The following is a 144,179-nucleotide window of genomic DNA, read 5'->3' as shown; positions in this document are numbered from 1 at the left end:
AGCCAGTATTGGTTTGCCTTTATGTATGATGGTCGTCCATACACTTTCACTCATTTCTGCCAGGGTTACTGTGAGTCCCCAACCATATACAACCAGTGCCTCAGAGACAGCCTCGCTTCGTTAACTTTGTCACCAAGATCAGCTTTGCTGCAGTATGTTGACAATTTAATGATTTGTGCCCCAACTAAAGCTCAATGTGAAGATGACACCGTAACGCTACTGCGACACCTCGCTAAGGAAGGTCATCAGGCTAGCCTCACAAAATTACAGTTTACAAAACTAGAGATGTCCGATATTATCGGCCGACAGATATTATCGGCCTGATATTAACATAAAAATGTAATATCTGTTAATATCGTTATCGTATTTTTTTTGCCTCAAAACCGATAAAATAATGCTTGTGTTACACCCAAATAGTGCCTATGCGCTCCTGAAGCGTTTACCGGCGCAAAGATTATGACCTCATCAAGCTGCGTCTTGAAGCGTACAAACAAGCGTGGATGGCTGCAGTGACAAACTTGCTCGCTCTGTTTCAACATTATGTCTGTGGTTTGGAATTATTTTCAAGTGTCTCCTTCGGACGTTAAAGTTGCGATTTGCAATGACTGCAAAGCGTCAGTTATGCAAGGCGGAACCAAGACTTCTTCCTTCAATACTTCCAATTTAATCTCCCACCTCAGGATGAATCATTCAGAGAGTTACGCGACATTTGTGCAGCAAAGCAATGAGAAGAAGCAACAGGGACGGGCGGCACTGAAACAAAAGACTCAGTTGACGCTCAAAGAGTCCACCGAGAAAAAGCAGAAATACGCCAAGGACCACCCCAGGGCAAAAGCCATCAATCGGAAAATCATCTATTTTTTTCATCGAAAATTTTTAAATGATTGTGGGTATGGCCCGTTATGAAGGCCAGTCAGTCTTTTAGCCCTGTTCATTGGACTAATACTAAAGGAGGACTTTGTTTACTACTCTGCAAGGTCTGGACTGAAACTTTGTGCCTTCCTTGTTCTTATTGCACACTACCTTAATGTTGCATATCTTTGTTGTTGCTCATGTAGAGCAGTGCTGATTGAGCCCAGTTTATAATTTCAATGATTGCATTAGCCCAAGTAATGGGCTAGGGACACAGGCTGCTTACACCTTAAAATGTTTCATTTTTTGTACTTCACCTCAAGCCTGAAGTATTTTTTGTAGCTCAAACAAATGTGCAGTTTTCAAAATTGTGCAGTATAGTTGCCACATTGTAATTGACTCATATTTGTGCATTCATTCAATTAAGGTGATTGAGTTTTAGTTAAAGAAACAGTTCATGAGGCATCCTACAAACGCAGGCTCATTTAACACAGAAAAAAGAGTAGCCTGTCATACACTATGCCTGTTATTTTAGTTGACTTTAGATGCTGCTATGTTGCACATAGTTGTTCAGGTACAATGTTTTATCATTTGTGAAGAAGTCAAATTTGCCCTATTTGTTGTGGGCATTGTCAAGATTATCTCAGGGAGAGTGTAATCCAAACTGTTGTTTGAGACAATTTAAAAAAAAATAAACATGGCACTTTTTCCCTAAATGAAGTTGAAGTATTTTTCTTATTTTGCACAGACAATGTTAACATTTGGAAAGCCTTGTTGCATTCAAGAATGCATCCAGTGGGGCATCACAATAACATTAAGCATGTTGTGTTAATTCCACAACAGGAGATATGTGATGTTACCTAAATTAGTTCTGAGGAAAAATAACCCACATATCGACATCGGTATCGGCTGATATCGGAATCGAAAATTGAGAGTTGGACAATATCGGCATATCGGATATCGGCAAAAAAGCCAATATCGGACATCCCTATACAAAACAGAAGGTGCATTTCTTGGGGCATGATATCACAGGGGAGAAAAAAACGCTGTCTGCAGACAGAGTCTCAGCTATTCAGAAAATTCCCAAGCCGATCAGTGTAAAACAAGTTTTGTCATTTTTGGGTATGTGTTCCTATTGCAGAGCATTCATTCCAAATTATTCCATCCTGGAAAGTCCAGTGAGAGAGCTCGTGTGCGGTTCGTCTCTCACTGCTTTGTCACCTGTCATATGGACACCAGAGGCTGAAGAAGCATTCCTGGCCCTAAAAGGTGCCCTGCAGACCACACCCACGCTGGGACTACCTGACCCCAATAAACCATTTGTTCAAACTGTAGATGAAAAGAAGGGTTTTATGACCTCTGTTCTTTTGCAGAAACATGGGGATAGATTGAGACCTGTAGCTTACTTCTCCAGCAGGCTGGATCCAGTGGCAGCTGGACTTCTTGTTTGCCTGTGTGCAGTTGCTGCAGCTGAAAAGTCGGTAACTGCCTCCAGAAATATTGTGGGGTATTCTAACCTCACCCTTTTGGTCCCACATGTTGTCTCCCTGCTTCTGTTGGAGAAAAAGACGTCATATTTGTCAGCACAGAGATGGTTGAAGTATAACACTGTCATACTTGATATGCCTAACATCATTGTGAAACGTTATACTGTTCTGAATCCTGCCTCTCTTCTCCCTACAGAGGACGATGGAGAGCCACATGACTGTGTTGCTCTCACTAACGATTTTTGTTCCCCCAGGGCAGACTTAAAGAGCGACCCTTTGGAAAATCCAGACATGGTCCTCTATTGGCCCTTTTCCACTACCCTTTTTCAGCTCACTTCAGCTCACTTCAGCCCGACACGGCTCGCGTTTCAACTACCAAAAAACAGCACGACTCAGCTCGCTTCAGCCCTGCTTAGCCCCTAAAACTCGCACCGTTTTGGAGTGGGGCTGAAGCGAGCCAAACCGTGCCGAGTGAGACTGGGGGTGTGAGCAGACACTCCCCTGTGCACTGATTGGTGAGGAGGAGTGTCCTCACATGCCCACACACGCCCCGCGAGCACGCTGGGATCTGTAAACACCGTAAACCCGGAAGAAGGAGAATTACGAATTACGAGAATTATGAAGCCTTATGCGCCTCGCCTCATCTATACGCTCTTGCCAGTATCTGTTGGTGTTGTCGGTGACAACAAGCCACAGAACCAAGACCAGCAACACTAACGACTCCATGTCCTCCATGTTTATTGTTTACTATCCGGGCTGTGAGACTACCGCTTAAAAGCTCACTGATGTCACTGTTTGCGCTGCTTAACGACATCACGTGACGTCCACCCACTTTCGCTAACTCCACCCAATGTGTCCACCCACTTCCAGCCAGCACGGTTCAGCGCGGTTGTAGTCGAAATGCAACTCCAAAAGCCCCACTCAGCTCGACTCAGCACGGCACGGCTCAGTCCGACTCAGCCGCGTTTGTAGTGGAAAAGCGGCATATGTGGATGGTTCAGCCTCCAGAGACAGGAAAGAACAAAGTAGGTTTTGCCATAGTCTCAGATCACGAGGTCCTCAAGGCGTCGTGTCTACCCTCAAACCTGTCGGCGCAAGCCGCAGAGCTCTGTGCCCTCACTGAGGCATGCAAATTGGCGGCAGGGCAATCTGTCAATATTTTTACGGACAGTAGGTATGCATTTGGTGTTGTGCATGATTTTGGCACCATTTGGAAACACAGAAATTTTCTCACTAGCACAGCATCTCCCATTGCACATCATAAACTAGTCTCTGAGTTGTTGGATGCTATTCTACTCCCTAGAGCCATTGCTGTGTGTAAGTGTGCTGCCCATACTAACAATACTGATCTTGGGGGTATTGTGGCTCAGGTGGATATGGCGCCATACCATAAATCCGGGGACCTGGGTTCGATTCCAGCCCGAGGTCATTTCCTGCTCCCTCCCCGTCTCTCTCTCCTGCTCATTTCCTGTCTCTACACTGTCCTATCCAATAATAAAAAGGTGAAAAAAGGCCCCCCCAAAAAACAATACTGATCTTGTGTCTCAAGGGAATGCCAGGGTGGACGTGGCAGCTAAGTGTGCAGCCTCAGCTTCCAGTTCACCCTCTAACCTTGCTTTTCCTCAGGTTTCTACCCCCTGTTTATAGCTAGCGGACCTTCAGAGCACTACCACTCAGGACGAGAGACGAGTCTGGAAACAGGCAGGCTGTATCTTTGCAAACTTGATCTGGGCTTGTCCCTCGGGCTGTCCCTGTCTACCAAAATACATGTTCCCTTTCTATGCAAAATTGGCACATGGGCTCACCCATGTGTCAAAAGGGGGGATGGTAGCAGAAGTAACAAAGAGATGGTTCACAAAGGGGTTTTCAAATTATGCTGCGAAATTTTGCAAGCAATGCTTGATATGTGCACAACATAATGCAGGTCAAGGTATCAGACTAACTCAAGCAGCACACCCAATACCAGACAAACCATTTGATCACCTCCAAATGGACTTTATTGAACTGACACCTAGTGAAGGGAAAAGGTATTGCCTGGTAATAGTTGACATGTTTTCAAAATGGGTTGAAGTAGTCCCCACAGCTAAACAAGACTCAGAGGCGGTAGTCAAAGCACTCCTGAGAGATATAATTCCTAGGTGGGGTATACCTAGCAAAATCTCAAGAGTCAATGGAACACCCTTTGCTAATGCAACCCTAAAGAAAATAGGAGCATTCCTAGGGATAGACCTGAAACAACATTGTGCCTATCATCCTGCCAGTGCGGGAGCAGTAGAGAGGGAAAATGGGTCACTTAAAAATAAACTAAGCAAAGCTTGTGCAGAAACAGGGCTAGGATGGACAAAGGTCCTCCCTGTAGTACTCACACAAATGAGGATGCAAACTAGGCCTAAACATGGGTTAAGCCCATTTGAAATTCTGTTTGGATGAGTACCCAACATGGGGATAGAGCCAGCTCAAGGAACACTGCCAGACACCACACTGTGTGATGATGCAGTGTTGAATTACTGTGCAACGTTGTCCTCTGCTTTGAAATCTATCCACAAACAGGTAAAAGAAGCACTTCCCAAACCCACTGAGGGACCTCTGCACAATCTACAACCAGGGGATTGGATAGTGGTGAAGGATTTCCGACGAACCAAGTGGAACAGGCCACGGTGGAATGGCCCAGTCCAGGTCCTGCTCGCAACCCCAACGGCAGTGAAGGTCACGGGCAGAGTGACGTGGATCCACGCTAGCCACTGCAGGAGGGTTCCTGAACCGGCTGAGCAGGAGGGAAAGAAGGCCTAAGTGACCCAGACGCTGACTAAAGCTCGTGAGGAAGAAAGGCATCACTACATGGAACAGTGCGAGTATCACATCAATCACGCATGCACCCGAGAATTAGTGGACACTGGAAGGTGTAACCCATTAGGAGATGGGCTGTGGCTCCTTATCACGGATGAAGAGGTCAGGGTGACAGCTCCAGGAGGACAATCCCAGCGGACAAATCTGAATGACACCAACGAGGAGAAAGAAGTGTTAATTGAGTACATCTTAGAACAGAACCCCAACCATAAGGTGAGACAAGTGGTAACCCGAGACTCAGGAGGAGAGGTAAGCGATTATCATTCAGAAGGTGCCCCACATGACCGCTTTCCCACCTTGATCCAAACCACATGGCAAGCAAGTTCCACGGAACTGAGCATGGCAGCACAGTTACGCTGTTGCACCCTCAATAGAGAAGAGTATTTTAGAATCTAGTCAGTAAAACTGGTTTCAGAAGTCCCGAGTTTCTCCAAGCTCCGGTGAGGTGGGACAAGGGCTGATAGGGAATGCCCGCCCTCTGAGCACCAATGCACGTCAAGAAGGGCAAGAGTTAACTTGGAGACATAGTTAACATAAAATGAAGGGGGTAAATCATTATAAACTAGGTCCAGTCGTGGGCCTGAGCATCTTGATCCTGCTGGGGCTCACGGGAGGATTCGTGTGGTGGTTGGTACAGGGAACCCAGACTGGCACAGAATCGAGACGAGGGAGACATCCAACTCATAATTTGTATTGGCAGTATGCTAATTTTACAGCTAAACAAGCTAACAGGTCAAATTGTCTAGTTTGCTCCACCCTGCCACACACCGTTACACAACCATTCGTGTTTGAGATCGCCAACACAACAGATGAAGATACTGCACAAGCATGGCGAGCCGTGATGGAAGCTGTCTGTAATGATGTAGAAAAAGGCTGTAATGTCACGTATCAAGATGGGGGAGACAACCCGAGGGTAGAAATTAGTGTAAATGAACCAGGAAAGGGGATAAATTATACCTTATGTGCAGGGTGAAAGGGCAATCCAAACTCTAACCTCATAGGGAAGGTCAAGGAAACTAGGTGTTCAACTGTTTGCACAGTGCAGGATTCAGTCCCAAATCCAAATGTGACTTGCACGGGACGAAGTGGCACTCTGTACAAGCAAGGAAGAAAAGCAACAATAGGAGGTGACTTACGACCAGGAGGGAATCTAACTCAGTTAGCGGGTCCAACCTTCTATTACCCAGGCTGGCAGTGGAAGTGTGGTCACCATGTGTATAACTTTCTTCCGGTAGATTGGAAAGGCATGTGTGCCCTGATCAGTGGCGGCTCCTGAATTTTTTTCAGGGGGGGGCAATTTTCCCCCATTATGTCTACACGGACCGTAAATGTCCACAGGACTGAAGTAAATTGACCTAGGTAGCAAGTCAATTGGCCGAACTTGTTTTTGCCTGGTAAATTCAGATATCAATATAGACAATATCTCTTCTCTCCACTAGGTGGCAACACTAAACAAGTTAAAGGTGGCAAACTAAGGTAGCCTAGTAAACTAGACCCACCCGCCTAGCGGCCAAAAATATTTTTGCCTACGAGTGGCAAATATTCACATTTAGTCTGGCTTGCCAGGCTAAAACTAAGGAAGATTCATTGTGAAGCCTTCAAAGCAAAACATTTGGCATCACAATCAATTAATATTACATTACTCATTTATTTTCTCATATTATTCCAGTATTCTATAATAAGTAGACACAAATTCTTAATTATAAACATTCTAATTTCTTCAATTCTAAAGAATGCAATTAAAGTGGCAGGATATAAATCCAAAACAAGTGTTTATTTAAGTTTTGAAAAAGATGAAGAAAAACAACCATCAAACAAACATGTGCAGCTTAATTATGTGTTTTTTATATGGAATTGCACCATTTTAACAAATAATTCTAAATAAATTCTGCAGTTTTTTTCCCAAGAATTCCTCCAGAAAGCCATGCCTTAAAAGGAAATTTAAAGTATTACAAGTTGTCAATGAACACAAAAGGCTTTAGTTATTTAGCTATATACACACAAGGTTCCACAAGGTTTTGTAGTCAGTGCAACTTGGCTTAACAAGTTGGAAAAAAGGTAAGGTGCTGCTGGCTCCAATGAACACATATACTGTACAATATATAAAAACTGAAAATATGCTTAATTTACACCAAGTCAGAGAGAACTTGAGGCTACTGAAATATTCCAAGCATGGCAATGTTAAACTGCCATTGGTAAAACACACACAAAAACAACTTTTGCCTAGTAAATTCAAATATCAGATATCACTGTACCATCTGCTGTGCTACTTCCAGGGTGGAAGAGAACGCAAGGGTAGTAAAAAAGAGCATTGACTACATCACAGCCAGCTAGCCAAGTTTTCCAGTGGTACCAGTTCTTGTTAAAACCTCTTGAGTAGGTCTTCTCCCCCTTCGTAGACACTTGCTTGATGTTTAAATTCGGTCTAGGAGGTCCTAGCTGTTTGATTGCCGTTTTCTCCTCATTGGTACGACGACTAAAGGGAACTTCTTTCAGAGACGCTATCGTATTGTTGCACTCAACACTCGCCGCCATCTTCATAGAATGTTCACACATTTCCCGCGCAAGTTGCGTTTTCCAGCCCAAAATTATGTTCAAAACCCGCCAAAATGCACTAAAAACCAATCTGGCAACACTTGCGCGGCGCAACAGGCGTATGACGTAAACACGCTGCTTGTGCGAGCACATAAAACCTAATAGAAAATGCATTGGGAGCATGATTTTCAAAAAAAAAACGTACGTACCATTATTGTCAATGGGGGATTTTGGGGCAAATCTGAACCTGACAGAAATCGCCCCAAAAGGGCGTGGCTACACCAGGCGCGACCTTAGCCTGATTGGACAATGACATTACTGTTGGTAGTAGGAGTAGATTAAAAAAAAAAAAACTCCCTCCCTGTTTGGGAGTGCGTCGCCCAAATCGCCCCTATTAACGAGCCGCCAGTGGCCCTGATCCAATTAGATGCCCACCTAATAATAGCAACCCCTGAGACGAGTGGCAGACGGCGCAGAAGTGTCGACGATGATTTTCCTCCTCCAGAACATCAGCTGCAACCCAAGCTGAAGAAATTCTTCTAGGCACTGTTTCCACAGTACGGGACAACACAACTCTGGAATGAACTTGAGGTGGTGCATTATAGACTGGCACAGTTCGTGAATTCAACCATAGAGGCCATGGAGAGCGTGAGAACTGAATTGACCGTACTCAGATTAATGACGACACAGAATCACATGGCCCTCGACATCCTTTTGGCAAAGGAAGGTGGAGTGTGTGTCATGATAGGAGAACACTGTTGTACATACATTCCTGAAAACGACAGGAATCATGGTAACATCACTGAGGCACTGAACAAGATGCGCAAGGTTGCTGAACAATTACGAGCAGACGAACATGGAGGAGACAAAGACAGCTGGTGGCGTTGGTTTAGTGGATGGAAGACTCTAATTCTATCCACCATACCGGTCCTGGGCTTAGTGATTGCGATGCTATGTTTGCTCCCTGTTTTCTGTCAATGTTGTATGTCTGTGTTTCAGAGGCAGGTGACAAATACCGGTTACCAGATGGTGAAAATAGACTCAGACGACTTGCCTGACTGGCCTCCAAACCCACACGAAGACTATAACCCACCGTTCGATGACATCAGCACAGTTGATATGAAACTAGTCCTGACTTAAAACACTTTCATTATGATTGTTTCCTGTTCTATTATTCCTGATCTATGTATATGGCTTGCTAGCATTTATTTAAGACATCTATGTCTTATAAAAAACAGCCTTAGCATTATCCCTGTACACTCAATGATGTGTTAAGTCGAATCTCTCTGAGAACTCTTATCACTGAAACTGTGTACAGTTCTTTTCTTTTAGCAATTATTATCCTATAGGATAAAAAGGGGGGAAATGTGAGGGAAATTTAGTGGATGAACATTCTTATTCTCTGTGTTTCTGTAATGTTGAGCTCAAGTGACTTAGTGTACTGAGAAGTTGTTTTTTCCAATGCTGTAATCGCCTTTCTGTGGCCTTGGCTGGTGATAAGCAGGGTGTCTGAGTTTCTGCACATCCCAGAGCACGCCAGGTGCACGCTTGAACAAAGCTTCATAGAAAATCTTGAGCCAATCACGTGAAGACACAAGCAGTGAGCGAATGCCTTTAGATTATAATAGATAATAGCCAAAAAAACCACAACTCAGAGCGCGCGCGTACTCTCACATCACTAGAGGTGATGTTCTGCTTTAATTTTCTTTCTTTCCTATCTTATATTTCTTTTATAATATTTACCATAATAAATGACTGAAAAGACAACTGCTAAGTGTTCTGAAGTGTTTATTAGAAATTTCCATTACACTCATGCAGCAAACTTTAAATGAGCTTCAACATGCTTTTTCTTCAGCAATGGAGCGTGCATAGAGGCCATAGCGGTTGAGTGCATTACTTGTTGTGTTCTTTAAAACAACTGTACCTGCTAATTCCAGGTCTTTCTGAAGCTCTCCATGAGTGCTCATTGGCTCTTGGACAACTATTCTGATTATTCTTTTGACTCCTCTGTCAGAAATTTTGCGAGGAGCAAAACTGGTTGTGGCTGGTTTATGGTGAAATGATGTTCTTTCTACTTCCAGATAATGGCCCCAATGGTGTTCACTGGAACATTCAGAAATACATCTGTAACCAATGCCATCAGTATGCTGTGCAACAATAAGGTTGTGAAGGTCGTGAGAGAGTATTTGCTTTTACCCATTATGAGATACTTCTTGTGTGACACCTTGGTAATGAGAAACCTTTTCATAGGCCATCAATTAGGACTAAACCAGCTGATATTAATTTGTACTGATAGGGGGCAGGATCGCTTTCTAAATACTGACAGAGTTCAGCTGGTTTCTTGGCTTTCTGTGCCTTTTTGCACCTCCTTTTCTTCATGTGTTCAATATTCCCTGTGTCATTCCACTTTATTATACTTAATTTATGGACATATATTGTGGCAGCGGGGGCGTGGTCAAGCGCCGGTCTGTGACAGGAGGGCGGAGTCAGGGAAGGTAAGTGGCAATTAACCTGTTTGTGTGTCTTCCCAGTGACCGCGCCCTACTTAAGGAGGGAGAGCGAGAGCAGAGGGAGCTCTTCCCCGAACCAGACGCCGGTGGAGTGTGTGTCTGTGTGTGTATATGTTCACTGAAAAGTGTGACAATAAAAACCCACTTTACCAACCTGAACTCTGTCCTGCTGTCTTCTGTGCTCCGCCCATACATAGGAGCTGTCACAGTGGTGCTGAAACCTGGGATCTGGAGCACAGAACGCTGAACTGCCCCATGGAGTCTTCCCCGTTCGCTGACCTGGTCCACGCCCTCGCCACGGCCCAGCAAAGCCAGCACCAGGCACTCGTCACGCTCTGTAAGGAACAGGAGCAGTGCTTCGAGGCCCTGGTGTTGGCCCAGCAAGAGGACCGACAGGCATTCCGGCACCTCCTCGCGTCGGCGGGGACAATCGACGCTTCCACCGCGGGCCCATCCCCCCTCACCCTGACAAAGATGGGCCCGCAGGATGACCCCGAGGCTTTCATCACGCTCTTTGAGCAAGTCGTGGAGACCTCGGGGTGGCCGATGGATCAGCGCACGGCGCGCCTCCTTCCCCTGCTAATGGGGGAGGCGCAGCTGGCCGCGCTACAGCTCCCCACTGACTGCCGGCTGGCCTACGCAGACCTTCGCCGGGCCATCCTCCAGCGTGTGGGGTGCACCGCCGAACAGCAGCGCCAGCGCTTCCGCGCTCTGCGCTTGGAGGAAGTCGGCCGCCTGTTCGCGTTTGGCCAGCAACTCCGGGACGCCTGCTGGCGGCGGCTGAGGGCCAACAACCGCGACGCCGAGGAGATCGTCGATCAGGTGGTGCTGGAGCAGTTCGTCACGTGCTTGCCCACAGGAACCACGGAGTGGGTCCAGTGCCACCACCCGGCGTCGCTGGATCAGGCCATCGAGCTGGCGGAGGACCATTTGGCGGCTGTTCCGGCGGCAGGACATCAGACAGTCTTTTCTCTTCTCTCCTCTTCTCTCTCTGTCTCTCCCCCTCCTTCTGTGTCCCATCCTCGCCCCATTCCCCCACCACGGAGGCGGGGGCCGGCACCACCCCAGCTGACCCGCCGCACCCGCAATGCCCTCCCGTTTCGCCCTTCTGTGTCTGTCTCTCCCCCCCCTCAGGTGAGTGAGCCCCAGAACACCGGTGCAGAGAGGAAGCCCGGGTCGGTTTGCTGGAGCTGCGGGGAACCAGGCCACCTCCAACAGCAGTGCATGGCAAGGGAGGTGGGCGCAGTGGTTCGGATCCCCGACGCACCAGAAGCCGCCCTCGATCGGGCCGGAGCGTATCGCATACCGGTGAGTATCCAAGGGGATACATATCAGGCGTTGGTGGATTCTGGTTGTAATCAGACCTCAATTCACCAAAGCCTGGTGCAACACGAGGCATTGGGGGGTGCACAGGGGGTGAAGGTGTTGTGTGTGCATGGGGACGTTCACAGCTACCCACTGGTGTCAGTCCACATTTTTTTCCAAGGGGACAAATTTTTAGTGAAGGTGGCGGTTAATCCTCGCCTTACCCACTCTCTAATTTTGGGGACTGATTGGCCGGGATTTCGGGGTTTAATGACACACTTAGTAGAGAGTGGGTCCTGCCATTTAACAGGGGGAGGTCCTGGTGTCACTTTGGCGGGAGCAGCTGTCACAGAGCTGTCTACGTCATCTCCACGTCAGAGTGAGGAGCCGCCGGCCCCTCCTCTCTCTATTGGGCAATCCCTCGCAGATTTCCCATTAGAGCAGTCGCGAGACGAGACTCTGCGACATGCGTTTGACCAAGTGAGAGTAATCGATGGTCAAACGCTCCAGCCGAACGCCACCCCGTCCTTCCCCTACTTCGCGATTATGAAGGATAGGTTATACCGAGTGACACAGAACACTCAAACTAAAGAGCGAGTCACGCAGCTTTTAATTCCAAAGAGCCGCCGGGAATTGGTATTCCAGGCGGCTCACTTTAATCCCATGGCTGGACACCTAGGGCAGGATAAGACACTAGCCCAAATAATGGCCCGATTCTATAGGCCGGGGATTCGCGGGGATGTCTGTAGGTGGTGTACGGCGTGCCGCGAATGCCAGTTAGTGAATCCAGCGGCCATTCCAAAAGCGCCTTTGCGCCCTCTTCCATTAATCGAGACCCCGTTTGAAAGAGTTGGGATGGATCTCGTCGGGCCATTAGATCGGTCAGCACGAGGGTACCGCTTTATCTTAGTTCTGGTGGACTATGCAACGCGATACCCGGAAGCAGTGCCTCTGCGCAATATCTCAGCACGCAGTATTGCAGAGGCGCTCTTCTGCGTTATCTCCCGAGTTGGAATCCCGAAAGAGATTCTGACTGATCAAGGCACCACGTTTATGTCACGGACACTGCACAAACTGTATGGGTTATTGGGGATTAAGCCGATCCGCACCAGCGTGTATCACCCACAAACGGACGGTTTAGTGGAACGGTTCAATCGCACCCTCAAGAATATAATTTAAAAATTCGTAATTCGTAAGTGAGGACGCACGTAATTGGGATAAGTGGCTCGAGCCCTTGCTGTTTTCAGTGGGAGAGGTCCCCCAAGCCTCCACGGGGTTCTCCTCGTTCGAATTATTATATGGGTATAAGCCGCGCGGCATTCTAGATGTGCTGTGGGAAAATTGGGAGGAGGGACCTTCACAAAGCAAAAATGAAATTCAATACGTTATGGACCTGCACGCAAAACTCCACACCCTCACCCACCTAACCCAGAAGAATTTGCGGCAGGCCCAAGAACGGCAAGCCCCCCTGTACAACAAGGGTACGCGCCTTAGGGAGTTCACACCAGGAGATAAGGTACTTGTACTGTTGCCCACGTCGAGCTCCAAATTGATCGCCAAGTGGCAAGGACCCTTTGAGGTCACACGGCGAGTCGGGGACGTCGACTATGAGGTGAGGCGAACGGACAGGGGTGGGGCGCTACAGATTTACCACCTCAATCTGCTTAAACTCTGGAATGAGGAGGTCCCCGTGGCATTGGTGTCGGTGGTTCCGGAGAAGGCGGAGCTGGGGCCGGAGGTTCAAAAAGGGGCATTGGCGTCACGTACCTCTCCGGTCCCCTGTGGAGACCACCTCTCCCCAACCCAACTCACGGAGGTCGCCCAGTTGCAGACCGAGTTTTCGGATGTGTTCTCGCCCCTGCCCGGTCGCACTAACCTCATAGAACACCACATAGAGACGCCCCCGGGGGTGGTAGTGCGTAGCCGCCCTTACAGGCTACCCGAACACAAAAAAAAGGTGGTTCGGGAAGAACTTGAGACCATGCTCGAAATGGGCATCGTCGAGGAGTCCCACAGTGACTGGAGCAGCCCGGTGGTCTTGGTACCCAAGGCCGACGGGTCAGTCCGGTTTTGTGTGGACTATAGAAAAGTCAACGTGGTGTCTAAATTCGACGCGTACCCAATGCCTCATATTGATGAGTTGCTCGATCGACTCGGCACGGCTCGCTTTTATTCAACACTGGATTTGACGAAGGGATATTGGCAGATCCCCTTGACTCCACTATCCCGAGAAAAAACGGCCTTTTCCACACTGTTTGGTTTACACCAATTCGTTACACTTCTGTTTGGGCTGTTTGGGGCGCCCGCTATGTTTCAGCGACTGATGGACAGGGTCCTCCGCCCCCACGCCACCTATGCGGCCGCCTACCTCGATGACATCATCATATATAGTAATGACTGGCCAAGGCACCTTGAACATCTAAGGGCCGTCCTTAGGTCGCTGAGGCGAGCGGGTCTCACAGCCAACCTGAAGAAGTGTGCGATTGGGCGGGTGGAAGTATGGTATCTGGGCTTCCACTTGGGCAACGGGCAGGTGTGTCCCCAAATTAACAAGACCGCAGCAATTGCGGCCTGCCCGAGGCCCAAGACCAAAAAGGGGGTGAGACAGTTCCTGGGGCTGGCTGGCTATTATCGTAGGTTTATACCTAATTATTCGGACGTCACCAGCCCGCTGACTGACCTCACTAAAAAGGGGGCACCAGATCCGGGCCAGTGGACTGAGCAATGCCAGCAGGCTTTTTCTGAGGTAAAGGCTGCACTGTGTGGGGGGCCACTTTTACACTCCCCTGACTTTTCTCTCCCCTTTATGTTGCAGACCGATGCGTCGGACAGAGGGCTGGGGGCGGTTTTGTCCCAGGAGGTGGAGGGGGAGGACCGCCCTGTCCTGTACATCAGCAGGAAGCTGTTGGTGCATGAGGGGCGCTACAGCACCATAGAGAAAGAGTGTCTGGCCATCAAGTGGGCGGTCCTCGCCCTCCGGTACTACCTGCTGGGGCGCCCTTTCACCCTCTGTTCGGACCATGCGCCCCTCCAGTGGCTCCACTGCATGAAGGATGCCAATGCACGGATCACCCATTGGTATCTGGCACTCCAACCCTTTAATTTCAAGGTGGTCCACAGGCCGGGGGCACAGATGGTCATGGCGGACTTCCTCTCCTGTCGGGGGGGGTCAGCTGCAGGCCGGACGGCCGCCTGGCCTGAGTCGGGCAGTGGGGGTATGTGGCAGCGGGGGCGTGGTCAAGCGCCGGTCTGTGACAGGAGGGTGGAGTCAGGGAAGGTAAGTGGCAGAATCACTACACCTGAGAGCAATTAACCTGTTTGTGTGTCTTCCCAGTGACCGCGCCCTATTTAAGGAGGGAGAGCGAGAGCAGAGGGAGCTCTTCCCCGAACCAGACGCTGGTTGAGTGTGTGTCTGTGTGTGTATATGTTCACTGAAAAGTGTGACAATAAAAACCCGCTTTACCAACCTGAACTCTGTCCTGCCATCTTCTGTGCTCCACCCATACATAGGAGCTGTCACATATATGTTTTGATTTCTTTGTATGTGTGAATTACTTGGGTTGTTACCAACATCTGGTGAAAATTTCATGTCAATAGCCCCATCAGAAATATATTTACTGAGAAAAATGTTGACGTGTTCAATACTTATTTTCCCCGCTGTACAAGCAACATAATCAATCTCTAAAGGAGCAAAAGTAGAACAGTTCTAGACTCATAAGTGGGCGTGTCACCTTATGTCGCAAATGAAATTTTGCAGTTTTAGCATTTTGGAGAAAAAAACATTTAAACAGTTGCTACCATGAAAAGGATGAAATAATATCTTCTTGAGCTTGCTATATGGTCTAAATTAAGAATTTGATTATTTAAAATAACATTTTAATGAACATTGTACAGCATGTGCAGAAAAGAACCAGAAGTAATCACTTAACATCTTATTACTTCTGCCAGCTTTGTTGGACCAGGTTATGTTTTCAGCTCTCATTTGTTTGTTTGTTTGCTTGTTCCTAACGTCACTCACAAAGTAGTGAACAAATTTTAATGAAATTTTGAGGAAAGGTGAGTCATGGGCCAAGGAACGATTGATTAGATTTTGATGCAAATCCAGATATGTGGCTTGACATGGGTATATGCTCTACCGAGTGCCCTTCTACTTTTGTTTATTACTTATCTTGCTGTATTACCACCATAAAGTCAACAACATCTTCAGTCACGTGTTTGAAGGATCTGAGAGGGTTCATACTGTACAGGCTGTTGTCCAGCATGAGCCATTAGAGGACACAGCAGTCAGACCAGCAGGACACAATAGTCAGTCCAGTAGGGCACAGCAGTCAGACCAGCAGGACACAATCGTCAGTCCAGTAGGGCACAGCAGTCAGACCAGCAGGACACAGCAGCAGACGTGGGTAGTAATGCGTTACGTTTACTCCGTTACATGTACTTGAGTAGTTTTTATTTTTTTTTAATTGTACTTCTGAGAGTGGTTGTTTTGCAGGATACTTTTTACTCCTACCCAGTAACATTTTTGATGAAAAAAAATACTTTTACTTCATTACATTGGGTTGTATGCTGTCGCTACTTTTACTGGTCTGTAATTTATTTTCTCAACTCATCTCATTATCTCTAGCCACTTTATCCTGTCCTTGGCCATTCAAGCTCTCCTACAGCGAATTTCCATACGAGAGAGCTGGACAGCCAGCCTTAGCAGCACCACCAAATGAAGTAGTCAGACCACACAGCCATCAGACCAGTAGCACACAGTAGTCAGACCAGTAGCACACAGCAGTCAGACCACACAGCAGTCAGACCACACAGTAGTCAGACCAGTAGCACACAGCAGTCAGACCAGTAGCACACAGCAGTCAGACCAGTAGCGCACAGCAGTCAGACCAGTAGCGCACAGCAGTCAGACCAGTAGCGCACAGCAGTCAGACCAGTAGTCAGACCAGTAGCGCACAGCAGTCAGACCAGTAGCACACAGCAGTCAGACCAGTAGTCAGACCAGTAGTGCACAGCAGTCAGACCAGTAGCACACAGTAGTCAGACCAGTAGCACACAGCAGTCAGACCAGTAGCACACAGTAGTCAGACCAGTAGCACACAGTAGTCAGACCAGTAGCACACAGTAGTCAGACCAGTAGCACACAGCAGTCAGACCAGTAGCAAACAGTAGTCAAACCAGTAGCGCACAGCAGTCAGACCAGTAGCACACAGTAGTCAGACCAGTAGCACACAGTAGTCAGACCAGTAGCACACAGTAGGCAGACCAGTAGCGCACAGCAGTCAGACCAGTAGCGCACAGCAGTCAGACCAGTAGCGCACAGTAGTCAGACCAGTAGCACACAGTAGGCAGACCAGTAGCGCACAGCAGTCAGACCAGTAGCACACAGCAGTCAGACCAGTAGCGCACAGCAGTCAGACCAGTAGCGCACAGCAGTCAGACCAGTAGCACACAGCAGTCAGACCAGTAGTGCACAGCAGTCAGACCAGTAGTCAGACCAGTAGCGCACAGCAGTCAGACCAGTAGCACACAGCAGTCAGACCAGTAGTCAGACCAGTAGTGCACAGCAGTCAGACCAGTAGCGCACAGCAGTCAGACCAGTAGCGCACAGCAGGCCGCAGTGGCGTGCACAGATAGACACGAGGTGGTGCTCAAGCACCTGCCCCTCTGCCCTCTGTCCAAAAAAGTGCCCTTTTGAAATTTTTTTTTTCAGTTTACTGAGGCCAATGTCGACATGATCTTTTAGAAAAGCCGCGGCATTAAAAGCGTGTGTGAAAATAATGTCCCGATGTGTGCCCCCTCCGCACACACACCGGACCTCTGTCTCTCTTGCTCTGTCACGTGAACAAGCGTGCAGTGCATTCAATGTGAGGTTGCAGCAGCATAGCGTCCTGGAAGCCACGGCCTTGTCGTAGCGCAGACAACACATCGGGCAGTCAGTCAGCTCTTCCCCTGCCCCACCAGCCAGGTAACACATGAATCGAGTGAAAATGTATTGTTTGCCCTCTAAGCCCAAGCTGTAATTATTTTGTCGTGAAGTAGCCCGTCGCATACAGAAACAACTGCACATAAGTATTATATTTTTTGCTAGACCATTTTCAGATTTAGGAAAACAAAAATTTCTTTTTCTATTTTGTTCAATTAGAGATTCCTGGCAAAGTCAAAACGCCTTGATGTAATAAATTAACATTAAGTGGTTGTTTTACACCTTTAAAAACTAAAACGGGTCAGTGGCGACCCGAACACAAGAGGAGGGTTAAATCTCAGACTTTTATAATAAGGTGTTCCACATGCGCAAAAAAGTGCCCTTTTTTCCCCCCAGAGCACTTGCCCCCCAGAATGTCTGTGCACGCCACTGGCAGTCAAGTCAGACCAGTAGCACACAGCAGTCAGACCAGTAGTCAGACCAGTAGCGCACAGCAGTCAGACCAGTAGCGCACAGCAGTCAGACCAGTAGTCAGACCAGTAGCGCACAGCAGTCAGACCAGTAGCGCACAGCAGTCAGACCAGTAGCGCACAGCAGTCAGACCAGTAGCGCACAGTAGTCAGACCAGTAGTCAGACCAGTAGCACACAGCAGTCAGACCAGTAGCGCACAGCAGTCAGACCAGTAGCACACAGCAGTCAGACCAGTAGCGCACAGCAGTCAGACCAGTAGCGCACAGCAGTCAGACCAGTAGCGCACAGCAGTCAGACCAGTAGTCAGACCAGTAGCACACAGCAGTCAGACCAGTAGCGCACAGCAGTCAGACCAGTAGCGCACAGCAGTCAGACCAGTAGCGCACAGCAGTCAGACCAGTAGTCAGACCAGTAGCACACAGCAGTCAGACCAGTAGCGCACAGCAGTCAGACCAGTAGCGCACAGCAGTCAGACCAGTAGCACACAGCAGTCAGACCAGTAGCGCACAGCAGTCAGACCAGTAGCGCACAGCAGTCAGACCAGTAGCGCACAGCAGTGAGACCAGTAGTCAGACCAGTAGCACACAGCAGTCAGACCAGTAGTCAGACCAGTAGCACACAGCAGTCAGACCAGTAGCGCACAGCAGTCAGACCAGTAGCACACAGCAGTCAGACCAGTAGCGCACAGCAGTGAGACCAGTAGTCAGACCAGTAGCGCACAGCAGTCAGACCAGTAGTCAGACCAGTAGCGCACAGCAGTCAGACCAGTAGTCAGACCAGTAGCGCACAGCAGTTAAACCAGTAGTCAGACCAGTAGCGCACAGTAGTCAGACCAGTAGCGCACAGTAGTCAGACCAGTAGCACACAGCAGTCAGACCAGTAGCGCACAGTAGTCAGACCAGTAGCACACAGCAGTCAGACCAGTAGACTTCCGGGTAATGGCGGCGAGCTAGACAGACGCTGCTTTTTGGTCTCTGAACTAAAACCAAAATCTACACCCTTAAAAATCCGTACGACTTCAAATAGAACACACAGACGCTTACAAAACAAGGTTAACAATGGAAGGCACAAGAAAGGCCAAAACTAAACCGGACAATCAATCTAACAAGTCTGCAAAAGCTTCGACAAGTGGCAAACTTCAAGCTAGCCCCAAACTAGCAGCCTCTTCAGTGGAGGATAGCGAGAGGATGGAAGCAACATACTCTGGCCGAAAGGACATCCAAAATCAAGATGCTATATTAGAAGCCATCAGTTGTCTTAAGACTGAAAGCTTGGCACGTCACAGGGAAGTTATCGATGGTATAGCTCACATTCAATCTGATTTGGATGCTATCAAAGGCAGAATGACCACAGCTGAACAACGCATAGGAGAAACGGAGGATGTAACAACACAGCTAACAGCAAAGGTGTCTGAGTTAGAAGCTAAAGTGAAACGACTTACAGAAAAGAATGTCGACCTTGAGAATCGCTCATGCCGTTCTAATTTACGGATCATTGGGCTGGAAGAAAAGGCGGAGGGTGCCGATGTTGAATCCTTTCTGGAGAATTGGCTTACCGAAGTCCTTGGAGCAGAGAACTTTCCCCACCCGCTGAGGATCGAGCGAGCTCACCGCATCGCAGTTACTCCGCCTGGCTCTTCAGGCAAGCAGAAGCCGGCCGCTGAACGTCCTAGACCACTTATCGAGAAATTCCTGAACTTCAAAGATAAAGTTCGGGTGATGAACGCGGTACGGAAGAAGAAGGTGATTATGTACAACAACCGACAGGTAAAGTTTTTCTCAGACTTTTCCTCCGAGGTGCAACGCCAGAGGAACGCCTACTATGTGGTGAAACAGACTCTATACTCCAAGGGAATCGAGTATGGTCTTCAGTATCCTGCCAAGCTCCGGGTGACTTATCTGGGCAAAGATATCGTCTTCCAGACGCCCGGAGAAGTGGATAAGTTTCTTCACAGCACTGATCATGAATCTATTTCAGAGTCAGAGTGAAGTATTGCTAAATGTGCAAATGTAGACTTGTAATAGAAATACAGGTTATTTAGTTCGACCATACTCGAGGCTGATTTGATTCGAAAGATGATAAAGGATTGGCTACAGTTACAAGTTGGAAAAAAGAACAGCTACTCTAACTAGGCCTAATGTTATTTTGCTCTGTCTTTCACTTATTAAGTTGTACCTCTGTATCCAACTAAATGGAGTCAGGATTGCATTGAGTAACCTTTGCTTTCAGAACAATTTAAAGATTAACCATAATGGGACATGTTATATAGACATTCATTTGTCATAACGTATAGGGGTGGATTATTACTGATATTATCTGAATACACAGAGACTAAAGGTGGTAAATTCAGTTTAATTTATTTACTTTTGCTCCTAACCAGGAGCTATTGGAAGGTGGATTTACTTAGTTTAGACTGTAAAGCAGGCAGTCAGTAGGTGGATATGTTACCTGTTCTACATTTTGCATGTTCTGGCAAAATGTTTTTGTGGTTCTTGTGTGGGTTTTCACTGTTTAAAGTTAATTGTAATTTTATTTCTTACTATTTTCTGTGGCGGCACGGTGGTGTAGTGCATAGCGCTGTCGCCTCACAGCAAGAAGGTCCTGGGTTCGAGCCCCGGGGCCGGCGAGGGCCTTTCTGTGTGGAGTTTGCATGTTCTCCCCGTGTCCGCGTGGGTTTCCTCCGGGTGCTCCGGTTTCCCCCACAGTCCAAAGACATGCAGGTTAGGTTAACTGGTGACTCTAAATTGACCGTAGGTGTGAATGGTTGTCTGTGTCTATGTGTCAGCCCTGTGATGACCTGGTGACTTGTCCAGGGTGTACCCCGCCTTTCGCCCGTAGTCAGCTGGGATAGGCTCCAGCTTGCCTGCGACCCTGTAGAAGGATAAAGCGGCTAGAGATAATGAGATGAGATGAGACTATTTTCTGTATTTCCCTCCTTCTCTTTCTCCCCTCATATTACCCAACTCTACAGTACAGCCCATGCTCTTTGGTAAGGCACCCCATAGCACCCCCTAATGGCAGATAACCAGATATGCAAATTAACATCATGGAACATAAGAGGCTTAGACAGTTTAGTGAAAATAAAACAGGTTATGACTAGACTAAAATACTTGGGCTCTAGAATTATACTCCTACAGGAAACACACTTAGTCTCCACTGAAGTCATCAGACTACGTAGAAGGTGGCAGGGGCAGGTGTTTGCTGCAAACTTCTCCTCTCATGCTAGAGGAGTAGCTATCTTAATTCACAAATCTATTCCCATCCAGATAATCTCAACTATCATGGACCCTGGGGGCAGATATATAATTCTGCAGGGTAGTTTATTTGGAAATTACCTTAATTTAGTTAATGTCTATGGGCCGAATAAGGATGACCCTGATTTTTACAAGAACATTTTTCTAACAATTTCAACCTTAAGGGGGGAAGTTATTATGGGTGGAGATTTCAGTTGTGTTTTGAAACCCAATATGGACCGAGAGGGTGGTCAAGACTCCTCTCATAGTCATACAAGAAAGGTAATTCACCACTTCATGGAAGAGCTGGGGCTGTGTGATATATGGAGGAAACACAACCCAGACAAGAAAGAATTCTCATGCCACTCCACTACATACAATACCTATTCCAGACTTGATTATTTTCTCATTTCCAACACCTCACTATTCAAAATCAAGAGTTGTTATTACAATAGCATAATAATCTCTGATCATGCAGCAGTATCTTTAGAGTATAATGTTTATAAAGAATACAATAGACCTCCTAGATGGAGATTTGATAACAAATGGCTGCAAGATCCTGAGTTTGTACAGTTCCTTAATGCAAATATAGATGTGTTTTTCAAGCTCAATAAGAATGAAACCTCATCGCTAACTAGATGGGATGCCTTTAAGGCTTACATCAGAGGGCAAATAATAAGCCATACCAGTTTTAAATCTAAAGTATTTAAAAAGAAACTGTTAGAAATTGAAAAAGAAATCAAAACATTGGAAGACCAAATTGTAACTACCGGTAATAAGACACCATCTGTAGAGCATAGATTAACCACACTCAGAGCCCAATATAATGAACTATCAGTAAATAAGGCCTTAAGTAATCTAAATAAATTAAAACAACAATTCTATGACCAGGGGGAAAAGGCAGGAAAATTACTTGCCTGGCGTATTAAAACTCTACAGAATGAGAGATCAATACATGAGATAGAAAAATCAAATGGAACAATTACTTCAGACCCCAAAGAAATAAATGAAACATTTCAGAAATTCTATGAAACACTCTATAAATCTGGTTTCTCAGCTGACAAAATGTCTTTAAATGGTTTCCTTGATGCCCTGGACTTCCCTACTCTTTCTCAAGAAGACATGGAAGCTTTGGAGAGACCATTAGAGTTAGAGGAGTTATATAGTGCCCTCATGTCTATGCAGAGTGGGAAAGCTGCTAGCCCAGACGGGCTCCCCATTGAAATATATAAGACCTTTAAAGATATGTTGAAGCCTCACTTATTCAGTATGCTTGAAGAAGCCTTCAGAACAAACTCCCTACCACCTTCCTTCTCTACAGCCCTCATTACTACTATATTGAAACCTGGCAAGCCACCTACTAAATGTGAATCTTACCGACCCATATCCCTTCTAAATTCAGATACCAAACTAATTGCTAAAGTCATTGCACGGAGATTGGAGAAATTCCTACCTAGCCTGGTTCACGAGGATCAAAATGGCTTTGTAATAGGAAGACAGGTTTTTCACAATCTTAGGAGAGTTTTAAATATTATTAATATAGAAGATGGATGCCCCGATGTGGCCTTACTCTCCCTAGATGCCGAGAAGGCCTTTGACAGGCTGGAATGGCCATATCTATTTGATATACTCCCTAGATTTGGCTTAGGACAAAATATTATTAAATGGGTGAAGTTATTATACAGTAGACCTACTGCAGTAGTCTTGACAAACTCTATGACGTCCAAACCAGTCGAACTTACCAGAGGAACACGTCAAGGATGTCCACTGTCACCCCTTTTGTTTGTATTGTCCATAGAACCACTGGCACTAACAATTAGATCACACCCTCTGATAAGGGGAGTAACAATAGGAAGCTGTGAACACAGGATTAGCCTTTTTGCAGACGACATCATACTCTTTTTAAAAAATCTGGCACAATCTCTTCCTGCCCTTCTTCATGTAATAGCAGCCTTTGGCAAAATTTCTGGCTATAAAGTGAACAACACCAAGTCTAATATTATGTTCCTAAATGACAAAGAAAGAAATAACCCAACAGTGGGGAATGAATTTCATAATGCACCCAAGGGCTTTAAGTACTTGGGGATACAGGTCACCCCAAAAATACATGATATAGTCTCAGAAAATTATAATCCAATTCTATCTTCTACCAGTAATGCTCTGAAGAGATGGTCAGATCTCCCCATATCTTTAATTGGTCGTGTAAACATAGTTAAAATGAATATCTTACCAAAATTCTTGTCTCTTTTTCAATCTATCCCACTTAGTCCCCCACCTACACTATTTTCTAAACTGAAGGAATTAATAACTAATTTTATTTGGAATAACAGGCGCCCAAGACTTAGGATGTCCTTACTTTATTTGCCATATGATAGAGGGGGCCTACAAGTGCCAAATTTCCTCTGGTATTACTGGGCAGCCCAGATTAAGGCAATTATGCACTGGTTCTCAGATGAAACCATAAATTCCTGGGTCGAAATAGAAAACAGTACCACATCCCCCTTGCCATTAAAGTTATATTTATTTTCTGATTCATTAAAAAACCTATTAAAGAATACAAACAACCCCTTTGTTAAAAACTCCATTAAAGCCTGGCATAAAGTGCAGACACATTTAAATATTGACTCCGATCTATCAGGGTTCACCCCAATTTGGGGGAATCACCGATTTCCTGCAGGCAGAAATGACCCAGGGTTCAAATCATGGGCAATGAAAGGTATTAGTAAAATTATGGACATGTACAATGCCAATAAGGTACTGTATAGTTTTGAGGAATTACATGGTGCTTACAATATACCCAGGAACCACTTCTTCAAATATTTGCAAATTAGGAGTTACATTTTGAAAAAATACAAACAGCAGTTACACAAACCACCACTGTCCAGCCTTGAAGAGGTCATACTAAAGCACATACACAGTCGTAGTCAGGTTTCTATCACTTATAGATTAATCGTGGAAAACTCCAATGAATCTTCAACTGACAAGAGAATGAAGTGGTCCAGTGACATGGACACAGAAATTTCTGAAGATGAATGGAAAATGGTGTGTCATACAGCACAGACTCAAACTATCAATACCAGATTTAGACTTATACAATATAAATGGATTGTGCGTACATATATAACTCCCTCCCTTTGGCACCGCTTTAACAACAGTAACCCTGACCTTTGCATTAAGTGTGGTCTAGAGGAGGGCACACTTTATCACTGCCTATGGAACTGCCCTAAAATTAGGGAATTTTGGGAAAAGGTTATAGAATGAGTCTCTGACATTAGCTCTACCAGATTGCCTGTCTCTCCTAAGCTGTTCATTCTTGGACTTGTCCCAGCAGACTTAAGATTGTCTAGTGCAGATAAAAAGATGGTCTACATGTGCTCATTACAAGCTAAACACTGTATAGCCATCTCATGGAAAGCCATGGAGGCACCTTCTGTCAATGTCTGGTTCAAGAGCCTCTCCAACACACTAGCCATGGAAAAACTGATTTATGCTAAAAAGGGGAAGCTACAGAGTTTCTACAAGGTATGGGGACAATTCACAGACTTTTAAAAAAGCCAGCAAGATGAACAAGATGCATAGGCTGTATTTTTCAACTTTCTGATTGTATTGTAAGAGGGTTTTCTCTCTTTTTTCTCTCTCTCCCTATTTTATTTTTTCTTTTCTTTTTCTCTTTTTTTAATGTTGTTTTGTTTCTGTTTAAATTTTAAAATGCATTTTTCCCTCTATGTTGCTAAATATATGTATATATGATTTGTGTTGTTGTAAAAGTTGGAAAAATCTAATAAACAAAATTTAAAAAAAAGTAGCGCACAGTAGTCAGACCAGTAGCGCACAGCAGTCAGACCAATAGCGCACAGCAGTCAGACCAGTAGCACACAGCAGTCAGACCAGTAGCACACAGTAGTCAGACCAGTAGCACACAGCAGTCAGACCAGTGGCACACAGCAGTCAGACCAGTGGCACACAGCAGTCAGACCAGTGGCGCACAGCAGTCAGACCATTAGCGCACAGCAGTCAGACCAGTAGCACACAGCAGTCAGACCAGTAGCACACAGCAATCAGACCAGTAGCACACAGCAGTCAGACCAGTAGCACACAGCAGTCAGACCAGTGGCACACAGCAGTCAGACCAGTGGCACACAGCAGTCAGACCAGTGGCACACAGCAGTCAGACCAGTGGCACACAGCAGTCAGACCAGTGGCACACAGCAGTCAGACCAGTGACGCACAGCAGTCAGACCATTAGCACACAGCAGTCAGACCAGTAGCACACAGCAGTCAGACCAGTAGCGCACAGTAGTCAGACCAGTAGCGCACAGTAGTCAGACCAGTAGCGCACAGCAATCAGACCAGTGGCACACAGCAGTCAGACCATTAGCACACAGCAGTCAGACCAGTAGCGCACAGTAGTCAGACCAGTAGCACACAGCAGTCAGACCAGTGGCACACAGCAGTCAGACCAGTGGCACACAGCAGTCAGACCAGTGGCACACAGCAGTCAGACCAGTAGCACACAGCAGTCAGACCAGTAGCACACAGCAGTCAGACCAGTAGCACACAGCAGTCAGACCAGTAGCACACAGCAGTCAGACCAGTAGCGCACAGTAGTCAGACCAGTAGCGCACAGTAGTCAGACCAGTAGCGCACAGTAGTCAGACCAGTAGCGCACAGCAATCAGACCAGTAGTCAGACCAGTAGCGCACAGCAGTCAGACCAGTAGCGCACAGTAGTCAGACCAGTAGCGCACAGCAGTCAGACCAGTAGTCAGACCAGTAGCGCACAGTAGTCAGACCAGTAGCGCACAGCAGTCAGACCAGGAGCGCACAGTAGTCAGACCAGTAGCGCACAGTAGTCAGACCAGTAGCGCACAGCAATCAGACCAGTAGTCAGACCAGTAGCACACAGCAGTCAGACCAGTAGCGCACAGTAGTCAGACCAGTAGCGCACAGCAGTCAGACCAGTAGTCAGACCAGTAGCGCACAGTAGTCAGACCAGTAGCGCACAGCAGTCAGACCAGTAGTCAGACCAGTAGCGCACAGTAGTCAGACCAGTAGCGCACAGCAGTCAGACCAGTAGCGCACAGCAGTCAGACCAGTAGCACACAGCAGTCAGACCAGTAGCGCACAGTAGTCAGACCAGTAGCGCACAGCAGTCAGACCAGTAGCGCACAGCAGTCAGACCAGTAGCGCACAGTAGTCAGACCAGTAGCGCACAGCAGTCAGAACAGTAGTCAGACAAGTAGCGCACAGTAGTCAGACCAGTAGCACACAGCAGTCAGACCAGTAGTCAGACCAGTAGCGCACAGTAGTCAGACCAGTAGCGCACAGCAGTCAGACCAGTAGCGTACAGCAGTCAGACCAGTAGCGCACAGTAGTCAGACCAGTAGCACACAGCAGTCAGACCAGTAGCACACAGTAGTCAGATCAGTAGCACACAGCAGTCAGACCAGTAGTCAGACCAGTAGCGCACAGCAGTCAGACCAGTAGTCAGACCAGTAGCGCACAGTAGTCAGACCAGTAGTCAGACCAGTAGCGCACAGCAGTCAGACCAGTAGTCAGACCAGTAGCGCACAGTAGTCAGACCAGTAGCACACAGCAGTCAGACCAGTAGTCAGACCAGTAGCGCACAGCAGTCAGACCAGTAGTCAGACCAGTAGCGCACAGTAGTCAGACCAGTAGTCAGACCAGTAGCGCACAGCAGTCAGACCAGTAGCGCACAGCAGTCAGACCAGTAGTCAGACCAGTAGCACACAGCAGTCAGACCAGTAGTCAGACCAGTAGCGCACAGTAGTCAGACCAGTAGCGCACAGCAGTCAGACCAGTAGCGTACAGCAGTCAGACCAGTAGCGCACAGTAGTCAGACCAGTAGCACACAGCAGTCAGACCAGTAGCACACAGTAGTCAGATCAGTAGCACACAGCAGTCAGACCAGTAGTCAGACCAGTAGCGCACAGCAGTCAGACCAGTAGCACACAGTAGTCAGACCAGTAGCGCACAGCAGTCAGACCAGTAGCGTACAGCAGTCAGACCAGTAGCGCACAGTAGTCAGACCAGTAGCGCACAGCAGTCAGACCAGTAGTCAGACCAGTAGCGCACAGCAGTCAGACCAGTAGTCAGACCAGTAGCGCACAGCAGTCAGACCAGTAGCGCACAGCAGTCAGACCAGTAGCGCACAGTAGTCAGACCAGTAGCACACAGCAGTCAGACCAGTAATCAGACCAGTAGCGCACAGCAGTCAGACCAGTAGTCAGACCAGTAGCGCACAGCAGTCAGACCAGTAGCGCACAGCAGTCAGACCAGTAGTCAGACCAGTAGCGCACAGTAGTCAGACCAGTAGCACACAGCAGTCAGACCAGTAGTCAGACCAATAGTGCACAGCAGTCAGACCAGTAGTCAGACCAGTAGTGCACAGCAGTCAGACCAGTAGTCAGACCAGTAGTGCACAGCAGTCAGACCAGTAGCGCACAGTAGTCAGACCAGTAGCGCACAGCAGTCAGACCAGTAGTCAGACCAGTAGCGCACAGCAGTCAGACCAGTAGTCAGACCAGTAGCGCACAGCAGTCAGACCAGTAGCGCACAGCAGTCAGACCAGTAGCGCACAGTAGTCAGACCAGTAGCACACAGCAGTCAGACCAGTAATCAGACCAGTAGCGCACAGCAGTCAGACCAGTAGTCAGACCAGTAGCGCACAGCAGTCAGACCAGTAGCGCACAGCAGTCAGACCAGTAGTCAGACCAGTAGCGCACAGTAGTCAGACCAGTAGCACACAGCAGTCAGACCAGTAGTCAGACCAATAGTGCACAGCAGTCAGACCAGTAGTCAGACCAGTAGTGCACAGCAGTCAGACCAGTAGTCAGACCAGTAGTGCACAGCAGTCAGACCAGTAGCACACAGCCTGGAGAAAACGTCAGCATTTCACGCGTGCGCGCTGACGGGGAGCACTGTGAGTGACGTCATTAATAACGCGCAGAAGTCGTGTGTTTGTTTACTGTATGAGCAGTAAAGCGGCTCTCTCGGTTTCCCAGGACTCTCAAATTCAGCTCCTGACCTGAGGCAGGAAGTAAATAATTCTGGAAGTGAGAGGACTTGTGAGCTGCGTGTTTGGTCTTCAGGAGCTCGGTCCCGGGCTCAGTGGATCATATGGACTTTACTCGCTCGATGATTTTTGTCACGTCTCCAAAGAGAAAGTGAAAGTGATTTTTTTTTCTCAGCCAGGAAGGAAACACTGACGAGAGAGAGAGAGAGAGAGAGAGAGAGAGAGAGCTGTCTAGTACTTAAAATGCGTAGAAAGCTCTGGCAGGGCAGTCAGGGTCAGGCTGGGACAATCCGGACGTGTTGGATATGCGCGCATCCATACTAACTTTCATTTTCATCATATCTGAGTATTCCATCAGAACAGGAGGTGATGGTGAGTTCTGTCGTTCACTGTCATTAACATGTTTTTATGGTGCACTAATGCTCTCTCTCTCTCTCTCTCTCTCTCTCTCTCTTTTCAATGAAGATCACTTTAAACTAATCAGAAATCCACTCTATACATTGCTAATGTGGTAAATGACTATTCTAGCTGCAAATGTCTGGTTTTTGGTGCAATATCTCCATAGGTGTATAGAGGCCCATTTCCAGCAACTCTCACTCCAGTGTTCTAATGGTACAATGTGTTTGCTCATTGCCTCAGAAGGCTAATGGATGATTAGAAAACCCTTGTACAATCATGTTAGCACCGCTGAAAACAGTTGAGCTCTTTAGAGAAGCTATAAAACTGACCTTCCTTTGAGCAGATTGAGTTTCTGGAGCATCACATTTGTGGGGTCGATTAAATGCTCAAAATGGCCAGAAAAATGTCTCGACTATATTTTCTATTCATTTTACAACTTATGGTGGTAAATAAAAGTGTGACTTTTCATGGAAAACACAAAATTGGCTGGGTGAACCCAAACTTTTGAACGGTAGTGTATACAGCACACCTAATATTTGGTTAAATCTACCTTACCAAGTTTCACCTTGCTTTCGGGAGCCATCAACAGGCTTCTGGTTGGATATTTGTCCACTCTTCTTGGCAGAATTAGATTAGTCGAGTTTAGTTCATTTTGTGTGCTTCCTGTCTCCGATGTGAGTTTGAAGCTCAGTCCTTTACTTTTCAATACAGTTGTGGTCAGAACTTGTTTTAAGCGTAATGTTTACCTGCCTTATCCATCCCACGCCCAGCACTGATGTGTGTTTGTGCTCATTGTCATGTTGTATCCAAGTTTCTGATGGTTTGATGTTATGCTGAAGAATTCTCCTAGAACTCCTTCTTCATTATTCCATCCATTTTGTGCAATGCACCAGTTCCACTGGCAGCAAAACAGCCCCAGAACATAATGCTACCACCACCATGCTGAACAGTTAGTACAGCATTCTGTTGTATCTGTAGTTATTCTGGTCAAACAACTCAATATTTTTCTCATTAGACCATAAAACATTCCTCCAGAAAGAGAGAGAGAGAGAGAGAGAGATTTGGGGCTACTCCAATTTGGAATCTCACCACTGGGTCTTCTATGGACAAACCCAACATGTGCTGTTTTAACCCAGAAAGGTTAGGTTAGGACATTTACCCAGCATGTTGTCTTGGTCTTTAGTATCCAAGTTCTGCTTACAGAGTGTGTGTCACATGAGCAGACGTCTTCTCATTTCAGCAGAAAAAAGTTTTAGACAGCATTTTTTTTTTTTTTTTGGGGGGGGGGGGGGGGGGGGGTAATGCACATTAGGAACGATTGCTTTGTGCTGCTCCCGAAAGAGGTTGTCCTCCCTTCATGTTACCCCACTAGCCTGCGCTCACATTGCACCTAAAGGTGCTGACTGAAGCGTTCCAGAATTCAATTTGTTGTTTCTATTTTGAATCACATGACCACTACTGTGCTAGCTTTCACTAAATTCACTGTTAGTGATCCATTTAAAATATATCTCAAAACTTTTTCTTCATCTGCGTGTCACATGTGGAAGTTGTGAATAGAATATGCCTGGTATTTTCTTCCCTTCGTGGCTACCCACGTTACAGCCGAGGCTGGTCCTGGTCCATTACAACGGAATAAACGGATCAGTTGAAAGAATTTAAAATATAACTGTTTGACAAAATCTCTTCAATTTCACATTACTATTTATGGCTTAGGATTACGTAACATTCGAGGCATTTAGTCGATGCTTTTATCCAGAGCAACGTACAACAAGACCCTGACGTACCCACAGTCTGGGGTTAAGTGCCTTGCTTAAGGCATACATGAAAATCCCTCACCTTGTGGCGAAATTCGCCGTTTTGAAACCAAAATGGGTGACCTACGTGAATCGTGTAGATCCGATGAGAAAAAAAATTTGGGTTTGATATTGACCCAAAGGGCAAGGAGGTCGCTTCGCATCCATAGACAGTTCGTGCCGGTTTGCGCCTCCTCCTCCTGCTTTGATATTGACATGATAGCAACGAGTACATCTTGTTGCGAAGGGCAAGCAGCATCATTTCGCGCCTCTTCTCCTGCTGGCCAGAGCGTGCACACATCAGTCAGAGTGCAGACCAGACCACCAGAAGCTGGAAGCTGGATTGAGTCATCGGACTGAATTTCCTACTTTTTTCAAACTTTCCTGATCGCTATCAAAACAAACAAAACTTCCTGCTTGATTACATCAGCATTCGAAAGAGGGCGCGTGCGTCGCCATTTTGTAGTGCTGTCCGTGCTGAAAGAAATCAAATTAAAAGTCTCAAATTTGATTTAATAAAAGACAGCAGCAAAGAAGAAAGTATTCAGCCTTGATTTAAAAAGAACTGAAAGCTGCAGGTACTTCCATATCTTGGCAGGCTGAGTGGTATGCTGGGGCACCTCTTGCCAGCAGACCAGGATATCCAGAGGGAACTTGTGCGGTTCAGTGTTGACCTGACCATCCCCAGCTTCAAGGAGGGAGAGAGTATCGTGGAGTGGTGGGGTCATGTCTTCAACAAACCAGACAAGTACCCCTCCCTGGGTGCACTGGTTAAGTGTTGCCTCTCCATCTTTCATGGACCTAGAGTCGAGTCCTCATTTAGTCTGATGAATGATGTAATTGATCAAAGGAGTGGCAACATGAATGTGGAAACATTTAATGCAATACAGATGGTCAAGTACACGCTGATGTCCAGGGGGAAGACAGCTATGTAGCTCTTTAGAAGGGAGAACGTGAAGTTTGGGGAAGTGGACAGAACATTGTGCAAGAACATTAACTCTGCAGCAGCCACATACAAACACCAGCAGAGGGTGAACAAGGAGGAAAAGCAGCAGCAGCAGCAGAGCAAGTATGGCTCTCAAGCAACTTGCAGTGCTCAGCAGGCCAAGAAACAGACTGCTGAAGGAGAGAAGCGGGCAAGGCTGAAACATGTGGCAACTCGGCGAAAGCAGGCCATGGAGACACTGGTGATCCAGGCAAATAAAAGGAAAAAATTATCACTATTCCTTGTGTGTTCTCCACTTTCTTCGTTCTATTATTCGCATTTTTTCCAGGGCATAATTTCACTATAACTACATGTATTTGAATTTGTACTGTATGTCCTTGTGCAAATGTCAATACAGTATACTTAGTAAGGAGGCTATAATATTTATTCTGGGGGAGGACCCCCCAAACAAAATAAAACAACACCAGAGGCCACGTCACCACTCGCGCACCCTTCTCACCTTTTTCACCCCTGACCCGTTTTCATGCCTGTAAGGGCACTTCAGTCATGCCCGGTGGTCCAGGGAATCAAACCAGCACCCTTTTGATTCTAACACTGCTTCTCTAACCTTTACGCTGTGGCTTCTCAAGGCTTTGGGATGTCACGGATTGTTTTTCAAGCAGTGGAATATCCATGGATGCAAAAATGGCGACTCGCTACTTAGAGCAGAGGGTTCTGGGTAGGATGAACAAGCCCCTTTAACGTTCAAGTTCCGAGTACACTTATATCATGACGATGCAGCTTTACTCGCCAACTACAGTTCGTGGTCATTAGTAAGATGACAATCAGACCTGTTATTAATCCAAATATTCTCCAATGAATTTAAACATGTATGCTCTACCATTCAAGTTCTGTGTTAACAATCACCCTGTGCACGAGCCCAACTAACCACACCCAAGTGCATCTCTTCCATGCACTCCAAGTGAATCACAACTGGACTTTGGACATCAAACACACTCAGGTGTGGTATGGATCACCTAGTGTGATTACACCTAATTTAACACCTCGCATCCCCATACAGGAGATAATGAGAGAAACTGGTCCACTGATTCCAGGCTGGTCACAGGACCAGTGGCGGCTCCTGAATTTTTTTTCAGGGGGGGCAATTTTCCCCCGTTATGTCTACACGGACCGTAAATGTCCACAGGACTGAAGTAAATTGACCTAGGTAGCAAGTCAATTGGCCGAACTTGTTTTTGCCTGGTAAATTCAGATATCAATATAGACAATATCTCTTCTCTCCACTAGGTGGCAACACTAAACAAGTTAAAGGTGGCAAACTAAGGTAGCCTAGTAAACTAGACCCACCCGCCTAGCGGCCAAAAATATTTTTGCCTACGAGTGGCAAATATTCACATTTAGTCTGGCTTGCCAGGCTAAAACTAAGGAAGATTCACTGTGAAGCCTTCAAAGCAAAACATTTGGCATCACAATCAATTAATATTACATTACTCATTTATTTTCTCATATTATTCCAGTATTCTATAATAAGTAGACACAAATTCTTAATTATAAACATTCTAATTTCTTCAATTCTAAAGAATGCAATTAAAGTGGCAGGATATAAATCCAAAACAAGTGTTTATTTAAGTTTTGAAAAAGATGAAGAAAAACAACCATCAAACAAACATGTGCAGCTTAATTATGTGTTTTTTTTAATATGGAATTGCACCATTTTAACAAATAATTCTAAATAAATTCTGCAGTTTTTTTCCCAAGAATTCCTCCAGAAAGCCATGCCTTAAAAGGAAATTTAAAGTATTACAAGTTGTCAATGAACACAAAAGGCTTTAGTTATTTAGCTATATACACACAAGGTTCCACAAGGTTTTGTAGTCAGTGCAACTTGGCTTAACAAGTTGGAAAAAAGGTAAGGTGCTGCTGGCTCCAATGAACACACATACTGTACAATATATAAAAACTGAAAATATGCTTAATTTACACCAAGTCAGAGAGAACTTGAGGCTACTGAAATATTCCAAGCATGGCAATGTTAAACTGCCATTGGTAAAACACACACAAAAACAACTTTTGCCTAGTAAATTCAAATATCAGATATCACTGTACCGTCTGCTGTGCTACTTCCAGGGTGGAAGAGAACGCAAGGGTAGCAAAAAAGAGCATTGACTACATCACAGCCAGCTAGCCAAGTTTTCCGGTGGTACCAGTTCTTGTTAAAACCTCTTGAGTAGGTCTTCTCCCCCTTCGTAGACTCTTGCTTGATGTTTAAATTCGGTCTAGGAGGTCCTAGCTGTTTGATTTCTGTTTTCTCCTCATTGGTACGACGACTAAAGGGAACTTCTTTCAGAGATGCTATCGTATTGTTGCACTCAACACTCGCTGCCACCTTCATAGAATGTTCACACATTTCCCGCGCAAGTTGCGTTTTCCAGCCCAAAATTATGTTCAAAACCCGCCAAAATGCACTAAAAACCAATCTGGCAACACTTGCGCGGCGCAACAGGCATATGACGTAAGCACGCTGCTTGTGCGAGCACATAAAACCTAATAGAAAATGCATTGGGAGCATGATTTTCGAAAAAAACGTACGTACCATTATTGTCAATGGGGGATTTTGGGGCAAATCTGAACCTGACAGAAATCGCCCCAAAAGGGCGTGGCTACACCAGGCGCGACCTTAGCCTGATTGGACAATGACATTACTGTTGGTAGTAGGAGTAGATTAAAAAAAAAAATCTCCCTCCCTGGGCGGCACGGTGGTGTAGTGGTTAGCGCTGTCGCCTCACAGCAAGAAGGTCCTGGGTTCGAGCCCCGGGGCCGGCGAGGGCCTTTCTGTGTGGAGTTTGCATGTTCTCCCCGTGCCCGCGTGGGTTTCCTCCGGGTGCTCTGGTTTCCCCCACAGTCCAAAGACATGCAGGTTAGGTTGACTGGTGACTCTAAATTGACCGTAGGTGTGAATGTGAGTGTGAATGGTTGTCTGTGTCTATGTGTCAGCCCTGTGATGACCTGGCGACTTGTCCAGGGTGTACCCCGCCTTTCGCCCGTAGTCAGCTGGGATAGGCTCCAGCTTGCCTGCGACCCTGTAGAAGGATAAAGCGGCTAGAGATAATGAGATGAGATGAGATCTCCCTCCCTGTTTGGGAGTGCGTCGCCCAAATCGCCCCTATTAACGAGCCGCCAGTGCACAGGACAAACGTACAGGTTTACAGTTCGTCGAGAGAGCCATCTTAGCCTTTAATCGGGGCGGAGCTCGGGTATTGTGTCAGGGGGGCGGGAGATGTTTGGGCCCCCCTCCCCCCTCACTGATATGTTGCAGTAGCCCAAACAGTCTATTATACTAGCCAATTCTAAACGTTGGCTTACACTAGCATAATTTCAGCAACCTTTCCATTCACACATGTAACATGCAGTACAAACCAAAATATTTAATACACTAAGTAACTTTAAAAACGCACATTGATAAAACTTGCTGAATTCATGCTGAGTTTATCTCAAGAAGAAAAGAAATATATCACAATGGAAAAATAACTTCGTTCTGCCCGAATAAGTTCCAAATCTGTGCTCAAATCAGAATTTAAGGGAGTTGTACTCAATAACGTACAATATGACTCGGGTAGCCAATGACATGGACAGGCTTTAATTTTCAAACAAATTTTGCATACACTGTACACACACAATCTTGCCTATAAATACCCGGGGGAAATGATGGGAAAATTGTCATTATTGAAGATGCCAAGCCTAAGCCAAAATCAACATGAACAGGCCATCGGGATGTTGCGTGCCGGAAGTACACAGACAGAGGTCACCCGGCACTTCGGTGTTCATCATTCGACCATTTCCCGTTTGAGTCAGCGTTACAGACAGACAGGGAGCACCAGGGATCGTCCACGCCCTGGTCAGCCTCGAGTCACGACGCCAGTTCAGGATCAGCACATCAGGCTAGCTCACCTCCGTGACAGATTCCTGACACCCTCAGTCACTGCTGCTGAGACCCCTGGAGGACACAGACCCAGAATCTCCAGCATGACGGTCTGAACATGGACCAACTGTCACTTTGAATTTTTTTATTGTGAATTAATTCTTGAGTTTGACAATAAATGTCCTTTATCGATGTTTCAAGATGTGTGTGCATTACATACAATATCATAAATTTCAAATATATGCATGGATCTAAAGTGATATCGTGTTGAATTCCATTGTGCATTTTTAAAGTTACTTAGTATATATGTTTATTTCAGAAAAAAAAACTTTGATCATAGCTGCCTATTCCGGTCAAGCAAGCAAACAACAACTTTGCAAACTCATTTAACATGTTAAAGGGACAACAACTATCCCATCCTTTTTAAAGAAAATAAACTTAGGCTAAATGAAAACAATATCTCATAGCCCATGCCTATCAGGAAAATGAGCGTGGCTGTGTTCTGTATGGCAACAAATGCCTCTTCTGAGCGCAACTCTCTGATCTGTTGCATACATGAATCAATGAGCTGAACAGCTGTGTTAACATCAATTGATTCCTGTTGCAGGTAATTCGAGAGTATGTAAGTTTTCCCCAGAACTGCACTCCAAAACGGAGTCTCCGGGCCAAAACCAGCAGGCTCAAGAACAGTTTCTTTCACCAGGCAGTCAGTTCTGCCCCTCCTCCCCCCTCTGCCCCCTGCCACAGATTCTGTTCGCACACCCTCCTGCCCCCCCTTCAGCATCTGACATGTCATCCTCACAGTCCCCCCCCCAACACACACACACACACACATCTCATCGTTCATTAACGCACTGAACTCAAGGACCGCACATCTCACTTTACCTCACTCATTTGCACTATTCTGCACTACCTCATCTTAACAGCTGCTAGTTTATTTATACTGCTTATTTCATGTTTACCTGCTATACCTCAAGTGCCCTTGACTGTTTGGTTATTTGAACCAATTTATGTGTGTGTGTATATATATATATATATATATATATATATATATATATATATATATATATGAGTGTTTAGTCTACGTCTAGTTCATATCTAGTGTTTATACTGTTTATTTATACTGTTTATATTGAGTGTTTAGTCTACTGTATGTCTAGTTCCTATCTAGAGTGTTTATACTGTTTTGTTGTTGTTTTTTTCAATTATTCTATTTTTATTTATTGCATTGCCTGTTTGCACTGTGGGTCAGAGAGGACTGATATTTCATCTGTGCTGTATGTCGAGCATGTATAGCATATTTCAGGGTTTTTTCTAGAAAAATTTAGTATGAGGGCGCTCACCATGGCGAGGGAGCGAAGCGGGGGGGGATGGTGCCGGTTGTCCCCCCCGCCGTGCAAAGCCTTTGAAAAATGCTCCAATGGGACATTCTGAGGCTATCTGAGAGGGAAATTGTAACAAATTGTCTGTCAACATTGAAAAAGAAAGAAGTAATCTTCTTCTGCCCCGGACAGTCTTTGGCTTTCTTCCGTTTCGTGCCGCGGGATGACATCTTTAAATGCCCAAGTGTCAACAAAAACAACTCGCGAACTACTTCTGTCAAAAGCTCCCGTGCCGGTGGGTGAAAGGTCATTCAGTCTCGAGAAATCTCGCTCTACAAGTCAGCTGACCTTGTATGTAACCCATGTCAAATCTCGCGAGAGCAGCCGCGACAAGTAAACAACTAAACAACATGGCGCCTCAGTCTGGAAAACGCCAATTCGGATTGTTTTTGCACCGTCTGGCGGTGTATCTACTATGACTGGAATATTTTTGGAGCAATTATAACGTATTTGATGATCAGACACATTGTCACGTAGTGTTGCTGGGATGTTTTCACGGAGTCAGTAAGGGGGCGCACGCCGAGAGTAAGAGGGCGCAGCGCCCCGTTCCCCCGTTTAGACAAAAGCCTGATATTCTCATCTCATCTCATTATCTCTAGCCGCTTTATCCTGTTCTACAGGGTCGCAGGCAAGCTGGAGCCTATCCCAGCTGACTACGGGCGAAAGGCGGGGTACACCCTGGACAAGTCGCCAGGTCATCACAGGGCTGACACATAGACACAGACAACCATTCACACTCACATTCACACCTACGGTCAATTTAGAGTCACCAGTTAACCTAACCTGCATGTCTTTGGACTGTGGGGGAAACCGGAGCACCCGGAGGAAACCCACACGGACAACATGCAAACTCTTCACAGAAAGGCCCTCACCAGCCATGGGGCTCGAACCCAGGACCTTCTTGCTGTGAGGCGACAGCGCTAACCACTACACCACCGTGCCGCCCAAAGCCTGATATTTGAAAATAAATTTGACTTGACTTGACAAAACACCAATAAGAATTTGAACTCGAAAGTGCTTAGTTTTGTCAGCAGGCCCTCTGCATCTGAGGCAGTTTTTGGACTGGTATTGGTATGATCTATGATTCGCTGCAATGCCTCCAGAATTGCTGGCAGGCTTTGCATAACTGCATCTGCCGCCTGCTTTCTAGAACCCCATCATGTGTCGGACAGCCCCTTTAATGTCAAAACGGCTCCATCTAGCTTTTTTTGCTGTTCTTCCTGCAATATTTTATATCTGGGCAAACTAGAGGTCAAGAATGCATACAATGTTTCAAGTGTTACAAAAAATAAGTTTTGCTGTAGACAACGAAAAAACAGCATCCATAAGAATTAAATTCAAATTGTGTGCACAACAGTGTACATATATTGCTTTGTCAGAACAGTGCTCTTTAACCCTAGCCTGTAGTCCTGATAAATGGCCTGGCATAGTCCGTGCACCATCATAAGCCTGCCCTCTCATTCATTTGACATCAAGTCCCAGTTCATTGGTGAGTGTGTCTGTAAGGATGTTGTAGAATGACTCTGCCGAACTGTCGGGAAGCTCTGCGAATTTAATGAACCGCTCAATAGGTTCACCGGCAATAGTGACATGTCTGACAGAGAGGGACAGCTGGTCGATTTTAGAAATCTCAATTGTAGAATCGACAATTACAGAAAAATGTTTAGCAGTTTTAATATCGTTTATAATTGTAGACATCATTTCACTTGCTATCGCAGATATGAGTTCATTTTGTGTCTGGTGGCTCAAATAGGATATGTGGCTTGCAGCAGGATTGTTCAAGTGCTGCTCAATCATGGCATCATAGTGCGCTAGAAATTTCAGTAGTTCCAGGAAATTTCCTTCATTAATACCAAGAGCGCCAAAACCTGCGAACTCTCTGTCCATGGAATGGGAGTCCTTGTCTCCCTAGAAAGAGAGTAGCATCAATCAGTCTGAGCACAATTTGATGGTTCCTCTCCACCTGCTGCCTCTCAGCTTTCAAGAGTTCTGCGATGACTGAACAGTCTTGGCTGATGTGATATTTTGTCATAAGAAAGTCTTTCTCTGCCTCACGGTGCATGCTGCTTTTTTCATGCATTTCAATTTTTTCAACACCCTTCTTAAAATTTGTGAAACCAATGCAAGGGTCTGCCCACTTACCAATCTTCTTATCACCCCTTTTAGCGAACAGCCAGCAGCAAAAGCAGTGGAGGCGTTGACCTTTAGGGGAGTAGACCAGCCACTACCGGTTAATGCACGAACTACCGACATTGCGCTTATACCATGATGTTTTAAATCGTCCGTTATCCGAGTTGTAGGGGACGTTAGAGTAATTGTCATGGCCCGTGTCTAATCAAAGCTCTGATCAGGCTAGTACTGAGTGACTGGTGATTCCTGAAAAGGTAGGGATCCGTGGGGTAAGGCTCATTCAAATCAAGATGGAATGAGGTAACGTTAGACACTGTGCCGGCCGTGTCCAGCACATCAACGTTAGCATTGGAGGACGTTGAACCACAGTTTAGGCCTACTACATCCCCTGAGTTAGGCCTACGGTGCTGATCTGTGTTGTTTTGTTGTCCCGGAACCTCACCTCCTCCATCATAATGTTCCCTGACAGAAGGAGGTTCTAAGTACTCCTCCTCAATGCTGGACATCACCTGGCTAGCATCTTTCTCCACCGCACTAGCAACTGTCTCTGTCACCTCAGGCGACTTGTCGGCCTGAGCCTGGCAAAAGTACCTTGTCAGTGGGGCACAGCTACACTGTAAAAAATAGAATTACGCTTTGTTCAAGTAATTCCATATTCACAATTGAATGGACAAGAAAATATGAATAATTATTAACGAACAGAAAAATCCACATCAAACTGATAGGGTGCACCTCAATGATGTGTTAATATACAATAGTGAATAATCTGAATTGAAAATACATAATTGCCACAGGTGTTTATTCAGCGCATGCTCTTACACTACTTTCACACTGCAAGGCTTAATGCTCAATTCCGATTTTTTTGTGAAATCCGATTTTTTTGTGAGGTCGTTCACATTAACAAATATATGCGACTTGTATGTGATCCTCAGTATGAACGAAAAGCGACCTAAAAGTGTTCCACATGCGCATTGCAGGATACGACGACGTCACACGCAGTGAGCATGGCCAGTGTTTACGGAAGTAACCTAAAGTTTCCTGTGTATGAGAGTAGCCAGCATGGAGTACCTGGCGATGATGCAGTTGTTGTTGCGACGGAGCCAGAACATGCACAATAGCCTGATGTTAAGGAGGAGGTTGAGAAGGAAGAGGGCAAGGGTTTTGTTGTTGTAACTTTTTTTGAGAGACCCGCCGCCTACTTCAGCGCAGAATAGTGACGTTTGTGGCTTGTTGATGATGTGTAAGTTGGATGAATGCGACCTGGCGGTTCAGACTGAAGTCGCATATGAAAAGATCGGATAGGAATCGGAATTAGGACCACATATCCAAACGGCCTGGGTCGGATTTGAAAAAATCGGATCTGTGTCGTTCATATTGTCAATAAAAGATCGGATACAGGTCACATATGGGCGAAAAAATCGGATTTGAGTCACTTCAGCCTGCAGTGTGAACGTAGTGTTAATGACCAAGACACGGGGTTTCCTCTCCCAAATGCAAGGGCTGGGCAATGTGGTTCTCTCTCTGGTTGAAGTTCATGTTGACATGTTGAACCTTATGGCATTTAGGTTGTGCAGGCCCATGTTCTGAACCAGCCAGTGTGTATTTAGGCTGTGCAGGGTCATGTTCTCAGTCAATCTGCATCTTAACAGTTAGAAGAGTCATGTCCCCCCCTTAAACATGAATGTTTTGACATGGATGTACCGTAGCTTGTGTTTCAGAGCAGCTCGATTAGAATGACAAGACGCCCTAATTACAAGTGCACTTATTATTGCACTCTAGCTTGGCCTGTGAAACCAAGTTCAAGTACTGAAGGGCCAAGTTTTGATTAAAGAAATGAAACCACATGTAGCCTATTCATGCTTAAAAAGACGGAAAATCGATTGAACTCAGGGGGCATGCGCTGTAATTATACAAATACTTGATTTTGTTCAAAAGTGCTTATTGAAATAAAATTTTTAAAAAAGTGTGAAGTTTATTGTACATTATTGAAGTTTTGTAATTGTGTAGAACAATGAAAAAAGGCATGTATAGTGTAATGATAAATTGTGATTAACCTCAGGGGTGTTGTGGCTCAGGTGGATAAGGTGCCATACCATAAATCCGGGGACCCAGGTTCAATTCCGACCTGAGGTCATTTCCCAATCCCTCCCCGTCTCTCTCTCCCGTTCATTTCCTGTCTCTACACTGTCCTATCCAAATAAAGGTTAAAAAAAAAATTGTGATAACCTCAATTGCCCTTTTGTACTACTGTGAATGCCACTGTTCAGCAAAAAGAGAAATCTATGTTGGCAGAATGAGGAATTGAAAATTGACTTAAATAAGAATTCTTAATGGCAGCATGGTGGTGTAGTGGTTAGCGCTGTCGCCTCACAGCAAGAAGGTCCTGGGTTTGAGCCCTGTGGCCGGCGAGGGCCTTTCTGTGTGGAGTTTGCATGTTCTCCCCGTGTCTGCGTGGGTTTCCTCCGGGTGCTCCGGTTTCCCCCACAGTCCAAAGACATGCAGGTTAGGTTAACTGGTGACTCTAAATTGACCGTGAGTGTGAATGGTTGTCTGTGTCTATGTGTCAGCCCTGTGATGACCTGGCGACTTGTCCAGGGTGTACCCCGCCTTTCGCCCGTAGTCAGCTGGGATAGGCTCCAGCTTGCCTGCGACCCTGTAGAAGGATAAAGTGGCTAGAGATAATGAGATGAGATGAGAAGAATTCTTAATAAAGATAACAGTGTTATCATAGTTTGGATTATCATGGGCACATCGTTGGCAAAACATAAAATTCCTAATGCAGACGGTTGCCTTGAAATTTCAAGTATTCTCAACTATTCTTTTTTTACAGTGTAGATGTGACAGATAGTCTCCTCTGCTGCACCTCCAATCTTTCTCTCCATTTACAAGCACCGGATTTAAACTTCCTTATCATATTTGCTCATTTATTCATAACCGCGGACATCCGAACGTTGCTTGCAGTTAACCACTTGCTTTGAACCAAAGATTCTAGAGCGCCCTGTAGGGTTGCGTTCTGGAGGGAAATGGTGCATTTTATAAGCAAAATGTTAAACAGACAAAAACTATGCCTAACCCAGCCTATATAATATATTTTTATTGAACAATTTTGTTGTAAATAATTCCGAATGGACATGTGGTCAATAAACTGTATTTAAAAAAAAATAAAAATCCCGACCAGCGGGGGGTACCCCCAGCGGTGAGGCCCCGGATTGTTCGCGCCGCAGCCCCCCCCCCCCCCCCCAAAAAAAATCTCCGCTACTGCCTTTAATCTATACTGTATGTATAGCAAAAAAGAAAAGGGGTAGAGGAAAAGGATAGATTAAAGAAGATAACAACTTTCACGAAAGATGCAAGTAAATGATTTACAGATGTGTTTGTGACAGCAGCAAGTTCAGATAACAATACAGCTGCTGAGACAGGTTTCTATAGAGCACACAGTGTAGTGCTGTAGCTATAAGACACACTGCTGTAGCAATGACTCTCATCCCAGTGCTCTCATCCCAGTGTAGATAATATAAACGCAAATTACTTACAATTCCAATGTAGTCTATCTTTCCTTCATTTTCAAGCTATTTTCAGTTTAGTGTTAGTGATTGATTGCAGGGATATTTATGAACGACTGGTTTGCTTCAAAATAGTTATGTGGCCATTTGTGCAAAATGTGTGAAAGATATTTGATTTTTTTTTTTTTTTTGGTCGTCTCTGAGACGCTTTATTCGTATTTGCATTACTCGTGGCCTAAATATTAGCAGTGAATATTAAAACAGTTCAGGTGGAAGTAAAGTAAGAGTACCTGTTTAAGCATAAAAATTAAAGTCAGAATGGTCTTAGTCAAAATGTAATTTTGATAATGTCTTCATTTGAAATTAGCTATAGTCATTTAGATTAAGTTTTTTGGGTTATTTTTTTGCATACACAGTATTTATTTAACCCTCAAGCGACCGCGTGGGGCCATTTATGACCCTGGGCACATAATTTTGTGTGCAGTTTTTATACATTTGATCCGAAAATATTTCCTACCATGAATTTGTCAGTTGGGGCGGCACGGTGGTGTAGTGGTTAGCACTGTCGCCTCACACCAAGAAGGTCCGGGTTCGAGCCCAGTGGCCGGCGAGGGCCTTTCTGTGCGGAGTTTGCATGTTCTCCCCATGTCCACGTGGGTTTCCTCCGGGTGCTCCGGTTTCCCCCACAGTCCAAAGACATGCAGGTTAGGTTAACTGGTGACTCTAAATTGACCGTAGGTGTGAATGTGAGTGTGAATGGTTGTCTGTGTCTATGTGTCAGCCCTGTGATGACCTGGTGACTTGTCCAGGATGTACCCCGCCTTTCACCCGTAGTCAGCTGGGATAGGCTCCAGCTTGCCTGCAATCCTGTAGGACAGGATAAAGCGGCTAGAGATAATGAGATGAGATGAGTTTTGTCATTGTAGACATCCCAATGAGTGTGAGCTTGTGAGCTGCTTAGATCACGTTCCTGTCGTGAACATCAGTCCCACTCTGGTCTTGCTGAAATGTTAAGATTATCCCTGTGATATGTCTGATATGTGGTGTTGAGATGCAGGTCTACTTTGGCTTTGTTGTCAGTTGATGAGTCAGATCAAGGGGACGTCACAGCCACGCCCTGCTCTGTGCTTTTTATATATTTCCTGTTATTTTTGTCCTTTGCCAATCACATGCCACATCCCAAAATTAAGTAACTTAATGTTAACTGGAAATATAATAATAATTTAATCTAATCTGTACATTTTTCTAATAAGAAATATTACTTTGTCTTATTTATTACAAGAAGCCAACATCAGCCTTTTTTTTTTTTTAAATTTACAGTTTTCTGAATGTGTCCATCTGTTACATGAACAATAGGTCTATTATCACACCAAGTTGAACTCTGAAACTGTTCCAATGACAACAACTGACAGGAAACAGAATGAGACATCTATCAATTATCTGTAGCAGGGTTCAGGGCAAGCTGGAGCCTATCCCAGCTGACTATGGGTGAGAGGCGGGGTACACCCTGGACTAGTTGCCAGATCATCGCAGGGCTGACACATAGAGACAAACAACCATTCACATTCACACCTAGGGTCAATTTAGAGCCACCAATTAACCTAAACTGCATGTCTTTGGACTGTCGGGGAAACCAGAGCACCCAGAGGTGCAGACACATGCAGACACAGAGAACATGCAAACTCCACACAGAAAGGCCACTGGGCTCGAACCCAGAACCTTCTTGCGTTGAGGCGACAGTGCTAACCACTACACCACTGTGCCGCCCCACAAAATGAGATACATGATGTATAGCCATATAAAGTTATGAAATGTTCTTAGGCATGATTTTTTTTTATAAAAAGATAGAAAATTGAAATGTAACAAATATCAGTTTTGGAAAAAAAATCCTGTATTAAACGAATTGACCTTTTTAATAAGACTCACAGTCATATAAAGCACATAAAAATGTCTTTTTCAACACAAAAAATAGAATAGGAATCAAATATTCTTAATATTCTTATTTTTAAGTGATATAAAGTGAGATGTAAGTGAGAGGGTATAAGTGACGGGGTATAAGTGAGAGGATATAAGTGAGGATATAAATGAGAGGGTCATATATGGTATATAAGGATATAAATGAGAGGGTCAGTGAGCCATATGACCTCAACGACTCTCCTTAGGGTTGCTTTTGGTCCACTAGAGGATAAATACCTGGAACTCCCCATGAGTCAGACAGAACTGAAGAAGGCTTTCGGATGAGAGGTGAAACGTCTTCAAGGATTTCAAGCAAGTCCAGTTGCCTTCTTTAGCACCTACGGTTTACTATGACCTGGATGACTGAGAACCTTCACAGACATATAAGAATGTTATTTTTTCAGAACCTATGATAAAGAAATATGAAAATGACATTGGTGAGGCTCACAAACAAGATTGTGGAGAAATAACATGGAATATCAAGGAGAATTATTAATTTTTTGTGTTGTTGTTGATAAAATATTTAAAAAAAAACATATGGACTCACTTTGACCCCCTTTATCTATTCTGGGATTAAAAAGGATATAAAATATCATCAGATTCCTTTCTGATGAAGAGACATTATACAGTACAGTAAATTTTTTAAACTAGTAAAATGAACACAAGGATCTTATTAACTCTAAAAGTAGGTAATAATTATTTTCTCTAGCCATCTACATCTCTTTTGGGTATTTTTAATTGGGTATTCAATGTAATCCACTATGTTATCTGTCTGACTCTGTAATCGGCACGTTGGCTGTACAGTAGTTATAATAATTCGAACTAGACAGAGACTGTGAGTAAAGTCACAGTAATTTGCACTCGCTGTTACAAACCAGGACACCTGGTCACCATACCCTATAGATCAGGAACAATAAGAGATCGAGAATAACGCTTAGTGAGGAAAAGTTGCACCCTGCCACTGCCCTGAAGAGAAAAAAAGCTGATTGAAAAAATCATGAAAATTGACAGAGTTATAAGTGATTGAAAAAAAGCCTGTTTTTCATGGATCATTCCAGTTCAGTGATCCAGATCAGCACCAAAAGTCATAGCAATGCAATTCAACCCAGAGGTATTCTTCATGTGAAATTTGGTGATGATTGGTTGAAAACTGAAGAAGAAATAGTGTCCTAAAAATACTATAATAATAATAATAATAATAATAATAATAATAATAATACCTTTATTATCCCACAGTGGGGAAATTTCCTGTTTGCAGCAGTACAGTGGATAGCAGCAGAAGAGGACATATCAAGCCAAAGAAGTTAAAAAAAAAAAAAAAATATATATATATATATATATATATATATATATATATATATATAATCTCATTATCTCTAGCCACTTTATCCTGTTCTACAGGGTCACAGGCAAGCTGGAGCCTATCCCAGCTGACTACGGGCGAAAGGCGGGGGACACCCTGGACAAGTTGCCAGGTCATCACAGGGCTGACACATAGACACAGACAACGATTCACACCTACGGTCAATTTAGAGTCACCGGTTAACCTAACCTGCATGTCTTTGGGGGAAACCGGAGCACCCGGAGGAAACCCACGCGAACACGGGGAGAACATGCAAACTCCACACAGAAAGGCCCTCGTCGGCCACGGGGCTCAAACCCGGAGCTTCTTGCTGTGAGCCGACAGCGGTAACCACTACACCACCGTGCCGCCCCTATATATATATATATATATGTCCAGAGTATACCCCGCCTCGCACCCATAGTCAGCTGGGATAAGCTTCAGCCTGCCTGCGACCCTATAGAACAGGATAAGCGGCTACAGATAATGAATGGATGAATATATACACATACATTAAAATGAAAAAATATCTCATCTCATCTCATTATCTCTAGCCGCTTTATCCTGTTCTACAGGGTCGCAGGCAAGCTAGAGCCTATCCCAGCTGACTACGGGCGAAAGGCGGGGTACACCCTGGACAAGTCGCCAGGTCATCACAGGGCTATGAAAAAATATCTCATCTCATCTCATTATCTCTAGCCGCTCCATCGTTCTACAGGGTCGCAGGCAAGCTGGAACCCATCCCAGCTGACCACGGGCGAAAGGCGGGGTACACCCTGGACAAGTCGCCAGGTCATCACAGGGCTATGAAAAAATATACCTAAGATAAATACTAAATTAGAGGAATTAGTAAATAGATGAAACACACTTATTGCACATATCAGCCTTTTGGATGAGAGGTAAAACATCTTCAAGGATTTCAAGCAAGTCCAGTTGCCTTCTTTAGTACCTACGGTTTACTATGACCTGGAAGAAGAAGAAGAAAGTAGAAAGATCCTGAGTGAGAGTAACAATTTGCGCCAGCGCTGCTAGCACAAATTAAAAATACCTTATTAAATTGAACATAAATTTCTTCCCATGACAGGAGCCTACTGTCTGAAACATGCTTGATTCAGCTGGAAAACTCAGGTCACTTTCATCTTGCTATATAAAGAAACCTTTCTTCAGAATTTTGTGGACTTTGGACAATGTTAGAGCAGAAAAATCACTGTCTCAGTATGGGGGGGGGGGGGGGGAGATTTAAAAAGGATTTGCAGATTTGTGAAAAATGTCAGAGGTATCAATGTTGTAAAAACTGTCAGGTACTCTCATGAGCATAGAGCATTAGAAGGGGATGTTTGGTGATGTAGCTTGTAGATGTCTGTCACTTATATCACATTAGATAGGCAAAGTAAGCAGATTTAATCCAGATTGTGCAATGCATGATTTACATTTCCATCAAATCACTCAGTCCAACATTTTGTTTACAAAGACCGAAGGTGCCAGAACATCCATCCATCCATTATCTCTAGCCGCTTATCCTGTCGTACAGGGTCGCGGGCAAGCTGGAGCCTATCCCAGCTGACTACGGGCGAAAGGCGGGGTACACCCTGGACAAGTCGCCAGGTCATCACAGGGCTGACACAGAGACACAGACAACCATTCACACTCACATTCACACCTACGCTCAATTTAGAGTCACCAGTTAACCTAACCTGCATGTCTTTGGACTGTGGGGGAAACCGGAGCACCCGGAGGAAACCCACACGGACACGGGGAGAACATGCAAACTCCACACAGAAAGGCCCTCGCCGGCCATGGGGCTTGAACCCGGACCTTCTTGCTGTGAGGCGACAGCGCTAACCACTACACCACCGTGCCGCCCCGGTGCCAGAACATTACGACTCAATTTTCACAGCTTGCACAGTTCAATCCTAGAGAATGTCTCCCTTGTATCCACAGACATTCCTGCCAGAAATGTTCAACGCAAGGCTCACTTACTGGAACACAGTGTTGTAGTGTTTTTAAGCACAACTGTTTTGTTGGCGACTGCATATGTGCCCACTGAAAGACTCCAGCGAAGTCAAAACATACAGGTACTTACAGTCTTGAATAGCTCTCTAACTGATTTTTAACCAGACATGGAAGGGAACCTTATCTTTTTGCTTTTGTCTGGATGTTCTTAGCTGGAGGAATTTACTAAACCCTAATACAGTATAGCCAATGTATAAATTAGATGTATTGGGACATCACTGTACCGCTTCTTCTTCTTTTTTTATTTTAATGAAGATTAACTAAAGTCAGGGCTATTTAGGACCCAGACTAAGATTTTATTCATATAACCTTTTTTTGGGTGTGGAAATTGTCAGTTTACACTCATTGGTCACGTTATTAGGAACACCTACACAGTTTTATCTCATCTCATTATCTATAGCCGCTTTATCCTGTTCTACAGGGTCGCAGGCAAGCTGGAGCCTATCCCAGCTGACTACGGGTGAAAGGCGGGGTACACCCTGGACAAGTTGCCAGGTCATCACAGGGCTGACACATAGACACAGACAACCATTCACACTCACATTCACACCTACCGTCAATTTAGAGTCACCAGTTAACCTAACCTGCATGTCTTTGGACTGTGGGGGAAACCGGAGCACCTGGAGGCAACCCACGCAGACACGGGGAGAACATGCAAACTCCACACAGAAAGGCCCTCGTCAGCCACGGGGCTCAAACCCAGAACCTTCTTGCTGTAAGGCGACAGCACTAACCACTACACCACCGTGCCGCCACACAGTTTTATACAGTTCTCTAATCAGTCAATCCCTTGACAGCAGCACAATGCATAAAATCATGCAGATACAAATCAAGAACTTCAGTTAATGTTCACTTCAAACATCAGACTGGGGAAAAAATGTGATCTCAAAATGTGACTTTCACTGTGGCATGGGTGTCAGGGCCAGATTTCAGAAACTGCTGATTTGCTGGGGTTTTCACACACTGCAGTGGTTTACACAGAATGGTGCCAAAAAAAAAAAAAGCATCAAGTGAGTGCCAGTTCTGTGGGTGGAAACAGAAGCCTTGTTGATCAGAGAGATCAGAGGAAAATAGCCAGGGGTGGGTTTCCCAAAAACATCACAGTACAAAGATCGTCATTAAATGGTAGAGCGAGCATCACAATGAACACTCTCTCTTCTCGTTAAGATGCTCTTAGCGTTAAGAGGCTTTTGGGAAACCCACCCCAGATTGGTTCAAACTGTCAGGAAGGATAAAGTAACTCATCGCAACTCTGTACAACCGTGGTGAGCAGAAAAACATCTCAGCATGCAACAACAGAAAAGAAAGAAAGCACAACTTTATTCATCACACACTTGTGAAATTTCCTCTCTGCATTTAACCCATCTGAAGCAGTGAACACACACATAGCAGTGGGTAGCCATGCTAAGGGCACCTCAGCCCAAGGCCACCCCATATTAATCTAACCTGCATGTCTTTGGGGGAAACCAGAGCACCTGGAGGAAACCCACGCAGACAACATGCAAACTCCACACAGAAAGGCCCCCGCCAGCCATTGGGTTCGAACCCAGAACCTTCTTGCTGTGAGGCAACCGTGCTAACCACTACACCACTGTGCCACCCAAGAAGATCGCATTGGATTTCACTCCTGCAGCCAAGAACAGGAGTCTTAGAATCAAGAACAAGTTCGTATTAAAGTGGCCCATGAGTGTATACTAATGCTAATACTGGTACTAATTTTTGAGGCCGTTCTATCTTAACTGCATCTAAACATCGTCTTTTGTCCACGTTTGTCTTTCGCCGTGCGATAGATTGTTTTGAATAAGGTATTATAGCGTTCAAAATGGCAAGCCAAGACAGCAGAATCTGTCAGCTCTCAGAATCTTGTGGCTGTTAAAGAGATTACATCCCAATTTGATTAAAGATGAAGAAAAGCAAAAACAATCAGTAAGGCTATCTGATATTTTTTCTGTTTTTTAAATGAAGAAATCCATGGTTGTAAAAGAAAGCACTTTCCGTATCGGCAAGTTGAAATCATGTGAGTGATGCATGTAAATGGTCTAATTAGCACATTAAATGCTCAGAAAGCCCATAGCAGGTGATTCACCTGACACAAGACTGAAACTCCATGACCAAGGGCGGCTGGTGCATAAGGGCGATTGGACGACGCACTGCCAAAACGAAAAAAAAAAGTTTTTTTTCTTTTTTTAAAACAAACTTTCACCAGCGCTGCTCGAGGCCGTTTTAATCTGTCTCTGGGTATCATTGTCCAATCAGGGTGGTCTTGCTTCTAGAGTACCGCCCCTTTTGGGGCGATTTCAGTCACGCTGAAAATCGCCCAAGAGTTCACTGATAGAGTCCCATGTTAATATTTTTTTCTCCTGACTGACACTTCAATGCAATCTCTATGGGTTCCGGGGGGGCTTGCTCTAACGTGCTTACTGTACGTCACTGCGAAGCGCGGCAAAGTTGCGTTCGATCCGCTCAGTTTCTGAGGTGAGATGGATGCGGAAAGCAATTCAGTGCGGTCCTTAAAAGAAGTTCAATTTAGTCAGCGATCAAATAGAGCTAAATTGGCAACAAAACAAGCTGGACCCCCCTCGACCAAATCTAAACATAAAATAAATTTCGACAAGGGGGGGGAATCATATACTCGAGGTTTTACTTCAACATGGTCCCAGTGCAAATCCTGGCGAGCTGGCTGCGAGGACGTCTCAGCGGTTTTCTGCTACCCCTGCTTACTGTTCCACCCTGGAGGTGGCTCCACGGACAACACTGCTTGGACGGTCACTGGAGTTTCGGACATGCATCATTTGTCGGAGAAAATAAAGAAACATGAGTCATCAAAGATTCACATGGGCAGCTGCCTGAAATTTTCGGCTTTTGGGAGCGTGAACATCGCTACACAACCGGATGAGGGCTACAGGCTAGCAGTTCGCCGCCACAACGATGAGGTGAGCAAGAACAGGCACATATTAAACCGGCTCACCCAATGCGTGAAATTTTGTGGAGTGTTCGAGTTAGCTCTACAAGGCAAAGACGAAACTGAGGGCTCCAGTCACCGTGGTGTTTTTCTGGGTTTGGTTGACTATTGACTTGCTACCTAGGTCAATTTACTTCAGTCCTGTGGACATTTATGGTCCGTGTAGACATAACGGGGGAAAATTGCCCCCCCTGAAAAAAATTCAGGAGCCGCCACTGTCCATGACTGTGACTCTGTCATAATTATAGAGTACTTGGACCAGGACCCTGGCTACAGATTATGTAATAATTAGTGATCATTTCTCCACAGCTTCATGTGACGTGTCTCAGTAATAATTAGCGAGATTTGTACAAAACGAATAAAACAAGATTCACCTTGAAGAACATTAAAAATATTCCCTGCAGTGGTAACTGTGCTTAAGTTTATTCAACTCTACATGTTTTTGTGTGAGGGGAAATACCCGAGCGTTGTCATCGTCGCACTTCTTCTTAGCATTTACCAAAATACTGTCTGCAACGTCTGTTTTACTTAATTTTTTCCCCCACTTCTGTCTCTTTCCATTTAAGTGTTCCTTTATGTTTCAGCAACTGATGACTGACATATGAAATGTGCTTAGCTGAGGAAAGCTGCACAAAATATGCTGACAGATTCACATGTTATATTCACATCAGTCTCTGGTGGAGCGAGAAGGTGTGGATGCAGTCAAATGCACCTACATCTCTCTCTTGAAGTTAATAAGACAGAAAAAATGCAGCTTGTCGTGAAAATTTCGATGGCGGAAAACTTACTGACGGTACCAAAGCTCTGACACACGAGACCCCTGCCAGAAAGTTCTAGTATATCAGTGATTAAACATTGTTTGTCAAATGCATTTCTAATCTGTTTACCAAGATATTTATAGAATGTAGAAGTATACACTCACTGGCCACTTTAACAAGAACTTGTCCTTGATTCTAAGATTCCTGTTCTTGCAGGAGTAGAACCTAGTGTGGTTTTCTGCTGTTGCATGCTGAGATGCTTTTCTGCTCACTCACTAAAGCGTGATTATAAGTGAAAGAAAGTCACACTTTGAGATCACAATTTCCCATTCTGATGTTTGAAGTGAACATTAAGTGAAACTCTTGATTTGTATCTGCATGATTTTATGCATTGTGCTGCTGTCAAGGGATCGGCCGATTAGAGAACAGCAGGTGGACGGGTGTTCCTAATAAAGTGGCTGGTGAGTGTGCACTATACTTACACTATATTTATTGCTGATTATAACTCTGGAATGATCCACATCAGTCTCTGTCTCATCACCTGAGAAAGTTTATTTTTTACCTCAAGCATCGTCTTTATTATCTGTTCACTGTTTGTACTCACAGCAGTGGAGAAATAATAAACAGTTATTCCACGAAATCAAGTCGTACATGAGCTGATAGCCAAGTTGGCTATAAGCCACATGCGACGAGATTGAGTGGAATAACTGTTTTATTCTATCCACATTCACTGGATTTTGAGAAACAGGGCATTTTTATTTTTATTTTTTGCAAATTCGATAAATAAAAACTTTATACAGAACGGCTGACAAAATCATTTTCGCTTAGAATGAAAACAAGCCGGCGAAATGACAGGATCAATTTGTCAAAAATGCTATAATAATACAGTAATTCTTGAAAAATAAGAAAGATAAGTTCTTACCTTCAAATACTTTTATTCCATATATTGTTGTATTGGGGGGGGGGTTGTTTTCGAGTAGAGTTTTTATTTCGTCCTCGGTTGGTTCAGCAACACATTCCGCCATTTTGTTTTTCTCTACTCATGGTATACGAGCTGATAGCCTAGTAGTAGAGTAGCCAATCAGAGCACACGATTGCTCATATCCAGTGAATGTGGACAGAATAATCAATGATTATTTCTGTCAGTTCTGATCTATTGATAAAATATCTTTTTATGTATCTTAGGATGCGGGCGGCACGGTGGTGTAGTGGTTAGCGCTGTCGCCTCACAGCAAGAAGGTCCGGGTTCGAGCCCCGTGGCCGGCGAGGGCCTTTCTGTGCGGAGTTTGCATGTCCTCCCCGTGTCCACGTGGGTTTCCTCTGGGTGCTCTGGTTTCCCCCACAGTCCAAAGACATGCAGGTTAGGTTAACTGGTGACTCTAAATTGACCGTAGGTGTGAAAGTGAGTGTGAATGGTTGTCTGTGTCTATGTGTCAGCCCTGTGATGACCTGGCGACTTGTCCAGGGTGTACCCCGCCTTTCGCCCGTAGTCAGCTGGGATAGGCTCCAGCTTGCCTGCGACCCTGTAGAACAGGATAAAGCGGCTAGAGATAATGAGATGAGATAGCTAAAGCCAAATAGCCTCTAGTAAGGTTAGTATCCTCTCAAAATGGCGGCCATTTTTAAAGATGGCTGGCTTAAAACGCATATAAATTACTGACAGAGCACTTCATCGAGAGATAGTCATAAAATGAGCTAAATATATAGTTTAGACCAAAGTGCTTAAGGAATTCCTGATAACCACACATACAGTAAAGATGGCAGCCATTTTCCAAGATGGCCGACTCAAAAATACATACCTTATTGACTGTGACAGAGTACAACTTAATAGTAAATCATCAAATTTGACAGAGCTCAAGAAAACAGCCAATTTCTCATAATATTTGAAACAAAACCATATCATTTAAAATACTTAATTACATGATGCAACAACCAAAATTATAAGAAACATAGCTTAGGCCAGTTCATATTATCTTTTGCACATAAAGATAATAAAACAGCCTCATTCACATACTGTATATACAGATAAATTCTCATTTCAATATTACTGCTAACAAAACATATGTAAACAATATAACAAACCTCTGGTGATTTAAAACGCAACTAATCATAGGTATGAAAATATACAAACTAATGCCATTAGGGCAAAACAACTGGAACAAAACAACCTTGTGGTTACATTGTAATAGAACAAGAATGCAAAAGCTATGACACTGGGTCAAAACTACTAAAACTACTAAAACAGGAACAATCAACATAACTTAAACTAAATACTAAGCTCAACAAGTTTATGTACATCTTATGAGATCCATTTGCCATACATGTATGTCTCTTATCTTGGCACACAGTTACAGCCACAGAGCTGTGTACATTTCAAGCCAAGTCAGTAACACTTGCAGTTTCCATGGCAAACACCCTTGCAGTTACACTTCGTAAGTTGCTGGTAACTCTGACTAATTGGTGCCAAAGTGGTCCACAATACCTTCCAACCATCACCCTCTTTCTCCCATCCCCATTCAGATGGACTTTCTTCATGCATTTCTCTACACATTGCTTGTCCCCAGATGTTTGCAGATTGATGTGTTGCACGATTTGTTTGTTGCACCAGTGCTCCTTTTGTAGGGGGGATTGCATCATATGCCCTCTGTTTTCGAGCAAACAACTCAAGACGGGCCTCATCAACACTATCTAAGGGACAGTTTTTGTCAAACAACAAGATAACAAACTTTTCAAGAAGTTTGAAGTCATTCTCTTCAATATTGGCAGCGTATTGACTCAGCTTTAGTGAACACTTCAGATACTTCTGCGAAAACATCCCAGATTTGCCAGGCTGTCTTTTTGCCTTTACCTTGAAACGATGAGACAGTGTCACAGCCAGTAAAGGCATGGAAAAAACAAAGACCACTACATTTCTGAGGACCAAGGTTGGTAGCAATGTCACGTATAGGCAGCCATCTAATTGGCACATCCTGTCAATTCAGGTGCGGCTACCTAACTACTGGTCTACAACTATATTAGTAGGGTTAATACTAATGCTAATAGCTGAAAAAGTTGGGGCTAATTAGATAGCATTTGGGAAACTAAATTATACAACTACATTTGAGTACTAAGCAATATAGTTTATAAATACATGTATGAAAACTGCATTTGTTTGTTAGTGTTATTTGTTAGTCACACATTTAGCTGACACTAAACCCCGTGCTGAGTTTCACAGCAATGATGTCACCAGTGTGCCCTGGTTGTGCTCTGACATCATTCTTCTACAACCCCGATTCCAAAAAAGTTGGGACAAAGCACAAATTGTAAATAAAAACGGAATGCAATGATGTGGAAGTTTCAAAATTCCATATTTTATTCAGAATAGAACATAGATGACATATCAAATGTTTAAACTGAGAAAATGTATCATTTAAAGAGAAAAATTAGGTGATTTTAAATTTCATGACAACAACACATCTCAAAAAAGTTGGGACAAGGCCATGTTTACCACTGTGAGACATCCCCTTTTCTCTTTACAACAGTCTGTAAACGTCTGGGGACTGAGGAGACAAGTTGCTCAAGTTTAGGGATAGGAATGTTAACCCATTCTTGTCTAATGTAGGATTCTAGTTGCTCAACTGTCTTAGGTCTTTTTTGTCGTATCTTCCGTTTTATGATGCGCCAAATGTTTTCTATGGGTGAAAGATCTGGACTGCAGGCTGGCCAGTTCAGTACCCGGACCCTTCTTCTACGCAGCCATGACAGGGCTCGACATTAACGCTTGTCCGTTTGTCCGGGACAAGTGATACTTTATGTCGGACAAGTTCATCGTCTCAGTTACTTGTCCGATCGGACAAGTACCAAAATACACCGATATTTGGGTTACATATCAAATTTATCAGTTTATTCACATGATTTCTGAAGCATCTCACTCGACATATTGTTTTGATGAACCGCCGGATGTTTCTGTTCTGAAAGAGCAATGTGTGCATGCACAATATTCCACTTGCGAAACCGGCCAATACCGCTTCGTGTATTTGAGCTGAAAAGTAAACGGTCATTTATGATTGGTTTTAATCGTGTCATACACGTGGATTTGTTGAGATTTCTGATGGCGGGATCATTATTCAACTGTATATTTACGTTGAGTATGTGGTAATTTCCAAATCTTTGAATTGTTGTTGATGGTGTTCATTATAAAAATTTAGACATTTAGAAAATGTCCCTCCTGAAGTTCGGCTTCACAAAGAAGTCTAGTGAATCCGAGACATCTGGTGCTGAAAAGAAGAGGAAACAATCACAGCAGAACTATGACAGCAAGAGAGAGCAGAAATGTATCAATTCTTGGAAGGATGAATTTGAAAGGGTCCAAGACACCGGAGATGGAATGCAATGTTCTCTATGCATATCGCATCCTACTTATGCTGATGTCTCGAGCAGCATGTTTAAAGGTACAGCTTCATATGAACTGCAGAGTACTGATCTGTGTATATATAATGGTTAGTGTTTCTGGATCTCATAGTATAGTTATTTTGTTCTTAAAATTTATGTTCATAATTTCTACTCTATTGGAATATATTGCTTCTGAACTTCAGCATAATAATTGGTGAATTATGGTATAAATCAGTCTGTTTTACTATATTTTTGAACTTTTGCCTCAGTATATCAAGTATTGATTACTTTTGATTCATAGATATTATGCATATGTTGTGAATTCGGAAGCAAATGCAATAAAGATTGTTGGGTTACAAATAGTTTATTTGTGTTTTTTTTCTCAAATATTTCTTCGGACAAGTCAACTTCACATTCGGACAAGTAAATTTCCTTTCAACTTGCCCGACAGGACAAGTGGTTTCAAAAGTTAATGTAGAGCCCTGCATGATGCTGTAATTGATGCAGTATGTGGTTTGGCATTGTCATATTGGAAAATGCAAGGTCTTCCCTGAAAGAGACGTCGTCTGGATGGGCGCACATGTTGCTCTAGAACCTGGATATACCTTTCAGCATTGATGGTGTCTTTCCAGATGTGTAAGCTGCCCATGCCACACGCACTAATGCAACCCCATACCATCAGAGATGCAGGCTTCTGAACTGAGCACTGATAACAACTTGGGTCGTCCTTCTCCTCTTTAGTCCGAATGACACGGCGTCCCTGATTTCCATAAAGAACTTCAAATTTTGATTCGTCTGACCACAGAACAGTTTTCCACTTTGCTACAGTCCATTTTAAATGAGCCTTGGCCCAGAGAAGACGTCTGCGCTTCTGGATCGTGTTTAGATACGGCTTCTTCTTTGAACTATAGAGTTTTAGCTGGCAACGGTGGATGGCACGGTGAATTGTGTTCACAGATAATGTTCTCTGGAAATATTCCTGAGCCCATTTTGTGATTTCCAATACAGAAGCATGCCTGTATGTGATGCAGTGCCGTCTAAGGGCCCAAAGATCACGGGCACCCAGTATGGTTTTCTGGCCTTGACCCTTACGCACAGAGATTCTTCCAGATTCTCTGAATCTTTTGATGATATTATGCACTGTAGATGATGATATGTTCAAACTCTTTGCAATTTTACACTGTCAAACTCCTTTCTGATATTGCTCCACTATTTGTTGGCGCAGAATTATGGGGATTGGTGATCCTCTTCCCATCTTTACTTCTGAGAGCCGCTGCCACTCCAAGATGCTCTTTTTATACCCAGTTATGTTATTGACCTATTGCCAATTGACCTAATGAGTTGCAATTTGGTCCTCCAGCTGTTCCTTTTTTGTCCCTTTAACTTTTCCAGCCTCTTATTGGCCCTGTCCCAACTTTTTTGAGATGTGTTGCTGTCATGAAATTTCAAATGAGCCAATATTTGGCATGAAATTTCAAAATGTCTCACTTTCGACATTTGATATGTCGTCTATGTTCTATTGTGAATACAGTATCAGTTTTTGAGATTTGTAAATTATTGCATTCTATTTTTATTTATAATTTGAACTTTGTCCCAACTTTTTTGTAATCAGGGTTGTATTAAGTGTAAGCTATTTGCCTATTTGTCAGTGAATTGGTCTCCTCATACTTGGAGACACATGTGGAGGGTTTGGAAAGCCAGATTTTGAGTTTGGCAGGAAATGTTTAGACATCACATGGCATTGTTAAAAGAAGCATTGTAATATTGAGCAGAATTGTTAGCCTATTTTAAAAGGAGGCGAGCAGGCAAATAAATCTTTATTTTCATGACTATTGAAATCACATTAAATATGAATAGAGAAGCAGATTACATTACAGATTACATTACATTACAGCAGATGCTCTTATCCAGAGCAACATACAACATACCCAGAGCAGCCCAGGGAGCAGTTGGAGGGTAGGTGCCTTGTTTAAGGGCACTTCAGTCGTTCCTGCTGGTCTAAGGAATTGAAACGGCAACCTTTTGGTCCCAAAAATGATCCTATACAAAATGCAAGATACCAGTATGAGAAAAGCTTTTATCAGTCAACATCCTTCCATCTATCCATCCATTATCCATAACTGCTTATCCTGTGTAGGGTCGCAGGCAAGCTGGAGCCGATCCCAGCTGACTATGGGTGAGAGGCGGGGTACACCCTGGACAAGTCGCCAGGTCATCGCAGGGCTGACACATAGACACAGACAACCATTCACACTCACATTCACACCTACGGTCAATTTAGAGTCACCAATTAGCCTAACCTGCATGTCTTTGGACTGTGGGGGAAACCCATGTAGACACAGGGAGAACATGCAAACTCCACACAGAAAGGCTCCCATTGGCCACTGGGCTCAAACCCAGAATCTTCTTGCTGTGAGGCGACAGTGCTAACCACTACACCACTGTGCCGCCCATCAGTCAGTGTTAGTCCCTAAAATTTGATTATAAAATGCCACCTGAAAGCAGTTTTATTTTTTAGTTATGGAGTTAGTTTTTTTTCTTCTTCTTCTTTTATTTATTTATTTATTTATTTATTTATTTATTTTTAACTAGTATTTTTGGGCTTCTTTTGACATGACATCAAGTAGTCCGATGTGGCGAGTCTTCTACTAATAAACAGAGGTGGACAAAGTACTCAACTTCATTAGTTAAGTCAAAGTACAAATTCCACTGGTCAAATGTTACTCTGATACAAGTGAAACTTTTCCAGTCAAATTTTTACTTAAGTTAAAGTACTGAAGTATTTGCTTTTAAAAATACATAAGTATTAAAAGTACATTTTCTGTCAACACATTGTTGTATTATTGCCACAACGCTTACAAAACCTAATGCCGTTAGCAAAGACAGAAATGTAAATTCATAAAATGAACGCATGCTGTGCCATCATGGTGGTTTAACGTTAAGCTAGCTCGTGAGGGAGGCTCCACCTGACATGCTAGCAAACTCTTTTTAAACTCGAAATCATATTGGGTAGCTAACGCTACTAGAAAAGAAAGATTTCTACATTCTGTTTATTTGGCAAGATTATGCTGAAACATATTTCTGAAAGGACTTCAGATAAGTTAACGTTATTCATGTTAGCGTAACACTGTTTTTATATGCTAACTAACAGTGTCCAAGTTAACTAGCTATGTGTTAACGTTAGCCGTGGACAAGGCTACGGCAACTTGGTGGGCAAATCCATAGAAAGTCATTTGATAAACCAGACTGCATACTGTAGCTATTGCAACGTTATCGCTAGCTCTAAAAGCACAGACAACTTCATTGCAAGCTTTCTCTTGGAGCAAAACGTTTATATCCCTCAATATGCTTCCGCAGGTTGGACGGCGAGTTTTTGAAGGCCGTGATGTGGTTTGTTTTCGGCAAACAAAGCAAACATTTAAAACAAAATGACCCTATTCCTTTCAGAAAACCAAAACGCGGGTTCTAGTTATGGCCATGAGTGTGTACATTCTCCAGAAGAACCGCCTCCTTCCATTGTGCCATCAACTGATCGTGTTAAATAATGCTGATGAGAAATCACTGAACTTGATTTTATCCAGTCTATGGACGTGATGCGACCCGAGTGATTACTGATAGTCTGTCTCAGTGTCACCTGCGAAAAAACCATCACGTTTTAGAAAATGAAATTTAAAAAAAAATAGATAGAGCTTGACGCCAACGGCATCGATGGGGATGCCTCCGCCCGGTAGACTACACGCCTTATTAAGTTGTGATTTGGGGATGGACATTTGACCTCACAGTAATCTTGACCTGGTGAAATTACTTGTATCAGCCTTGGAGATATTGTGTTCACAAGGTTTTCGGACAGACATTTGACCTCACAGTGACCTTGACCTTAGACCTTTTGATCTCAAAATCTAATCAGTTCATGTTTGTCCCAAAGTGCACAAATGGTGAAAGTTTGGTGAAATTCCTTTCATTAGCCTTTGAGATATCACGTTCACAAGGTTTCGGGACGGACGCACGCACGCACGCACGGACGGACAGACGGACAACCCGAAAACATAATGCCTCCTGCACCTTACGGTGGCGGAGGCATAAAAAACATCTACTTTCAAAGCCACTTCATAGTAACGAGGACCTTGATAGAAATGTAGTGGAGTGAAAAGTACGATATTTGTCTTTCAAATGTAGTGAAGTTAAAGTCATAAGTTTCCAAAAAAAAAAATACTTTAGTAAAGTACAGATACTCAAAAAGTGCACTTAAGTACAGTACTCAAGTAAACGTACTTCGTTACTGTCCACCTCTGCTAATAAAACACATCAAAGTGGTAAAGGGAGATGCATTAGACACATGAGAGGCTCTTTGTCTCGGCTGTCCACTTGAGATTGATGTTAATAAGTATGAACCTGTGTATGACCTGAGTATTATCTAATTAAATTAATTTGTCAGGAAGTTGCTTATCTGTAAAGGGCCTTACTCTGTACTGCTCATCTTTAAGGAGCACTTCCGACTACTGTGCTCACGGTTACAGTATATGAAACCTAAATGCCACAGTGAGCTTTATTTTTAGGCTGTTATTTTTAATCATCAGTTCCATCTCAACTGTACATTTAAATTAGCCTGCATCCCACGGCTTTTCCGCAGTCAGCCAGAATATTGTTAGTGCATGTATATTTGAATTTCCATTACCTGCTAGACTTAGAAATGTATCACACTCAAAAAAAAAAAAAAAAATGCACATTTTGTAAAAATCAGTTGCATGTAAAAGCAAGTTACAGCCATTTTGATCAAAACTTAAAAAGCTCTTAAAGCTGTAATATGGTATAATTACAGCTACAGTGGTGCTTGAAAGTTTGTGAACCCTTTAGAATTTTCTATATTTCTGCATAAATATGACCTAAAACATCATCGGATTTTCACACAAGTCCTAAAAGTAGATAAAGAGAACCCAGTTAAACAAATGAGATAAAAATATTATACTTGCTCATTTATTTATTGAGGAAAATGATCCAATATTACATATCTGTGAGTGGCAAAAGTATGTGAACCTTTGCGTTCAGTATCTGGTGTGACCCCCTTGTGCAGCAATAACTGCAATTAAACGTTTGCGGTAACTGTTGATCAGTCCTGCACACCGGCTTGGAGGAATTTTAGCCTGTTCCTCCGTACAGAACAGCTTCAACTCTGGGATGTTGGTGGGTTTCCTCACATGAACTGCTCACTTCAGGTCCTTCCACAACATTTTGATTGGATTAAGGTCAGGACTTTGACTTGGCCATTCCAAAACATTAACTTTATTCTTCTTTAACCATTCTTTGGTAGAACGACTTGTATGCTTAGGGTTGCTGTCTTGCTGCATGATTCACCTTCTCTTGATATTTAGTTCACGTACAGATGTCCTGGTATTTTCCTTTAGAATTCACTGGTATAATTCAGAATTCATTGTTCCATCAATGATAGCAAATCATCCTGGCCCAGATGCAGCAAAACAGGCCCAAACCATGATACTACCACCACCATGTTTCACAGATGGGATAAGGTTCTTATGTTGGAATGCAGTGCTTTCCTTTCTCCAAACATAACGCTTCTCATTTAAACCAAAACGTTCTATTTTGATCTCATTTGTCCACAAAACATTTTCCAATAGCCTTCTGGCTTGTCCACATGATCTTTAGCAAACTGCAGATGAGCAGCAATGTTCTTTTTGGAGAGCAGTGGCTTTCTCCTTGCAACCCTGCCATGCACACCATTGTTGTTCAGTGTTCTCCTGATGGTGGACTCATGAACATTGGCTAATGTTAATGTGAGAGAGGCCTTCAGTTGCTTAGAAGTTACCCTGGGGTCCTTTGTGACCTCGCTGACTATTACACGCCTTGCTCCTGGAGTGATCTTTGTTGGTCGACCACTCCTGGGGAGGGTAACAATGGTCTTGAATTTCCTCCATTTGTACACAATCTGTCTGACTGTGGATTGGTGGAGTCCAAACTCTTTAGAGATGGTTTTGTAACCTTTTCCAGCCTGATGAGCATCAACAACGCTTTTTCTGAGGTCCTCAGAAATCTCCTTTGTCCGTGTCATGATACACTTCCACAAACATGTGTTGTGAAGATCAGACTTTGATAGATCGCTGTTCTTTAAATAAAACAGGGTGCCCACTCACACCTGATTGTCATCCCATTGAATGAAAACACCTGACTCTAATTTCACCTTCAAATTAACTGCTAATCCTAGAGGTTCACATACTTTTGCCACTTACAGATATGTAATATTGAATCATTTTCCTCAATAAATAAGTGACCAAGTATAATATTTTCATCTCATTTGTTTAATTGGGTTCTCTTTATCTACTTTTAGGACTTGTGTGAAAATATGATGATGTTTTAGGTCATATTTATGCAGAAATATAGGAAATTCTAAAGGGTTCACAAACTTTCAAGCACCACTGTATGTCTGAAGGTATATCTATTTTTCAACCTTGAACATTTCCCCCATTTATATTTATTTAATTGCAAGAAATTATACTACCAGACTGTATCACAGTTTTAATTTCCTGACCTGGGAAATTGCTTAATATTATTCAGCACATGATGCTGACTTTTTCAGTATAGATTCTAGTTGTGATCTCATATTGATTCTAGTAGCATTTCTGTTTTCTGTGTAGTAATTCAGGCTGTGGTTCTGCAGTATAACGTGTCGCGTCACATTCACCACAGTAGGACTTCGTGAAGTATTTGTTCAGCTCTTTGTTTCACAACTAACATACATTCAGAAAATAAAGTACATTATTATACATACAGGATACTTTTTCGATGGAATAAAAACACGTGTTCTATTCCCTTCTAGCAGGTTTCATTTGTTTGGTTTGATAGCATGCAATATTGTTCGCGTATCGCTTATCCTACGTGTATTACGTCACTCTACCCAATGGAGAGTGAGCGTTGAATATGGTTTATGATATTGTATGGTTGTCAAGACAACATGACGTCAGATGTCGGAGACGTAAAAGTTCTGCACTAGCAGGCAACTGTGACAATTTGTAAACAAACATGGCCACCAGGTTTGCTTTGTTAAATACGGAAGATTTTGAGAAAGTTTTGAAAGAGAAAGACACGTTGAACACCCGAAAGGAATGTATAATAATTAATAATATATTGGCTGGCTTTTTTTGTGGTATATCAGATATATTCCGTTCAGCTACTCGTCTTCAACTCATTCAATATTATGCTAGCTGAATGGAATATATCTGATATACCACGAAAAAAAAGCCAACCGATATTATTACCTCCGCCAAAGAGGTTATGTTTTCAGTAGCCTTGGTTTGTTTGTTTGTTTGTTGGTGGGTTTGTCTGTTCGCAACATTACGGAAAAAGTTATGAACGGATTGCTCTGAAATTTTTTCCAGAGGTGTGACTGGGCACAAGTAACAATCCATTAAATTTTGGCAGTGATCCGGATCACCGTCTGGATCCCGGAATTTTTTTAAAGGATTCTTGGCGGAGGTCTGTGCTCTCCGAGTGCTTTTCTAGTTTAATTAATTGTATCTTTAGGGGTGGGCGGCACAGTGGTGTAGTGGTTGGCATTGTCGTCTCACAGCAAGAGGGTTCTGGGTTTGAGCCCAGCAGCCGACGAGGGCCTTTCTGTGTGGAGTTTGCATGTTCTCCCCGTGTCTGTGTAGGTTTCCTCTGGGTGCTCCGGTTTCCCCCACAGTCCAAAGACATGCAGGTTAGGTTAACTGGTGACTCTAAATTGACCGTAGGTGTGAATGTGAGTGTGAATGGTTGTTTGTCTTTATGTATCAGCCCTGTGATGACCTGGCGACTTGTCCAGGGTGTACCCCGCCTTTCGCCCGTAGTCAGCTGGGATAGGCTCCAGCTTGCCTGCGACCCTGCACAGGATAAGTGGTTACGGATGATGGATGGATCTTTAGGGATACGATGGCTTGTAACTGGGGCAGGACCCTCTAAGATACTTATTTGTTCCCTTTATATACTGCTTAGGAACATATATGTACCTTTTTGGCCCTAAAAAGCTACACATAGTTACCTTGAGGTCTAGTAATGAGCCCTAGGGCGTACATTAGTGTAGATTGTACCTTGGGGGACAGAAATGGACTCCTGCTGTACCCCTATTTCTAAGTGTTCCAAGCCTTTGCATCAATGTTCTTACTCGTTTTTTTTTTTTGTTTGTTTGTTTCATGTGGTCTGTTTGGGGTTTTTTTCTGATATTTTCCTTTATCTCTGACATCCTGTTTGTGCATCGTCTGAACCGTTGCGTGTCTTTGACTACATTTAAGTATATCAGTTTTGGATCTGTTATTTTCTATCAGCCAGATTTAATAAGAAAAATTTCCTGCAACTGTCACCATCTCTGTCATCTGACATTCGGGTGCAGGAGCTAAACATACACAGAGGAAAGGATGTGGTTAACTAAGGATGTTCGCTAAATGTGGTGTAGAGCCAGTAAAAGTATAGCACACTTTTATTTTGCTTCCACAACTGAGCTTTTATTACACCTACTATTTGGCATCTGAACAGCATAATCTTTGAATCGAATGGAAATTGACATGGAACGTGATACTTTCAGTGTGTCTGTCAACTCCACAAGGAATTCTATATCATTAGCTCAACAGTGCAGACTGGGTCACGCTGCCTGTCAAGCAAATTCTTGTGTAAAATCGAGTTTGAAGATGCATTAGTTTACTAGGCACTTTATTAGGAATGCTGGGCAGCCCACACCCATAAGCACCATAATGCATTTCCCACCAGCTACTAGTAAGTGTTCCACATTGAAAGATGGATTCAGTAATGAGAAAAGGAACGAAACCAGGTGAGCTGCAGTACCCTGAAGCACACAGCGTAAGCTTATCTGGAGTCTTTCTGGGGTCTGGGAAATACGTAGAGTAAAAAGGATGTGGTGAACTGAGTCAGTAACATGATCAGGGTTCGTGGTTTATCTTCTTGCTATTGCAATGACTTCATATGAGGTTCAGGACTGTTTCCTGTTACACATGTACAGATAGTGATTAACTTATTTTATTTGAGAGACTGCTGATAACTAAATGTGCTGTGCATCTGTCAAGACCATGCTGGTCTAGGACACTCATGGTGCACACCTTGTTCATGCAAATCTAATCAAATATTGCCGCGACACTGTAAATGGTTTTTGGGTGAGGGGCGATTTAAAGGCAAGTGTTTGTTCTTAAAGGCAGTGAAACCGTGTAACCACTGTAGACCATGTAGACCCCTACGGTACATTTCATTTAAATTAAGCAATAAAATGTTGCTATGTTTAATGTAGAAATGTGTCTGTATGTGAGGTGGCAGAGAAAGCAACAGTTGCACTGACTGAGTTTTATTAAAAGAGACTGGCAGGTACAAACAAATCCAAATCATAATAGCGGCACTCCATACTTAAGAGAATATGGTAATGCATCAACCTGATTTTTGATGGCTTTGGTCATCAAGTCCATCCATTATCTGTAGCTGCTTATCCACAGGGTCACAGGCAAGCTGGAGCCTATCCCAGCTGACTATGGGTGAGAGGCGGGGTACACCCTGGACAAGTCGCCAGATCATTTTAGCCCATTCCTCCGTACAGAACAGCTTCAACTCTGGGATGTTGGTGGGTTTCCTCACATGAACTACTCGCTTCAGGTCCTTCCACAACATTTCCATTGGATTAAGGTCAGGACTTTGACTTGGCCATTCCAAAACATTAACTTGATTCTTCTTTAACCATTCTTTGGTAGAACAACTTGTGTGCTTCGGGTCGTTGTCTTGCTGCATGACCCACCTTCTCTTGAGATTCAGTTCATGGACAGATGTCCTGACATTTTCCTTTAGAATTCACTGGCATAATTCAGAATTTATTGTTCCATCAATGATGACAAGCCGTCCTGGACCAGATGCAGCAAAACAGGCCCAAACCATGATACTACCACCACCATGTTTCACAGATGGGATAAGGTTCTTATGCTGGAATGCAGTGTTTTCCTTTCTCCAAACATAACGCACTTTTTGATTTAACAAACATTTAAATCAAAAAGTTCTATTTTGGTCTCATCTGTCCACAAAACATTTTTCCAATAGCCTTCTGGCTTGTCCATGTGATCTTTAACAAACTGCAGATGAGCAGCAATGTTCTTTTTGGAGAGCAGTGGCTTTCTCCTTGCAACCCTGCCATGCACACCATTGTTGTTCAGTGTTCTCCTGATGGTGGACTCATGAACATTAACATTAGCCAATATGAGAGAGGTCTTCAGTTGCTTAGAAGTTACCCTGGGGTCCTTTGTGACCTCGCTGACTGTTACACGCCTTGCTCCTGGAGTGATCTTTGTTGGTCAACCAGGGTAATAATGGCTTTGAATTTCCTCCATTTGTACACAATCTGTCTGACTGTGGATTGGTGGAGTCCAAACTCGTTAGAGATGGTTTTGTAACCTTTTCCAGCCTGATGAGCATCAACAACGCTTTTTCTGAGGTCCTCAGAAATCTCCTTTGGCATGGCATGTCGGGTGTGTGTGTGTGTGTGTGTGTGTGTGTGTGTGTGTGTGTGTGTGTGTTGAACATGCGAATTGGGAATTAGAGCAGGGGTTTTTTGGTTTTTTTTGGGGGGGGGACCCCACAACATATGTCAATGTTTACTGGATAGTGCCCTCTTTGAGATCTCTCAAAATGGTGGAACTTTGTTACCAACTTCCATTCACTGAAACATCTAAAACTTAAACATATCACTCGCACTTATTAGATTAACAGAGTGCTCAAGATGTAGTAGTGGTCAGTAAAGGAATCCATAACAGTTTTACACAACTAATAAAATAAATCTTGTTGCCAGTATTGTACTTGGTAACTGTTGTAAATAAGCTATTTTAAGTCTAAAATTATGTTTGATTATTTATGTTAAATTTTTTGTTTATTTGTAGTTCTATATACCTCGACCTATACCTTATTTACCTTCTTCAGTGAAACTAATTTTCTTATGAGGAAGAATAAGAGTTACAGCGGAGGAAATAATTATTTGATCCCTTGCTGATTTTGTAAGTTTGCCCACTGGCAAAGATATGAATAGTCTATAATTATTTTAACAGTGAGAGATAGAATATCAAAAAGAAAATCCAGAAAATCACATTTTATAAAATATATAAATTGATTTGCATTTCGTTGAGTGAAATAAGTATTTGATCCCCTACCAACCATTAAGAGTTCTGGCTCCCACAGACCAGTTAGACACTCCTAATCAACTCATTACCTGCATTAAAGACAGCTGTCTTAAATTGACACCTGTATAAAAAACACCTGTCCACAGAATCAATCAATCAATTAGACTCCAACCTCTCCAACATGGGCAAGACCAAAGAGCTGTCTAAGGATGTCAGGGACAAGATTGTAGAGCTGCACAAGGCTGGACTGGGCTACAAAACCATAAGCAAGAAGCTGGGTGAGAAGGAGACAACTGTTGGTGCAATAGTTCGAAAATGGAAGAAATACAAAATGACCATCAATCGACCCCAGTCTGGGGCCCCATGCAAGATCTCACCTCGTGGGATATCAAGGATCATGAGAAAGGTGAGAGATCAGCCTAGAAATAGATGGGAGAAGCTTGTGAATGATCTTAAGGCAGCTGGGACCACAGTCACCAAGAAAACCATTGGTAACACATTACGCCATAATGGAATAAAATCCTGCAGTGCCCGCAAGGTCCCCCTGCTCAAGAAGGCACATGTGCAGGCCCGTCTGAAGTTTGCCACTGAACACCTGAATGATTCTGAGAGTGATCGGGAGAAGGTGCTGTGGTCAGATGAGACCAAAATCGAGCTCTTTGGCATTAACTCAACTTGCCGTGTTTGGAGGAAGAAAAATGCTGACTATGACCCAAAGAACACCATCCCCACTGTCAAGCATGGAGGTGGAAACATTATGCTTTGGGAGTGTTTCTCTGCTAAGGGCACAGGACTACTTCACCGCATCAAGGGAAGAATGGACGTGGCCATGTACCGTAAAATCCTGAGTGACAACCTCCTTTCCTCTGCCAGGACACTGAAAATGGGTCGTGGATGGGTCTTCCAGCACGACAATGACCCAAAACATACAGCCAAGGCAACAAAGGAGTGGCTCAAGAAGAAGCACATTAAGGTCATGGAGTGGCCTAGCCAGTCTCCGGACCTTAATCCCATAGAAAACCTATGGAGGGAGCTGAAGCTCCGAGTTGCGAAGCGACAGCCTCAAAACCTTAATGATCTAGAGATGATCTGCAAAGAGGAGTGGACCAAAATTCCTTCTGACGTGTGCACAAACCTGGTTATCAACTACAAGAAACGTCTGACCACTGTGCTTGCCAACAAGGGTTTTGCCACCAAATACTAGTCTGGCTAACGCAACTTCAAAGCTCTGCGAGCATTGGTCTGGCAAAGATATTAAGCCCAACCGTTTCCCAAAGTGCGTGGTTGACCCGCCTCCCTGAAATGCCTCAGTTTGCTACTGGTCGAAGCCAGAAAAGGCTGTGACGAAGCTTAAACCAATCACATCACTCTTTCCTCTGACGTATGTGACGTGACGGAAACTGCTTGAGTAAGAGGAAGAAGAAGGAGGAGAATAAATACCTCCAGGGCTGTTCTTTGCTCCGTTTTCAATGAGAACTTCCCGTTGAATGCTTTCAATACAGCATCTACCGCTGTGTCAAAGGCTTGCCGCTGCTCCATGTTCGTAATGTTTCTAGTGAATGAAATGCTTCCGGCATAGATTCTGTAAACAATCTATGGCATCCGGTCGCAGTTCTACTATGTCACTGCCTTGAACACGCCTCTACCCAGGGCCGTTGGAGATGCTCAAAGTTGATTGGCTCCCGATTTTTCGGGAGCTTGGAAGAGCTGGAGATAGCTTGCCTTGCCAGACTAAGTTCGCAACAGGCCCCCGTGTTGCGTCACACTTAGGATGGGCGGGCCCAGGCTAACCAAATACTAAGTCTTGTTTGCTAGAGGGTTCAAATACTTATTTCACTCAAAGAAAAGCAAATCAGTTTATATCTTTTATATGAAGTTATTTTCTGGATTTTCTTTTTGATGTTTTGTCTCTCACAGTTAAAATAAACCTACTATTAAAATTATAGAATGTTAATTTCTTTGTCAGTGGACAAACTTACAAAATCAGTAAGGGATCAAATAATTATTTCCTCCACTGTAAACAGGATATTAAAACCAACAGATGAAACAGATAAAACAGAACACAGAAAGATAAATACTTCAGTCACTACATTTCTGCACAAAATATTCCAGTTTTTGCCCGTATTCTGAAAAAAGACAAAATCCCTACTAAGCTGTTTTTAATGGCTAACGGAAGTTGATATTCCGCTAATATTCCCATTTACAGGGCGGCACGGTGGTGTAGTGGTTAGCACTGTCGCCTCACAGCAAGAAGGTCTGGGTTCGAGCCCCGTGGCCGGCGAGGGCCTTTCTGTGCGGAGTTTGCATGTTCTCCCTGTGTCTGCGTGGGTTTCCTCCGGGTGCTCCGGTTTCCCCCACAGTCCAAAGACATGCAGGTTAGGTTAACTGGTGACTCTAAATTGACCGTAGGTGTGAATGTGAGTGTGAATGGTTGTCTGTGTCTATGTGTCAGCCCTGTGATGGCCTGGCGACTTGTCCAGGGTGTACCCTGCCTTTCGCCCGTAGTCAGCTGGGATAGGCTCCAGCTTGCCTGCGACCCTGTAGAACAGGATAAAGTGGCTAGAGATAATGAGATGAGATGAGAGACTACATTTCTGCACAAAATATTCCAGTTTTTGCCCGTATTCTGAAAAAGACAAAATCCCTACTAAGCCGTTTTTAATGGCTAACGAAAGTTGATATTCCGCTAATATTCCCATTTACAGGGCGGCACGGTGGTGTAGTGGTTAGCACTGTCGCCTCACAGCAAGAAGGTCCGGGTTCGAGCCCAGCGGCCGACAAGGGCCTTTCTGTGCGGAGTTTGCATGTTCTCCCCATGTCCGCATGGGTTTCCTCCGGGTACTCCGGTTTCCCCCACAGTCCAAAGACATGCAGGTTAAGTTAACTGGTGACTCTAAATTGACCGTAGGTGTGAATGTGAGTGTGAATGGTTGTCTGTGTCTATGTGTCAGCCCTGTGATGACCTGGCGACTTGTCCAGGGTGTACCCCGCCTTTCGCCCGTAGTCAGCTGGGATAGGCTCCAGCTTGCCTGCGACCCTGTAGAAAAGGATAAAGCGGCTAGAGATAATGAGATGAGATGAGATTCCCATTTACATGCAGCCGTGCACACTCTGATTGTCTAGTTGATTTGTGTACAATGCAAAGAACTGACGATACACAGGCAAGAAGCTGTGTGTCGCAAACAGCCGTAAAAACCCCAAATGAAAATATATACATTTTACATTCCATTACAGGCTTTTAGCAGATGCTGTTATCCAGAATGATGTACAAGTGCAAAAGTCAGGTACAAGAAATGCTGAACTTCTAGACAATAAAGTTCTAGTGCCAACTAAACAAGTGACAGAATAACACTTCGTGTAATATTCTGTTGAAGTAACAAACAGCCAAGGAAAACATGCCAACCATACAAATGAGCTGACAAAGTACAACTAAATAGAGAAAGATAAAACTCCCAACAGCTAACATTGAGTCATCGTGACCAGGCAAGAGAGTACACAGCCTGGGTTGGTCAAGACTGCTCCGCGTTTACACAGTGTGCAGGGAAGAAGGGGAGAGGTGCAGCCTGAAGAAGTGGGTCTTCAGTCTGTGCTTCAAGGTGGTCAGGGAGTCGGCAGTTCTGACCGGAATGGGAAGGTCACTCCACTGACGGAGAGCCAGGACAAAAAGCATTCTTGAGTGGGTTGGGCAGGAGCGGACACACATCCAAAGAACACTCACATCCAAAGAATGCTATTGACAGGAGCAGACACACATCCAGGGAACACTCTGGGCAGGAGTGGACACACATCCAAAGAACGCTCTGAACAGGAGTGGACACACATCCAAAGAACGCTCTGGACAGGAGTGGACACACATCCAAATGACTGCTCTGGGCAGGAGCGGATATGCATCCAAAGAACGCTCCTAAAACCCATAAAATATTAGCATATTCCACGTCTTAATCAAAAATGCTAAATTCAGAAGAAGGCCAAATTCAGAATCCAAACAGAACATACTACAGTATTTACATAACCCTGCATCAAATTCTAAATACTGTCATGTTCAGAATAATAGTAGAATATTAGTGTGCATGCGAACGTACTGAGTAACAGACATCTGGGGTTCCCCTATTTTAAAAAACACAAGCCGTTATTGTGACACACCATCTTGACAAACCACGTCTCGAATGCTGATCTCTCTCTTTCGTGTATCGTCATCATATGTCCAGCTTTGTGTCGTGTAGCCATGCCCTCGTCTCAGGTCCCACTCAGAAGAGGCCCTCCTCTGAAGGTGGTCTATACAGGGGACAAGCGGTGATAATGTGGTTGGCAGTCTGCTCAGGCTCCCCGCATTCACACGCTGCACTGTCTGTTAGGCCCCACTTCTTCATAGAGGCTTTGAAGCAGCCAACCCCGGTGCGTAGGCGATTCAGGAGAGTCCTCCAGGATAGAAGTGAGCATCTCTTGGGCCGCCAAGTTGTATGGGTGGCGGGACTTGAGTCTACTTGGAGGTGTTGCCATGGTTGTGGTGTTATGGAGGAGGTGCCAATCATGTTCCTGGGCTTTCCTTACCAGGGCGAGGGTGGCAGCCTCTCGCCGTAGGCTGGCTGGCACAATTCCTGCTAGGACTGGCAGGTAGGACATGGGGGTGGGTTTCAAGCAGCCAGTTATGATCCTCAGGGTGTTGTTAATGGCCGCATCCACCATCTTGGTGTGTGGGCTTCTGCTCCAGGTTGGGGCACAGTACTCAGCAGCAGAAAAGACGAGGGCTTGTGTGGAGATACGTAATACCTTTGCGGAGGCACCCCAGGTCGTACCAGCGAGGCGACGGATGAGTGAGATCCTTGAGGTTACTTTGGCCCTCACCTCCTCGAGATGTTGTTTATACGACAAAGACCTGTCCAGGTGTACGCCAAGGTACTTTGGGGCCTGTTGGAACTCCAGGGGTTTGCTGTTCACCAAAATCTCCAGCTCCCTTGTCGCTTCCTTGTTGCAGAGGTGGAATGCTGCGGACACCGTCTTCCCAATGCTGAGCTGCAGGCGCCAGCTGCGAAGGTAGGCAGCCAAGATGCCCATGTCCTGGTTTAGGCCCTCTTCCACTGCCTTCCATGTTGGTTGTTGCAGCATAATGGCTAGGTCGTCTGCATACTCGTACCTTCTGGATGTTGTTGCAGGTAGGTCAAGGATGTATACAGTGGTGCTTGAAAGTTTGTGAACCTTTTAGAATTTTCTATATTTCTGCATAAATATGACCTAAAACAACATCAGATTTTCACACAAGTCCTAAAAGTAGATAAAGAGAACCCACTTAAACAAATGAGACAAAAATATTATACTTGGTCATTTATTTATTGAGGAAAATGATCCAATATTACATATCTGTGAGTGGCAAAGTATGTGAACCTCTAGGATTAGCAGTTGATTTGAAGGTGAAATTAGAGTCAGGTGTTTTTTCAATCAATGGGATGACAATCAGGTGTGAGTGGGCACCCTGTTTTATTTAAAGAACAGGGATCTATCAAAGTCTGATCTTCACAACACATGTTTGTGGAAGTGTATCATGGCACGAACAAAAGAGATTTCTGAGGACCTCAGAAAAAGCGTTGTTGATGCTCATCAGGCTGGAAAAGGTTACAAAACCGTCTCTAAAGAGTTTGGACTCCACCCATCCACAGTCAGGCAGATTGTGTACAAATGGAGGAAATTCAAGACCATTGTTACCCTCCCCAGGAGTGATCGACCAACCAAGATCACTCCAAGAGCAAGGTATGTAATAGTCGGCAAGGTCACAAAGGACCCCAGGGTAACTTCTCAGCAACTAAAGGCCTCTCTAACATTGGCTAATGTTAATGTTCATGAGTCCACCATCAGAAGAACACTGAACAACAATGGTGTGCATGGCAGGGTTGCAAGGAGAAAGCCACTGCTCTCCAAAAAGAACATTGCTGCTCATCTGCAGTTTGCTAAAGATCACGCTGACAAGCCAGAAGGCTATTGGAAAAATGTTTTGTGGACAGATGAGACCAAAATAGAACTTTTTGGTTTAAATGAGAAGCATTATGTTTGGAGAAAGGAAAACACCGCATTCCAGCATAAGAACCTTATCCCATCCGTGAAACATGGTGGTGGTAGTATCATGGTTTGGGCCTGTTTTGCTGCATCTGGGCCAGGACGGCTTGCCATCATTGATGGAACAAGGAATTCTGAATTATACCAGCAAATTCTAAATGAAAATGTCAGGACATCTGTCCATGAACTGAATCTCAAGAGAAGGTGTGTCATGCAGCAAGACAACGACCCGAAGCACACAAGTTGTTCTACCAAAGAATGGTTAAAGAAGAATAAAGTTAATGTTTTGGAATGGCCAAGTCAAAGTCCTGACCTTAATCCAATGGAAATGTTGTGGAAGGACCTGAAGTGAGCAGTTCATGTGAGGAAACCCACCAATATCCCAGAGTTGAAGCTGTTCTGTACAGAGGAATGGGCTAAAATTCCTCCAAGCCGGTGTGCAGGACTGAACAACAGTTACCGGAAACGTTTAGTTGCAGTTATTGCTGCACAAGGGGGTCACACCAGATACTGAAAGCAAAGGTTCACATACTTTTGCCACTCACAGATATGTACTATTGGATAACCCCTAGGTTTTTAGTAGGACAACCCCTGCTTTTGCTTTGGCCTGGAAGCTGTCCTCAAGGTCTTGCGTGAGCAGGGTTACTTGGTCCACCGTTGACCTGCCCCGACGGAAACCAGCCTGTTCCCTCAGAAGCTGTGGGTCTACTACAGGTTCAATACAGCTGTGAATCATCCTCTCCAAGATTTTAAAAGGAACGCAGAGCAGCGAGATTGGCCTGTAGGCCTTGGGGTCATCCGGGGGTTTGTTGGGTTTCAACAGGGCTATGACAGCTGCCTGTCTCCATGTCCTTGGGAGTTTGGACTTTTGGAGGCACGCGGAGAAGAATGCGCACAACCACGCGGATGTTGTTTCGCTCTGGTGGATCACAAACTCTGGATGGATGTTGTCGGGGCCTGGTGCCTTGCCTTGTTTGAGTTTGGATATGGCATCCCTGAGCTCGGTTGATGTAAATTTCCCTGACAGGTTGGCATTAACACTGGCCGCCCTGTAGAGGGCGGATACCTCGCGAGATGTTAGGCGGGCAAAGTCTTTATCTGCACCTGGGAAGCGGCTATTTTTTAGGAGTTGGGCTGCGATGGCGTTTGCTGTCACCGGGCACTTGGGGGGTGTTGTGCTTCTACCTGAGAGCTGATTAATGGTCTGCCACACCTTACGGCTGGAATGGGTGAAGTCAGTCGACTCGACGACCTCCATCCATCTGGCCCTGCAGGTGACATCCAGCTTCTCAAGAAGTGCCGTTGCCATTGCATCCAGTTCAGCTCTTGATCCAGCCTGCTGGTGGGCTCGCAGGAGGTAGTTACACTCTTCGTACCAACCTGGGATGTAGTTTTTATTATAGCCTCATGGGATAGATTTTTTCGCTGCCCCTATCAGCACTTTGCAGTAGGCCACGTATGCGGCATCTACATCAGGAGTGTCTGGGTCCAGAAGACTGGTGGATGTTCTCTCAGTCTCTGCAGCAAATGCATGCCAGTTGGCCTTCCGGAAGTTCCACCTCCTGACAGGTTTCCCCCGAGACCGGCTGCACCAGTGATGGAATTCCGATGACAGACGGTCGGTGGTGTGATCGGGGGAACCTGTCAATGATCCTTCTCTCTGGCATCGGGTCATTACTGTGGAACCCAGCAAAGGCGAGGTCTGGGTTGGTGAATGTGTACAGTTGATTCCTCTAGTTGTTCTATAGCATAGGTGGCCAACCCGCGGCTCGCGAGCCGCATGCGGCTCTTTGCCTGGTGTCATGCGGCTCTCACCTTCACGTCCAAGTTGGTGTTCATTTGTGGTTTTATGTGCGTTTTCGCTTCACTGCAGTTAATTACGGTTATTTTATTAAAGGTGCTTCGCTTGGTTTCATTACAGTATTTTCACATCATGACAAATGCGCAGGTGCGTGAGATGATATGCTAAATTTCAGATCTCAAAATGGCAGGGAAAAAATGCACTTCAAAAAGAAAATATGAAGATGAAAACAGGACGTTTTTAACAGAGTGGGAGGATTTATATTTTTTCGTTGAACGTTATGGCAAGCCATTCTGCCTTCTATGTCAGTCATCATTGTCGCATTTCAAGGCTTCAAATCTTCAGCGTCACTTCAGCTCACTACATGCTAAAATCGACCAGGACTTTCCGAAAGGGAGTGAACTTCGTAAACACAAGTTAATCACGTTAAAAAGTCAATCACAAAAGCAGGTACAGCTCTTCAAAAAATTTACAAAACAATCAGAGACAGTAACACATGCATCGTATAAACAGGCTTGGAACATTTCTGGTGAGTTTCATACCATCCCTGCTGCTGAGGCTTGGGATACGCACTGGGCGCGCAAGCCTGAGTAGTGGGTGAGTGCTCATTCAGTTTTGATGCCTTGAGTGAGAGTAGAGTATACTGTAAGTGTAAATAGTCATGAGAACACAGAACACATTGAATGAGAAGGTGTGTCCAAACTTTTGGCATGTAGTGTATATACATTATGTATTTGTTCATTTGTTTTCCAGTTATCAATTTGTGTGTGCGCGTGTGTGTTGTTCTTTCAAAAATTTGAGCATTGTATTATATTTTATCTATATTTGCACTTGCACTGATCACTGTTCCCAGTGCCTATGGAGCTTGTACTGTTTGAGGAAATTAAATTAGCACTTTGTAATTTCCATTTTCCGACTGACTGTATTTATTTGAATACTTATTTATTTGAATGCAGGTCTTGTGCAGGTCATGCAATTGAGAATTCAAGCTGAATCAAAATGGCTTTTGCATTTTCGATGTTAAACAGGTAACTCCAAAATGCACTAGAATACAGGAAATTGCATCTAAGAAATCCAAAATTTTTCGGGGGAGGCCCCCTGGAACCCCCCCAATGGGGGGAATCCCCACATGTAAACAATGTCTGCCTTTGTGCCCCACCTACAATTTTCTTCACCAGTCGCCACTGTTGAAAATGACTGGCCTGTGGTCTTGGTACTGCAGTAAATGTATCATTATCATGTTGGTGTGGGGCATTGGTTAAGTTGGAGTGTGACATCAATGTGGCTGTGTGTGTGTGTGTGTGTGTCCGCGCGCGCAGAAGGAAGGGTAATATTTGTGTGCCCATGTTCATGTGCCGATGTGGCTCTTTGCCATAACACAGTAAGAATTGTGGCTCTTGGGCTCCGACTGGTTGGCCACCCCTGTTCTATAGCATCACTGAAATGTTATGGTTGCAGTTCCTCTTTGTACTGCGCTCATCATGCCTATGCTATGAGCCCAATATGACAACTTATAACAGGCATATCAGGTGAAAATCCAAATTCAATCCTAATTGCTTGAAACAGCGCTCATTGAATTCAGAACTGAATGCAGAACACGGTACTTTTTACAGAATTAAAATATATTTATCCATTCTTGAGATATTACAAACCAAAAAAACAGCTTAATTTTTAGAAAATTAGCATAATATTCTGTCCAAAATGGGCCTCATTAACGAATGAGATCAAATGTTTTTTTCTTAATAATTTTTCTATTTTTCAAGATATTTACATGGAAATTGGCAGGCACATAGATGGTTGTATACTGAATGCAAAGTTTTAAAAAATTAGTAAAAATAACTTAGAAAAAATAGGATTTAATTAGTATTAATTATGCTAATTAGGTAAAAATGTTAAATTGGTACACTCAATAAAAAAGTAATAAGATTATTTCTAATCCCTTCTTTGTGTTCTGTAGGCCTTTGTATTTCTCAAAATTAGGGCCTACTAGTGTTTATATGAAAGAATATGAATGATAATATTTACAGCTTTCAAGGCGAACCTCGAAAAAACTGTGTGAGCCACACCCAATAAACAATTCCAGTTAATTGAACTGAAATTGACACTCGCATTTCTGACTTCCAGTTTTTTCATTCCGACTATGAAGATCTCAATATTTTTCATCAAAACAACTACAGTTATATTCTAAAATAGTTATTTATTGCATTGAGTCAGTTTTATTTGAAAAATATGTCGGTAAAGCTATGAAAACTCACTTCAAAGGCTCCTGTGAATCATAACATCAAAACTAGCAGACAGAAAATTTTGCTGAATCCTTCATCAGAAAACAGTGAGCGTGAGAGAACATGTCTATAAAAGTTATCTGATTGATATTCATGAGTAATCCAGTCAGAAGAGAGAGAGAGAGACTGACTGCTTTCCCGTTACTCAAAAAGCACCGGCAGTTTCCCAGCGTCCTGCGAGCAGAGCGTTTTTACTCTGTTGTACCAACTTCAACCTACCGTTACTCCCAAAGTACTGAACAGATCGTAATCAGATCCATTTCTTTGGAAAGCCAGAGATTATAAGGTTTTTAATGATAGAAAATTTTCAAGAGTTAGGCAATGACAGATTTTGAAACTTTAATGAGTGTCTACATGCACAGTTTTTACACCACGGCCAGCGAGTGTCTGATACGCCTACTTACAACACTTTTGTATTACACAAAGCACTTTGAAGAATGTAGTGTGCATTCTGGGAATTTTATCACCCTGTCCACATGCTGGATAACCTTTTGGGAGTAGATCCCGTGAATAATTACCTCTGCCAACTTTGTTGTCGGAGGAGGTTATGTTGTTTTCACCTCAGTTTGTTTGTCTGTTCCCAATGTAACACAAAAAGTAGTGAACGGATTTTGATGAAATTTGGAGGATAGGTGAGCCATAGGCCCAGGAACCAATGATTAGATTTTGATGCAAATCCAGATATGTATGTGGATCCAGGATTTTTTTGTCTGTTTCCAACGTAACTCAAAAAGTAGTGAACGGATTTTGATGAAATTTGGTGTACAGCTTTACTATTATCCTCGGTTCAACTGATTTGATTTTGATGTTGATAATATGTGGCATGGCGGAGGTATGCACTCTACCGAGTGCCCTTCTAATTTATCACTGTAATCATTCATAATCACATTTCGGTTACTTCAAAATAAGGAGTCAGGCATGTCATGTTCATGCCATGATGATATGATCTCATAGATCTGCATTTGCACATTTTATTCAATATAAAAGTGTGTGTATGTGTGTTTGAGTTTGTACTGGTGTTTCAAATGTTTTATTCCTTTTTTTTTTTCCTTCTAGGAAATTGTGGAGATCCTCCAAAGGTTACAAATGCAGAGAATCTAAACTCTGTCACAACTTTTCGGTTCCGTATGAAGTGTAAAAACGGATACTTGAGAAAAGCTGGAACTTCCAACCTCTATAAATGTATAAATAACAACTGGACCAACAACCTTCCTCTAGTATGCATACGTAAGTGACTTCTGTTCAACAATACATTTTGATAATGGTGTGTTAAAGTATGTTTATTCGTCAGACTTTGCTAGAAATTTTACTAGCATGCTATCTTACAGTGCCTCACTCCACAGCGATGCTGAACACTGCAGCATGTTTTTACTTTTAGATATACTGTACTTTAATTTTGTTTTCTTATTATTTCAGTCTCAGGTTGCCATAACATCACAATTTGTATTGAAATATAGGTATAGTATCACAATAGACAGAATAGATGTTGATCTAAATGTGAGATGTATTTATAGCTATGCCCTGCGATAATCTGCCGACTTGTCCAGGGTCCTCGCCCATAGTCAGCTGGGATAGGCTCCAGCTTGCCCGCGACCCTACACAGGATAACTTACCCACATGTGTGGAAATGGAGAAAGAAAAATTAAAGATTCCATTCCACCAGCATCATGAAGCATCATGATGGATATTTTGAAAGGTATTCTGATCACAAGCTGATTTAATTAGGCATGTGTCCATTTCACTATGGCATGTTGCTATCCAACAACTTGATTAGAGCATAGGCTTCGTTAGTACATAAAGAAATCACGCTTACTTAGTGAGGTTTTAAACATCTTTAGGCAGACTGACTGGTTTTACCACTGCATTTGTTACACTGGCTCATTAAGATGAGTTTTCAAAGTAGGTTCTTCTTCGTCAGGTCAGGGTCCATTTGGACCTGATTGATCCACATGTTATATTAACTGGAGCATAGTTTTACACCAGATGCCCTTCCTGCTGCAACCTTCCCATTTCTGGGCTTGGGAAACAACCATTCACACACACACATTCACACATATGGGCGATTTAGAGTAACCAGTTAACCTAACCTGCATGTCTTTGGATTGTGGGAGGAAACCCACAAGACACGGGAAGAACATGCAAACTCCACACCTTATGTATTTAGGAGCTGTTATAGCTTGTTTCAAACCTGGAACATCAGATAAGGAACCGGAAAGAAGAATTGGATTGGCTCACAGTAAGTTTGCTGAGTTGAAAAAGCTACTGTGTAACTACCATCCTAAATTAAGCATACGGATGACGTTCTAGAACACATATTTATCAGAAGTCGTGTCTGTTATTGCTGCGAAACATGGACTCTTACACATAGACAATACAATCAAATTGAAACCGTTCATATACAGTTTCTCAGACATATGGTGAGAGGTGGAATGGCTCGGAAGTCATCAAGGAAAGAGATCGAAGTAGCAAAATCTCTAGCAACAACCAGAGATAGCAGCGGTATTGAAAGTATCAACTGGGCCTGGAAATATGCCAGTGAAAAGATATTGTTAACATGTAAAACAGAAAAAATGGAAGAGTATATTTTAAAAAACCCCAAAATGTTAAATGGATTGCTCATGTAGTATGGTCATCTAACGAAACACTTACAAAGAGGTTGATGTTTGCACTGCAAAAAAACTGAAAACTGAATTTGAGGAGAAAATTCCTTAATACTGCTGAAATTATCTTGCTGCATGGACAGATAATTTTACTTGACAAGACATCTTAGAATAAGTTGGTTACAATCTAGAACTAGTTTTAATAATCTTAGAGTTGGCGTCTTGTATTCTACACTGCAAAAATGATATCTTAACAAGTTAGAATATCTTGAATATAGTTGAAAAGAGCTAGCATTTCCTATTAGAAGAATACAAGACACCAACTCTGAGATTATTAAACCTAGTTCTAGATTGTAACCAACTTCTTCCAAGATGTCTTGTCTGTCCATGCAGCAAGATAATTTCATTAGTATTATGGAATTTTCCCGTCAAATTCAGTTTTCAGTTTTTTGCAGTGTGTAGATGAAAAGTTTTGTAAAGTTGGATTCCATCACAAGACTGTGTATGAAAATGTTATAAAGTTGCAAGAAGGACTAGGCGCTTCAGCGGAGTCATTTCTTCAGGAATGTAGACGGAGAAAGACAGTTGATTGTACCAACTTAAATTAAGTTGGTGCCTTAAGGCATAATAGGTTATGAAATATGTATGTATGTATGTACGTACATACGTACGTACGTACGTATGTACATACACAGAAAGCCCCCCCATCGGCCACTGGGCTCAAATCCAGAACCTTCTTGCTGTGAGGCGACAGTGCTCACCACTACACCACCATGCCACCCATCCATCCATCCATCCATTATCTGTAGCCGCTTATCCTGTTCTACAGGGTCGCAGGCAAGCTGGAGCCTATCCCAGCTGACTACGGGCAAGAGGCGGGGTACACCCTGGACAACTCGCCAGGTCATCACAGGGCTGACACATAGACACAGACAACCATTCACACTCACATTCACACCTACGGTCAATTTAGGGCGTATTCACACCTACGTTGTTTGGTCCGGACCAAACGACCAAACGAACCAAATTTCCCTTGGTCCGGACCTTTTGGGTTGGTCTGAATACAAACCACCGAACTCTGGTCCGGACCAAACAAGCGGACCGAGACCGAGCTGCAAGGTCGGACTCGGTCCGGACCAAAGGAACCCTGGTGCGGATCTTTTGGAGGTGTGAAAACAGACCGGACCTAATCCGACAGTTTTGCTTTTTTGTACCTCGGGAGCTTCCGTCGTTTGTCGAGCATTATGGGAAACAGAGTCTTGACACTCCACCGCAAAGTGCAAACACTGTTTCGGTTGTCAAGGGAACCTTACAACAGTCGTTCAGTCATTCAGACCAGTGGTAGGCTAGACTACAGAGTACAAAAAATGAGTAGGGGGCAAACGTGGGCCGAGGAAGAAACGCGTACCCTTGTGGATATATGGGCAGATGTCCACATATCTGAGCTTTTGGAGAGAACACACAAAAATGCCGACGTGTTTGCTGTATTCAGTGAGAAAATGAAGGAGAAGGGGTTCACGCGCTCCCCAGAACAATGTCGGCTAAAAGTGAAGAAACTCCGTCAGACCTACATTAAAATCAGGGACATTCTTTCAAAAAGTGGCGGTACTAGCGATGCAAAAAAGAAATTCATCTATTACAATGACCTGGATACTATTCTGGGGTCAAAATATAATTGAGGCGTGGCTTTGTTGACAGATTTTGGTCCGCTTACTAAAATGTACAGTGTGAAAGCGAACCGCACCAAAATGAAAAAATAAAAAAACATTTGGTTCGGACCAAAGCAAGTGAACTATCGAACTATCCTGGTCTGAATACACCCTTAGAGTCACCAGTTAACCTAACCTGCATGTCTTTGGACTGTGGGGGAAACCGGAGCACCCGGAGGAAACCCACGCAGACACGGGGAGAACATGCAAACTCCGCACAGAAAGCCCCCCATCGGCCACTGGGCTCAAACCCAGAACCTTCTTGCTGTGAGGCGACAGTGCTAACCACTACACCACTGTGTCGCCCAGTTTTCAAAATAGGTTAAAGACAGAAAAACTCAATTTTGTCCCAAACTTGACTTTTGTCATTTCAAAAACAGTAAAGCGTTTTCCCAATCTAGCACACATTTTAAAACATATGAGTTATTAAAAGACATTCTTATTTTTATTATTGAAAGGATCCAAACTGAGTATTGGGCTGTTTTACACATTGTTCATCTCACAATGACTGATTTTCTGATTGTGATTATCCTAATAAATCATGTTTTATTTTTCTTTATGTGACATCCTGTATGGCATTCATGTTTGTGTGTGTTTTGCAGCTGATCCATCCCTGCCTAGGATACGTGAGTAGTCTACCTTACTTTGGCATTTGATTTGGAATTTTTTTTTAAATCTGACATGTCTCTTCCTGGTTTTAGCTTAATACATTTAAATAGACTTCTGGAACAACAGATGTGGGGTCAAGTCAGTACTTTGACATGTCTTTGCACTTGGTTATCACCATCTGTATCTCTCTACCTTTATTCCACTGACACATTTACATTGCATTAAACATACTACACATTCTGTTAAAAAGGATGTTTCTAAAAGAGCTGACTGACTGAAAACGTATGACGTTTTAACTATGCCTCATGTTTAATGTTATATTACAGCTTCAACCACATTGCCTCACATTCCTCATTCCCCTATAACTCTATTATGGTCCAGTCCAACACCGAAGATACAGAACACGACTACACAACCAAGCACTTCCACAACATCTCGTATGTATGGTTTAACAACTTGCGTGAGTGTGTAGGTCTCTGTATTGTATGCTTTTCCATGTGTCTATGTGTTTGTATGGGGCATTGCTGATATTTTCTTGCATAATACACTCCTACGACATGGGAAATTGTCTTTGCAACAGCACGCACAACTTTCAAAGTACAGACATCTGGCCAACCCTCTCAGAGGCCCACCACAATAGAGGAGCCATCTGTGACCATATCCAATACGACTAGAATTACACCTTCATCCACGACCGAGAAAGAAAATCTGATCACATTGTCCACTAGAAGTCTCTCTACCACAACCACTGGTCAGTATGAATGAGAAGAAACTAAAGCGCCAACACATATAGCTTGTATTTATGCATGTTTAACTCAACTAATAGATTAACCTGACAGCTGAAAACTGGCAGTATAGTTTATAAAAATGTGATTGCTTTTTTCAAGTGGAATCTGGACTGGGTTGCCATTTTATCAGGTTCACTTTCCATGTGTCACTTTGTATGTGCAGTACTGGTCAAAAGTTTGGACACACCGACACATTCATAGGTTTTTTCTGTATTTTGACTATTTTCTACATTGTAGAACAATACTGAAGACATCAAAACTATGAAATAGCACATAGAACATACTAGTATGGAATTATGTGGTAAAGAAAGAAGTGTTTAAAAAAAAAACAAAATGTTTGATATTTGCCATTATCTTAACCAGCTTCATGAGGGAGTCACCTGGAATACTTTTCAATTAACATGTGTGCCTCGTCAAAAGTTAATTAGTGGACAAGTTTCTTGCCTTTTTAACGTGTTTGAGATCAAATAGTAAATAATAACAATACAGTAAATAGCCCTATTCTACAACTGTAGTAATCCATATTATGTCAAGAACCGCTCAACTAAGTAAAGCGAAACAACATCCATCATCACTTTAAGACATGAACTGGCTTTTTATTAATAAAAATAAAGAATTAGAAGGTATGTTCAAATGTTTGACTGGTACTGTATATAAATGCTAACTGTGACCCATTTGATTGCTATGTACCATTCACCAGCTTCCCTCTGCCCTGTTCATTAGTGGGAATAAACACCACCAAAGCACCACCACTCATCAGACATTAAGTTATATAATATTGGCTGGCATTGAGTCAAGTCAACTTTATTGTCAAATATGCTATACATGCTCGACATACAGCACAGATGAAATATCAGTCCTCTCTGACCCACGGTGCAAACAGGCAATGCAATAAACACTCTAGATAGGAACTAGACATAGACTAAACACTCAAGCAATATAAACAGTATAAATAAACAGTATAAACACTAGATAAGAACAAGATAGACTAAACACTCAGACAATATAAACAGTGTAAACACTAGATAAGAACTACACACAGACTAAACACTCAAACAGACAATATAAACAGTATAAACACTCTAGATAGGAACTAGACATAGACTAAACACTCAAACAATATAAACAGTATAAACACTAGATAAGAACAAGACATAGACTAAACACTCAGACAATATAAACAGTGTAAACACTAGATAAGAACTACACACAGACTAAACACTCAAACAGACAATATAAACAGTATAAACACTCTAGATATGAACTAGATGTAGACTAAACACTCATATATATATATATATATATATATATATATATATACACACACACACACACAAATTGGTTCAAATAACCAAAACAGTCAAGGGCACTTGAAGTATAGCAGGTAAACATGAAACATGAAATAAGCAGTATAAACAAACTAGCAGCTGTTAAGATGAGGTAGTGTGGAATAGTGCAAATGAGCGAGGTAAAGTGAGATGTGCGGTCCCTGAGTTCAGTGCGTTAATGAACAATGAGATGTGTGTGTGTGTGTGTTGGAGGGGGGAAACTGTGAGGATGACATGTCAGATGCTGAAGGGGGGTGTGGAGCAGAATCTGTGGCAGGGGGCAGAGGGGGGAGGAGGGGCAGAACAGGGAGGGAGTTGAGCCTCCTGACTGCCTGGTGAAAGAAACTGTCCTTGAGCCTGCTAGTTTTGGCCCGGAGACTCCGCAGTCTCCTCCCTGACGGCAGCAGGCTGAAGAGGCTGTGAGATGGGTGGGTGGGGTCACCTGCAATCCTGATGGCTTTGCAGGTGAGGCGGGAGTTATAAATATCCATTAGAGAAGGGAGAGAGACACCAATGATCCTCTCAGCTGCTCTCACGATGCGCTGCAGAGACTTGCAGCAGGACACGGTGCAGGCACCATACCACACGGTGATGCAGCTGGTCAGGATGTTCTCGATGGTGCCTCTGTAGAATGTGTGCATGATGGGGGCTGGGACTCTTGCTCTCCTCAGTTTGCGGAGGAAGTACAGACGCTGTTGGGCTTTTTTGGCCAATGATGCGCTGTTGTTGCTCCAGGACAGGTCTTCAGAGATGTGCACACCCAGAAACTTGGTGCTGCTCACCCTCTCCACTGCAGCACCGTCGATAGATAGTGGAGCATGCTGGGTGTGCTCTCTCCTGAAGTCCACAACAATCTCCTTCGTCTTCTCCACGTTCAGACGGAGATTGTTGTCCTTGCACCACATGGCCAAGCGGCTCACCTCACTCCTGTAGATTGTCTCATCGCTATTGTTGATGAGATCCACCACAGTCGTGTCATCTGCAAACTTAATGAAGAGATTTGAGCTGGATGTTGGTGTGCAGTCGTGGGTCAGCAGAGTGAAGAGGAGGGGGCTTAGCACACATCCTTGGGGGGCCCCTGTGTTCAGTGTGATGGTGCTGGAGGAGTTGCTGCCGACCCATACAGTCTGTGATCTCCCCATCAGGAAGTCCAGCAGCCAGTTGCACAGGGAGGTGTTGAGTCCCAGCTGGTCCAGTTTGTGAATGAGCTGCTGAGGAATGATTGTGTTGAATGCTGAGCTAAAGTCTATGAACAGCATTCTGACATACGAGTCCTTTGTCTCCAGGTGGGTGAGGGCTGAGTGGAGGGCAGTGGAGATGGTGTCATCGGTCGAACGGTTGGACTGATATGCAAACTGGAAAGGATCCGGGGGGGGGCAGACTTGATATGCCTCATGACTAGCCGCTCGAAGCACTTCATGAGGATGGGAGTGAGTGCGACAGGGCGGTAGTCATTGAAGCAGGAGGGAGACGGCTTCTTTGGGACCGGGATGATGGTGGTGGTTTTGAGGCACGTGGGGACAACAGCCTGGCTCAACAAGATGTTGAAGATTTCTGTGAAGACATCTGTGAGCTCCTCGGCACAGTCTCTCAGGACTTGAGTGGGAGATCAAATATATTCCATTCAGCTATGGTAGCATGATATTGAACAAGTTGAAGATGAGTAGCTGAATGGAATATATCTGATATATCATGAAAAAAGTCAGCCAATATTATTATTATTATTATTATTATTATTATTATTATACATACACATTCAATGGAACAATTACAAAGCAAACCTGGCAGCCCTGTTTGTTTACAAATTGTCACAGTCGCTCACTAGCGTGGAAGTTTTACATGTAATATGTATCTTATGGCATTTTCAATTTGCTGCAATAGTTTACTGCGGGCGCCACCGGCGAACAAAGAAATGCTTCTGTGGATACGCAGCAGAAAACTTTCTCAGTGAATATTCGCATCAGCTCTGACATGTGACGTCATGTTGTCTTGACAACCATGCAATATCGTAAACCATATTCGACACTCATTCTCCATTGGGTAGAGTGACATAATGCACATAGGATAAGCGATATGCTAACAATATTGCAAGCTATCAAACCAAATGCATGAAACCCGCTAGAAGGGAATAGAACACGTTTTTATTCCATCAAAAAAAGTGTCCTGTATTGTATGTATAATAATACAATATATTGGATGTTGGCTCATTCTCAGAATGGCAGTGACACTGACATGCTAGTGTGTGACATTGATACATCATCATATAAAGTGTTTATTTGCAACAGAAAAATAACAATTTACATTTAACATGAGTCCTAGTTTTAAATCTGAATACAAGAGCTACCACAAATCCACAACCCAAACTATTATGGACATTTAGCTTACTCTCTCTCACCTGCCTGTTGAACACTCATGTTTCCTGTTAACTCTCATTATATCCATGTATTTATTCAGCGCTTATCATTGCAAGGCTTTGCTATTACAGTGTGCATTTCTGTTTTGTTATTCCTTTTTTTTTTTTTACTTTTTGCTTCTTGTCAGGTGGCAGAACGTATATTTCACAGTGAGTGTGTGAACTAGGAGTATTTATATACTGCATTTATGTGTTGTGGGGTGATGGACAACACCCCCCTCCCCCCTCATGGGGCCTCCGTCCAGACCTTGGGTGTTCAGGTGGTGTTGCAGTGGCTGAGTAGGTAGTTGGAGCTTCTAGGTGAGAACATGGTCTATGAAATTTTCATGGGCCTGCTGTGGAGCCTTGGCTGGCAGTCTGAAGGAGCATTGTACCAACTGGTGCTTTGGACTGCCACAGTAGTAGCACAGTCTCTCCTTCTGATGCCTTTGGTGTTCCACAGGGGTTAGTCTGACTTGACCTAGTTGCATGGGTTCTACAGGGTGGGGTTCTTGGGTAGGGTTCACTTTCATGTTAGCATACCCTCAGTTAATTAGCAGAAGGTGTAGATGAATGGACAGACCAATGAGTGAGTGAGGGATAAATGATCATCCCAGCATGCCAGCTCGAGGAGGATGTTAGTGTTCAACCCTTGATGATAAGTGGCCTTGAGCACCTGCTCATTCCAGCCATTACCACCAGCTAAGGGCTGAAGGTTGAGCCTGAACTCAGTAGTTCTCAGGTTGCCCTGCTTGATAAGATAATAATTTATTGATCCCAATGAGAAATTACAGAATAACAACTGCTTAGCATATACAGTCATTGGTACCAGAGGCCAGCATGTGTTTCGAAGGTGAGGAGTCTCTCTCCATTCTCCTTGCCCTTTGGAAAATGGTCAAACACCTGTTGGATAGCTGGAGGAACTGATCATAAGCAGGGCTAAATACATGATGATTCAATTCAAGCAGACTAAATGTCGCATATGTACAGTTTCAGTCAAATGTTTAAATACACAGACATGAATGTCATGGCAGTATTGGGCTTTCACTGATTTCTTTGTACTGTTCTTTTTCTGTGACAGAATGATTGTTCCATATACATCTCATCTCATTATCTGTAGCCGCTTTATCCTGCTCTACAGGGTCGCAGGCAAGCTGGAGCCTATCCCAGCTGACTACGGGCGAAAGGCGGGGTACACCCTGGACAAGTCGCCAGGTCATCACAGGGCTTCCATATACATATTTTTATGTAAAAAGACAAAAATTTGGTGCAAAAGTTTTAATTTATTTTGGGTTTTCTGAAGTCAACACAGGGTCAAAAATTTACATACTCACACATATTATTAAATCAGTGGTGCTCAAAGTTCCAAAATATCTTTTAACTTGTCGTTCCAAGGCCTCTTAACTTCCTGTTAGTGATCATGATTGTCTACAGCTGGTGGCTTCGCTGTGCCATAAAAAGGGTTTGTTTGACAGCACTCTTTGGATTGACCAACATAGTACAATGGGAAAGTCCAAGGAGCTCAGTGCAGATCTGAGAAAGAGGATCATAGATTTACACAACTCAGGAATGTCTCTTGGAGCCATTTCTAAATAACTGCAGAATCCAAGATCATCAGTTCAAACTATTGTATGTTAGTACAAGTTTTTGGGAGGTGTAGCCACTTTGCCAAGCCACTTTGCTGGAATAAGGCCCAAACTGTCACTCTCAGAGAGGAAATTGGTTTGATTGGTCAGAAACAACCCAGAAACCACCAAGGCTCAGGCCTGCAATGAACTGGAAGCTGCTGGAACACTGTCTACAGTCAAGCATGTTTTACATTGCCATGGACTAAGAAGCTGCCAAGGAAGAAGCCCTTGCTCCAAAATTGATACCTTCAAGCTTGAATAAAGTTTGCAGCTGACTACATAAACAAAAAAAGCCTTCTAAAGGAAAGTTTTATGGTCTGTTGAGACAAAGATTGAGTTGTTTGGCCACATTGATCAGAGGTACAGAGGAACGCTGTACCAACTGTTAAGTATGGTGGTGGTAGCATTATACTCTGGGGCTGTTTTGCTGCCAGTGGAACTGGTGGATTGCACAAAGTGGATGGAATAATGAAAAACAAGGTCTACCTGAGAATTCTTCAGCATAACATCAACCTATCAGAAACTTGGACACAACATGACAGTGACCCTAAACACACATCGAAGCTGGTTGTGGAATGAATAAAGCAGGCTAAAGTAGGCTCTTTGCTTCATTTTCAGAGCTCTCCCTCTCTGTATGATGAATTTCCCCCAATTTGTTGATGTTCAGCCACAAAAGACATCACTGCAGAGATTCTAATAGCTGTAATTATTGCTGGCTTGACAACAATATTAGCCATCTGGAAGATGGATCTACTGTCTGGAGTACTGGATCTATGTAAATCAACGTAGATGTCTTTATTGTACATTACCAAACTCATTACCCTGTCTCTGCTTACCAGGGAAAATTAAATAGAAAATATTTAATGTGTATACAACCGCATTATGATAACATTAAGCTTAAAACAAGTCCTGAGTCTGGAGTACCTTATCGAAAATATGTGGACTGGGCTTAAAGGTTGGGTCCATGCCAGGAAACACACAAATTTAATCGAACCAATTCTGCCAAGAATTCTTCCAGAAGCTTGTTGATGGCTACCATAAGCTTCTGTTCAAGCTGAAACTTGCTAAGGGACATTTAACCAAATATGAGGTGTGCTATATTTTTGACCCTGTTTTGATTTCAGAAAGCCCAAAACAAATTAAAAGTTGTGCACCAAATTCTTTTTTTTTTCTGTTAAAGATGTATGTTGAACATTCTACCACAGAAAAAGAAGAGTTCAAAGAACTCCTTGAACGGCAAGTATTGCCAGCATATTCGTGTCCATAATGACAGTCATATCTGTGTATGTAAACCTCTGACCGCAACCATATATGCACTCAGTTACTTTAGCTTTCAGACAGATCTGCCTGTACTTTTCTTTGCTAATTCACTCACCACATCACGTATTTACAGAAACACATGCAACAGCACACCTCTGCCTCACACAGCCTCTTTCTCTGTTTCAGCAGGATCTGGCGAGTATGAATTTCATGGTTGTAAGTACCTCCAGATCTGTAATTATCTCTTATCTTTAATTTTTCATGCATGTGTCTCACCTCCTAGTATCTCTCTGCTTCATTTTCAGATCTCTCCCTTTCTGTGCGACTCTAATACTTTCTTTCTGTTTCGTTGCTGTTTAGCTGGAAAAGGCATCACTGCAGCGATTGTAGTTCCAATTATTGCTGGCTTGGCAGCAGCAGTAGCCATTTTTTGTTTGCATCGACGGTGAGGTTTCAAAAATCTATTCAACATAAATAAACTTACGTACATCAACAATGTAAATCAGATGTCTTATTGAACATTAACAAACTCACGACCCTGTCTCTGTTACTCTCTCTTAGTTCAAGGCTACGTGCAGTTAGCAGACATTCTGTAGAACTCATGACCCAGAATCCTGGCTCAGATCAGCCCTTAATGAAGACCCACACTTTCATGAGCAACTGTCCTCCAGACTCCACCCAACCTCCAGTCGCTCCTGTTAAAAACTTTCCTGAGAGCACATATACAGATACTCCTCTTTCTGCTTAAAATCCCTACCGGTGACAATTAAAATAGAAAATATTTCATGTGAAGACAACAACATTATGACCAAAATGCCCTACTTACAATAAAAATGCAGTTTACATTCTTGAAACCAATGAAAATCATTTTTTCAAGACATGAAAAATGATCCTTTTGGGCTGTTTTCTTCTAGTATTTTCTAGCTCGACAACAAACAGGTGCATTTTCTTGCATTTCTACGTGTCAGCTGTGATTGCGGTATGTATATTCTGTGTTGCTTGATGTGTACTGTACGTGCTCTCAGTATCTAGGTAGATATGTGTTTAAAAGTGCAGAACTAGCCTTTACTCGAAATAATTATTGAATGCCCCAGCAAATTTTTGGTATTTTCCAGCACTTTCTAGACAGTTCATGTGTTTTTATTTCTTTCATTTGTTATACATTAAAATATACTATATATATATTTATTTGCAGCAAATACAGGATACAGGGAGCTTTTTTTTCTTGTTGCACTGCTAATAATAAATGTTGATTCCCCCCCGCAGATTTTATGTCCAATCCCAAATATCTGGTACACTGGACACTGCATCATATTTCATGTTATCATGACCCTATATACATATATAATAAATGTGTTGTGCCATTTTTTTATGCATTAAACAGTTGGAAACATTTTTGAGAATGTTCTTTGCTCACAGAACTAAGGAGTTATAGAAATATGGAAGTTTAATTATGCGCTGTACTCCAGCAGACTGTTTGACATGGGGGGGAGCAAACATACATTTACAGTTAGGTCCATATATATTTGGACACTGACAGAAATGTTGTTTTTTTTACCTGTTTACTGAAACATATTCAAGTTATAGTTATATAATGGACATGGACATAACGTCCAGACTTTCAGCTTTCATTTGAGGGTATCCACATTAAAATTGGATGAAGGGTTTAGGAGTTTCAGCTCCTTAACATGTGCCACCCTGTTTTTAAAGGGACCAAAAGTAATTGGACAATTGACTCAAAGGCTATTTCATGGGCAGGTGTGGGAAATTCCTTCATTATGTCATTCTCAATTAAGCAGATAAAAGGCCTGGAGTCGATTTGAGGTGTGGTGCTTGCATTTGGAAGATTTTGCTGTGAAGAAAACATGCGGTCAAAGGAGCTCACCATGCAGGTGAAACAAGCCATCCTTAAGCTGTGAAAACAGAAAAAGCCCATCCGAGAAATTGCTATAATATTAGGAGTGGCAAAATCTACAGTTTGGTACATCCTGAGAAAGAAAGAAAGCACTGGTGAACTCATCAATGCAAAAAGACCTGGACACTCACAGAAGACAACAGTAGTGGATGATCGCAGAATAATTTCCATGGTGAAGAGAAACCCCTTCACAACAGCCAACCAAGTGAACAACACTCTCCAGGAGGTAGGCGTATCAATATCCAAATCTACCACAAAGAGAAGACTGCATGAAAGTAAATACAGAGGGTTCACTGCACGGTGCAAGCCACTCATAAGCCTCAAGAATAAAAAGGCTAGATTGGACGTTGCTAAAAAACATCTAAAAAAGCCAGCACAGTTCTGGAAGAACATTCTTTGGACAGATGAAACCAAGATCAACCTCTACCAGAATGATGGAAAGAAAAAAGTATGGCGAAGGCGTGGTACAGCTCATGATCCAAAGCATACCACATTATCTGTAAAACACAGCGGAGGCCGTGTGATGGCTTGGGCATGCATGGCTGCCAGTGGCACTGGGTCACTAGTGTTTATTGATGATGTGACACAGGACAGAAGCAACTGGATGAATTCTGAGGTATTCAGAGACATACTGTGTGCTCAAATCCAGCCAAATGCAGCCAAACTGATTGGTCGGCGTTTCATAATACAGATGGACAATGACCCAAAACATAAAGCCAAAGCAACCCAGGAGTTTATTAAAGCAAAGAAGTGGAATATTCTTGAATGGCCAAGTCAGTCACCTGATCTCAACCCAATTGAGCATGCATTTCACTTGTTAAAGACTAAACTTCAGACAGAAAGGCCCACAAACAAACAGCAACTGAAAACCGCTGCAGTAAAGGCCTGGCAGAACATTAAAAAGGAGGAAACACAGCATCTGGTGATGTCCATGAGTTCAAGACTTCAGGCAGTCATTGCCAACAAAGGGTTTTCAACCAAGTATTAGAAATGAACATTTTATTTACAATTATTTAATTTGTCCAATTACTTTTGAGCCCCTGAAATGAAGGGATTGTGTTTTAAAAAAATGCTTTAGTTCCTCACATTTTTATGCAATCATTTTGTTCAACCCACTGAATTAAAGCTGAAAGTCTGAACTTCAACTGCATCTGAATTGTTTTGTTCAAAATTCATTGTAGTAATGTACAGAACCAAAATTAGAAAAATGTTGCCTCTGTCCAAATATTTATGGACCTAACTGTATGTTTTTGCTTTATTTGTATTTATATGTGTGAGTCATATAGGAATCTTTTTAATACTATTTTTTGTACATAGTTCTATGTATGTATGAGTCAACTGATGATGCAACATATTAAATAAAATCATCTCATCATGCAGCAGATGAGGATGACTGCCTGATACTCACTGAGATGACTGTGCGTATGCCTGTAAGAGTTATTTTTTAGATGTTGTTTTTTTCTTTTTTTAAAAGGATTGCTTTTTAAGAAATAAATGCTGAGTTTGTGTCAGAAGTGAATATGCACTTTTAATAAGAGCAGTTCACACTGCTGCGCCGTATTTCATTGTACGATTCTGTTCGAGTTAGAAAAACAATCATTGCAGTGAAAGAATGTGGAATGCAATCAACAAATATCATATTGGGTTTTTACATGTTCAAATTCAAAATGAGCCTGTATTTTTCAAAAAATAAAATTTCGACATTTGACCTGTTGTCTTTCTACTATTTTCAATGAAATACAGGGTTTCTGTGATTTGTAGTGTTGTAGTCAACACCACCTAAACTGAGACCAAGTCATGACCAAGAACAAAGTGTATCAAGACCAAGTCAAGACCAGGACCAGACCAGTGGGTGTGAAGAGATGGGGGACAGCTGTTAACAGGAAGAAATTTTTCAAATTACCAACAAGATCAGCTGTGAGCTCACTTACATACCCCCCCCGCTCTCACTTATATCAGAATGCAAGCAATCGAAGGAATAGGACACTTATTATGAATGTTGACTTCAACAAATAATTAACCCTGAAACAAGTAAGTAAAGAGCAGTGTAGTTTATAGTTGCTGAGGAAAGTGTTACGAAAATTTTGTAAATCCACGCTATATGTTTCATAACTACATTCAGTCGTTAAACAGGAAGTTGATGTGCGACAGACCTGAAAACGGTATCCACAGTATAGAACCCCAAGCTGTAGCTTTGTACCAAATATCAAGCAGTTGTGATTTGTAGTTGCTGAGAAAAGTGTTATGAAAATTTTGTAAATCCACTCGATATGTTTCATAAATACATTAAGTTGGTAAACAGGAAGTTGATGTGTGACAGACCTGAAAACGGTATACATGGTATAGAACCCCAAGCTGAAGCTCAGTGCCAAATATCAAGCAGTTGTGATTTGTAGTTGCTGAGAAAAGTGTTAAGAAAATTTTGTAAATCCACCCTATATGTTTCGTAAATACATTCAGTCGATAAACAGGAAGTTGATGTGCGACAGACCTGAAAACGGTACACATGGTATAGAACCCTAAGCTGAAGTTTGGTACCAAGTACCAAGTGGCTACGATTTGTGGTTGCTGAGAAAAAAGGTGTTTCAGACAGACGGAGATATAACCCCGATTCCAAAAAAGTTTGGACAAAGTACAAATTGTAAATAAAAATGGAATGCAATAATTTACAAATCTCAAAATGCCAAACGCGGCATAATAATAATAATAATAATAATAATAATAATAATAATCCTTCGAAAAACAATAGGGTCTTCACACCGTTCGGTGCTCGGGCCCTAATAAAAACAGAATGCAATAATTTACAAATCTCAAAAACTGGTATTGTATTCACAATAGAACATAGACAACATATCAAATGTCGAAAGTGAGACATTTTGAAATTTCATGCCAAATATTGGCTCATTTGAAATTTCATGACAGCAACACATCTCAAAGTTGGGACAGGGGCAATAAGAGGCTGGAAAAGTTAAAGGTACAAATAAAAGGAACAGCTGGAGGACCAAATTGCAACTCATTAGGTCAATTGGCAATAGGTCATTAACATGACTGGGTATAAAAAGAGCATCTTGGAGTGGCAGCGGCTCTCAGAAGTAAAGATGGGAAGAGGATCACCAATCCCCCTAATTCTGCGCCGACAAATAGTGGAGCAATATCAGAAAGGAGTTCGACAGTGTAAAATTGCAAAGAGTTTGAACATATCATCATCTACAGTGCATAATATCATCAAAAGATTCAGAGAATCTGGAAGAATCTCTGTGCGTAAGGGTCAAGGCCGGAAAACCATACTGGGTGCCCGTGATCTTCGGGCCCTTAGACGGCACTGCATCACATACAGGCATGCTTCTGTATTGAAAATCACAAAATGGGCTCAAGAATATTTCCAGAGAACATTATCTGTGAACACAATTCACCGTGCCATCCGCCGTTGCCAGCTAAAACTCTATAGTTCAAAGAAGAAGCTGTATCTAAACACGATCCAGAAGCGCAGACGTCTTCTCTGGGCCAAGGCTCATTTAAAATGGACTGTGGCAAAGTGGAAAACTGTTCTGTGGTCAGACGAATCAAAATTTGAAGTTCTTTATGGAAATCAGGGACGCCATGTCATTCGGACTAAAGAGGAGAAGGACGACCCAAGTTGTTATCAGCGCTCAGTTCAGAAGCCTGCATCTCTGATGGTATGGGGTTGCATTAGTGCATGTGGCATGGGCAGCTTACACATCTGGAAAGACACCATCAATGCTGAAAGGTATATCCAGGTTCTAGAGCAACGTATGCTCCCATCCAGACGATGTCTCTTTCAGGGAAGACCTTGCATTTTCCAACATGACAATGCCAAACCACATACTGCATCAATTACAGCATCATGACTGCGTAGAAGAAGGGTCCGGGTACTGAACTGGCCAGCCTGCAGTCCAGATCTTTCACCCATAGAAAACATTTGGCGCATCATAAAACAGAAGATACGACAAAAAAGACCTAAGACAGTTGAACAACTAGAATCCTACATTAGACAAGAATGGGTTAACATTTCTATCCCTAAACTTGAGCAACTTGTCTCCTCAGTCCCCAGATGTTTACAGACTGTTGTAAAGAGAAAAGGGGATGTCTCACAGTGGTAAACATGGCCTTGTCCCAACTTTTTTGAGATGTGTTGTTGTCACGAAATTTAAAATCACCTAATTTTTCTCTTTAAATGATACATTTTCTCAGTTTAAACATTTGATATGTCATCTACAGGCCCGCCGACAGGGGAGGACAAACAGGTATGTTGTCCCGGGCCCAGGAATGGGGAGGGCCCAGAACTGGGCTCTCATGAAGTTGCGATTAAATTATTTTATTTCATTTCAAAATGTGTTGATTTGGGGGAGAAATGTGCTATATTTGCATTCACTAAATGATTTCTAGATCTTTTGCCTTTATTGTCTTTGAAAAAGGTGTCAAGAACCCCCTACCACCCCTAATGCAAAAATGGTTTGGTCTGACTCTTTGATTAAGGGGAAAAAAACGACATCGTTCGATCATAGCGCTTCGACAATCAGTGTGTGTGCCATTTGCCAACATGCACAAGTCAGGAACAAAGAAAAGAAAAGAAAAGAGAAAAAGAGAGGAAGAAACCAAGAGACTCAGGGGCTCACTGCATAAATATTTAAAAAAAGATTCGGATGATGCAGCAGGTACTAGCAAAGGCAGTGGGGCAGCTGAGCCAGGTAAGACACAGCCAACTTTTTCCAGCCCCGTAAAGTAACCCCAACCAAGTCACGCGCGGCACGCAATTCATGTTACAAACGAGGGGAGAGCAAGTCACACTGAACACCATATCAAACACACAGGGCATTGAATCATTTCATAACCACAACGGCTTAATAACATTGTGTTTCATATATCTGATTGAAGCTAAGAATATTCACATTAGCCCGCAATCATATCCCACCGTTTCTCGAGCAGTGTGTTCTTCTCTGCTTTTCACACTGGACAGTATGCACGCACAGTATAGACTCATCCCACGTGACGTCACGACAAATGCGGCTGCCATTTTGGACATGAACTACCAGTAGTCTACCACAGCCAACAATGAGGAACGACTTTCAGCAAGACTTCCATCATGCCATTATATTGTTGTGCAAGTTGAGCTCTTGAAGAATGCAATCAGTATTTCAGATAATAGATTGTTTTGTTGGAAAAGCATACATTTTTTGTTGCAAATTGTCTCGTTTTTGTCAGGACTGTAGCCTGCTGGGGGGTGTGGGTAAATTACCATATGGGCCATTCACATGATGATTTAAGTCTTTTTTTTTTTCACCAATTAGCTGTATTAGTCCGGGAGCCAAAGGCCCAAATTTGGCTGAACCTGGCTTCGTCGGTTAAAGTCTTTTTTTTTGCTGTTTGTTGTTGTCCAAGGTCTACTCATTAAGATAAGAGAGGGTGCCCGGTGATATCCCTTGGGCAATTCCGGATATTGGCCCTTTATTGTTGGATGTGCTGCAGTCATAGCCTAAATTCTGACATTTTGACATTCTTCACTTTATGTTCACCAAAGTCTATATATCATACTTATTTTTGTGTTTGTTAACATAATAGGATGAGTTTAAGGCCTGGGGGTGGGGTTCCAGCCATGGTTGGGGGTGTGGCCATGCAATTGGGGGCGGGGCTTATACCAAAAAGCCCTTTATGTTAATGCAAGCCTTAAATTATTAGGCATACACTCCATTGTCATCCTTGTGTTTACTTCTGCAGGGGCATATGAGGGACACAATTAGCTAATTCAAGCCAACTTGTGTAGCTATCTTGCTAACTCTGTCAATCACACTGCACCCAAAAGATCACAGCACGCATAAGCTAAGCAGAGAAACTATTTGACTGTAATCATGAAAGAGCAGTGACATGTACTCACTGCTCACCAGTGAACTAGACCCATAGTTTCACAACACTGGCTAGCACACCCAGCTCTCACCTAGTAAATGCTAGTCACTGATTTTTTTAAGCTAATACATTAAGCTAATAGATTGCTTATTTTAATGATATTGACTGTTGAAATAGTAATGTCCCTGGTTCCCTAGTAAAATTCAGGGCATTGTCCCCGATTATCATCTCAAAAGTCTGTTAACCTTACCCTCACCCCCACTCCAAACCACACTGCTTGTGGACTGAGAGTCATGTGCACTAGCCAGTCCACTGACTAGCATGACTTTTAAAACGTTGGGGAGTAAGGTTTCCTTAAGCTAATACATTAAGCTAATAGATTGCTTATTTTTACGATATTGACTGTTGAAATAGTAATGTTCCTGGTTCCCTAGTAAAATTCAGGGCATTGTCCCCGATTCACCCCCACTCCAAACCACACTGCTCTTCCACTGACTAGCATGACTTTTAAAACGTTGGGGAGTAAGGTTTACTTAACATTCTCCTCTGTACTAGCTGGCATCCAGTACATAAGCATATTTTTACAGACACTAAGCAATGGCCAAAATTAATTTAATAAATTAGTACTTTAAGATTTCTATCACAAAATAGCCAAAAACAGATATTTTGACATTTTTGTATGTAAAATACAGGAAACTGTCTGTATACTATAAGTGTTCAATATTAAAGTGTCATTCCTTAAAATGCAGTACAGTCATGGATCTGTATTATTTTTGTCTTTACTTTCACCAATATTGTGATATGTCATAACTGAATCTCCAACTATATTGAACTTTTTCGATTGGCTGAATCGTAATTTGTTATTGTGGCTATTTTATCATCGGTCACTGTGATTCTCACCCTTATAAATTGCCTGTTCAAGGTCATAATCTAGTTCAGTTCGATGCAGACTAGTGCAACTCGTAAGGCATTGCGGAATGTGGTTAACATTTTACAGTGTACTCATATCTCTATGCTAGCTGCTATCTGTTACAATCGCCCTTAACTTGGGTGACCATACGATCCCGATTGTTGAGACAGTCCCCGATTTTGGTCTCTGATAAAATAGAAGAAAATCCACTTTCTCACCAATTTTTTTTTTTTATGATTCCCACCCTTACAAATTGCATGTTCAAGGTCACAATCTAGAAATTTCAGCTCGATGCAGTTTTCATCTCCCTGTTTTCTCAGATTTCCACCAGTGTTGCTACTATTTACTTGGATGTTTAAGTGATTATACGGCAGTTATGGAGTCTGATCTTGAGGAATGCTATTTCAATTGGAAATTCAACTGCCAATTAAAGAAAGAAACACTTATTCAAGCAGGACCTGTCCGAATAGAAAATATTAAGTGTAGCAAGATTTACGGTGATGAAAAACACGTTGACCTTCAAAACATATTGGAGAAAAACAATGAATTGACATTAAAGTGCCATAAAAGCTGTGTTTCGGCTTATACTTCGAAAACTCACACCCAACGTCACAAGCGTCAAGGTGTGAAGGAAAAAGAGGCTTCCATCCCCCAAAAAATCACCAGGCGTTCAACGTCAGGAGAGACGTTTAATTTTCTACTACACTGTCTGTACTGTGGAGAGAGCTGCAACATTGAAAGGGACAAGAAGCACCCCTCTAGATGGAGGGCAGCCTATCTCTTCCGAGAAATGGATACAAAGCAGTTAATATTAGAAAGCTGTGCAAAACAAAATGATGATGTGGCAAAGTCTGTTCAGTGTCGTGTTGAAATGGCACTTAGTGATCTGCATGCAGCAGATGCTCGATACCATCTTGACTGCAGACAAAGGTTTGCCACTTTCAAATCACTACCAGGTGACAGTTGGTATTCACAGAATTCTGATGATCACCCATTTGAGTTACTTGTTGAAATGGTGGAAAGTGACCAGTCACGAATCTGGAATTCTGTTGAATTACAAGCAACCTATTCAGGATTTGCTGGCACTAAGCTTTCTCGTAGGGCACTTATAGGGAAACTCCAGGATACATTTGGTGATGATCTACTGGTGCTGTCCTCACCTGGCATCGCTAATATAATTGCATTTCGTAGCAGTGCCTCAAAGACACTCCAACTTGTAAATGATGAAGAAGATGACACTGAGCTTCTTCTTACAAAGACTAGTAAGCGAATCCTTCAAGATCTGAAACAAATTGATAATGACAAGGAGCACTACAACATCAGCATAAATAAGGATCTCATTAAAGAGAAAGTCAGTGAATTTCTGTTAAAGCTGTTGGCAAAGGTTTCTCCAAAGCTTGATGATACCCTTCCTGCATTGCTCATTGGTTCCATTGTCACCAGTGTTGTCAGGTCTCAGGCAACTAGCTTGCAAATAGACTTAGCAGGAAAGATGCTGGAGTCTAAAACGCTCATTAACAGCATGTATTCCTATGGTGTCTGTTGTTCATACACAGAGTACAGACGGTTCAAGAAGTCTGCTGCTAAAGCGGCTGTGGCAGATTTACAGTTATCTGGCATATCCAATGCTACTGATGGTCTGGTTCAGGCGATTGTGGACAATTTTGATGCTGACATATCCTCCCAGAATGGTAGACAGTCCACCCACTCACTAGCCATTCTTCTCACACAGTGCTCTCAGGATGCTGTGATGGAGGAGGAAGCTAATGCAAAAATCAAAAGAGTCCCAAAAGATTCCTCAGGGATACCATATGACCTGGACATCCATAGATACCAAGGGCCCAAACAGCCTCCAATGCCACAAACTGTAGCCTCAAAGACTGTGCCCTCCCTGAGGTCACTTGCTTCCCAAGTCATTTCAGTTCAGCACAATTCAGAGGCTGCCATGGGTTTTCTACATGATGTTATCACAAAAGAAAATTGCCCAGAATTCCATGGGTACAACACAAAACAAATGAGGGAGAAAGGCCATCTTCCACAAGCCAAGACAAAAGTGCTTTATTTACCTCTGGTTGATATGAAGCCATCTGATCCAGATACCATGATGACAACCATGGTCAGGGTACAAGAGCTTACATTTGCAACAGGCCAAAAGTTCAGCATTTTGACATGTGACCAACAACTCTACCGAGTTGCAGTGCAGGTGTTATGGGCACATCCAGATCGCTTCACAGACATGTTCTTGTGTCTGGGGGGTATGCATGCACTAATGAGTTTTGTAGGTTCTATTGGCACATTGATGGCTGAAAGTGGGCTATCTGATGTTCTGTCAGCGGTGTTTGGTGGGGTTCCCAAGATGTTAAGTGGAAAGAAGTTTCCACAGAATGTACGTGCTCTTCGGCTGATGGCAGAAGAGGTGCTCCGGTGCATAGTCACAGATGGTCAATTTCAGAGTATGGATGATTTAATCAGACACTTGGATGATATTGCGAGCCAAAGCAAGACCTGCAAACTGTGGGTTGATATCTTGGTGAAACCGGTGTTATTGATGATGTCATATATTAGAGCTGAGCGCGAGGGTGATTGGCTCCTCCATCTCGCCACATTCCGAAAAATGCTGCCATACTATTTTGCTGCTGGTCATGTCAACTACGCCAGATATGGGCTCCTGTATCTGCGTTCTATGGAGAAGCTTCCTCCAAATGTTCAAGGCCTTTTCCTCCAGGGGCAACATGTGACAAGACACATGCATGGAATATGGAATGGCTTGTGGAGTGACCAATTCATAGAATCGACATTTATGAGATATGGACACAGTGCAGGAGGAATCATTGGGATAACCCTGAAGTCGGATGCCTTGAAAACCTGGGCATTGAGCCGTCATACAGTGGGGCAAAAAAGTATTTAGTCAGTCACCAATTGTGCAAGTTCTCCCACTTAAAAAGATGAAAGAGGCCTGTAATTTTCATCATAGGTACACTAAAACTATGAGAGACAAAATGAGAGAAAAAAATCCAGAAAATCACATTGTCTGATTTTTAAAGAATTTATTTGCAAATTATGGTGGAAAATAAGTATTTGGTCAATAACAAAAGTTCATCTCAATGCTTTGTTATATACCCTTTGTTGGCAATGACAGAGGTCAAACGTTTTCTGTAAGTCTTCACAAGGTTTTCACACACTGTTGCTGGTATTTTGGCCCATTCCTCCATGCAGATCTCCTCTAGAGCAGTGATGTTTTGGGGCTGTCGCTGGGCAACACGGACTTTCAACTCCCTCCAAAGATTTTCTATGGGGTTGAGATCTGGAGACTGGCTAGGCCACTCCAGGACCTTGAAATGCTTCTTACGAAGCCACTCCTTCGTTGCCTGGGCGGTGTGTTTGGGATCATTGTCATGCTGAAAGACCCAGCCACGTTTCATCTTCAATGCCTTTGCTGATGGAAGGAGGTTTTCACTCAAAATCTCACGATACATGGCCCCATTCATTCTTTCCTTTACACGGATCAGTCGTCCTGGTCCCTTTGCAGAAAAACAGCCCCAAAGCATGATGTTTCCACCCCCATGCTTCACAGTAGGTATGGTGTTCTTTGGATGTAACTCAGCATTCTTTCTCCTCCAAACACGACAAGTTGAGTTTTTACCAAAAAGTTCTATTTTGGTTTCATCTGACCATATGACATTCTCCCAGTCCTCTTCTGGATTATCCAAATGCTCTCTAGCAAACTTCAGACGGGCCTGGACATGTACTGGCTTAAGCAGGGGGACACGTCTGGCACTGCAGGATTTGAGTCCCTGGCGGCGTAGTGTGTTACTGATGGTAGCCTTTGTGTAACGCTCCCTACGTGTGGGTGGAGCACTGAGGACGGCAGGACAGAGATCAGGTTTGGGAAAAGGCTTTATTGCCACACTTTTCAGTGAACAATCGTTACGGTGACTAGACAGACACACACACACAGCCAGCGTCTAGTCCGGAGATCCCCCTCTGCTCTCACTCTCCCTCCTTAAATAGGGCGCGGTCACTGGGAAGACACACACAAACACAGGTTAATTGTTCTCAGGTGTCGTGATTCTGCCACTTACCTTCCCTGACTCCGCCCTCCTGTCACCGACCGGCGCTTGACCACGCCCCCGCTGCCACATACCCCCACCGCCCGACTCAGGCCGGGCGGCCGTCCGGCCTGCAGCCGACTCCCCCCCCCCTTGACGGGAGAGGAAGTCCGCCACGACCATCTGCGCCCCCGGCCTGTGGACCACCTTGAAATTAAAGGGTTGGAGCGCCAGATACCAACGGGTGATCCGCGCGTTGGCATCTTTCATGCGGTGGAGCCACTGGAGGGGCGCGTGGTCCGAACAGAGGGTGAAAGAGCGCCCCAGCAGGTAGTACCGGAGGGCGAGGACCGCCCATTTGATCGCCAGGCACTCCTTTTCAATCGTGCTGTAGCGCCCCTCACGCACTGACAGCTTCCGGCTGATGTATAAGACCGGGCGATCCTCCCCCTCCACCTGCTGGGACAAAACGGCCCCCAGCCCTCTGTCCGACGCATCCGTCTGTAACATAAAAGGGAGAGAGAAGTCAGGGGAGTGTAAAAGTGGCCCCCCACACAGTGCAGCCTTTACCTCTGAGAAAGCCCGCTGGCACTGCTCCGTCCACTGGACCGGATCTGGCGCCCCCTTTTTAGTGAGGTCAGTCAGCGGGCTGGTGACGTCCGAATAATTAGGTATAAACCTACGATAGTAGCCAGCCAGCCCCAGGAACTGTCTCACCCCCTTTTTGGTCTTGGGCCTCGGGCAGGCCGCAATCGCTGCTGTCTTATTAATTTGGGGACGCACCTGCCCGTTGCCCAAGTGGAAGCCCAGATACCGTACTTCCACCCGCCCAATCGCACACTTCTTTGGGTTGGCAGTGAGCCCCGCCCGTCTCAGCGACCTAAGGACGGCCCTCAGGTGTTGCAGGTGCCGCTGCCAGTCGTTACTATAAACGATAATGTCGTCCAGGTAGGCGGCCGCATAGGTGGCGTGGGGCCGGAGGACCCGGTCCATCAGCCGCTGAAACGTAGCGGGCGCCCCAAACAGCCCAAACGGAAGTGTGACGAACTGGTGTAAGCCAAACGGTGTGGAAAAGGCCGTTTTCTCCCGGGATAATGGAGTCAAGGGGATCTGCCAATATCCCTTCGTTAAATCCAGTGTCGAGTAGAAGCGAGCCGTGCCTAGTCGATCGAGCAGCTCATCAATACGAGGCATTGGGTACGCGTCAAATTTAGACACCGCGTTGACTTTTCTATAGTCCACACAGAACCGGACCGAGCCGTCGGCCTTGGGAACCAAGACCACCGGGCTGCTCCAGTCGCTGTGGGACTCCTCGACGATGCCCATTTCGAGCATGGCCTGAAGTTCTTCCCGAACCACCTTTTTTTTGTGTTCGGGTAGTCTATAAGGGCGGCTACGCACTACCACCCCCGGGGGTGTCTCTATGTGGTGTTCTATGAGGTTAGTGCGACCGGGCAGGGGCGAGAACACATCCGAAAACTCGGCCTGCAACTGGGCGACCTCCGTGAGCTGGGTCGGGGAGAGGTGGTCTCCACAGGGGACCGGAGAGGTACGTGATGCCAAACTCTCTTTTTGAACCTCCGGCCCCAGCTCCGCCTTCTCCGGAACTACCGACACCAACGCCACGGGGACCTCCTCGTTCCAGAGTTTGAGCAGATTGAGGTGGTAAATCTGTGGCGCCCCACCCGTCTGTTCGCCTCACCTCATAGTCGACGTCCCCGACTCGCCGTGTGACCTCAAAGGGTCCTTGCCACTTGGCGATTAATTTGGAGCTCGACGTGGGCAAGAGTACGAGTACTTTATCTCCCGGTGTGAACTCTCTAAGGCGCGTACCCTTGTTGTACAGGCGGGCTTGCCGTTCCTGGGCCTGCCGCAAGTTCTCCTGAGTTAGGTGGGTGAGCGTGTGGAGTTTTGCGCGCAGGTCCATAACGTACTGAATTTCATTCTTACTTTGTGAAGGTCCCTCCTCCCAATTTTCCCGCAGCACGTCCAGGATGCCGCGCGGCTTACGCCCATATAATAATTCGAACGGGGAGAACCCCGTGGAGGCTTGAGGGACCTCTCGCACTGAGAACAGCAAGGGTTCGAGCCACTTATCCCAATTACGTGCGTCCTCACTTACGAATTTCTTAATGATATTTTTGAGGGTGCGGTTGAACCGTTCTACTAAACCGTCCGTTTGTGGGTGATATACACTGGTGCGGATCGGCTTAATCCCCAATAACCCATACAGTTCGCGCAGTGTTCGTGACATAAACGTAGTGCCTTGATCAGTCAGAATCTCTTTCGGGATTCCAACTCGGGAGATGACGCGGAAGAGTGCCTCTGCAATACTGCGTGCTGAGATATTGCGCAGAGGCACTGCTTCCGGGTATCGCGTTGCATAGTCCACTAGAACTAATATAAAGCGGTACCCTCGTGCTGACCGATCTAATGGCCCGACGAGATCCATCCCAATTCTTTCAAACGGGGTCTCGATTAACGGTAGAGGGCGCAATGGCGCTTTTGGAATGGCCGCTGGATTTACTAACTGGCATTCGCGGCATGCCGTACACCACCTACGGACATCGCCGCGAATCCCCGGCCAATAGAAACGGGCCATTATTCGGGCTAGTGTTTTATCCTGCCCCAAGTGTCCAGCCATGGGATTAAAGTGAGCCGCCTGGAATACCAATTCCCGGCGGCTTTTTGGAATCAAAAGCTGCGTGACTCGCTCCTTAGTTTGAGTGTCCTGCGTCACTCGGTATAATCTATCCTTCATAATCGCGAAGTAGGGGAAGGACGGGGTGGCGTTCGGCTGGAGCGTTTGACCATCGATTACTCTCACTTGGTCAAACGCATGCCGCAGAGTCTCGTCTCGCGACTGCTCTAATGGGAAATCCGTGAGGGAATCCCCAATAGAGAGAGGAGGGGCCGGCGGCTCCTCACTCTGACGCGGAGATGACGTAGACGGCTCTGTGACAGCTGCTCCCGCCAAAGCGACACCGGGACCTCCCCCTGTCAAATGGCAGGACCCACTCTCGACTAGGCGTGTCATTAAACCCCGAAATCCCGGCCAATCCGTCCCCAAAATTAACGAGTGGGTAAGGCGAGGATTAACCGCCGCCTTCACTATAAATTTTTCCCCTCTGAAAATAATGTGGACCGACACCAAAGGGTAGCTGTGAACATCCCCGTGCACACACAACACCTTCACCCCCTGTGCTCCCCCCAATGCCTCGTTTTGAACCAGGCTTTGGCGAATTGAGGTCTGATTACAACCAGAATCCACCAACGCCTGATATGTAGCCCCTTGGATACTCACCGGTATGCGATACGCTCCGGCCCGATCGAGGGCGGCCTCTGGCGCGTCGGGGATCCGAACCACCGCGCCCACTTCCATTGCTGTGCACTGCTCATGAAGGTGGCCCGGCTCCCCGCAGCGCCAGCAAACCGGCCCGGGCTTTCCCTCTGCACCGGTGATCTGGGGCTCACTCACCTGAGATGGGGGAGAGACAGACACAGAAGGGAGACACGGGAGGGCACCGCGGGTGCGGCGGGCCGGCTGGGGTGGAGCCGGCCCCCGCCTCCGCGGTGGGGGAATGGGGCAGGGACGGGACACAGGAGGAGAGGGAGAGAGAGAGAGAGAAGAGGAGAGAAGAGACGATGCCATCTGCTGTCCTGCCGCCGGGACAGCCGCCAGATGATCCTCCGCCAGCTCGACTGCCTGATCCAGCGACGCCGGGCGGTGGCACTGGACCCACTCCGCGGTTCCGGCTGGTAAGCGGGCGACGAACTGTTCCAGTACCACCTGGTCGACGATTCCCTCGGCGTCGCGATTGTTGGCCCTCAGCCACCGCCAGCAGGCGTCCCGGAGCTGCTGGCCGAACGCGAACGGCCGGCCGACTTCCTCCAGTTGCAGCGCGCGGAAGCGCTGGCGCTGTTGCTCCGGTGTGCGCCCCACGCGCTGGAGGACGGCCCGGCGGAGGTCCGCGTAGGCCAGCCGGCGGTCGGCGGGGAGCTGTAGCGCGGCCAGCTGCGCCTCTCCCGTGAGCAGGGGGAGGAGGCGCGCCGCGCGCTGCTCGATCGGCCACCCCGAGGCTTCGGCGACCTGTTCGAACAACGTGATGAACGCCTCGGGGTCGTCCTGCGGGCCCATCTTGGTGACAATGAGGGGAGACGGGCCCGCGGCCGGAGCGCTGGTGGACCCCGCCGACGCGAGAAGATGCCGGAACGCCTCGCGATCTTCCTGCTGGGCCAGCACCAGGGCTTCGAAGCGCTGCTCCTGCTCCTTTCGGAGAGTGACGAGTGCCTGGTGCTGGCTTTGCTGAGCCGTGGCGAGGGCGTGGACCAGATCGGTGAACGGGGAGGATTCCATGGGGCTGCTGGTTTGGTGCTCCACGTCCCGGGTTTCGGCACCACTGTAACGCTCCCTACGTGTGGGTGGAGCACTGAGGACGGCAGGACAGAGATCAGGTTTGGGAAAAGGCTTTATTGCCACACTTTTCAGTGAACAATCGTTACGGTGACTAGACAGACACACACACACAGCCAGCGTCTAGTCCGGAGATCCCCCTCTGCTCTCACTCTCCCTCCTTAAATAGGGCGCGGTCACTGGGAAGACACACACAAACACAGGTTAATTGTTCTCAGGTGTCGTGATTCTGCCACTTACCTTCCCTGACTCCGCCCTCCTGTCACCGACCGGCGCTTGACCACGCCCCCGCTGCCACACTTTGTTACTTTGGTCCCAGCTCTCTGCAGGTCATTCACTAGGTCCCCCCATGTGGTTCTGGGATTTTTGCTCACCGTTCTTGTGATCATTTTGACCCCACGGGGTGAGATCTTGCGTGGAGCCTCAGATCGAGGGAGATTATCAGTGGTCTTGTATGTCTTCCATTTTCTAATAATTGCTCCCACAGTTGATTTCTTTACACCAAGCTGCTTACCTATTACAGATTCAGTCTTCCCAGCCTAATGCAGGTCTGCAATTGTGTTTCTGGTGTCCTTTGACAGCTCTTTGGTCTTGGCCATAGTGGAGTTTGGAATGTGACTGTTTGAGGTTGTGGACAGGTGTCTTTTATACTGATAACGAGTTCAAACAGGTGCCATTAATACAGGTAACGCGTGGAGGACAGAGGAGCCTCTTAAAGAAGAAGTTACAGGTCTGTGAGAGCCAGAAATCTTGCTTGTTTGTAGGTGACCAAATACTTATTTTACCGAGGAATTTACCAATTAATTCATGAAAAATCCTACAATGTGATTTCCTGGATTCTTTCCCCCCATTCTGTCTCTCATAGTTGAAGTGTACCTATGATGAAAATTACAGGCCTCTCTCATCTTTTTAAGTGGGAGAACTTGCACAATTGGTGGCTGACTAAATACTTTTTTGCCCCACTGTATCTGCTGTAAGATTGAGTCAGATATGAGGGAGATGGAAGATGAGGAGACAAACATCTCCAGAGTTCAACTGCATCACAAGGAAGAGGCCAATGCCAGGATTGAAGCTGATGGAAAAGATAGGGCTGGGCTTCGCCAGAAACTGAGTACCTGTCTTCATCCATTAAATCCGGAGGGACATTCACCCAATAGCCTTGTTAATATTGTCAGTGGGAAGGTATCTCCTTCATCTATCAATGTGCACAATGCAGTAAACATTGGAGAGGCAGCTCTAGGAAAGTTTGAGAATTCTTGGCCAGAGGGATTTTACCATGTCATACCAAAGAAAGTTGAGACAATGGCAACATCATGCAAATCTGTCCAAATTGGTGATTCCAAAGTGTATGATTTGAATGCAATCTATACTAGGGTTATTGCCCTGCTATCTAGTAACCGTGATGTTGATGTGAAGGAGGTCCTCTCACACGAACTTGCACCTGTCCCAACTTCAATGTTTACAAAGGAGGGAATGAGGATTTGTAAAGCCAAGTCCATACTGAAGAAGTTGCTCCAGGTTGAAGTTTCCAAAAGGAATGCCTGTGGAGTAGATGTTACTGTCATCGATGGATCAGCCCTTCTTTGGACCATTCATTGGCCAGCAGATGGCACAGTAGCTGATTTCATTGAAAACATCAAGAAGAGACTGACTGCATACCTGACAGATAGTGATGTCTACCTCATCTTTGACAGATACCATGATTACAGCATAAAGTCGGTTACTAGGGATGGCAGAGAGACCGGGGTTAGCAGGACATATCAGCTGCATCATGCGACAAACCTTCCAGCACAGAAGATTGTTTTGTCATCCGTTGAGAATAAGAAACAGCTCATCCGATTGATATGCGAGGAACTGATTCGGGATAGGCTGTTTCATCAACAGAGCATGAGTAAATATAAGTTGGTTGTGACGGGGGAAGATTCTTTGCCTACTGAAATTGAGAGTGAAGAGAGAAGGTTGAGGTATGACCTGGAGACCCACCATGAGGAAGCTGATATTATCATCACTCAGTAAGTCCTGAAGTGTGCTGCAAATGCTAAAAAAATCTCTGTCATTTCTGATGATACAGATGTCTTTGTCCTGCTTTTACACCATTATCATGAAGCAGGCCTGAAACTGCCACTGTTTATGGAATCACCTTCCAAAGACAGGGCAATAGTAGACATTGCTTCAACAGTGACTAAGCATCAGGAAATTGTAAGAGACCTTTTACCAGCCCATGCCATATCAGGATGCGACACTGTGGCGTCCTATTTTGGCATTGGAAAAGGCTCAGTCATCAAGACCCTTAAAGCTGGGTATCATTTATCGTCAATTGGAAACATTAATGTGCCATTCCAGCAAGTCACTATTGAAGCCACTGACTTTGTCTCAGCGTGTTATGGCATTTGAGGCAGTAACAGCATGTCACACACAAGGTTGGTGGTATGGGGGAAAAAGAATGGAAAAGGTTATTTATCCTCACCAAACCTGGCTGCTCTTCCACCAACAACAGAGGCATTTCTTGAAAATGTGAAAAGAGCACATTTTCAAGCAATATTATGGAGAACTCTGGATAATCGTCCACTTGAACTAAATCCTGAGGAATTTGGATGGACTAAAGACACACAGAACAAAGCACTGATCCCAATAAGTGTACCTGGAAATATCAAACTGGCACCGGATTACATTTTGAAGATGATCAGATGTAGCTGCAAGAGTAAAAATCCCTGCAACTCTAAATGCAGTTGTTCTGTCAATAGTGTGTCTTGCACAATTTTTTGTGCTTGCTTTCAAGTAGGATGCTCCAGAGTAGAGATTTAGCACCACAGAATTTCAGAAAAAGGGTTTAGAGGGTTTTTTTTTCATCTGAACTCTTAGTTCTTTCCTTAAATAGTTTTTGTGTTTTGTGTGTGTGTTTGCATACTGTATGTAATTATTTTACATAATTATTGCTCATTAGTGTGTGTGCGTGTGTATGTGTGTGCGTGTGCATGCATGCATGCACGTACATGCTTTATGTACTGTAGTTCTTGTATCAAAATTGTTAATTTTGCAAATTTATGAAAGGGTCAATTACACGTTTGACTAATTTGAATGACAGTAAAGCGTGAATACTGTACAGCCAATTTGGTTAATTGAAAATCAGTATCTTTTGCTATTCTTGTGTGTGTGTGCGCATGCTGTATATGCCATTTTGCATGCTTGATATATTGCATACTGTAGTTTTACATAGTGGATCACTGGTGTGAGTGTATATGCATGCTGTATATAGTTATATTGCATGCTGTATATAGTTCTTTTACATAGTGAATCACTGGTGTGAATGTATATGCATGCTGTATATATTTCTATTTCATGCTGTAGTTCTTTTACATAGTGGATCACTGGTGTGAGTGTGTACATGCTGTATATAGTTCGTTTACATAGTGGATCATTGGTGTGAGTGTATGCATGCTGTATATAGTTCTTTTACATACAGTGGGGCAAAAAAGTATTTAGTCAGCCACCAATTGTGCAAGTTCTCCCACTTAAAAAGATGAGAGAGGCCTGTAATTTTCATCATAGGTACACTTCAACTATGAGAGACAGAATGGGGGGAAAGAATCCAGGAAATCACATTGTAGGATTTTTCATGAATTAATTGGTAAATTCCTCGGTAAAATAAGTATTTGGTCACCTACAAACAAGCAAGATTTCTGGCTCTCACAGACCTGTAACTTCTTCTTTAAGAGGCTCCTCTGTCCTCCACGCGTTACCTGTATTAATGGCACCTGTTTGAACTCGTTATCAGTATAAAAGACACCTGTCCACAACCTCAAACAGTCACATTCCAAACTCCACTATGGCCAAGACCAAAGAGCTGTCAAAGGACACCAGAAACACAATTGCAGACCTGCATTAGGCTGGGAAGACTGAATCTGTAATAGGTAAGCAGCTTGGTGTAAAGAAATCAACTGTGGGAGCAATTATTAGAAAATGGAAGACATACAAGACCACTGATAATCTCCCTCGATCTGAGGCTCCACGCAAGATCTCACCCCGTGGGGTCAAAATGATCACAAGAACGGTGAGCAAAAATCCCAGAACCACATGGGGGGACCTAGTGAATGACCTGCAGAGAGCTGGGACCAAAGTAACAAAGGCTACCATCAGTAACACACTACGCCGCCAGGGACTCAAATCCTGCAGTGCCAGACGTGTCCCCCTGCTTAAGCCAGTACATGTCCAGGCCCGTCTGAAGTTTGCTAGAGAGCATTTGGATAATCCAGAAGAGGACTGGGAGAATGTCATATGGTCAGATGAAACCAAAATAGAACTTTTTGGTAAAAACTCAACTTGTCGTGTTTGGAGGAGAAAGAATGCTGAGTTACATCCAAAGAACACCATACCTACTGTGAAGCATGGGGGTGGAAACATCATGCTTTGGGGCTGTTTTTCTGCAAAGGGACCAGGACGACTGATCCGTGTAAAGGAAAGAATGAATGGGGCCATGTATCGTGAGATTTTGAGTGAAAACCTCCTTCCATCAGCAAAGGCATTGAAGATGAAACGTGGCTGGGTCTTTCAGCATGACAATGATCCCAAACACACCGCCCAGGCAACGAAGGAGTGGCTTCGTAAGAAGCATTTCAAGGTCCTGGAGTGGCCTAGCCAGTCTCCAGATCTCAACCCCATAGAAAATCTTTGGAGGGAGTTGAAAGTCCGTGTTGCCCAGCGACAGCCCCAAAACATCACTGCTCTAGAGGAGATCTGCATGGAGGAATGGGCCAAAATACCAGCAACAGTGTGTGAAAACCTTGTGAAGACTTACAGAAAACGTTTGACCTCTGTCATTGCCAACAAAGGGTATATAACAAAGCATTGAGATGAACTTTTGTTATTGACCAAATACTTATTTTCCACCATAATTTGCAAATAAATTCTTTAAAAATCAGACAATGTGATTTTCTGGATTTTTTTCTCTCATTTTGTCTCTCATAGTTTTAGTGTACCTATGATGAAAATTACAGGCCTCTTTCATCTTTTTAAGTGGGAGAACTTGCACAATTGGTGACTGACTAAATACTTTTTTGCCCCACTGTAGTTATTGGTCATTAGTGTGTGTGTGTGTGTGTGTGTGTGTGTGTGTGTGTGTGTGTGTGTGTGTGCATGCTGTATATAGTTCTTTTGCATGCTGTATAGTTCTTACATAGATATTGATCATTATTTTGTATTAACTGTAGAGTTTATGTAATACTTGTATAAAAATCGCTAATTTGGAAAAGTTATGAAAGGGTTAATTAATCCACATTTGATGTATTTGACAAATATAGAGAAAAATGTGAATACCTATCAGATACAGCCAACTTGGTGCATTTAATATCAGTATTTACACTGATATTATTTTTTTTGTATTTTCTTCCATTATTTGGGCATATAGGGCATTAAAGGGTTAATATATTAAATTGCCCAAGGGATATCACCGGGCACCCTCTTAAATCTTGAAGCGCTACCTCAAATCTATAAGATAAAGCAAAAAAAAAAACTTTAACCAAAAATTCCGGGTCCAACCCCATGGCTCCCGGACTATATGATACGAGCTGAGCGCATGGCTACTTAAGCTGCATACAGGCATGTAATTTCACTATGGAATGAGCAAGCTAAACAGAGCACAGAGGAGCTGAAACACTGCGAAGCAAACAGACGCACGGTATTTACATTGGAGATGACCATTTCTAGCAAAAAAAACGCAACCAAAAGGAAGTGTTCAAGGATTACATTCCATCGGAGGCATTGGTGTGTGCAAGGCGACGTTTCTCTTTCTGATGGGGTGAGTTTATTAATCTAAGGCTGTGTGGTTATTTTTGCATGTAACGGAGAGTGTTGTGGTTTGGTTACATGAAACTAGCATTGTGTTAGTTGTGTTATCATCGTGCTATCTTTCTGTCTTACGGTGTGAGTAATTTTTCAACCACAAAACGTTAAAGTATACTTTAGGACTTATTTTTGTACTTCATAATTGTTTTGGGCATACTTTGCATGGAAGGAAAATTGACGTGGTGATCTTTGTTTATATGAAAGTAGCATCGTGCTAGCTCGTAGGGGGTAGAGCTTTCCTTAATGTCATGCAAATGAGCACCATTATGTGCCCGCCCTACACCCACAGTAGCTGAGATGGAAAACTTTGAGGGCGATTTTCTCCCTTTTCTGTTTTAAGAGGTATGCACTTTCAAAAGGCCACACATTCTTCAAATATTGTCAGATCTCCACATGGAAGGCATCATTGGAAAGCTTAGAAACTGTACTTTCTGAATCTGTCAATAACTCAAAATGCCCCCGGGCAGACATGTGTCCCTGGATTCTGTGATCTGACACATTTAATAACATTTTGTTTATCCTGAGGACCGACATTAAATGAAAATGTGAACAAACCTTAGCTGTAATAAGATGGCGACCACCGGCTCCAGGGACGATCCACTGATGTAGGCATGTGACCCAGCCTGACACAAAATATTTGTAGGCATCCAAACTCTTATACGCTTTCAGATCAATACCTGTGTATGGCGATGGGTTTTTAACGACATAGGTATACAGATCATGTGGGCCGAAGTCAGGTAAAGTCGAGGGCTTCGTGTACTTCCGAACGTCAGTGAACAATCCTGGATAGTGAAGGTGTTTTCTGCATCTCGCTCCTTTTTCTTTTATGTTTTCATGTCCAAAATGGTGGTCGCGTTTACGAAAGTCACGTGAGTGGGAAGGGTCAATTCTATGTTCGCCCCCAGCCCTGCCCGAAATCCCCCGTCCATCGCTGCTCCTTCAAGAGCACCCCAATTGCGTGATTATAGTCGACTATCCACGAGTTTAGGAAGGCATTGCGGGGGCTGTCGCATGCAGGCTTGGGGCGTAACGGAATACATTTAATGGCGTTCGGTTAAAGGATACAAAATAACAGTAACCGCTTATTCCGTTACAGTACAGGGGGGAAAGATTCAGTGAAATTGGGGATTACGTCACAGGATCACAATGTGTGTGAGGTTGCTGATTTTGGGCTTTTTTTTGTTAAAATGTTAAAACTGTAAAAATGTTGAAATGCTAAAATGAAATGGTTGTTGACCGGTTGAATGGTTTTTGAATACCTGTCATTTAAGGGTTGGAGTGAGTAGATACTGGGATAAGAGAGGTGGGGGGGGGGTTGTTGGGGGGGCCCATTCAGAGCATTTTGTCCCGGGCCCAGCCAAAGCTGTCAGCGGCCCTGATCATCTATGTTCTATTCTGAATAAAATATGGAATTTTGAAACTTCCACATCATTGCATTCCGTTTTTATTTACAATTTGTACTTTGTCCCAACTTTTTTGGAATCAGGGTTGTACAAACGGATGGATGGACAGAGGTAAACCAGTATTCACTCCCTCCTTCAGATCGGGGGTATAATGAGTCAAGTTATTCGTCGCATTTGAAGCAGCAAATTTTACATCCAATCACAGTAACGATGTTAACAAATAAATCAGACAATACATAGGCAATTTAGTAAAATCCCTACAGTTGTAGTCTTGACCGGTCTTTAAATAAAATCCTGAGTTTCTTTGTCCAAGACTGAGACAAGACCAAATAAAAATGTGGTTGATTCTGAGACGAGACCAAGACCTTCAAAAAGTGGTCTTGAGACCAGTCTCGAATTGTATAACACTAATGATTATTAGTCCACAGCGTCCCAACTCTGACATTCATGTAGATGTTTCTTCTTTTCATTCAGACTTTTCTTTTCATTTAAGATTTCATTCAATATTCAATTTGTTGTCAATAATTTAATTTGTAATGAAAATTGTGACATTAAATAAGAAGAGTGCGCATAAAAGTATTTTCACTCGTGGTCTCAGGCTTTTCAGACACCAGTGCAAGAGTCCTCTCTCTCTCTCTCTTTCTCTCTCTCTCGTAATGTTGTACTGTTTGTCATGCTCCGCCCCAGATATCCACTCCGGAGATTATGGATCTTTCACACCAGCGCCGATCCTGAACCGGGACAGGAATTCCTTCAACCCTGAACTCACGTCCTGGTTTTCACGGCTGTGTATAAATAGGCCGTTCTCAGGGCGTATTCACATCTACGTTGTTTGGTCCGGACCAAACGACTAAACGAACCAAATTTCCCTTGGTCCGGACCTTTTGGGTTGGTCTGAATACAAACCACCGAACTCTGGTCCGGACCAAACAAGCGGACCGAGACCGAGCTGCAAGGTCGGACTCGGTCCGGACCAAAGGAACTCTGGTGCGGACCTTTTGGAGGTGTGAAAGCAGACCGGCCCTAATCCGACAGTTTTGCTTTTTTGTACCTCGGGAGCTTCCGTCGTTTGTCGAGCATTATGGGAAACAGAGTCTTGACACTCCACCGCAAAGTGCAAACACTGTTTCGGTTGTCAAGGGAAACTTACAACAGTCGTTCAGTCATTCAGACCAGTGGCAGGCTAGACTACAGAGTACAAAAAATGAGTAGGGGGCAAACATGGGCCGAGGAAGAAATGCATACCCTTGTGGATATATGGGCAGATGTCCACATATCTGAGCTTTTGGAGAGAACACACAAAAATGCCGACGTGTTTGCTGTATTCAGTGAGAAAATGAAGGAGAAGGGGTTCACACGCTCCCCAGAACAATGTCGGCTAAAAGTGAAGAAACTCCGTCAGACCTACATTAAAATCAGGGACATTCTTTCAAAAAGTGGCGGTACTAGCAACGCAAAAAAGAAATTCATCTATCACGATGGATAAGGCGAATATCCCGACACATACCTCCTCCGTCTTGCATGAAGAGCCAGAACTGTCACAACATGATGTGCGCTCATCAGCGCTATCCTCCGTAGCCGCCTTGCCCTTTGAAGTCGTCGTTGATAAATTACTTGTACAACAGTATAGTAATCGCACAATTGTGAAAACAGTAAAAACTGGAAAAAACATATAGCTTTGATGACATTAAAAAGAATAACAGCACGGAAAGCCTCCATGACTACTTTTGAACTTAACGCTTTGTGCGCGTGTCGTCTCTGACCAATAGCTGAACGACCTCAGGGCGCGTGGCTTTGTTGACAGATTTTGGTCCGCTTACTAAAATGTACAGTGTGAAAGCGAACCGCACCAAAATGAAAAAATAAAAAAAAACATTTGGTTCGGACCAAAGCAAGTGAACTATCGAACTATCCTGGTCTGAATACACCCTCAGACTCTGTTTTTGCCAGAATGTCTTGTTTGTTTTCCCGAGCCGTTTCTGTGCCTTAATGCTTTTTCATGGTTTTCCCCCCCTCCAGTGGTTTTCCCTTGTTCATGGCTTTTCTGCGCACGGCCTTTTTCTCGCTCGTGGCTTTTCTGCACACGGCCTTTTTCTCGCTCGTGGCTTTTCTGCGCACGGCCTTTTTCTCGCTCGTGGCTCTTCTGCGCACGGCCTTCTTCTCGCTCGTGGCTTTTCTGCGCACGGCCTTCTTCTCGCTCGTGGCTCTTCTGCGCACGGCCTTCTTCTCGCTCGTGGCTCTTCTGCGCACGGCCTTCTTCTCGCTCGTGGCTCTTCTGCGCACGGCCTTCTTCTCGCTCGTGGCTTTTCTGCGCACGGCCTTCTTCTCGCTCGTGGCTTTTCTGCGCACGGCCTTCTTCTCGCTCGTGGCTTTTCTGCGCACGGCCTTCTTCTCGCTCGTGGCTTTTCTGCGCACGGCCTTCTTCTCGCTCGTGGCTTTTCTGCGCACGGCCTTCTTCTCGCTCGTGGCTTTTCGCGCACGGCCTTCTTCTCGCTCGTGGCTTTTCGCGCACGGCCTTCTTCTCGCTCGTGGCTTTTCGCGCACGGCCTTCTTCTCGCTCGTGGCTTTTCGCGCATGGCCTTCTTCTCGCTCGTGGCTTTTCACGTACGGCCTTCTTCTCGCTCGTGGCTTTTTGCGCACGGCCTTTTTCTCGCTCGTGGCTTTTCTGCGCACGCCGTTTTTCTCCTTGTCTGCCTCGTTTTTGTCTCCTTTTTTACATCGACTATTTTTTTTGCTACTTTTTCCCTGGATTAAAATCACAATCATTTATTGAATTACTGTCTGAGTCGTGTTCTGCTTTTGGATCCTATTTCACCACACGTCCACCACCCCTAACACCCCTGTGATTTCTTTGGAAATCACAAATGTGGTAAATGTCAGTAAAGGTCTCTTCTTGTGAAAGGAGCTCATTTGTGGCCACTTTTAGAAAAGTTTGCAGGAAGGCTAGCACACAAAACGAGGTGTGGGCATAAAGAAAGGTCCAAAACAAGGCATGCTGTTACTCACTGTTTTGCAGTTAGATATTTATAGCCGTTTGAACTATGTACAGATTTAGCTTGTTAGCTACAATTCTGGGATACAGATGATGTATAGCTAATAAAGGACTAATAGTCCTTGTGACCCTGTAGAACAGGATAAGTGGCTACAGGGATGGATGGACTAATAGTACCAGTAAGTGCTCAGCAAGTCTCAAATGACCTTTTAAATGTCCTGTTTTCATACTAACAGGCCCAAACCTAGATAATTATATCTAACATTCACATCATTTCAACTGTAAATTCTGGTCCATAGCATGTCTGAAGTCTGACGTGATTAGGTGTGTGGTTTGAGTTAGCAGTCATATTTGGATCATGATAACATCAGATCATTTGCTACTTGAATAGCTAGTTTTAGTTTAAACTTGATTATACACAGAATCCAAAAATATAAACCTTATTTACATTGGAGCTGTTTAGTTAAAGGAATTATATATACAGTGGTGCTTGAAAGTTTGTGAACCCTTTAGAATTTTCTATATTTCTGCATAAATATGACTTAAAACATCATCAGATTTTCCCACAAGTCCTAAAAGTAGATAAAGAGAACCCAGTTAAACAAATGAGACAAAAATATTATACTTGGGCATTTATTTATTGAGGAAAATGATCCAATATTACATATCTGTGAGTGGCAAAAGTATGCGAAGCTTTGCTTTCAGTATCTGGTGTGACCCCCTTGTGCAGCAATAACTGCAACTAAACGTTTACGGTAACTGTTGATCAGTCCTGCACACTGGCTTGGAGGAATTTTAGCCCATTCCTCCATACAGAACAGCTTCAACTCTGGGAAGTTGGTGGGTTTCCTCACATGAACTGCTCGCTTCAGGTCCTTCCACAACATTTTGATCGGATTAAGGTCAGAACTTTGACTTGGCCATTCCAAAACATTTGACTTTATTCTTCTTTAACTGTTCTTTGGTCGAATGACTTGTGTGCTTCAGGTCGTTGTCTTGCTGCATGACCCACCTTCTCTTGAGATTCAGTTCATGGACAGATGTCCTGACATTTTCCTTTAGAATCTGCTGGTATAATTCAGAATTCATTGTTCCATAAATGATAACAAGCCATCCTGGCTCAGGTGAAGCAAAACAGGCCCAAACCATGATACTACCACCACCATGTTTCACAGATGGGATAAGGTTCTTATGCTGGAATGAGTGTTTTCCTTTATCCAGACATAATGCTTCTCATTTAAACCAAAAAGTTCTATTTTGGTCTCATCCATCCACAAAACATTTTTCTAATAGCCTTCTAGCTTGTCCACATGATCTTTAGCAAACTGCAGATGAGCAGCAATGTTCTTTTTGGAGAGCAGTGGTTTCTCCTTGCAACCCTGCCATGCACACCATTGTTGTTCAGTGTTCTCCTGATGGTGGACTCATGAACATTAGGTAATGTGAGGAACACCTTCAGTTGCTTAGAAGTTACCCTGGGGTCCTTTGTAACTTTGCCGACTATTACACACCTTGCTCTTGAAGTGATCTTTGTTAGTCGACCACTCCTGGGGAGGGTAACAATGGTCTTGAATTTCCTCCATTTGTTCACAATCTGTCTGACTGTGGATTGGTGGAGTCCAAACTCTTTAGAGATGGTTTTGTAACCTTTTCCAGACTGATGAGCACCAACAACGCTTTTTCTGAGGTCCTCAGAAGTCTCCTTTGTTCGTGCCATGATACACTTCCACAAACATGTGTTGTGAAGATCAGACTTTGATAGATCCCTGTTCTTTAAATAAAACAGGGTGCCCACTCACACCTGATTGTCATCCCATTGATTGAAAACACCTGACTCTCATTTCACCTTCAAATTAACTGCTAATCCTAGAGGTTCACATACTTTTGCCACTCACAGATATGTAATATTGGATCATTTTCCTCAATAAATAAATGACCAAGTATAATATTTTTGTCTCATTTGTTTAAGTGGGTTCTCTTTATCTACTTTTAGGACTTGTGTAAAAATCTGATGATGTTTTAGGTCATGTTTATGCAGAAATATAGAAAATTCTAAAGGGTTCACAAACTTTCAAGCACCAGAACATTATTAGTAAAAGCCCTCGCAGAAAAAGATTTCTTGATACTATCACCAAGACTATTAAACAATTTGGCAGCAGAAAAGGAAAAAGAACGAAGGCCAGACTTAGAATAAACTTTTGACATAATTAATATTATTTCTAGATCTAGTGTTATAATTATGCACTTCTGAATTCAAGCAAAAAATATTAGACAAATATGACGGGCAAAAGCCATTTAAGCATTTAAATACAGTCAAACACTTGTTAAAATTCCACCTGGCGGTTAAACTAACCCAACCAAGACTTCTAAATAATACTTCTGTACATTCATCTCTGACTTTCTTTCTTAAGATAATACGAGCACCTCTTTTCTGTAACCGATGCAGTCTTTCAAGACTCGTAGGATCTGCATTAGTCCACACTACATCACAATACTCATATAGAGGCTGGACCAAGGATGTATGCAGCTACTTTTTGACTTGCTCAAGTTATGTGGATGACAAAATGAAATCAGTTTGAAAAGACTGGTAGTGTCAGTGTTGAAGTTTAAAATCCTTTCAGTCATGTTCATTACTGTTTTAATGATCTCCCTTTACTGCATTCCAGAGCAATCAGGATTCCTGTATATCAGAAAACTTCTGCTGTGTGACTCAAATTATCAGTTGATGGAAATACCATAGCCAGAATGCTCGTGAACAGGAACATTGTCAGGAAACAGATTTGCTTTTTCTTCTTGGTTCAGTTGAGGGGGAAAAAAAAAACAGTCTCGATAATGACAATAAAGTCTTATCTTAAAGCAAGCACATAAATTCCTGTTCATTTTCTCCATGTCAGACAGTCTGCTGAGGCACAGAACCTTATTATGAAACTTCCATATTACTATGTGATGCTTTTCTTATGAGTCATAATATGTCACAATATTTCCTTTAAGCGTTCACTTGTTTGTTCGCATGCTCAAACACTTAGTTTTAAATATGACTTGTAGTGAAGTGATGCAACACAACACTACGACCTATGGCTAAATATCAATCAGTCACTATTGTCACAATCATTATGAGCAAGTCATAATAATTATTAGTTACTCCACGAAATCGAGTCGTACATGAACTGATAGCCGATGAGGTGCATAGCTACAGGTTTGCTACGTCAGCTGGACTACATACTGGTAAGGAAGAAGTGGAGGACATCTGTCCAGAACGCAGAGGCGTACAGCATGTTCGACTCTGTGGGCTCCAATCACCGTGTGGTCTCTGTGAGGGTGCGCCTGAGTCTGAAGGTCCCCAAACACACTCTGAGGACCCGGCCTGATTGGAATGCCTTCGCAAGAAGCCCCGACCTCCAGGCCAGTTACACAGCGGAGGTGAGAGACCGCTTACACCTGCTGGCCAAGGAGGATGAGCCTCATACAACTTACAGGCGATTTCTCACTGCAATCGAGGTGACAACAAGGAGGTGGGTGCCGACGAAGGAGAGAAACAGCTTCCCCCAAATCCAAGCACCCGGAGGTCACAAGGGCACAGGCAAGGGTGGAGGAGGCACATAGGAACTTCAAGAGAGAGGGGACCACAGAGAGCTGGGAGGTGTTGAACGGGGCCAAACAACAACTGTTCAGCACCTATGACAGGCTCAAAGGGGAGGAACTGATGGAGAAAGTGCAGAAAGTGGAGGCTGTGCATGGCTAGCGGCAATACAAGGAGTCATGGAAGGTCATCAATGAGACAAGCGGGTGCAAGAGGTCGAGGGAGGGACAACTCGCAGGCTGCAGTCCAGCAACTGGACAGCAGGAGTGACCTGCTGGTTTATCCACTTCCGGGATCTCCTTGCCACACCCCTGACAATGGCGGGAGATGAGGAAGAGATGCCTGCAGTCCTTGCAAATCCCAAAATTGACAATGGCCCCTTCACAACTATGGAGTTTGCCACAGTGAAGTCCACTCTGAAGCAGGGGAAAAGCGTTGGGCCGGATGGCATCCCCCCAGAGGTCCTCAAGAACTGTGATCTCGACAACATCATATTGGAGATCTGCAACCAGGCTCTGATAGAGAACATCAAGCCCAATATATGGTCCCTCTCCAACATCATCCTGGTGCCCAAGTCTGGAGATTTGTCTAAGCCAGACAACTATCATGGCATTAGCCTGAACTGTGTCATAGCAAATATGTACAACCGCATGATACTAAACTGGATCCAGGAGGCCATTGACCCCCACCTGAGGGACAACCAGAATGGGTTTAGAAAGGGAAGGTCCACCGTATCTCAGATCCTGGCCCTAAGGAGAATCATCGAGGAGGTGAAAAAGAACAACCTCACAGCGGTCCTGTGCTTCATTGGTTTCAAAAAGCATTTGACTCAATACATAGAGGCATGATGATGAAAATCCTTAAGGCCTACGGAGTCCCCCCCCCAATCTACTCCGGGCCATAGAGCCCATGTACACGGGCACAAGAGCCAAAGTAGTCACCCTGGATGGTGAAAGCGAGGAGTTCGACATCCTGGCAGGGGTGCTGCAGGGAGACACCCTTGTCCCCTTCCTCTTCATCATAGCTCTGGACTACACGCTAAAGAAAGCCATCAGTGGGCGGGAGCAGGAGCTTGGCTTCACAATTACACGTAAGAAGTCTAGAAGAAACCCTGCTGTTGTCCTGACAGACCTGGATTACACGGATGACATCTGTCTGATGTCTGATCGTATGGAGCAGGCACAAGAGCTCCTGAGTAGAGTGGAGGCGGAGTGTGCCAGGGTGGGCCTCAGGCTGAATACCAAAAAGACAGAGGTTATCACTCACAACATCCCCCTGGACCACCTGCCTCTCAAGACAGCAGGGGGCAGTGCACTGGCAGAAGTTGGTGACTTCAAGTACCTGGGCTCCTGGGTTAATTCCTCTGAACAGGACCTTAAGGTGAGAAAGGCACTGGCATGGAGGGCCCTGAATGGCATGAACAGTGTGTGGAACTCCAAACTCCCCCAACACATCAAGCTGAGCTTCTTCCAGGCAACTGTTGAATCTGTCCTCATGTATGGCTGTGAGAGCTGGACTCTGAAGCCTTCCATGCAGAAGTCCCTGGATGGGTGCTACACCAGAATGCTGCGTGCAGTGCTAAACATCGACCAGAACCAGCATATCACCAACAAGCAGCTGTATGGAGGGCTACCAAAGCTCAGCGAGAAAGTGGTGTCAAGGAGGATGAAGCTGGCTGGCCACTGCCATAGACATCGAGAGCTCCCAGCCAGTAGACTGGTGCTATGGGAGCCAACACATGGGCGACGGGCACGAGGACGTCCCACCCCAACATATGTGGACGTGCTGAGGAGAGACGCAGGAGTGGAGAGTTCTGGGGAACTGGCCAGATGTATGGAGGATCGAGATGACTGGAGACTTCGCTGTCAAGCTCGTCTGAGGATGACTTAAATGATGAGCTGATAGCCGATGAGGTGCATAGCGTCAAGTTGGCTATAAGCCATGTATGATGAGATTGAGTGAAATAACTGTTTTATTCTAGCCACATTCACTGGATTTTGAGAAACAGAGCATTTTTATTTTTTGCAAATTCGATAAATAAAAACTTTATACAAAACATCCGACCAACTCATTTCTGCTTAGAATGTTAACAAACCAGCGAAATGACAGAAGCAATTTGTGAAAAATGCTATAATACTAAAGCTTGAAAAATATTTTTTAAAAATGTTCCTACCATCAAATACTTTTATTCCATATTTTGTTGGGGTTTTTTTTGTATTTTTTGAGGTTTTGTTTTTGAGTAGAGTTTTTGTTTCATCCTCAGTTGGTTCAGCAACACACTCTGCCATTTTGTTTTTCTCTACTCACAGTATATGAGCTGATAGCCTAGTTGTAGAGTAACCAATCAGAGCACACAATTGCTCATATCCAATGAATGTGGATATAATACGCTCTATTATCACAGTCAATGCAGTGCACAAATAACCAATATTACACGGTGACATCCATTGGGCAGGGATGTATGTACTTAAAGGATATACAGTATAATTAGCCGTAAATATAGTGTACGCATCTTTTTCTTAACATAACTAACTGAATCTACAGGACATCAAAACATCTGAAACATCAATCTTGAGTTCTTGATGTCATTCATGGGTGCTGGTAAGCTTCTTAGTTGCCATGGTGGCGAAGTGGGTAGCGTTGCAGCCTCACAGTCAGATCCTGAGTTTGGGTTATTGTCTGTACACATGGCTTTCTTCTGGATTCTTCAGTTTCTTCCCACTATCTAACAAATCTGAAGGTAGACAGATTGGCTGTGCTAAATTGCCCCAGGTGTCCCATTCGGGGTGAATTCTCCAGCCTTATGCCCAGTACTCCTCAGAAAGTCTCCGCATGCACTGTGACCTTAACTAGGATAAAGCAGTTACTGAAAATGAATGAATGAATGAATGAATGAATGAATGCTTATTTTAACAATTTTAGCCATTTTTAACCATTTTAACCTATTTTAGCTATTGAAAACCTCAAAGCTTTATTGAAACACAACAGCGTGACATCTGCTGGTGAAGCGGATGTGATGACCCATACATATTACAAACACTCATCACTTACAATTTCAATTCCAAACAAAGTTCTGATGCTATGTAAAATATATATATAACAAAACAAACCTCTCCCGGCAGCACTTATTTTATGGTAATATTTCTCAATCATCAGCTGTCAGGTTATAGTCCTAATGAAAATCCATGACCTTGAGTTTGACATTTCAAAGTTATTCAAGGTCAAAGGTCATGGTGTGAAATGAAAGCCCATATGGCATTTCCTATAAGTTGATAATGGTAAACATCTGTCTACCATCAACCATTTTCAAGTTATAGCCCTCTGAAAATCTGTGACCTTGAGTTTGACCTTTCATGGTCACTCAAGGTCAAAGATCATGGTGCCAAATGAAATGCCATATGAGAGTTCCTATCTGCTCATAATAGTAAACATTTGTCTGTCAGCAATCGTTTTTGAGTTATAACAGAAAATATGTTATTTTGACCGAAAGGTTGACCTTTCCGGTGACCTTGACCTGATTACCCCCAAAATTTAATCAGGTAATTTACAGACCATTGCCCACCTACCCTAAAAATTTGAAGTCAATCATTGCAACCGTCTAGATGCTAGATTGTTAACAGACAGACAAACAAACAAACAAACAAACAAACAAGGTCAAAGGTCATGGTGCCAAATGAAAGCCCATATATGACTTCCTGTATGTTGATAATGATAAACACCTCTCTAACCGTTTGAGGTATAATGGAAAATATGCAAATTTTAGCAATGACCTTGACCTCCCTGACATTTGACCCCCAACCACTAAGAAATCTATGAGAGATACCCCATCATGTAGCATATCAATGGTAGCAGAACTGAAAGCTGAACAGTTTGGAATTGGTTTGAAGTAAATATGATGACTATGAAGGAAGATATTGTGAAAAAAAACTATTTTGACCTTTTTGGTGACCTTGACCTTGACCAGATGACCCTCAAAATGTTGGAGGTTCTATTTGAGACCAATGCCCATCTATCCTGAAAGTTTCATGAAGATTGGTCCAGCTGTTTTCCCATAATGTTGCTAACAATAAAACAAAGAAAACAAATAAACAAACCCCACCAAAAACAATACCTTGCCCCCTGGTGGACTCCATCCCAGGTGAGGTAATAAGAGTGCTCTGAGAGCACAATATCCCTCACTGGCAACTATGCCATAACTCTGGTAAAATGCAACTGAATTGAACAAAATTGCAATATGCGTATTGACGACAAGACAATGAATCCTGCCAAGTTGCGTGAAATTCCTCCAAAAATTGTTAGAGGAGTTGATTTCAGAAGGTAAGTACCCTTCCTGGGATGGACGGACAGACAGACATCGCCACGACATAATTCCCTTTCAGACCTTTCGGCCAGCGGGGGATAATAACAGAATGCAATGATTTGCAAATCCTTTTCAACCTATATTCTGTTGAATACAATACAAAGACAAGATATTTAATGTTCAAACTGATAAACTTTATTGTTTTTTGTCAATATACACTCATTCTGAATTTGATGCCTGCAACATGTCCCAAAAAAATTGGGACAGCAATTTTTGGGGCAACAAAAGACTGGGAAAGTTGTGGAATCACCTGTTTGGAACATTCTACAGGTAAACAGGTTGGTTACAGTAAATCGGTTTTCCTAAGGTAATGCATTTTTATGCAAATCACAACAATCCCACAATGAACACTTGCGTATAAAGGCCCACTGGACAGAAAGGGGTTTTAAGTCTATTCTTTTGGACTCCTTCATTCAGACCATTTCATGCTCCTTTGTATTCATTTGTTCCATCCATCCATCCATCCATTATCTGTAGCCGCTTGTCCTTTTCTACAGGGTTGCAGGCAAGCTGGAGCCTATCCCAGCTGACTATGGGTGAGAGGCAGGGTACACCCTGGATAAGTCGCCAGGTCATCACAGGGCTGACACAGAGACAAACAACCATTCACACTCACATTCACACCTACGGTCAATTTAGAGCCATCAGTTAGCCTAACCTGCATGTTTTTGGACTGTGGGGGAAACCGGAGCACCCGGACGAAACCTACGCAGACATGGGGAGAACATGCAAACTCCACACAGAAAGGCCCTCACTGGCCGCCAGACTCGAACCCAGAACCTTCTTGCTGTGAGGCGACAGTTCTAACCACTGTGCTGCCTATTCATTTGTTCAGCATCTTCAATTCAGTCCACAGATTCTAATGCAGAGACTGAGACAGCCATTGCAAAACACATTTTGTGTTCCCATAACCATCTTTGTAGGGCGGCACGGGGGTGTAGTGGTTAGCGCTGTCGCCTCACAGCAAGAAGGTCCTGGGTTCGAGCCCCGGGGCTGGCGAGGGCCTTTCTGTGTGGAGTTTGCATGTTCTCCCCGTGTCCGCGTGGGTTTCCTCCGGGTGCTCCGGTTTCCCCCACAGTCCAAAGACATGCAGGTTAGGTTAACTGGTGACTCTAAATTGACCGTAGGTGTGAATGTGAGTGTGAATGGTTGTCTGTGTCTATGTGTCAGCCCTGTGATGACCTGGCGACTTGTCCAGGGTGTACCCCGCCTTTCGCCCGTAGTCAGCTGGGATAGGCTCCAGCTTGCCTGCGACCCTGTAGAAGGATAAAGCGGCTAGAGATAATGAGATGAGATGAGATGAGATGAGATGAACCATCTTTGTCTTTATTTGGGTGTATGCTCGGGCCATCATATTGTTGATGACTCTATCTGTGGCCAAGTCTTAACTTCCCCAACCAGGATGTTTAGCCATTATAATAGTGCCTGGCAGGTTAGGGATTGTTTGAATAAAAAGGTAGAACTATTTTGTGTAATGTTTATTTTATATGATCTTTTTTCCTTTTTTTTACCTATTCTTTTGACCCCTTTAAATTACATGCTATATAGACATTAGCTCTGGAGAACTTTATGGACATGTCAGTCATTTTGGAACTGCAGAGAATGAGTTCTCAAACTTTGTGGATCAAGGTACACCTTTTTTGGATGAAAAAAAATTGTTTTGGTTTTACTCTTACCTGGTCTTGTTTTGTATGAGCTGTTATTTATTTTTTTAGTCACGTCCATTTTACTTTTGTTCTTACTTGTCAGTCGATTCAGATTAATTATTACATGGATTATTTGAATACTTGTCATGTAAAGAAGTGGATGATGGATGTAATCACAGGAGGAGATTTTATTAGAAAACAAGGCGGCAAACAGTTCAAAAACATGATGTGAAGACAGAGTTAGGAAACAGGCCAGGGTCATACAAGGCACAAACAGATGATCAGAGGTAGCACTAAAAAAGGTCAAGAAAACAGGAAACAAAGACAAGAACCAGAGTATTAATACAGAATATCAGGCTTGGTAACATCAGACACTTGGTACTGTGTACACTTCAAAAAAATCTTATAAGAGTGCGCTGTGATTGTGCTCTAATCTGGAACAGGTACACAGTAAGTAGTCCTTGTGGTGTGCACTGTGTGCATGTATGTGAATAGCAGTTCAAGGCATGCCAAACACAAATGCATACGGATGTGACAATACTTGATTCTGATTGGTCAATAACAGCATTCTGTTCTGTTATTTCTAAATAACCGACTGTTGCTATGAAAAACAGACCATTGCTGTGGACTATTTTATTGCTTCATTAGTGGAAGCAATAAAATCTTTTTTGAATCAATATTTTGTGTCAAATTATTGATTTCTTTAGTAAGTAGGCATGTAATATGTGGGATAATATACAGCAAGTTGGTCATTAGCGAGAAATAAACTCCTTCTGGGTGAAGGTTCTGAAGAAGGTTCTGGGTTCAAGCCCAGTGGCTGACAGGGTCTTTCTGTGTGGAGTTTGCATGTTCTCCCTACATCTGCGTGGGTTTCCTCTGGGTGCTCTGGTTTTCCCCACAGTCCAAAGACATGCAGGTTAGGCTAATTGGTGGCTCTAAATTGACCATAGGTGTGAATGTGAGTGTGAATGGTTGTCTATGTGTCAGCCCTGCAATTACCTGGCGACTTGTCCAGGGTGTACCCCGCCTCTCACCCATAGTTAGCTGGGATAGGCTCCAGCTTGCCTGCGACCGTGGAGGACAGGATAAGTGGCTACCGATAATGGATGGATGGATGGATGGATGGATGGGCTTTAATACAACATCGCCCAATTTGGGACCCATGGGCTCCTTTTTTTGGCCTACTATAGGTCTGGTTGGGCCCAGCATTATGTGAACAGCACATTTATTTCTGCTCTAATGGCTGTTTATTTGGGCTCGATGCAGTTCCACATCTGGCCACAGTTTTACGTGGGGAAATTGTGGGGCACTGTGGAGTTTCTTGGGGCAGAAATCCACTGAAATCACATCACTCCTGTGGAGGATGGACAGTCGAAAGTTGCACTTGGAAGATGCTCTGGACAATTACAGTAATACATTTATGGCTGAGGACAGTTGTCTTGCTAACTTTAGGACTGCAGTTGCCAAGAACAGTTTTGCACTCAAGTTTCCATCAGTGAACAGTTAATAACTTCAACAAAACAGACTTCATGTTCAAACTATAATGAATTTCCTGTTTTCACAGTTATACTTTGTGACTCTATAGGACACAGCTATAGAAGCAAGTTATTTATAATCACATTGTCATCACCCAAATGAGGCTGGGTTCCCTTTTGAGTCTGGTTCCTCTCGAGGTTTCTTCTTCATGACATCTGAGGGAGTTTTTCCTTGCCACCGTCGCCACAGGCTTGCTCATTGGGGATAAATTAGGGATAAAATTAGCTCATGTTTAAAGTCTTTAATTCTCTGTAAAGCTGCTTCACGACAATGTCTGTTGTTAACAGCGCAATACAAATAAACTTGATTTGACTTGACGGAAGTCAGCGAGTCAAGATGGAACAAATGAGGCAGTGGCACAGTGACTAAAGAGCTTTCCAGGGGAAAAAATGGCAAGATGAGTATTTCTTTACAAAAATAAATTCAGTAACAGTTTGTCTAATTTGTGGGCAGAGGGTGGCAGTTTTAATGGAATACAATATCCGCCGTCACTACGACACGAAACATTCCCAAGTCTTCAAAATATGGCAGTGAGGAGCCCAGGTTGGAAATTAAATTTTTATCCACCTGCCAATGTGGCTGCTGGATTCCAAAATCTACCAGCCAGTATTTTTTTTTTTTACCAGCCACTTTCTTGTTTTAACTGAAAGTGTGTAACTGCACATGAAAAATAATACAGTAAGCGCTACAGTATTCAAGCATGATTATTTAGGTAAATAGGGTATTTTGTTCCATAAGTTAAACATTTAAACTCAAGGAAAATACTGACATTCTCTCTCTCTCTCTCTCTCTCTCTCTCACTCACTCACACACACACACACACACACACACACACCTGTGAACTGATGGAAGTTACATTTGATGAGTTGGGCAGATTAAAAAAACACTAACCTTTCATGGGATTCTTTGTTGTTGGGTTTTCTCCAGTTCTCGTTAAGAAAAAAAAATGTTTTTCAACCTTTGTTTCTTTGGCCTGTGTCTCCTGGGAGGTTTTCTCTGTAGGCCTCCTAACCCTATGTCGTAACATTTTTGTTTCTTTGCTGCAACGCTAACCTAGGCTGCTTGACCTGAGGCAATTTTCTTTAACCATCAATCGATAGTTAGTGGTAGTTAGCGTTCTATGCTCGTTAGTGCTAGTTAGCATTTTATGCTGAAGTTGCCACATTGAATCCGAGTCTTCTTGTTTCACTTAGACACTTTAATGAGGAGATTGTGTCCTCATTAAAGTGTCTGAATGGAACAGTCAGACTTGAGATTCAGTCTGCGTTGTAGAATGTCACAAATAATTCTGTTACAATCATATTATTTCTTTGTATATGCTACTTTTGGGCAGCACGGTGGTGTAGTGGTTTGTTACTAGTGATGTGTCGGTCGCGAACGATCCGGTTCAAAGAGCCGGCTCTTTGAAGTGAATGACGGGAGCCGGCTCTTCGGTGGGAGCCGAGCTGGGGAGCCGAATTAGCTTTTTGTCCTTAGGTGCCTCAGAGAGAGACAGAGAGAGAGAGAGAGTTCAGCTCAGCTGAAGGATGATTGTCTATTTGACAACTATGATCATTGTTTTGTTGCCGTGAATTCCTAAAGCTCATGATATAAATTGTCGCTCATAAATTGACAGGTTCGGTCGGCAACCGCCTTGGCATGGCCAGATTAATCTGCGGTATACAACGAGACAGCAGTCATTATAACAGGAGCATATTTGCTGTTCCACAGATTATAACTGAGAGGAGAAATAGAATCAGCCCTTCCAAGCTGAGACACTTGGTTTTCCTCAATGCCAATCTCCACTAAAGACTTATTCTGGGAGTTTGTGCAGCCTTAATGTAAATAGTTTTTTGTTATTGACACTTCTTTGTAATTTTTACTTCTTTGTTCATTGTACTTTATACTTTTTATACTTATTTTATATACTTATTTAATATTTTATTTAATAAAATATTTTGTTGCACATTGTTCTGTGTTTGTTAAAATAATTTCCAACTTTGCTTCATAGTTTCTTAGGCCTGATTTATACTTCATAATTTATTTTGTGGCATTTTGTTCAAGGTCGAGTGTGAAATAAAGCCATAAAGGATAAACAGTTGATGTCTTCTGTGTATTTTATATTGGTAATATAACACAGTTTTGCATTATGTTTGTGAGAAAATAATTTATTAATTAGTAAGTAAGTTTTATTTCTATAGCTAGAACATTGTTACACTGCTATACTTTACAAAGCTTTACAATGGCTACAAAAACTAAAAAATAAAATGGAAAACATCCTATTGATAAAATATAAATAATAATGTAATTAATTAACTAGTTAATTGCAGCAATTAAATCAAAAATAAAATCTCAGGAGCCGTTTGGGAGCCGAAAGAGCCGGCTCCTTATAGTAAGAAGAGCCAAAAGAGCCGGCTCACGAAAAAGAGCCGAAATTCCCATCACTATTTGTTACGCCCATTTATGCCCCCTTCAGGCCCAGCACTGTCAGTGCACGGGTAGGGCTGGGTCCTGGTACCTGATTACCTAATTTGGTACACCTGTAATGCCAGCTGGGGCTATAAAGGGGCTGGCGCCTATGGCCTCACTAGGCTCTCTCTCTCTCGACTGGCACTACCTGCTTGCTCTCTCTCTGTGTCCTCAGCTCTTACTCTTCCCCCTTGTGCCTCATTCTTTTGAACACAATCTTATATACTGACCCTTTTTATTTGTATCCACTCACGCATAACCTCACTCCTGTATTTTATCCCTAGACACGTTTTTTTGTTGTTGTTTAAATAAATTTCTTAAAACTTACTTTTGTTGTCGTCTCCCTCATTATGTGATGGTAAACGAGCCTGCCGTTACATAATTTGGGGGCTCGTCCGGGATATTTTAATTGGTTTGGATCATAGACTCAAGTGGTCTCAGGTGAGCCCATTTGTTTGGTTTGTTTGGCTTAATTGCAGTCTCTGGTTAGGCAGAGTGCTCCAGCTGGGTATTGCCTTTCCTTCGGTGCACTGGTTATTATTTTGCCTTTGTTATTTTAGTTATTTGTTTTTGGGGGTAATCCTGGTCAGGAGTTATCTCTCCTGTCAGGGGCACGCTTCAAACAGTGTAACACTGTTGCGAGTTCAGCGTTAGCCAGCCGCCCCAAGGCCAGCAGGCTCCTGAAGACTAGCAAGGTTAGTTAGCTTCTGGGGCTAGGTAATTAGGTTACCAGAGGACTGTGTTTCATTTGCTGTAGGAATTTCGCCGGCGACCGGCTGATGGTCTCACCTGGAGTCACGTTGGGGTAAGTGGTTCATGCGGATGTGGTGTCTATCCTCTCTTTATTTGTCAGTAGAATGTGTTCGCATTAATTGGCTACTTTTTGTGTGCGGAGTACCGTATAGAACATTCACAGATCTATTTTTAGATCGATTGATGTTCTGTGTTTGGGTGATCTGTCTCGCTGCGCTTAATTAAGCTGTTTAAGTTGCAATTTGTGGAGGTTGGTGCCTCGTTTAGTGCATGTGCTGCACTGTTTGCAACTTGTTAGTTTGTAGCCTTTAGTAAGGTGAGGTGTGCATGTTTAACTTTGTTTGCGTATGCTTTGATATTGCGACAAGTATGTTTGTGATTTATTCTGGTGTTTACCAGTTTCTGTGCATTTCTTGCACGTTGTGTAATGGTAGTTTAAAGGAACAGTCCACCGTACTTCCATAATGAAATGTTCTCTGAATTGAGACGAGCTGCTCCGTACCTCTCCGAGCTTTGCGCAACCTCCCAGTCAGTCAGACGCGCTGTTACTCCTGTTAGCAATGTAGCTAGGCTCAGCATGGTCAATGGTATTTTTGGGGGCTGTAGTTAGATGCGACCAAACTCTTCCGCGTTTTTCCTGTTTACATAGGTTTATATGACCAGTGACATGAAACAAAGTTCAGTTACACAAATTGAAACGTGGCGATTTTCTATGCTATGGAAAGTCCGCACTATAATGACAGGCGTACTAACACCTTCTGCGCGCTTCGACAGCGCATTGATACCTCATATAAACCTATGTAAACCTAGGTCATATAAACCTATATAAACAGGAAAAACGTGGAAGAGTTTGGTCGCATCTAACTACAGCCCCAAAAAATACCATTGGCCATGCTGAGCCTAGCTACATTGCTAACAGGAGTAACAGCGCGTCTGACTGGGAGGTCGCGCAAAGCTCGGAGAGGTACAGATCAGCTCTTCTCAATTCAGAGAAGAACATATTTCATTATGGAAGTACGGTGGATTGTTCCTTTAATCATTATTGTGAGTGAAAGAAAAGCAGTAGTAGCTGAGTTTTTTTTTTCTGTGCCTCGTTTATTTGATTGCTTCTGGGTTAGGCATTTGTAAATTATACTGTGTTGAATTTGCACCTATTGGGGAGAGTAGGGAGCTGTTCTCACAGTTAGTTGTGGCCTATTATAATTTAGTCTAGTTAACAATGGGGTCTGTCGAAGATTTTTGTGCCAGTCCGTCTGAAGACTTGTTGGCAATAATGACAAAAGCACAGCTGTGTGAAGTGGCAGAATATTATGAACTTCAGGTTACATCACAGGAGAGAAGTTTAAAGGAGTCATTGTTTGTCAGTTAGAGATCAGTTACAGGAGAAAGGTGTTAGTGGTAGGTGAAATGACAACTACATCTGAACTGCAGACACAGTTAGATGAACCTAAGGTTGAGAGCGAGGACGGAACTTTTAAAGTGAAACAACTATAGTTTCAGAGGGATGTAGAGCTGAGGAAACGAGTTTCAGGTGCAGTTGAAGTGCTTGGAGTTGGAGTGTGAGGAATGTGATAGAGCAAGAACATGCCTTGGCTATGCGAAGGCTAGAGTTGGAGCTTGGTTCACGTGAGCCCACACCACCCACAGGTGATTCTGTTAGTCCCCAGCAACCAAAGTTTGATGTTGCTAAAAATATATGGCTTGTTCCACCCTTCTCTGAGGAGGATGTGGGTAGATACTTTGCTCACTTTGAAAGGGTAGCAACCACACTTGGCTGGCCCAAAGAGGTATGGCCTCTCTCACTGCAGTGTGTCTTCATTGGTAAGGCACAGGAGGTTTTTTCTGCATTGGCTGTTGAGCAGGCAAAGGGTTACAATACGGTTAGGAAGACAATTTTGCATGCTTATGAGTTGGTCCCTGAGGCTTATCGCCAATGCTTTAGGAACACGAAGTTAGAGCAGCAGACTTTCGTAGAATTTGCACGAAAAAAAAACTGTTTGATGGTGCAGTGGGCTGAAAGTAGTGTCCAAAGAAGACCTGAGACAGATGGTTCTCTTGGAGGATTTTAAAAACTGTCTGCCTGATACTGTGGCTACTTACCTGAATGAGCAGGAGGTGCTTAAATTAGAGGAAGCTGCTGTCCTTGCTGACAAATACGTGCTGACGCACAAGCGTGTTCCTGATGGCCGCTGGGGTAGCCAGCCGAGCAAACACCAATACTCTTAGGAATAAACAGCCTGCTGGTGGGATAATGTGCAGCATGCATCTTCCTCTGATACCACCACGTCTTCCTCTAACGTTACTCGCCCCCCTTCCCCTAGTAAAGCGACAGTCACATGCTTTTACTGTAAGAGGGTAGGACATAAGGCAAATGACTGTGCAGCTCGCAACAAAAAGAACAAGTGTGCCAAAGGCTTTGGCTTGGTGACTTCTTGTGGGATGGGTCAGTCTGTTGGTGCCATGAGTGTTGGGTCTACTGTTGCTACTGAAGTAGGTAAATGTATTGATGCGGACTATACCCCCTTTGTTACTGATGGTTTGGTGTCTTTGCCGGGTGAGTCACATTGTGTGCCAGTGCGCATACTGAGATACTGGAGCAGCTCAATCTTTTATATTGGCTGTTTTGCCTCTTTCTGAAAGTAGTGCCACAGGTGCACATGTTCTAGTAAGGGGTTTTGAAATGACGTTCATGCAGGTGCCTCTACACACAGTTCATTTGTCTTCTCGGCTAGACATCGGTGATGTGGTGGGAGTGCGTCAATGTCTCCCTGTACCTGGTGTTTCATTTATTTTGGGTAATGATTTAGCTGGGGGGAAAGTTTGGGATTCTACTGATGCTGTCTCTCCACCTATCGTTAAGCCCATTTGTCTGCTTGAAGAAAAGTTACCAGTTATGTCTGACCCAAGTCCACTAGGTAACCTAGATTTGTTTCCAGCGTGTGCTGTTACTCGCGCCATGGTAAAACGTGGTATCGATTCTGATATTGTGCCTTTAGAGAATACATTTCTTACTTCACCTGGTGTTGTAGATGGTACTTCCTCTGACCTGCCTGTAGGGGAGCTAGTGACTACTTCTGTTGGAAGTGATGACTCTGAGGAGGAAACTAAGGCTGAGAAGGTAGACCCTCCTTTAGAAGTCGCTGATGGTGAGTTTGCACCTGCTATCCTACATGACAAGCTTGATCTCTCTTTGCCTGATCTGTTTAAGGTTTCATGTGAGGAATTGATAAAGGAGCAGGCCATTGATTCTTCTTTAAAACCTTTGTTTGAGATGGCATCTGAGCAGGCCCAGTATAATAACTCCCTTTATTTTTTGCAGGATGGACTGTTGTATAGGAGATGTTTAGGCAAAACATCCACTTTGAAACATTTTTGCAAGTGGTTGTTCCATCAATTTCGGAAGGCAATTCTAGCCATCAGGGAGGTAGTTCAAGAAAGTCTGGGCTTTAGCCCAAATGATCTGGTATTTGGACATGTGGTTAGAGGCCCAACTGCAGTTCTGGCAGATGAGTGGAGTGTGGATAAGGTTCCTGTTAACGTTCAAGATTGTTAGTAGGTTTCGCTACCGCCTTTATGAGGCTAGGGCTGCTGCGAGACGTAAGCTTGAGAAAGCTCAGTCAAAAATGAAGCGACTTTTTAATCGCAAGGCAGAGCAGCGTACTTTTTACTCCAGGTGATGAGGTCCTTGCACTTTTGCCTCTTTTGAGTAGCCCATTTCAAGCTAAATTTAGTGGTCCATATGAGGTTGTAAAATGTCTGTCAGACAGTAACTATCTCTTGAGCATACCAGATCGTCGGAAGAAGGTGCAAGTTTGCCACATCAACCTTTTGAAGCCTTATCTTAATTTGTTGGTACCTACACCTGTTAGTTTGGTTTCCACCATGCCCGTAGTGGACTCTACTGGTGTTGCACTTGGGCCTTCTATGGTGGCTACTTCTATGGTTTTGTATCCTGTCAGTGAGGAGTTGGATGAGGGGGTTAGGGGCCCATCACAGGAAATGGTGGTGGATCGCCTACAGAATTCAGAGTTTTTAGCAGACTTGCCCTCACACCTCTCATTTGACGGAGTTGGAAAGAGCAGATGTTATTGAGTTAAGTCCTTAAGTCTTTTTCCTGATGTTCCATCTCGTACCTCTGTTATTGAGCACGATATTGATGTGTGTGGTGTGCAGCCCATTAAACAACATGCATATCGGGTCAATCCTACAAAGAGGGGACTGCTACAAGAAGTTGACTGACTACCTGTTGACGCATGACCTTGCTGAGCCAAGTTTTAATGCATGGAGCTCTCCCTGCCTGCTAGTAAACAAGCCTGATGGGAGTTATCGCTTCTGCACTGACTATAGACGCCTTAATGCAGTTACTAAACCTGATTGTTACCCCTTACCACGCTGTGATGACTGTATAGACCAGGGGTCACCAAACTTTTTTCTCTGGGGGCCACATTGTCGTTCCTGACTGTGATGGGGGCCGGGGTCGGGTCAGCTATATCACATAGAATTGTATAACCCAGACAAATATGACCACCAGCAGGCCTCATTGTGTAGTAGAGATTACTAGCCTGGCACAGCCATTCCCACTACTATATCCACACTACTAGATCAACACTACTATATCCACACTACTATATCCATACTACTATATCAACACTTGATTCCTGGTACATATTTGTTTATCTTTACTAGTGGTTTGCAAAAGTAGTAATCGAGTCTTCACACTTTGTTTTAATTTGAAATACCACTGATATTCCATTTATTTATTTTCTAATAAAAATAATATCAAAGCTGTCAAGGTAAGAAACATCTGCCTAGTTGAGGTGATTGACACTGGCAAAGGTGAGTGGAAAATTATAAATTGTAGGTAGGCCTGTTGATATCATTAATAATATTAATAATAATTGTATGCAGCACTTAATAAAGGTCAAATAAATAGGCCTATAAAATAAATACATTTTAAAAAACAGTGAAATTATAATAATATGAGCAATAGATCACAGCAGTTGTGCTGTGTCCTGCACGTCATTGCTCTCATCCATGGCCAAAGCAAAAAACTCGAATTCTGATGCTTTCTCATTCAGCTGGTCATACACGTTGTCCCCCAAATCTTCGGTTCGCCTGGTCATAGTAGGTGCGGAGAGACTCACCGCGTTGAGCGCATCCTTCTTGTCGGGACACACCTCCTCGGCCACAGCAAGCATGCATACTTTAACAAAGTCCCCATCAGTAAACGGCTTTCCATGGGTAGCTAGTAGGTGAGCTGCCTTATAGCGAGCTCGGACAGCAGCCTGGTTGATCTGGGTTTGGCGAAGGAATACATTCTGTTGTGCAGCCAGTCCGCATTTCATCCTCCGAATCCTGTCTTCTCTTGTTTGCCCTCGCAAACTAGCATACTCTTTGTGGCATAGTTCGAATTACGTGGGAGCCAATGGGAGCTGAGCTCCCATTCCCTCAGGCTCCCATGAAAGAAGCAAACTTAATTTTCTGTGGAAGTCTCTCAAATACGTCATATATCACCATAATAAGCTTGAATAGCCTATATCACCATGTAAATATAAATAAAACTCATTTCATTTCCGATCACCATGCAGCCATAACTTTGTATTGAACGTGTTATTAAACCGCAACATGTACGGCTGTACTTCACCACCACACCACTATGCGCGCAAACTGAAATTTGCAGCCTGCGAAATCGAATGTGAAGTTAAGTCCGAAGAAGACTTGTCCTCTAGCTCACAACGATCTTCCTTTGTTTAACAATATATATAATTATATATATATACAATATATATAATTTGTTTAACTATATATATATATATATATGCAACACCGTGTGTGTGTGTGTGCGTGCGTGCATGCGCGCGCCTGTGTGTGAAAGCTGTGCACTGCAGTGCGCAAAAGTGCGCTGGTCCAGGAGAGCGAGTATGCATTGCTTTTTTTTTTTTTTTTTTAAATAGAGACCCCCATAGGGTCAAATTTATAATTCGAACCCTGCTTTGTGGCGGGTTTCATAGTGACGACGCAGATTATATTCTTTGAAAACGGGCACACTTTCTTTACATACAAGACAAACTGCACGGTCCTTACACTGAACGAAAAAATAATCGGTGGTCCACTGTTCTTTAGAAACTCTGCACTCTCTGTCAGCTTTTCGCTGACCGCTAGCCATTTTGCTGTCCTGAACACTGACAGTTCTCTGCGCATGCGCTGCCTGTCACTGCTTGATCGCGAGCATATGACGAAAATTCGGAAAATATGAAGTTCATTGTATAACTAAATATCAATTTTAATTGATAAAATCAACAAAATACAAGATGCAGACATGTTATTATTTGCCAAAAAGCAATTTAAAAAAAATAGGCCATGACCACTTTTGGGGATTGCCTCATAGGGCCGGTTCAAGTGATGGGGGGCAGAGGGGCTGGGGGGCCGGTCAAAGGGGGGTGGCGGGCCGGATCTGGCCCGCGGGCCGTAGTTTGGTGACCCCTGGTATAGACCATGTTGGGTCTGCTAAATTTGTTAGTAAGTTTGATCTAAAGGGATACTGGCAGGTTCCATTGACATCTAGGGCTAAAGAGTTATCTGCTTTTGTAACCCCAGATAATTTCCTGCAGTATTATGTCATGCCCTTTGGGGTTAGGAATGCTCCAGCTACCTTCCAACGACTCATTAATTGAGTCTTAGCAGGGATGCGTAGGTGTGACGCATATTTAGATGTCGTTCTATACAGTAGTAATTGGTCCAGTCATATTGATCAAATCAACTTTTTTCTCGACTGGCTGCAGATAACTTAACAGTAAATCTTGCTAAGTGCGAGTTTGTCAAGGCTAGTGTTACCTATCTTGGTAAGGTGGTGGGTGGAGGTCAAGTCCGGCCTGTAAGGGCCAAAGTTGAAGCAGTTTGTAGTTTCCCTGTGCCTGGAGACCGTCGAGCACGCCGAAGATTTCTTGGGATGACAGGATATTACAGGGTGTTTTGTAAAAATTTTGCATCTGTAGTGTTGCCTCTGACAAACTTGCTTGGTTCAAAAGTTCCATTTCAGTGGACTGACAAGTGTCAGGATGCCTTTGACAACGTAAAGGCTTTGCTTGCGCCTGCTCCGGTACTTTTGGCCCCAAATTTTGATTGCCCGTTCAGTGTTGCTGTTGATGCCAGTGAGAGTGGTGCTGGGGCTGTGCTGTTACAGCTGGGTTCTGATGGCGTTGAACACCCAGTGGGGTACTTCAGTAAAAAGTTTAACTGACATCAACAGGTATACGCCACTGTAGAGAGGGAAGCGCTGGCCTTAATTCTAGCTGTTCAGCATTTCGAAGTTTATTTAGGCTCATCCTCGAGACCTATTGAGGTATATATGGATCACAATCCCCTAGTCTTTATTGACCGTATGTGCAATCAAAACCAACGCGTTATGCGTTGGAGCTTGATTTTACAGCAATATCCACTTAAAATTTTACGTATTAGGGGAAATGATAATGTTGTAGCAGATGCGCTATCTAGAGCCTAATGTGTGTTTTCTCTACATTAATAACTTTCTTTTTTTTTTGTCTTCACTTTGCTTTTGTAGTCCTAGGGCCCAGGATCTACAAGTTGCTGTTTTGGTGATGGACCCTGGTAAGGGCTAGTTGGCCTGATGACTGGAGTTTGAGGTTTACTAGGGCAAACCTCTTTTTAGTGAGGGGGGTGTTACACCCATTTATGCCCCCTTCAGGCCCAGCACTGTCAGTGCACGGGTAGGGCTGGGTCCTGGTACCTGATTACCTAATTTGGTACACCTGTAATGCCAGCTGGGGCTATAAAGGGGCTGGCGCCTATGGCCTCACTAGGCTCTCTCTGTCTTGACTGGCACTATCTGCTTGCTCTCTCTCTGTCCTCAGCTCTTACTCTTCCCCCTTGTGCCTCATTCTTTTGTTATTTTGAACACAATTTTGTATACTGACCCTTTTTAATTGTATCCACTCACGCATAACCTCACTCCTGTATTTTATCCCTAGACACGGTTGTGTTTTTTTGTTTAAATAAATTTCTTAAAACTTTTGTTGTCGTCGCCCTCATTATGTGATGGTAAACGAGCCTGCCGTTACAGGTTAGTGCTGTCGCCTCACAGCAAGAAGGTCCAGGTTCGAGCCCTGTGGCCGGCGAGGGCCTTTCGGTGCAGAGTTTGCATGTTCTCCCCGTGTCCGTGTGGGTTTCCTCCGGGTGCTCCATTTTCCCCCACAGTCCAAAGACATGCAGGTTAGGTTAACTGGTGACTCTAAATTGACCGTAGGTGTGAGTGTGAATGGTTGTCTGTGTCAGCCCTGTGATGACCTGGCGACTTGTCCAGGGTGTACCCCGCCTTTCGCCCATAGTCAGCTGGGATAGGCTCCAGCTTACCTGTGACCCTGTCATACATGTCAACCTTTGGTCAATCAAACCTGTATAACCAACCTCCAAAATCCTTATTTCCCTTATAAAATCCTTATAAGATGCAAATTAAAATAATTTACCTAAAATTTGAATGATAATTAACAATGATATATCCCAGTTACTTTTTATTCAATATTAATAACAATAAACCTTCAGAATGAATACAAAGCTCCAATGTTTGACAGTGTCACACTAATGTTCTGAATTGTACTCCATGACAGCTTTTTTAGCACTCTGCACCAATACCTCACTAGGCTGCATGTCACAGCAAGTGTCTGTGTTGATCTTACACTGCAGTAGGCCAGGTCACTGTGTCTGCATTCAGGTTCTTTCTGCTCTGTGTGTATCTTCCTGACTTGAGAGAAAACTCTCTCACAGTCAGCATTACTGTGGGGTAAACAGAGCACTGCCTAACTTGAACTAAAACGCCCACTACCTTGTGTTTTCTGTCTTTTCCAGTTGTTGGCATATCAGTTTTTGAGCGCGCAAATACTGTCATCAGTGGCTGATTTTGCCTTTGGCTTGCATTCCGCTGATGTAGTTTTGATTTGAAATGTTCTTTCACATCATACACTCCCGATGCTACAACTCTGATGTCACGCACGCAGTGTGCGTATTTGTCGTTTTTGGAGGCTGCCGGTTGGATTATGCCATTGAAAAGGTCCTTCTATTCAGGGAGAAACCTACCACTGTATTGTGTTTTGAATTTCTTTGCTGGAGTGCCCATTCAGAATCTTTCAGTCGCTAGTGAAAGTCGCTCAGGTGGAAATACACTTTTCAAACAAAATTTTATTTCCCAGTTGGCGGGATTCTCGTAATGCGGTGTGCACATGATCAAAAGTGGAACGAAGTCTCGCTACCACAAGAACGCGTGATTTCATAAGACTCTTTACTGGCTGTCTGTGCTTTCTGTGGTGTACAGTACGTTTGTGTTATGCGCTCTTATCATTGTGGGAATTGATTATATGTAACGACCCTCTCTTGGTCTGTTCCAGGTGTAGGTGAATGACGGACTGGACCCAGGGGATTTCTCAGTGGCTTTTATTGCTTGCCTGCATTCACACATTCACATAAACAATGTTGGGCTCTATGTCGCAACTGCATGCATGTCTTCCAGAGCAGGGAAATCTAGCTGGCATACAGGAGCTAGCAACTATTGCTGCATCACTATTGCTGGATTACTTAAAGCTTCATAAAGCATTATGTGAAATAACAGCTCATTAATATTTATGCAAGCAATAGTGTGAAGTAGACAGGATAAAATGACAGGCAATATCTGGCACACTGAATGATTGTATATTTTGTATAGTGACATGAACATAACATTGGCAATACATACACATTCTTAACCATATGCAATGCATATAAAACATGTACCTGCATTCACACATTCACATAAACAATGCTGGGCTCTATGGCATGACTGCATGCATGTCTAAAAATAGCATAAAACCAAAATTAGTCAAGACCATGCTTAAGTTATAGCGTGGCGCGATTGGCACCAGAATACACTTAAAGGTCCCATGGCATGGTGGTTTGTTGCTTTAAACAGGCTCGTGGAGGTTTCTGGATGTTATATCCGCAGCCTTTCTCGAAATGAACCCTCGGCATGTATATATAGCCTCCTGGGAGAAAGCCCCATTTCAGCGCTTTTCCCAGTGCATCGTTTTGCTAATGAGAAGCAGGAGGCGGGGAAGGGTAGAGGGTGGGGGCGGGTCTTATCATTAATATTCATGACATGTAAACATGTTACCTCTGATTGGCTAACAGCACTGTGACACTACCTCCAGTGGGTCAGAACAAGCGGATGTGGGTGTCTTACTATGGCGAGAGAGAAGGAACAAACCGCGAAGGGAAAAATACCGCACGCTGACGTCATTAAGGTGCGACGCGAGGAAATAAAATAAATTCAACAAATGTTTGGGTTTTTACTGAACAAACAAATAAAATGACCGAGTGACTTAAAAAAAAGAATGTGGGTGTCTTTGTAAAAACTGTTTTGATTGGCTATTATAACAGAGCATGCTGCATGCTTTTTGGTTTTGTAGCGCAGAGTACCTGGCTAACTGCAGGAAGCGGTTAGCTGCACAGCTAATGTAGCCATTGCAAGGCTAACGTGGCACTGATTTTAAAACACGGCAAAACGACTTAACAGTTATACACTTACTTGTTCGCTGTTTGTGGCTGATGCGGCAGGGATGCTTGGTACGGACCCAGGCTTCAGTGACAGTTGATGTGCAAAACCTGCCCTGTACTGTCCCAAGTTGTGGAAACATTCATCAGGAAAATGCTTCCGACAAACATACCCCGTCTTAGGTAGACTCGACGGCGTATTATTGAAGTAAATAAAATTAAGCCACTGCGTCTTCAGCGGCTCTCCCGTCGGCAGTAAAAACAGACTCCTTTCTGTGTTGTCACATCCATGTACAGTGCAATTTCCATGTTTCGCTCGCTTAGGTGATGCCATGTTGTTGTGTCCTCTATGGTCACCTCACTACAACTGGGCAGGCAATTCATACAGTGGGTGGGAATCCAGAGAGGGGGCGTGGGGATCATCTCCCTTGCTGACGTAGTAAAGGGAAGAGTTTATCAACGCGCCGTTTTGACGCGCCATTCTCAAATGTTGGGCATAGTTTGGTTTACACATTATGAAATTTCTAGCCACTGGGGTGACTTAAGAAGGTCAGAGGAACTCATTTTAACGTTAAAAAACCTCAAAGTGAAAATTTCATGCCATGGGACCTTTAAACTTGGTTACAATTTACATAGCATTTCATTCGTTACAATTTCAGAAAAACCCGTTAGTACACCTTATATATAATATACGTTAAACATTTTGTGGATTGCACGCGTCAATTTTACTAAAATATCAAAGTTGTACTCAGAGCGCTTCCAAAGCATGCTTACCTTCCAGCACAGGGAAATCTAGCTGGAAGGTACGGGTAGCGCACGGACCCAAGAAGCATAAATATGAACATGAATGAGCAGTCGCGCAGCCCCATATTCAACATTGGTGAATGCAGGACAACACCCGAAACCTTTACAAGGAAACCAATCAAAAAGTATAACATTATAATGATACTGTATGTGATCTACAATTTTGTACAAATTCACCTCACATACCAAAGGCCATTTTTAACTCTGTTACATATAGCTCTAAATAAATATTGAAGTTTTTTTTAAAGAATCCATATAACTTTATTTGTACGCCCGTATACTACGTTTTATTGAATCAAATCCGTATAAAATACGGACATTCCGTATAGGTTGACATGTATGCCCTGTAGAACAGGATAAAGCGGCTAGAGATAATGAGATGAGAGATGCTACTTTTATTTACCTGCCACTGTGGCTGGTAGGTTGACAAATTCACCCGCCATTATGCAAATTCGCATGCCTTTGGCAGGGGAGCGGAGGCTAATTTCCAACACTGTGAGGAACAAAAGTAGAAAGCAAATGACCTGCTGGCTAAACTGAACTTGCAGCAGTGTACTTTGCTGCAGCCATCATCAGCACAAGAGAATGCGACCCGAGCAATTTATGAGATATCTGCGCTGATTGTGAAGAGTGGATGTTCTTTGTTATGTGGAGACTTTGTGGAACAATGTCTTACAATGGCTGCTAAGGCTACATCCACACGACAACGGCAACGAGATTTTTTTTTTAAATATCGCGTCCACATAGGCAACGGATCAGTAAAATATCAGGTACATATGGCAACGCAACGCTTGCTGAAAACGATGCAATACACATGCCACACCTCTACGTGCGCTGTAAGACGGTCCCATCAGAGACACCAGAACAATGGAAGTATGACGCATGCGCATAAACCCCTTCTTCTGTAGCATCAGCCACATAAAGTTTTGATTATTAATCAGTAGCGTAAAATAGTATCTATTGTCTAAGACACTTATTTATATTTCATATTAAAACATCTATGTAAATAAATACATAGAAAGCCTGGCCAGGCGCTGAACGTTCTTCTGCCTTCACTTTAAGAGAAATTCAGGGCGAGCATGAGCCTAGGTTCTTCCCTGTCACTCACCCTGTCACTGTCACATGCACACACCTTCTCACTCCCTATCCTATGGATATAGTCCCTTTAAAATCGCGTGCTCATTTTTTGAATGGAGACGCGGAAAGAGGAATGAATGGGGGTAGATGGAAGCCGGTACGCCAACATTTTGATATCCTCCAGAATTCTTTAATGGTCCGGAATAAATTGAATGCTACACGTTGATGGATTACTTTGTTCTTCTATGCCCTTTTTGAGGAATGTATTGTCGGACTTAAACCAATATCTGAAGAGGTGAGATCGCGCCTTTTTTTCCCTATTTTTGCTGGCAGGATTGTTTTTGTTTTTGGAAAGCACACGGGCGATGCGCGGTTTTGGTTATACTGCTTCTGCAGTGTTTGGCCTAAAGACTCTGCCCTAAGGTCTATTCTCTCTCTCTCTCTCTCTCTCTCTCTCTCTCTCACTTTGCACCATTACACAATAAATATTCACAGTGAAAATATTTTGTAAGCGCGTTTCATGAACCAAGTTATAGGATTTGTTGACAACTCGCATCGAGTTCGTTACACTTCTACCCGGCGTGAAGCACTCACAGTCATGTGGTTGTGACGTCATCGTAAACAAATCCGTTCTACTCATCCAGACGACTTCGCAACGGTGCCGTTGCCAGATTTTTCCAGTCTGGAACCTGTTCTCAAAAGATTTCGTTTTGGGGCACCCAAAACGCCGGTGCCATGTGGACGCCAGGCCGAAACGATAAACAATTTTATCAGATTCACCTGAATCCGTT

The 144,179-nt window shown here is 43.7% G+C and overlaps 3 protein-coding genes across 6 annotated transcripts in view; 2 read left to right on the top strand and 1 right to left on the bottom strand.

The window, feature by feature from the left end:
- Nucleotides 1-28,119: 28,119 nt before the first annotated feature.
- On the top strand, nt 28,120-91,203 carry il15ra (interleukin 15 receptor subunit alpha). 4 transcript variants are annotated; one of them, XM_060902963.1, is made up of 8 exons: nt 28,120-28,571; nt 78,005-78,175; nt 81,860-81,883; nt 82,193-82,303; nt 82,447-82,617; nt 89,452-89,478; nt 89,623-89,707; nt 89,824-91,203. In XM_060902963.1, the coding sequence occupies exons 1-8, from the start codon at nt 28,505-28,507 to the stop codon at nt 90,008-90,010; spliced, it is 843 nt and encodes a 280-aa protein (XP_060758946.1). In that variant the 5' UTR covers nt 28,120-28,504; the 3' UTR covers nt 90,011-91,203. The 4 variants fall into 4 exon arrangements, with proteins under 4 accessions (XP_060758946.1, XP_060758944.1, XP_060758948.1 ...); XM_060902961.1 differs by having other exon boundaries at nt 89,449-89,478; XM_060902965.1 differs by lacking the exon at nt 82,447-82,617.
- A 24,439-nt stretch (nt 91,204-115,642) lies between these two features.
- LOC132869953 (histone H1-like protein HC2) lies at nt 115,643-116,422 on the bottom strand. Its single transcript, XM_060903519.1, has one exon. It carries the CDS (start codon nt 116,420-116,422, stop codon nt 115,643-115,645), a length of 780 nt encoding a protein of 259 aa, XP_060759502.1.
- Nucleotides 116,423-133,017: 16,595 nt separating this feature from the next.
- The window catches only part of LOC132869952 (golgin subfamily A member 4-like), a 63,117-nt gene continuing 51,955 nt past the window's right edge, over nt 133,018-144,179 (top strand). The window contains 2 exon segments of the mRNA XM_060903518.1: nt 133,018-133,165; nt 134,001-134,117. Coding sequence (XP_060759501.1) covers nt 133,018-133,165; nt 134,001-134,117 — 265 coding nt within the window.

The sequence above is a fragment of the Neoarius graeffei genome, chromosome 21, assembly GCF_027579695.1.
Source record: "Neoarius graeffei isolate fNeoGra1 chromosome 21, fNeoGra1.pri, whole genome shotgun sequence".
Classification (NCBI taxonomy): domain Eukaryota; kingdom Metazoa; phylum Chordata; class Actinopteri; order Siluriformes; family Ariidae; genus Neoarius; species Neoarius graeffei.
The sequence above is the reverse complement of the archived record's forward strand: the minus strand, read 5'-3'. Positions and strand labels throughout refer to the sequence as shown.

Coding starts and splice junctions, on each gene's coding strand:
- il15ra (XM_060902961.1), top strand. CDS start 28,505: ATGCGCGCATCCATACTAACTTTCATTTTCATCATATCTGAGTATTCC. Junction 78,176..81,859: donor CCTTCCTCTAGTATGCATAC/GTAAGTGACTTC, acceptor TGTGTTTTGCAG/CTGATCCATCCCTGCCTAGG. Junction 89,708..89,823: donor ATTTTTTGTTTGCATCGACG/GTGAGGTTTCAA, acceptor ACTCTCTCTTAG/TTCAAGGCTACGTGCAGTTA.
- LOC132869953 (XM_060903519.1), bottom strand. CDS start 116,422: ATGATTGTGATTTTAATCCAGGGAAAAAGTAGCAAAAAAAATAGTCGA.